Source organism: Puntigrus tetrazona, chromosome 21, assembly GCF_018831695.1.
Source record: "Puntigrus tetrazona isolate hp1 chromosome 21, ASM1883169v1, whole genome shotgun sequence".
Classification (NCBI taxonomy): Eukaryota; Metazoa; Chordata; class Actinopteri; order Cypriniformes; family Cyprinidae; genus Puntigrus; species Puntigrus tetrazona.
In genome coordinates this window covers 16478585-16579765 of record NC_056719.1, presented here as the reverse complement: position 1 = coordinate 16579765, position 101181 = coordinate 16478585, and the positions used below count along the sequence as shown (strand labels likewise).

The window sequence follows — 101181 nt, the reverse complement described above, 5'->3', positions numbered from 1 at the left end:
GTTTGATACAACTTCTGTATGTTATGTGAAAACAAGTAGTATCTTGTGGCTCTCTCTAGTGGATGACATTAAAAATACAGCTAAGTAGTTCCTCAGTGATTTACAGTCTATGCTCTCAAGACAGAATAATAATTAATAAATATAGCAGCAAGGCAATTATCAGGGTCCAAACACAAGTAGCAAAAAAAAAATATGTTTTTTACGAATAAGTTAACCATCTTGAAGCTGAATCTGAAGTTTAAGGAAACAGCTATAGTGATTGATTGATTTATGTAATAATATTTTAAATTCTTCTAAAATAAATTATAAGCCCTGAAATATTGTAAGTTTGATTTTGACCACCTATAAATATTAGACATTAAAATAAAACATTAAAATAAATGGTTACTGGTGATTTTACTGGTTATAATTATAAAATAACTGTTTTAATAAATAAAATAAAAAAAGTTATTGTTAAAAATGTACCAAAATGTTAAATATGTTGCTTGTGATTTCTGTTTGGGTTTTTTTTTTTTCGATATAAAGGAAATATATCAACATTGAACAAAATATAAAGAAAAATATATAGTAAAAATCCAATAAAATGCATGCCTGGTAACAAACATTATATGCTTTTGGATCATTTAAAGCTTACAAACACTGCTTCATAAGAAATCGATCAATCAACGATTGATAATTAATAATAAAGCTTCCAAAACTGCATGCTCAGACACCCGCGTGGTGTCCCAAACCTGTCTGGGTTTCTTTCCGTTGAATGTGAAAGAAAATATTTTGATAAGCTAACAGTTGCTGGTAGCCATTGACTTCTGCTTTTACATGCTGTGGATGTCGATGGCTACCGGGAACTGTGAGACTCAACCGTTTGGACACAGAGGTGCTTTGAGATACCCGTATCTGTGGGACTGAAAAATTGTAGAAACATGCGAACGAGTCTTATGTTAAAGAGCACCGAAACTTAATATTAAAATAATATTTGTGGCCCACAGATACTGCAATTGTTTAGGGAAGCAAGATTTCTTCTTTTTTCAACGCATTTCATCATCCTTTTTAGTTTTTACATCACTTTGTTTTTCTCTTTAAAAGAAAAAAATATTTATGCTTACTTATTAAAAGCACATTCATGGGATTTAACGCTTTTTTTAATTACTTTTTTGTGCCCATGGAGGACAAAAGCAGTCATAAGTAGCACCGGCATATTTGCATTTAGCCACCAATACTGTGGGTCAAAATATATTTTTTTTCCTTTTATGACGCAAATAATTAGAATATTAAATAAAGATGATGCTCCATTGAGACATTTTGCGAATGTGCTGCCGTAAATACATTAAAATGCATAATGTATGCATTGCCAAGTGCTTCATTTGGACAAATTTAACGGCAATTTTCTTTTTGTGTCCTGGTCCTGAATCCAGTAAAAAATCAATCAATCAATCGATAATAAATTATATTATATGTTTGACCGCCGGGGGGCGCAGTTCTCAAACTTTACTCTAAATCAATTAGCAAGTGATGCATATCAGGTTTCTTCTTACTGCTGTCCTCAAACTGCCCAGGTACCTCAGGGAACCATGCTGATGAGCACTATAATAAATAATAATAATAATAATAATAATAGCCGATAATATCGCGTGATAATATAAATATGTTGATTTGCTACATGAAAACAGGTTATACTCCACTATAGCTTTGAGATGTGTTATTAGTCGTAGCCTAAAAGCGCGTGGCATTTCCTGTCTTTTTTCAGTCGCGTGGCTTTTAGCTCTGTAAAGGTCAGAGTTCGGGGTCAACAAGCTTTGCGTCTTCGATCCTCGATCACACTTTGGTTTTTGCAATGCGGAAGATTTCATTTCATCCCGGAAGTTCAGAATGAAACGAAGGTAATCAACGTGCTTTTTAATTAGGCATTAGTGCGTTAATGAGCGTTACGTGACAACCACGGGACATCCCACGGCTCTCTCTCTCTCTCTTAAAAAAAGCTTCTTAATCGTATTTATTTGTGCATTGCAGTTCCATGCCCTTTTTATATCTACTAATGGTGATTTTTTTACACTCAATTTTTACTCATCACACCGTTACGTATCCTCAGCCTTTGACCACACAAACCTTTATGTAACAAGTAATTTGATTATATTTACCTGCATGATACTTTAAAGCCCACGACCTTTCATTGCTTGGACGCAGTAAAAATCAATTAAATGTAACACTTTTCTAAAATAGAGACACAGCACTCTTTACGTCTCCCGTGCTTTATAAAGCAAATGAACGACTAATTTAACAGCTACTCTATATAGTAAGGACGAGTAGGCTACTGTGTGTGTGTGTGTGTGTGTGTGTGTGTGTGTGTGTGTGTGTGTGTTCAGAGAATACGATTCTTTTTCTATGAGAGCCCCAAACGATCATTTTTACATTACATTGCTTAAGTTAAATCAATCAATCAATGCTATTAAAATCAATCAAGCTCTTATATAGAGAATCCTAGGCAATAATAATACATACACAGCATTGCTGTATTAAAATAATCATTTTTACTATCCCAGTTGCCGACCTAAAAATCATAAACGTTCGAAGCAATTTAAAACACCGCTCCTGAAGATGAACACAGAGCACTTTTTGTCTTTTCTTAGGCTTTTCTTGCGGCGTCGCAGTTGACATCACGCTTTTAAAACGTGATGATAATAGCAATAACCTCACAGCAGTCATGCGAAAGTGACGCTCGGAATGACAGTTGAAATCATACGGCTCTTTTATTGATGCTAAAGTTTACCGAGGCGGGTTAATCATTCACACCTCACATCTCGGGAACCCGAGGTTTGCGTCTCGCACGTCTATCTTGGATTGCCAAACACGAACTTGCGTTGACATCGGCCGCACCGTCGTGTCGAAACGCTCTCGATTAGCAACAGAGGCAAAAGTCGCCCGGGAAGGTGAAGGATGAGGCCGAGAAAAATGAGCCATCGTTTGATATCAAGATGATGCAATTTCGTGCGATTGTGCAACAACGGCCTGCACGCTTAAAACGTTTTCCCCGTTAAAAATACATACGTGCGTATTATATTTGTACGGGGGTTTTCTTTAAAAATAACGAGAACCGGTCCGATCGGGGCCCGCGCAGGCATTTCGTGGAGTGCGTGAACGAATTCCTCCGGGTTCGACGGAAAGGTGTCACGGGCACTTAACCGTATCTGCTATTTATAGAGAGTCACTAGAATCATTGCTTTACAGCTCCAGTGTTTATGTAGAATTATTCTCGCCATTATAGAGATTATTAGTGGGTATAACTATTGTAATTGGAAGTTTATGATACAATGGCCTCGTAAACAACCAGCTGTGTAAGTAATAGACAGGCTAGACGGGTAATGAGTTTGTTTAGTGTTTTAAATGAAGATAGATCATTGGGTATGCCTTGTTTTACACTATCTATATCTATATATATCTATATATATATATATATATATATATATATCTATCTATATATATATATATATATATATATATATATATGTGTGTGTGTGTTTAAATAGCAGACATGAAAAGTAGTTTTCAGATCTCAACCACTTAAGTCACTGGCCATCAGTAATGGTTTTTAATTTATTCTTCTTCTGACTCCGAATAATTTCAACGCGGTCGGCTTTGAGCGCATCAACAAATTATGGTTAATATTTGGGCCTCCCGACTAAACGTCGACTCTTCGCTTCTTATGGAATTACATATGCAGGACATTAGCGACATGTTTTTGTTACCGTGGTGAGAATAATTTTACAACTCGGCCCCCCCCCTAATAAACTTTATGGCCTCGGAGGCAGCTATCAGCAAAGCTTGTTTATACAATGCTCCTCTTACCAGAAATAGAGCAAACGATAAAGAAAAATGGAACAAGTCGGAGCTGAAGAACCATCGAGGCCTCTTTATTAGTCTTATTAAATACAACACTTGCTTTTGCAGGAACATTGCATATAATCAGGATCGGGTTCAACTTTCACTGAGAGCTCGTGGTGTATTGGTATCATTTAAGCGATCAGTATGTGAACAGGAGACAGCAAAAGTTCATGATTCTTCAAAATTGTTGGCGGTTTTGATTGGTTGAAACGCGCCACAGCTGTTCAATCTACTCCTAGCAGAACGCAACTTCTATTTCTGCAGCTTGAACGAGAGTCGGCCATAAAGAGCTCGAGATGTCGATCGCAGTATCTCCTCTAACCTACATACGCCGCGCGCAGAGATGCAGATGAAGGTTCAACACGGGCATATGGAGGCTCTCCGCGCACGGACGCGCGCGCGCGCGGGCAGATGCACGTTGTTTGCTCAACAGTGCCTTTCGCCTCGGCCTTTGGACGCCGCACCCCGGCTCTGTCAACGCGCTCGTAAAACAGGTCCTGCCGTCGAGGAGATACGTTCTGCCCGTCAAGCCGAGCTCCTCTGTCACACCGTTGATAAGAGAGTCCAGAGTGTGCTTGATAATGAAATATCTCGCAGTTTCTCAGCGTGCTCTCGTCTCTTATCCAGCGATGCCGTTACGCTGTGCAAACAGGACCAGCTCCCATTCTCTCGCGCGCCGGCGGTTCTTCTCCGTTTCCAAGAAGCGCAGATAAACGACGTTTTCCTCCTCGAGCGAATATAGCTTCAATAAAAGGGACAAATCAGCGCCGCGGCATCCGCGGGAAGACGCGCGTTAGGAGATAAGAAACGGACGTGGCAAGAAAGGAACGGATCGCTTTGTCACAATAAAACATATATTTTTTTATTCATACAAATTACTTTAGAAATGTACAGTCATTTGAATTCACTTTTACAATCTCGAAACATATCAAAGTTTACAGCGGTGAGCAAAAGAGCGGCGGTGACAAAGCACCGGAACGAAGAAACCGGAGCGGTCCGCGCGCGCGCGCTTCGAACGCCGCCGCGTTACTTTTCAGCGTTTCTCGGCCACTTTTTTTTTTTTTAATTCGCGCATTTTCACAGTCTTCGTCTGCGCGATCTCCCGGGCGCGCTTATAAATATTGTAGATATAAAAAAAAAAACCGAAAGCTCGTGATTTGTGCCGCGCGATGGGTTTCGCTGGAGCAGACGCGTGCTGCGCGCGCGCGAAAACTGCGTGCTATTTATACGCGCGTGTCATATATAAGCCAAAGTCCTTTTTTCGCGGATCAATCATTTTTATTTGGCGTAGCATTCATAAGCATTTTCACGAGTCACTTTTGTGTGTTTTTTATTATCGAGGGGTTGATTTGATTTGAAGTACTCTGTGTGTGAAAGTGTGTGAAAGGGCTCTTCGTAAAAAGAGCTAACAGTCAAAGTCTTCAGTACTCTTCTTTGATAGTCATTGGCATGGATGGTGATACCAGGCCACCGCTGCTGCTGGTGACCATGGCAACATTGCCCTGCAGAGCTGAACCCGGCGGGGTCGGTGTGGTCGTGGAGGCCGGCTGCGGCTGCTGCATCTTCTTTTTGTTGACTTTCCTCTCTTTAGCACGCCGGTTCTGGAACCAGATCTTCACCTGCCAAAAAAAAAGATACTTTAAAAGGTTGCCCCTGGCAGTAGTTGTGTGTTATGTTTCATCCATGCTGCATCACACACCCACGATCCCAATTAGCTTTAGACAAATAAAAAATAAAGGTTGCCAATGGGAGGTTTTTTTAAAGTGATCCCATAGATTTTTGGTTCTCAAAAGAAGCATATATATATGAAAATAAAAAATATAAACGTATAGACACTTTCTTGGCCTATGGTTCTGCGAAGAAGCTTTAACATCCTTGGAAACTTTTCATTCCACAAAGATTTCTTTGTTACGGAAAAGGTTCTTATGATGAATGCTCTTCACGTTCAAGAACAAAACGCTTCTTTTAAGTAATTTTCACTGAACGTTTCTGAAACCTTTTAAAGTCTTTGTCTTCAAAAGTCTACCATGGATAATAAAGGCTCAGGGAACCAAGGATGCCAGGAAAGAACCTTTTTACAGTATTTAGTGTGCGTGAAGAATCATTAACCTCTACGGGACCTTTCCATTCAACGCAAATGTTCTTATTGTTTTTTACATTGAAGAAATAGATGCTTCTTCTAAGAGCTGTTCTTTGAAAGGTCCTTTAGGGAACCCAAACCTTTACTTTTTTAAAAGCCCGCCATGGATCTTCATGTAACCAAAGATGCCAATAAAGACAATCTTTACAGCATGAAGTACAGTAAAAGTTTCAGTGGAACAATAAATTGTTCAATGTTCTTTAAATGTTCTTCGCCTTCAAGAATAAAAACTGTCACCTGAAATGTCTTCAACGTTTATTTTTAAATGTGCCATGAATGTTCTTTGCGGAACCTAAGATGCCAATAAAGAATCTCATCAAGGCACGAGGAACCATTTGTACCTTAAAAAGGTCCCGTAGATGTTCTTCATGGAACAATACATTCCAAAAAGAAGCTTTATTCTTAAGAGTCTTTGTTTCTTTCGATTTTTTTGGACAACACTGTTGACTGAAAAGCACTTCGGAGAACCGAACGTGACTTTTCTTTTCTGTGGCATCGCTGCAAGCCTCCCTTTGGAACATTTCGTTTTAGGAGGCGTGTGTGAACAACCACGATCAACCACAGCTCACCTGTCTCTCCGACAGACTGAGAGCTGTTGCCAGCTCTGCCTTTCTTCTTATTGTGATGTAACGGCTGTAATGAAACTCTTTCTCCAACTCCAGACGCTGGTGATCCGTGTACACTACCCGGTATTTGTCTTTTGTTCTGGTCTTCCCTCCTAAAAGACGAAAAGCATAAATGAGTTGCTCGTTAAATGAAAATCGGTTGGTTTTCGAGTTTTCACTCATTAAAGGAGTGCGAAACGCGACTATAATTAATTATGACTGTGATAGAAATGACGGCCGATTGTTTTGTAGTTAATGTCGTCGTGTTTATCTTTTCTATTAAAAAGTAACTATGGGAACACGGTGTTTGCTCCCTTAATCGAGCCAATCGTTGAGAGCACACATATATAAAACACCAAGATGTCCATGTTATAAAGGTCTTAGGAATCGTGTCTCTATATTTCAAACTTCGTTTACCCTGTCAGCGGCAAGAGGGGGACTTAAGTGGCTGGCAGGTTAAATATTAAAACGCCAACAGCAAAGGGAAGGACGGCGCCCGTCTAGGGCAACAGCCTCTAGATAATTAGGCTTCTCAACCATAGCATCTTCACTGAAAATCTCACCAGAGGCCATAATCTCTTGGTATCATTAACCCGGCCAAGCAAGTCTAGCAATCCTCCATTTAAAAAGCCTTGTATTTAATTGTGTCCAATGGTGAAAACACACAGGGTTACACAGTGCGATCAAAACAGCAGTGACAGTGAGCTAACAGCATCATTTGGGCTCGGCTACTGAGCTGCAGAGTTGCTGTTATGAGGAATTGCCTCGAGATTGTAATTCGTGGCGCATCCGTTTTTCGCATTAGATCTTAAATGTGAATGTGGCATGCATATGAGGAGAAATCGAGAGTTAACAAAGCATCGAGATCACATTTATTTTGTAATGGCTTAGAGCTTGCAGTAAGCGCAATCAAATAGCTTGAAATCGGGCGGAAGGTTTAGCCCCGACTACTACGTAAACGTTATATTTTATTTTCATATTTTTCTCATATTTTCAATTGAACAGTTTCGACAGCAGACATTTCCTCCAGTCCCCAGAGATACCCCAAACACTGCGTTGTTTTCTAAAAAAGGCTTAATGTATAATATACATTTTATTATATACTTTTTTTCCCTTTATGCTATTTTAGTAGCCGCTAAATGTTAATTGCACGCGCGCGCGCCCGCGTATTCAACAACTTGTCGGCATCCGGACAGAAAAGAACAAAGAGTGACATCAAAGCAAAGAAACTCACACGAATCGCTATATTAGCATGACAAACAAGGGAATACAGAAGAACGCCGCGCACCGAGTTTAGCAGTATTTTCCCGTTAAACGTTGATTAAAATAATTATTTTAAAATTTTTATATTTTTTTTTGCAATCCGCATAGTTAACATTTTCTTTATCGCGTTGCAATTTATTTATAACGTCGTATTTTTAAAAAATAAAATCATTCCATTTATGGGTTCGGGAAACGCACCTGAGTTCGACGGCGGCGCGCTCCGACGCATCCAGTCGTAGGGGTTCCGTCTCTGAGAGTTGGGCGACAGCTGCCCGACCGATGTGTTTATGGAGGACGGAAGGAGGCCAGGCGCTTGAACAGACGAAAACTCCGACGGACTGAAGCCCAGCTGCCCGGTGCTCGAGGTCGAAGCTCCGGTTCCGGGCCCGTAAGGTGTCCAGTCCTCTCTGGGAGGAGGGTACGCGGGATTCCAGGCCCCCGGCTGGCCGTGGTGAGGGTCGTTGGTAATTCCAGGCACGTGATGGTATCCCGTGAAGTCTGGATACTGAGGAGGCGCTGGGACGAAATTCTGAGGGTTCAGGTTCAAGCTGGGGTGTCTTACGGAATTCGGGTACATACTGCTCTCCTTCTCCAAGAGATAACTCACGTACATGTTTCCGCCCGGTGACTCCAGTGCATAATATGCACCCAAACGATTGATCTCGGCTCCTTAGACCCAGGTTTCCCTGTAACCTGACGTGCTCCTGTACCTGGCCAGATTCTCTGAAGGCTCCAGCCTCGGTGCCTGCTAAAGGTTGCGGCGTTGACGTCACTTTTATGACCGCGACGATCACCCTCCCACGGTATCGAAACCGCCTCGGTGATGAACGTGAACCTGCAGGCGCTCCGAAAAGCGCAAAAGTGACATGACATTTAAAAAAAAAAAAAAAAAAAAACGACACGTAGGCTATAACTACATTCGCAGAAAAGATTCTGCTCATTAATTGCGGATAAAATATGAATAAGCTAATTGTGGGCCTATTTAACGAGGAATCGTTTTTAAGGTAAATTAGATTTTTTTTTTTTTTAGAAATAGCCTAGAAATGTCAACCGGAAACGAATTTTCCCAAATTCATCGCGCGCGCACATTCATATTTGATTCGATTTTATTTCAACTTCGAGTTACTGTAAATGTAGACTGGTGTTTGTGACGCGTAGTTTAGTGCTATTCTTGCATTTAAAATAAAAAAAAGGCTAATTATGGCCAACTGTAATTTTTAGGCCGCCTTCCCTTTTGCCTTTTTTAATTTAATTTTGAATAAAAAAATAATAACAAAAAGCATTTGGATATCATTTTATGATTTAACGACGTGAACTGTAAAATAGGACGCGACTAAAACACCGTGCGTGACAGGGTGTCGCTTTATTTGTATGACACGGTGACAAAACTAACAGTTTTGGCATTAATGTAACAAAACTAAATTATTGCAGACTATATACATGGTGTTATAAGCACGCGGCATTCGATTATCAGTTCATAACGATACGACACGTTAGACAGATTGCATGCATTTCATATATTAATAATACAATGAATGCTATAAAACATAAATGTAGTTGTTGTGGCCTATATATTTTTTGAACTGCTGTATACACACACACACACACACACACACACACATATATATATATATATATATATATATATATATATATATATATATATATATATATATATATATATATATATATATATATATATGCACGAAATATATGGACTTTTTTAGACAGTTTTCAAGACGAAATTGGACAGAGATAAAACTAATATACCAAATTATTTCAGGATGTCATATCAGCTTTTATGGTATGAAAACATCTCAAACACACGGCCATAAAATTTGAGAAAAGAAGAAAAAAAAAAAGTGGTCTAAAATGAGACGCATGCAAGGTCTCGGGCTCATCTAGATTATATGTGCTGCTGTTCAATAGTATTTATGATTGTGTTCATGTTGTAAAGAGCAACGAGTGTGTGTTTGTGGGCTAATACATTTATAATCGTAGTAGCTTTTATTTCGCCGTTCGTCTAGAAAACGGTCGCCTATCGATAAGATAACGACGTGGAATGTACTTTCTTACATTATAAGTGGTTTACATCCTATTTTTATTGTATTCAGCATTTACTGACCCACGTCGTAATTAACGTTAGGCTCTTTAAACAGCTTTTTTAGGCTATTTCAACTCTTAAGGTCGTGTCGTATCGCTTTCCAGTCCATTAGGCGCGCCAGAAAATAAACACGTTTCTCTGATCCAGCGTAAAAGACTCGGAGGGAACAGAATAACAGAAAAGGGTTTCAAAGCGACCTGAGAGGATTTAGATGTGTGGGGTCACATTTCACGTCCAAGTGTGACTTCCTTGGGATTGAAATGGGAAGAGCTTTCGGAAAAGAGAAAGAGAGAGAGAGAGAGTATATTCATCAACTCTCAGGTGATTGTTAATATCCAAATCGCATTTTATTTATATTAATATCAAATGAATAGGCCCTATATTTTATGTTAATTAAAATACTTGTTTTGAAATTTAGGCATTTTTCTCACTTGTCTTGCTTAAAATAACCACAAAGTGTTTGGACGGAAAGGAGCACGAGCGCGCGGTCTCGTGGAAATGCGCAAAAATAGCGCGCAAACAAACTCCGGCGCGCATATAATACGCAGATTTCGCGTGCATGTGATACGCATCTACCCCTAAAACCCCAATCCTGCCCATCGCGTTCAGTTTTTGAGTTACAAGACCATATATATATAGTTATACGCGCGTGAGCATTGAGTGTAACGAATCATAACGCAGAGAGCTCCTTATTAACACAGTGCAAAAGTATCAAATTAATTTTCCACGTGCCTACAAAATATTTCACTTTATTCATTCGACCATTGAAAAGAATATTTATACGAGGTGAAATTGGGGGAAAATGATATAAGCACCACACCTGATTTTTTCCTTACCAGCAGTTATTTCTGTAGGAAATTAATAAAAGCTTTTAAAAACGAAATGCTTATATTGCACTTGCTTTATTTAGCCTGGATAGAGGACAACAGACATAAGCGGATAATAACTGCTGTGACTTATTTTTTTTATAAAATAGCTACAATGATGAAATAGTATTTCTAATCTAATGTAGTTATTTTATTAAAAAGCGCTTATGCATCGAGGAGCGTGATGCATTCGTATTTTATTTTTGGCTATATAATATGCAAGGTTTTGTTTTGCGCAAAACATACAGCAGGCTCACTGCGCTCGCGGGAAGTACTGTAGAAATTCAGTTTTCAGACAGTCTCGTGCAGTCACCTGCAGGACAAGCGAGGAATCACACCCACACCTGCTGCTCTGGGGGTTATTATGGGCTTTATTCCTCCTCTGTGGCTTTATCAATTTACTTCAAATTTATTATTTTAGTCAGGTCAAAATAAATGCATAATAAGTTGGTTTAAATAACCTACATATTTTAGGCTATGGCTGATAAATAAAATTGGTTTGCATTTAGTTTGGGAACATAATATACAAATGTATAAACAATTTCCATAGCCCTTTACACACACACTCACACACACACACACACACTCTCTCACACGCGCACACACACACACAAACACACACACACACACACACACACACACACACACATACATTCTCACACACACACACTCTCACACAAACACACTCTCACACACACACTCTCTCACACACACACACACAAACACACTCTCTCACACACACACACTCACACACACACACAAACACACACAAACACACATTCTCACACACACACACACTCTCACACACACACACACACACAACACACACTCTCTCACACACACAAACACACACTCTCTCACACACACACACACACACACACACACAAACACACTTGCACACACTCTCTCTCACACACACACACACACACACACACACAATGTTGGTAACCAAACAATTGTTGCCATTGACTTCCATAGGGAAATATAATGAAAGTCAATGGTGAGCAGAAATAAGAGTTTGTGTCATGGATGCTGTGAGAAGCAGGAGCAAGAGGAGGCATGCTATAGGCCTACAGTTTGTTCTTATTGTTTTGTGTGGCCAACCGCAGGCGAAGCACGAATGACTTCATCACTGAAATGTTCGCAAAGTCATAAAGAAAGAACACACTTGGAAAAAAAACGTGCATTTTAATATACCGAATGCACACGTGTAATGTATTTGCAGCACACTTTGCAATCACAGGAAATGATACATTTTTACTGTATTAAGGCATACTCAAAATCATTTCGTCGTAATGTTTGAAATACTGTGCTTCAATTAGGCCACACTTCTTTTTAAGCACTAAAGCATGTACAAAGTAAGCCGCTCGGTAATATTTTTTCTGTTGTGGTACTTGGTATTACATTTAAAATGAATACATTTGCTGCATTGCAATTTCGTTATGCAATTACGATATTTAGTTAACAATTTTAAGTTGTAGAAATGAAGCGCATTGATTAGAACACTGAAATACTAGTAAACCTACATATTGTGCTTAGAAAAGTCATTATGAAAGTATGCAGCCCTACCGAACTCCTACTTAAGTGGAGCCTTAATTTCATCTATTGGCTCTGATATAAAAGTATAATGTAATGTAAACTATAACGCATTTCGATTTAACTGTAAAAAAGTGTCTGAAAGCAAAAGAAAGTGTAATTTGCAATCTTGTTTTTTAAAGGCATGCAAAGATACACATGTTTTTTCACAAGGGGGCAGTACCACTCTCTAGTTTTGAGAAGCACTGAATACCCATGATGCCGTCTGAGATACGTCGCTCTGTCTGAAAATTATATATTTAAATGTAAACCAACTGAAATATGAAAACACACTTGCACATTTATTTCCCCCCAAAACCACTCTCTTGTCCATCGCACCCTTCGGAGGGGTTTCAAGTCACACGGTTCAAGAAGGAGGTCACTAAATGCTATCGGGCCTGACCCCGAGACCTCATCATCCATCCAGCGATGCCGTGTGCAACAGGGGATTGCCTTCACGCCGTGTAAGAAATATCAAGTCTGCCATAACAAACAGCTTGTACTTGTATTAAAGTGTCGAAATGTAGTCTCTTCGTGGTCTCCTGGCTCACGGTCCGACACCACAGAGGTCTGTGAGTGTTCAAGCCATTGCCGTGATATTGTTTCACAGTTAATAATTCCACCAAATGTTGCAACATTGCAATAAGTTGACCTCGTGAAAACAGTACAATTAGAAAAACAGTAACCTTTCTCGATTGTAGTATTATTCTTATACATGCAGGTTTTGCGAGCTCGCATAAACAGAGATATTCGTATGTAGAGGTAATCTATGTAACTACAGATTTCAGCTTTAAAACAAGGCATTGATTGGTTGTCGCAACGTATTTTAGAGGACCGTCAGCAGTCGACTTTATTATTGGAAGCAGAAGACTCCTATATTTGTTTTGACGTGATCTTTAAATTGAACTTCTTGAAGAACGACTGCAGTTTGCAGACCCTGCATTTCTTCCTTTTGCGATTCTTCCCTCTCTTGTAATAAATTCCATCCCAGTTTTCGTCCCGTTCGTCGTCGCCCACCCAAGGCCTCCACGCGCCTCCATTCAGACTGGGGTTAGCACGGGCATCGTCTGGCGGGTATCGGACCGGTAGGGCCGTGCGATTGTAAACGGCTAGCCGCGCCAGCAGCTCCTTGACGACGTCGGGCCTGCGCGCCGCCAGGTCGTGCCGTTCGCAGGGGTCTCCCGTCACGTTGAAGAGCCAAACCGATTTCCTTTTTTTCTCAACCTGTCGCTCCAGGTGCCACCAGCTGCTCGGGAAGTTCGTGAGCACCTGAGGCGGCACCCAATCCCCGTGACCAGGGTCACCCGTCAAGAGCTTCCAGTCGCCCGCTCTAATGGCCGCCTGCACGGAGGTGTCCCACAATCCATATCCGTCCTTGAAGGACCCCCGACTGCGCCGATGAAGAGGGTCGATGTTGTGGAGAATTTCCAGTCTGGGGGATTCCTTTCCTTCGCTGATGCTAGGCCAGACATCGAACCCGTCTAAGCCCTGATGCTGCGACACATTGCCCCCAGCGAGTCCAACTAGGGTCGGGTACCAGTCAGTGATGTGTATAAGGGCTCTGCTGACCCGTCTTCGCTGGCGTATTAAGGGACTGTGCACAAAACCCACTCCTCTAATGCCACCTTCCCAGTATGTTCCCTTGCACCCTCTTAAGGGCCAGTTACTTCCCCCTGTTAGTGGCTGGGCTCCGTTGTCAGTGGAGAAGATGACGACGCTATTACGGTAGAAGCCATACTTGCGCAGCGCGTAAGTTATGTTCCGGACCGCCTCGTCAACGATAGAAACCATGGCCGCGTATTTCCTGCGGGGAACGTTGCCCATGCGGCGGTACGGATAGATGTATTCTTTGGGTGGCTTTAGAGGTGTGTGCACCGCCTGAAGGGAAAGGAAGATAAAAAGAGGCTGACTGGTTGAGTCGTGCGCTGCTAAGATTTTGCGCACTCTCTGGGTGTAGAGGTGAGTTGAGTACTTCCCCCCTTTGCCCCATGCCACTGACTCACCTTCGTGGAGGTCATAGCCACACAATGACTTGCCGTCGCATGAGCCGTATGTATAATAGTCCACGCTGCCGGTCAACGAACCGAAGTAGGTGTGAAAGCCGCGACGAGTGGGCAAACAGTCTTTCCGGTAGAAGCCCAAATGCCACTTCCCCACCATGTGAGTGGAGTAACCGGCTTCCTGCAAGCGTTGAGGGAGCGTGACCACATCCAGAGGGAGGCAGCTGGGCTGACGCGGCCTGATGATGGAGTGCTGGAGGCCAGTGTGAATTTGATATCTAAAGAAAGAAGAAATTAATTCCCAGTGCTTGGATACAGAGGGGTTACAATAAGGTCTTGTTTATGGCCTGTTTACTTTCTGAATAAACGTCCCAATCTGAGGGGTTGTTCGTACAGAATGCGTATTTTCATCTAAAATGCAAGACGCAACGCTCAGGAACGTTTAAAAAAAGCAGAATGCTTTGTCTTGCTGCAATTAAATTAAAACAGTTGCCATGCAAACTTCAAAGCTTGCGATGCATGCCCCGCCTCCGGGTTCTTCTGATTGGTCCATTCTTTTAAAGGTGCATTTAGAGGCAGTCCGAGACAGCAGAAATAACCAGCAATGTTTTGGGGTTTTTTTTTTACACAAAGGTAAGATAAGGAATTATATTTACTTCATTATTCAATAAATTTTATCAATATGTTGATGATATGCAAAAATGACTGTTACTTGTTTATCATGAAAACCGCAAAGCGCTATAGGTTTTCAATGAACATACAGCATAAAAAAGCTTTAAAACAAAGCACGCACATACGTGAACAAGACTTAACAGACCACTGGACAAATATAGTTGCAGTGCAACTATAGCCACTATGTTATGTAATATTGTCTCTGAAAGGTTTGAATTCTGCTTATAAAAGGCCTTAAATGAATAGTTTATCCAAAAATACAAATTTGCTTAAGACTCTTCATCACTTGCTCAACAGTGGATCTAATGGGTGGGATTTAAAGTCCAAAGAACTGATACAAATATTGTTGCTTCTGACTAAAATATGAGCCCTCTAATCCATGTTATTACTTTCTCAAGTGAAAAATGCGTCTCCTCTCAATCAAAAGAGAAATATGCACTATTTACAAGCCATAACTGTTCTTAAGAAATATGTGGTGGACTTTGAAGCAAATCGACAATAAAAGACAGTTTCTTTCACTAGAGGAAGCGTTGCTATAGACGACCCATAAGCCATGGCTTATTAAGTTCATCATTATGTTTCAGCTTCTTACAAACATGCAGCTTCTGGCTACTGGAGATGTTAACCGATGGAGTAGAGCGGTGTGATGTTTTTTCGGACGGCACCCATTCACCGCAAAGCATCCACAGGTGAGCATGCAATGCAATGCAAGAAACAAACTCTTCGCCTGCACCTCGAATGACCCGAGGGCGAGCAAAATTAAGCGAATTTTCATTTTTGCGTGACTTTTTCTTTAAAGTTGACCATCCAAATATGTTGTTTGAGGTGACACAATTACACACACCATCTACATATGAGCCAACTATTCATCCCAGCTTATGGAAAGCTACTCATGATTGACATCTGTCACTCTGAATGCTGTAAATAGGGCGAGGAGGTGAATGACCTGCCTGTGATGAGCTGGCTGCGGGACGGAGTGCACAGCGGCTGGACATAGTAGTTCTCCAGGCGCACTCCCTCTGAGGCCAGCTTGTCCAGCGTCGGGCTGCGGACGTCTCTGCTGTGATACCCGATGTCATCGAAACCCTGGTCGTCGGTCAGTATGAAGATGATGTGCGGAGGCCGTCTGGCTCTGGCTCCGGCTCGTTGAAACCGAAAGCCCTCGGCGCCTTGGCTGCTCGACCCCGAGCCACCGCACGACGCAGAAGCCTCCAGACCGAGGGTGATGAAGAGTCCGAGGAGCACGAGCGATGCCATGCACTTCGGGAGGAGGCGCGACTCTGGGAAGCTTCGGGAAGAGCGCGGTCCTCGCGCGTTCGTGCTTCTTCGGCGCGACGTGGCGTTTGAGGGCTTCTGGGAGGACTTCACCAAACGTCTCCAGAACCCAGTCGACCCGCTGACCGACAAACGCGTCTCATCTGTGCAGAGGCGAGCATGTCATCAACAGAAATGGCGTGAAGCAGAAATCCGTGCATTCCGTGCCACGAAGGGCTGCGCTGAGATTCAACGCGTCTTGGACTGACAAAGAGCACGCAAAGTAGACTTTTCTATGATATTAAAACCAGCCCCTCCTTTTTTTTTCGACACAGTCCAACCCCATCATGACGAAGGCGGTAGGAACGAACTGAATCTCTTAAAGCCCCCTTGAGACTCGAGACGTTGTCCTCCTGTGATTTAATCGTTTCATGCATTTTTTTCCCCTTTATAGGACTAATAAACTTGTATGGAGACTACACACACACACACACACACACACACACACACACACACACACACACACATATTCGCCTTTTAAAGACATAGTTCACTCAAAATCACTATGCTGACGTGGTTTAGCCTACACTTGGCTTTCTCAACCCTAATCAAACAAGCTAATCGTGCTGTTCCTGATTGCTTGCAAGCTACAAGAAGGTCAGTTTGATCAAGTCTGGAGCAAAACTCAACGGCCCTCCAGGACCTCTTAAAGGTGCTTAAAAGGTTCTTCACAGCCATGCCATGTTAAAAGAACCGTTTAAAGGTTCTTTTAAGAGTTAAATCGAGTTTTTACCTTTTTGTCACCGGAAGAACTTTCTTTCACAACAAAGAACATTTTGTGAAACAGAAAGATTGCTAATAGAGAGGCTAATAGCTCCGATTGGACAAAAACGTTCTTCTAAAGGATGGTGAGTCACCTTTATATTTAAGGCTGTGCTCGCTAGTAGTTCAAAACCTTCAGTTTTTTATTGAGCACAAAAGATATCGGCTTTTCAAAGTACGTTCGTAGCTAACAGTTGGCCGTAGCCACTGACTTCCATTAAGTGCTGATTAACAACATGCTTGCTATTGGAGTAGGTTTGATTGCATGCAATTTTGCAATATTTTCTGTTATTACCGTGTGATTACATGTGACATGCAACACTCATTTTAAGTATTAGCCTACCAAAGATCTGGCGTAAGGCTTGTGACGGCTAAGTTGCATACAATTATCCATTCCACAATAATTCAGCATTAGATAGATAACACACAATTTTCAAAAGGCCACCCAGAACACATCTGCTCAAAGCCATGCTCTACTTTTGCATCAAAACAGATTTTTTCCTAACTATTCTTTTGCAACTGTACCTCATCATGTAAAGTGTAGCACTTCTTTGTTTTTAGAAAATAGTATCGTCTTAACCAGTGTTCCCCAATCTATATTTCTTTTGCCCTTGAAACCTCACAGATAAGCGTACAGATCCAAATATATTATCAATATACCAATCTTTGAGCAATTTGACTACAGCATTTCATGTGGAATTGGAAAAGTATTAAATTAAGCAAGCTATGCGCCTCTGAACCAAAATCATTGGCTTGCGTCACGATATAGCTATGCATATTAAAAATTTATTGTGTAAATAAAGCATACACCACACTGCATTAAATATGTTAATAATAATTCATGCTGTAAATGCCATGTTAAAGGTACGTGCCATTTTTTTACCGTGTATTTGGGAAAGGAGTCGCATTAAACCTGGTACAGTACAAGTAATGAATTTTTGCCAATTAGATTCTGAATTATTGTTAACACCCAACATGTCCGGGACCCTAAGTATGCATTTGGTGGCGCTGCTGTATACTTAGTGCCAGCCTAGCATAAGCAATGAATACTCATTCCTCACACCTTTTGAACACACATTTATTTTCAGTTTTGGACACAAATAACATTTACATTATATTACATCAGGACATTTACTCAGGGCTTTGCATTCACTACAGATTCCAGAGCTTTGGCCACTTGGTCGGCGTTCATGTTGTCCAGAGAAACGCTGCGTTCTTTGCCAAAACCTGAGACAGAGAGATGCATCACTATGCTTATGTGGTCACTTGAATGAATGTGCTTTAGTTTTCGGGAGCATTCGGGAGTTTTCTTCCTACCATATCGTGCCCAGAGCACGGGCTGAACTCCGGAGCACTCTCGGATCAGGATGGGGAACTCCGGGTTTGCCTTCTTTATTGTCACATAATGCTGCTCAATAAAATCCCTAAAATAAGAACAAATAAGACATTTTTGTATTTGTGTATATTTTTTGTTTCTTTAAATTTGCATTCCTTTATATATAAAAATGCTTTTTGGTTTCGGGAATATTTAACATGATTTTATAAATTTTTTGCGAAAATGTCAGACTGTGCGCAAAGACCTTAAAACATGGTATTAATTCCAACTAAAAAATAAAAATTATTATGGTCGTCGGGTCACAAAATCCATTTATCGATTTAATCATTTCTAATATTTTGATTTGGTGCTCAAAAACACTTATTACGGTCCATGTTGAAAACGTTTTTGTTTTGTGGAAGCAATGCATTGAACTAATAATAAAAAAAGAGCTTTGAAAAGTAACTAAATATTCCCGTTTCAAATAAATGCGGTTCGTTAATCTTTTGATTAATCAGAGAATGGTAAAAATGTATCAAAGTTTTCATGGAAATATTAAAAAAAGAAAACTTAAGTAAAACTGTTATTAATAATAACAAGAAGCATTCATAAATAATAAATAAGCACCAAAATAGTCCAACACCAAACCAGAAAATTACACTGAATATGCAGCTTTCCATCACAGTCAATTATGTATACATACATATATATATATATATATATATATATATATATATATATATATATATATATATGACTATGAACGTATTTTAAATGTTAATATTTAATATAAATAATGGTTTTACTGTACAGTATCTATTAATCATTAAATATTCAAATACCCAATCATTATTTATGTACCGATTTTTCACTTTTTTTTTTTGCATTTTATGCTATAGCTGATCTTCGCGACGTTTTAGCAACGTACACCTGATTATACAAGAATAATGACTGCAATGTATGATTATCATCATTAACTATAAACAGCCTCCGGGCACGAACCAGTCCCCTAAATTAACCAGCGAGCAGGAAACCAACGAAGGCGAACTAAAAGCCAGTCGCTCACAGGTTTTCAGTCAGTATTTCTATCGCACATAAACATCACTGCGAGCGACACACAGCCTCCACAGGACACTCTCCTCCTGTCCGTCAGCACCGCACCTGGTTCCCTGACTGGCCGCTGATATCTGACATAAATGCAGGCGGACCTCCCGCAGGTTTTTGGACAGATTTGAGCCGATTCCACGAACCACCGCCGCCGCCATTACTGTCACCTTCACGACCGGAAGTCTTCTTCTTCTTCTGGCGTTGTTGTTTACCGGCCACAACCCGTCTCGTCCGCTTTACCGCCACCTACTGACCGGACCTTATACGTTTCCGTTTCAGAAAAAGCATCATTTTCCCTTTTAAATATATAATTTGTTACTAACAAGTGTCTAAACGGTACTTACATTGTCGAGTAAACTTCACTAAACAAGCTCATCTAGTCATAGTCGCCAGTGAGTTACTTTTTAATTTAATTTAAAAAGTTATTTTTTGTGGAAAGTTATGCGTTGCTTTTTACACCTGGACAGGACGCGCTTGACTGTGTTTAATATAAAGATAATATAATATGATTAAAAGCTCCTTCACAATAAAAGTGAACTGAATAGGCCTCAGGCTGCAGGAAATGTCAATTAATTTCTGTATGCAGTAGAGGGCGCATCTCAAACTAAATTACATTTGACTTGTTTAATTCCTCTTTTGAGAAACAGCGAATGTGTTATTGTGCAGGTGATATAAGTACACGCGTGCTCATATTTAACATCTGTATTTCTCCAGCTGTGTGTTTACATTTAACCTTATTCAGAATATGACTTCATCTAAAGGTATGCGCATAAGAAACGACTGAAAGTGTATATCTTGTGTATATCTTGTGGCATGACACAAGCACTTGCTTGAGCGCTTCAACAATCCTCACTCAAAGACAGAAACGCTGAATACCTGTTATGTTGCCCCTGGTCTTAATATTTTGTTCAGTGTGTATATATAAGGCGACAAATCTGCAAACTCTTGCCTGAAATGTTGTGAAGTAAGAGACGAATGACAGGGTTCTTTTGACATTGAAAGCGCTATGCACAAAATATAAAGTGCAGAATTTCCACATGTATACTGCATAATAAATCTGACAAAAAAACTGACGCTGCATGAAAAAATGTACATGTCTGCGCAATTCATTTTTACCCATCAAGGCAATAGAAGCATTCTGTATGGATTTTCCATGACGAGCAATTCAGAGCGCTTTTCTCATCGCCGGCTCTTACTAAGAAGCAGTTGGTGTTTGTGGTTACGCTGCTGTGTTTCTTCACTTCCCGAGAACACAGGCAACCTCAATGGCACCTTTCAATGAGAGAGGCCCACGAGCTCAAACAACTAGTGATAGTGTGTCATTTGTGGCACAAGGTAAACAGGAGATTTATGACCTCAGAAAAAGATGCTTAAAGCATTTATGCAGCCTTTTGGCTACAATCGATGCAATATAAACAGCTTTAAAGCTGTCATTATTTTCTCTTCAGTCTTTGTTTGAGAATAATTTTGCAAGCCTGCAGTATCCATAACGGAAAGTGATGTGTTACCTGCACACGAAGACAAAAATCGACATTTTTAAATAATATATATAAGTAAATGCTTCTCTCATAACAAACGATCTGAAGTACTTTTATTTCCTGCGTGATGTTTGTGGTTGAAGAGGGGTTTGACCCACTTTCAAGTTTAGTTTCTGGCCTGATTACAGTTAATTCTGGTAATTTAATGTAAGTAAGTAAATAAGCCATAAATATTGGCAGACCTTTTTTTTTCCGTTGATACATGTTTGCCCCTCTGGCCACCGCATCATTATTCCCTGGGCTTTCAGTAGAATAGGATTATAATGCAGCAAATTATAGGATATTATTATTACTTATAAAAATACAATTTTTCAACACAGTTATCCCATTCAAATTAATTTTCCTCATCATTATACCAAATCTGTGACTCTTGCTGTCCACAGTGTGTCCACAGAGAAAGGTTCAATCATTCATACGCTTTAAAATTAATGAAAAAAAAATATGATTGTTATTTTCTTATATAATACAAATACAAATATAACACAAATGTAATAAATACAGTCACTCATATAATTTTTATTTATCGCAAAGCCTATATTTTTAAACGTTTTTTCATATATTTAATATTTGATCGGTAACTATGGCAACCATTGAACGTAGCTACAACGACGCTAATGTTTCCCTGAAATCTGCTAGACAGCTGTTTGTTAAATGACCATACTAGTACTCAGATACTTGTACTAGCATTTTTATTTTTTCATAACGCGAGCAACAGCAAAAGAAAGGAAGCAAGCGACGCGACGCGATAAAACGACACCGACTGTTGAACAAACACCGTTAAAAACATGGAACGAAAGATGAATTGTATTGTAAGTAAAATCCGAGCGAAATCGCCATTATGTCAGCAATATAGTAAGGTTAGGCGTTGTATCACACATGGCAGTATAATTATGGACTCGAAAAGCAGTCTTTGAATAGCGGCCGCGTTTTTCACGGTTTTCCCGCGTTCACGACGCTTCTGGGGAAAGCAGGCCTGCTTGAACCCGCAGTAAGTTGTGTGTGTTTTTGAGGAGATGTGGAGAGCGTTGCTGGACAGGACTCTTCTTCTGCGGGAGGACCTCCGTCGCTTCACTGAGCTCTACGACAGTATCATGCTGCTTGTGCTCCTGATGAACACCGTGACACAAGTGTCCATGACGTTTGAAGGACTCATACCAGGTAAACATCACATTTTTCGGTATCGGTAAACACAACATAAAAATAACTATGCTCGTTTAATATCACCGCTGCATTCGTTGACTTCCCGGTATAGAAGTGACAACACCTGTGTACAGTATTTTCACAAATGTTAAGCTGTTCTCGTCAGTACTAACATATGCTGTTTCCTGTTATTTCTTAGCTTGGGTTTATGAAGCACTGGAGGCAGTCTTCCTGGCTTTTTATACAATGGAGTGTGTGTTAAAGCTCACAGGTTTTGGCTTAAAATACTTAAAAAACCTCTGGAACATCCTGGGTGAGCTGACACATCTGTTGTCTTTTATTTCTTACTCTTATTTTAAGCATAATTCTGTTATTTCTATATGTAATGTTATTGTCACTGGGGTAAGAAAACACACAATTCATGATGCGTCTTAATATTTGATTATTTAAATGGTGTTTTGTCCTCTTGTCTAGTAAAATAAATAATGATGCAAATGATTTTTTGATTTTTATTCTTGATGTAAAAATAGGCGTGGCCATTTTTAAATTCTGTTTGTCTACTTCTGCCGTCATCCGCATCCAGATATTTTTGGCTGTGTCTTATAATGTTATTTTAATGTATTATTTAAAATATGAACACACTGGTTTGTAGCTTGAACATTTCTACCGGTTACTGCACGTTGTTATTCACCTGGTTACTTACCCACGGCGTCTAACTGTAGACTTATTAGAAACTAACATAACATGTTCTTTTGTTGTTTGTTTCTCTAGATTTCTCTGTCACTTCGGTAGGGCTGGTAGACCTTTTTTTGGACAGCCAACAATACGATAATAAGCATTTCACCACATTTTTCCACATCCTTAAAATGTTCAAAGTATGTCGGGCGTTCAGGATCTTACGCACCCTGCAGTGAGTGTTTCAGACGTGAACAACAGATGCACAAGCTGAAGTTTGAACTACCTAAGTAAGCCGTGTCTTCATCTCAGGTTTTTCAGCGGTCCCAAGGTCATCATGAAAGTAATAGGAAAGTCTTTGAAGATGAATGGAATCATCATTGTGCTCATGTTTTGCATTTTCGTGATGTTTTCCATTCTTTTCCGACAAAACTGGAGCAAGTCCGACCCACAGCGGTTCGGTTCCATGCTCAATACCATGTCTACGCTCCTCCAGCTGTTGACACTTGATGATTGGATTAGCATCTATTACACCAGTCGAAACAATGGTATGCTACAGGCTTATATTTTTGCATTTCTGCTGCTTTTTCTTTGTCCTCTTCTAATTCTAAAACTACATTTGGACTGTGTCTGCTCCTAGAGTTTTGAAGCTAAAAGCACCAAACTTGGGTCAGACCTTCTGACCGGTTGACTCGGGTAGCTACATCTAACAAAAACTATGAAAAGCCCCGTCGACTTTTATTGAGGGGGTAAAAGCTTTTGTACAGTAAGAGTTTAAGTTTAACGGCTATCCTGTGACAAAATGTTAAGGCATGCCAGCAGCAAACTAAATAATTTGTGCTAGCAATGCTTCAAATGATGGCAAAATGCTAAAACATGCTAGGAATATGGTAATCATGATAGAAAGATGTTAACAACATGTAAACATCTAGAAGCATGTAAACATGTAAACAACATGCTAGCAACATGTCAACAACATGTTAAAACGTACTAGCAACATTAACAACATGTTAAAACGTGCTACCAACATTAACAACATGTTAAAACATGCTAGCAACATTAACAACATGTTAAAACATGCTAGCAACATTAACAACATGTTAAAACATGCTAGCAACATTAACGACATGTTAAAACATGCTAGCAACATGTAGCAACATGCTAACATGTTAAAACATGCTAGCAACATGTCAACCAACATGTTAAAACGTGCTACCAACATTAACAACATGTTAAAACGTGCTACCAACATTAACAACATGTTAAAACATGCTAGCAACATTAACAACATGTTAAAACGTAATTCCACCATTAACAACATGTTAAAACATGCTAGCAACATGTCAACAACATGTTAAAACGTGCTAGCAACATTAACAACATGTTAAAACATGCTAGCAACATTAACAACATGTTAAAACATGCTAGCAACATTAACGACATGTTAAAACATGCTAGCAACATTAACATGTTAAAACATGCTAGCAACATGTCAACAACATGTTAAAACGTGCTACCAACATTAACAACATGTTAAAACGTGCTACCAACATTAACAACATGTTAAAACATGCTAGCAACATTAACAACATGTTAAAACGTAATTCCACCATTAACAACATGTTAAAACATGCTAGCAACATGTCAACAACATGTTAAAACGTGCTAGCAACGTTAGCAACTTGTTAGGAATATGCTAGGAACATGATAATCATATGGTAATCAAGTTAAAAACATTAACAACATATTGCTGGAAACATGCTATCTACGTGCTAAAACATCTTTAATATGCTAAAACATGGTAATCATGCTAGAAACATTTTCAACCATGGTAATCGTGCTTGAAACATGTTAGCAGCATATGAACAACATGCTAAAACACATTAGGAACGTGATAATCATGTTAGCAACATGCTAGCAACATGTTATTCAAGTTCAAAATCGATGTATCTAAACTTTAAACTTCCAGCTTTTACACCCACTTCAAACTTTCGATCTAGGTTTCGTCAAGCCCATCTCAAAGTTCGTTCACAACTTAAGCTGTAAAATAAAGACTTTTTTTAAAGACAGTTCTCACGTATGTTAACAGGTGCTCCTGATGTTATCATCTTCATCGTCTGGTACATTTTGATCGAATACTACATCTTTTTAAGGCAAGTCAAGTCAACCTGTATTTCGTAAGACAACATTCTCACTAATTGCATTACCCGTTGTCTCTACAAAAAAAGTCTGATCTATGCAGTGACGGTGGACACCGTCCTCAGCAACAGAAAGGTAAGAAGGCATTGATAAAAACACCATTATAAACGCAATTCTTATCCTACATGAAGGTTTTCAGTGACAGTGTTCCCCCTTGCTGTTCACGTTCAGAACATGGTTGAGGAACAGCCCATCGAGAGGACAGGTGAGAGCTTTGTCGTTCACCGGACACCTCATGTAGGTATACAGCACGCATGCATTGATCGGATGTAGTCTGGGTTGCTTTGGATAGGAGCATCCGCTAAATGCATACATATCATTGCATGAAGAATAAGTCCACGCCTAGTTGTGATGAACGCTTTACGAACGCTGCTACCTGAGTTTTACGAAACTGTGCAAATCGCTTGTTTTGAACCAGTGATTACGCCAACAGGGGAGCAAATCCAAATCCAAAACGTTTGATACATTTGTAGATATTTAAATGCCACATTCGAATGTTGTAGTCGTGGTTAATAGTCTCTTAAAGGGCCGGTCAACCAAGCTCTCCATAGAACAAAGCAAACCCTACAAATGAATAAAGGAACGCACATTATACTCACATTTCATATTTAATAGTATTACATGGATTGTGTTTAATAGATTAAACTTCCAATAAAATATATACAATTGGTTTGTAGATGTTTATTTTAGTCATTTTTTTAGAGCAAATCAGGAGTGAGCCGACTGACGACCAGATGACCGAAGTTGCCATCTCAGAAAACTATTTGTTCGAAGGGTAAGGTTCAGATACAGGTTCTTCTTTATTTATTGGATATTTGGTTCCGATATGTGACCTTGGAGCAAAAACCAGGCTTAAGTCTGGCTTAAGGCTAAAATACATTGTATGGGTCCGAATTATTGATTTTTTGTTCATGCCAAGATAATGTTCCATGAAGATATTATGTAAATTACCTACCCTTAATATATTAAAACTTAATGTTTGATTAGTTATATGCATGGCTAAGGACAACTCTTTTTTTTGCCGCCGTCAGATTCCAGATTTTCAAATAGTCGTATCTCGGCCAAACATTGTCCTATCCTAACAAACCATACATCAGTGGAAAGCTTGTTTATTCTGGTTTCGCATATTGTCACACATGGCAACCCAGCAGCGATTCATCTAAAGATACTTGAGTAATTACATTAACCAGACCACTTAACATCATTTACTATTAAGTGCAGCAAAGGCATTATGTTAGAATTATATTGGTGTGTTGTTTATAGGAAGAACATTCGTACGGAACACTGTTTGAAAATCCTGGAAGCTCTGGAGAAGAATCAGCAGTTATTTCGGAAACAAACCAATTACCTTTACAGGCTGATCGAGAGCACTGAAATGGTCAGTCACGGCTTTATATGTAAGAACATGCAATGCAACAACATTATTTAAAGATCTGAGCAGGTAAAGTGAGCCACAAATGTTTGCAAAGGTTCAGCATTACTTTTTTTTTTACTTCACTTGATTTAATACTGTTAGTCTACACAAACTCAATAGTACCACGAAGAAATCATCATCTAAAAAAAAGTCTTTTTTTTTATGTCTAGGGACCTTCTATTTACCATAGGAAGGAAGCAGATGAGGATGAGGATGAGGAGCAGGACGGCCAGTGAGAAGATGCTCTCATTATAATGTAGTAGTATATGTGTAATATAATCATTATATGTCTTTCTTCTTTTTAGTATACTGGATTTTGAAAATTGTTTGTTTAAGAGTTAAAGTGATTGAAAATGTTTTCCTCTTTTGACCTAATGTAACTTTTCGGACAAAATAACTCTTGGAGCACAATTTATTTGTAGCAATTGCCAAAAATACATTGTATGGGTTAAAATGATTGATTCGTTTATGCCAAAATTGATTAGTTGATTAGTAATATACCTTGCTACGAACTTAATTCATCAATGGAAAGCTTATTTATTCAGCTTTCAGGCGATGTATTAAATCTCAATTTAAAAATATGTGACCATTATGACCGGCTTCGTGGTCCAGGGTCACAAATGTCACCGAAAGTTAAATCTGATCTTTTTTTTGGATCTTTATACATAATAAAAAATAGTCCATCTAAAGAACGAAGTTCATTCAGTTTTTCTTCAGCTGGCTTTTTCATTGAGATGGTTAAATGTGTGTATCTTCAATGGCTCTCCAAACAGGAAATGCTGTTTATGGAGAGCTTGTGTTTAGTGTGTGGGGAAGCACTGATCTCAACCGTTACACTAATACACCGTCTATCAAAAAAATGACTAGCCATGTCATAAAAACACCAAAATCAGACAGAAACGTTATTTAGTACGCCATATTGTATTTATATGTTTGTGTTTCACACAGGGTTTGGGACAGCCAAGAGAGATGAAGCCATAACAGCAATGACAATAACATCTAAGACTGGACCGAGCCATAAACTCTGCAGAGACCTCATTGTTCAGAACAAGCTTCTGAGAGATCAAGTAGTTCTGAAGCACCATAAGAGACGGAGGCGCCATTATTACATGCCTTTAATCTGGCCATGGCAGGAACCTCTCGTGAGCAGTGCACACGACACAGGACCTCTCGGACTGAAGTGCTGCTTCAAGCCATAGTGCGAGATGCAACCGTGCGCTAGAAGCAGAAGCTTCACAGAGGAATGGAAAATCTTAGCCTGCAAAGCTGACAGGAGACTAGGAACATGTCTGGGGTTGGAGCTCCTTTACTTCCCGAGCTGAAACAAAACAGAGTGCAAAACATTAAATAAATGACACTTGACTATGCACTTTCCTCCCATGCAAAAACACATGTAAAAACTGGCTGATCTTTCACGACCCGAAGCTAATCGTGGTGAAGTATCTTAACACTGCATTATAAAAGCAAATGTGGCTGATCTCGTTCTCATTACGTGAAACCGGACCGAGCCGCTGCGTGGGTTTATGCTGCAGGACGCGAATACATGCAGAAACACAGAATCAATAACTGATTACGACCCGAAGCCTTTACATCTGAACTTTTCCTTTGCGAGATTTGATCTGGGAGAAAGTTTGTATTATGACTTGATTCAAATTTCTTTTTTTTTGTGATGAAGAGCCAGGCTCTCCAGGCTCTGACCGAAGGTTTAGTTTGGTTTCGTGTAAGTTCTCGCTCGATGGAAAACGACCACACAGCGTTGCAGACTTTTCATGGTACTTGTTCTTTACCCCGCGCTCAGGGTCTCATATTCAATGTTGAGTAGGCAGACTTTCTCCCAAAGTCGGTCAGCTTGGCTTACAGGGTCTCTTTGCTCACTATGAAGTTTGCCAACTTTATGTCTGCATGCAATTACCATCTTGATTGCCAAAACCTTTATGGAGCCTCTGTGGCTCTCCAAGAAAAGTTCTTGCAGACCGACAGAATGCAGACCTTACAGGAATGTCCGTATGAGCACACACCTCAGCTTGAGATAATACACGAGGATACCAGAAGGCTTGATGACTCCTAGGAGACACGCAGAGAACCAGGAGGAACGCAGGAGGTAAGTCACACTGGTAAGTGTAGGAATACTACTGAGAGTACTGTAGGAGAGTCCACTTCGTTGACTGAGGTGGGTGCTTTTGTAGTGCACATGATTAAGTGAAGATACTGGTCAGGAGCACAAGGGTGACCTCCACAGGTAGGGGCCACAGGCTAGAAGTCTATTGAAAAAGAACTTAAGTCTGCAATTGTTCGATTGAGATGTTTTAAATGAAAATAGTGAGTGAGATGCACTTACAACAGTTCCAGGCCATATATATATATACACACACTGTAGGGGCTAAATGTAATTTTTAACCACTAGATGGCGGTGTTGAATGGGAGGAGTTGGAATATTTTTTTAACCAACAAAGTATTTAACCAAACATTTAACATTTAACCAAAATTGCCGGTCCCACTTTATTTTAGATGGCCTTGAATACTATGTACTTACATTTAAATTAATAATTTGGTGCAATGCACTTATTGTGTACATACATGTTACATTGCACTTATTATTTAAATATACCTTACATCTGTGTAATACCTTTTTGCACTTACATTTATAATCACGCTATTGACCCATCCATTACAAACTATTATGCCCATATGGAAACATTTAAAAACAATACTTTCTCTTTCCTCTATAGTTATATGGATTTTATTTACTCTGTGCTATTATTATTATTATTAGTACAAGAAAACCAAACCTATTCTGCAACTATTCTGTTTTTTAGAATGTTTGTACAAACTGGGCAAATTAGAATCAAATAGAGCCAAAGCAGAACTTTTAAGCAGCGACTCTTTCACAGTGTTGAAACATTTCTGAGCCACTTCCGACCAACTCAAGTCCTTTCCACGCAATGCAACACAGCGGCAACATTCGGAATAAACTTGCTGTGCCATGATATTAATCCAAGAAAGAAATGAAGCATCTGTAGGAACTGGTGCATGATGAACACCTTGTGCAGAAACTAATGAATTGGCATTTCGGAGCATTCAGTTGAAGTAAGAGTTGAACAACTCTGTTGAGAATGCAGTCATCACATTTTTGCAATATCCGACAGTTGATAACATTTTCTGGAATGTAGAAGGTGCCGAAGCTAGTCCAAAAGGAACGCTGCAAAACCTAAACGGGCTTTCATCGATTATAAACGCAGTCAAGTCACGGCGGCTTTCTTCATGTAAGGAGAAAGTAAGCGCTCTAGTTCTGTAGTTCACATCATTCTTGGTGGCAGGTAATCATCCAAGCACTGGTACTGGATCAAAGTCATCAATTTGACAGAAGAAGGCAGAAATGTTCTTTAAGTTATGTCACATACGCAAATTTGGGCAGAATGGAAATAGAGGACCCAGAACCCACGATCGAGTCCACAGGTACTGAAACAGAAGCAGTTAGCGTATTTTGCATGTACAAAAAATCCAGGCAATTCAATTTCATGTACTGAACGAGTTTGTTGCGAACGACATACTCTTGAAAAATGCGCTTAGCCTAAACCAGGATTAGGCCACGGTGCGGTTACGACAGTTAAGTCATTTTTAAAATCTTGGCTTAGGAAAAAAAGCATTACCTTACGACAAAACAAAGACACTGACGTGTTTTAAGATCAGTCGGTGCAAGTTTCTTTTAGTTGAAACAGCTCAGATTTACATGTTAGTCTAGGCTTAAGCCTTGTCTGTAAAACCGGGGGTAGAGGCCTAAAAGGTATTGGAGGAAACAGATGCAGAGTGTTTTATACTGCCTGTAGACTTTCCTTCTATTTCCTGCACGAGCACCAACTTCTGGTCTGACATGGTTTTGACTCGTTCACCAGCAGCTTCGGTTTGAGCAGTCGTTGTTTGTTTTTAGCATGCACGCATAAAACTGATGAGCAGACTAATGGCAAATCATTAATATAAATACAAACGAAACAAAATAGGACCCAGAATCGAACCTTGAGGAACTCCCGGGATTATATAATATTTATTGACTATTACAGAGACGAACACTTTGCTTGGAGTTGGAGAAATACAGCATTTTTTGGCATTTTAACGCATTAGTTTACCTCTTGGAAATACGGCCAGTAGTTGTATTTTATGAAACGCCTTACAGTTAATATGTATTTTTAGATAATAGGCAGGTATGCTATATTATAACCAAATGCTTGTTTTTCATATTTTTTACATTTCTAGTCTTTTTGCAATCTCTCTGGAATGAGTTTCAGTGAAGGCCGCCCATTAAAACCAATGCTGTTGGCTTTTTTAAACATTATTTTAAATCTATTAAATTCCATATTCGCTGGCCCCTTTTAACATTCACTTACACGTGAATGTCATAAATTAATACTGGGATGAGAATATAATTACAAGTTTTTAAATTCAACGTTTTAAAAAGGCAAAACCTATAAACATTAGGCATTTGACAATGTCTTAAAGCAATGAATAAAAATTAAATCATGAAGTAAAGCATAAATAAATGACTGGTAAAACAGCATCTAGAATAGAGGTAAATATATGTAGATTATTACATATGAATAAAAAATACAATTATTGCAAGATCATATAGTTTCTAGTTATATTTAGCCACAAACAATACACAATTAATAAGAGTAGATTATAACACTTAACAGTTATACCTAATTTCTTGGCTATTAATTTTGGACTGTCATGAACTATTTAATATAACGCATGTGTTACTATGTTATAAATTAATTTACATAAATATCATATATATATATATATATATATATATATATATATATATATATATATATATATATATATATATATAAGGAATTTTAAAATAAATCTTGACCACATTTAGTGAGAGAACATGGTCTTTCTTTCATATAAAGTATTTGCTTGTTATTTGTATTTATTTTTATTATTTATTCCATGCACATAAAACGTTGTGTCTGTTCTGATTTTGGTAATTATTTTAATAAATATTTTCTGCCAGGCGTTCGATGGATGGCCACACACTAAAAACAAGTATGCACAAAAACACAAAATCATTCTTATGTAACAAGGGTGTATCAGCAGCAATAGGCAAGAATACATTGCACGGTTATTAATTTTTCATTTATGGCAAAAAGCATTAGGATAATGAGTAAAGGTCGTGTAAAGAAATCTCCTACCACAAACACATCAAAATTAATTTTTGATTAGTAAGATGCATTGCTGAGGACTTAATCTGGACAACTTTGAAGGTGATTTTCTCTTTATTTAGTTTTTTTTTTTTTTGCACCTTCAGATTCCAGATGTTCAAATATCAACCCATGCATCAGCTCATTCAGCTTTCAGATTACGTACACATCTCATTTAAAAAAAAAACACCTTTATATGACCGGTTGTGGGGTCCAGGGTCGCAAATGTTCTAGAAACAATACAGGCATTTTGAAGCGGCATTCCGTATTTTTTTACTAAAAAAAAAATCCCTTAATATTTCTAGGGTTTCCGTTGCCGTGGGTGTACGCGTTTAGACAGCGTGAGGGCATTCCTATTGTCTGGTGAGTTTGGAAACGCGAAAAAAAAAGAGAGAATGAGTGCAGACTCGACGCCGCTTCGGCTTCGGTGACTAGAACCTGCGCTGCTCGGTCTCGGACGGGACGCTGGCTCACGGTGCTCTCGAACGGCTCCGTTTCTTTCTCCACCGGCTCGAAGACTGCGACCGAGGATGACGAGACCATAAACGGATTTATGCGAATAGCAAAATGCGGGATGTCTGCGTCCGTCGGCGGAGAAACGGCGCCCGCTTTAGCGTAGTTCGTGAATAGGGAGAGATGCGTATGACACGCAGGAATCTGTCGTAAACTACGTCCTGGGCTCTGTACTCCGGCGTGAAAGTAGAGAATACTAGTCCGAGCGCTTCGGATGAACGCATAGGATATTTTCTCCACCGCGACCGAGCTAATGTTAGCAGCCGCGAGCGCGGCGCGCAGAGAGACCGGGGGAATCCGCGTCTGACCGGAGGCCGTGCTATCACGCCGCGCCGAAATGCGCCCGAATAATCGGATGACAGCGCTCCGATCCGTCGAGGGAAAACTTTTGGGCTCGGTTTACGCGGCGGCGGGCTTGCATTAAAGCGGGTCGTGTGGCTATGGTGCTATCACGCACGCAGCCGAACCGCATCGTCGACTGAAAGCCGCTCAGACTGCGTCGCTTCTCGGGCGAGGCGTGTATGGGTCCCCGCTCCCTCGGAGGGAGACCTGACTCTGCAGGCCATATATTTGCCTAGCCTGAGTGTCGTTTCATGTATGGATGGACGCGTGCATGCTTTGACAGAACCCTGCGTGCATCGTTGCAGTTGGCACAGCGCATCCCAAGGAGGGGCTGTTACTCTACTAGCAAAAGCCCGCACATCGGGTCCGTCGAAGCCTTTAATTTGTCTCCCTAAGAACATTACGTAAGGCTGCAGCGTACGCTACGTCTTTTCGGAGGCAAACTATCGGGTGACATTGCAGTCTCTCCCCTCGGAGAGATATAACGTAAGCTCCTCTCGGTTATTACGTCCGTCAAAAGCGAGGGAAGGTGGAGCATCGTCCGTCGTACGTGCTGACGCAGTGGGATTTCTACGTGTGGTCTGCGTTTCGGCCCGCCCTTCCCGCGGTGACGGTGATGGGTCGGAAGCGGTGTGTCGGTGCAGATTGTTCGAAGATGGCGGCAGGGTGCTGCGGGGTGAAGAAGCAGAAGTTGTCGGGATCCCCCGGGGCTGGGGGTCCCGGCGGGGCTGGCAGCGGAGTAGCCGGGACCGGACATTGTGGATCGGAATTGGGGATCGGGTCGTCCTCGACTGTTGTGGCAGGAAACGTGAATCGGGTGAACGGCCTGGGGGGTCCGGGGGGTAGTAGTAGTAGCAGCGGCAGCAGCGGCAGCAACAACACCAATGCTCTGTCCCCAACTCCAGGAGGCTACAACTCCACCGGCCTCTCCCCGACTCTCAGCCCCGGCCCCGGCTCCGGAGCCAGGAAAATGGTCGTTTCGGCGGAGATGTGTTGCTTTTGCTTCGACGTGCTTTATTGCCATCTATACGGATACCAGCCTCCTCGAACACCCAGGTTTACAAACGACCCCTAGTAAGTAGCAAAAATGGCTATCCCGACCCGCTTTGCTACAACAACAGACGGCGTGTTTCCCGATCGCCGTGCTCGAACCGCGAAGTTCGGTCTTTGTCAGCACGGGTGAAGTTTTGTTCGTGTCGGTCTCGAGCCGATGCCGCCGCTGTCACGATAATGACTTTGTTTTTGTGTCAGTAGCAAATGCGGTAATTGATAGTCGGCTGGCTATCTCGGCTAATCGTAGCTTTTGGGGGGGAAAAAAAGAAAGAAACGCGTGTCACGTTTCCGCGTTTAAAGTTTCTAATGTGTTGCGTTAAATTAAACGTTGTTAATTAAGATATGGTCGTGTGGAATTTTATTAATAGGTAAATCAATGTAGAGGGTATACATATTAAATCAAAAAACAAAATGTGGGCTTAAAAGTTTTTTAAATGTACAGTTTCGAAGACTTGGAGTAAAATTAATCCATCATTAATTCGCTCGTTAATTGGGTAAAGCTGCGGTGTGTTTTTTTCTCTCTGAAAGAGATTAAATGGGTGTTAGCCTGCTCTTCTTTATTCAAGCTTATCTGCAAGCTAACATGCTAACGAACGCTAGCCAACAAACGCGATTCTCATTCGCCGAATATTTGCCTTTTTTTTCTTTTTATCTCTCGGCTCTCCTTCTTTTACTATTCGGTTAGATTTTTTTCACAAACACTGAGTGATATTTCTCTTTGATTCGATTCGAAGCTGCTTTCAACGGTTGGCTAAAGTGAGCTAACGCTAGCAAGCTAACAAAGCCGAAGAGTTGTTTACTTTCCCCACAGATATTTTTACGCGAAAGGTCTTACAGATTTGTTCGTTTAATTTGCGGTTATGCGAAAGTGCATCGGCAAAGTGATGTATTATTATTACTGTTATTTACATGTTGAGTGTTTAAAAACACATCGGATTAACGTCCTGCTGTTTTGTCGCTCGCTCAAAACGCCGTATCTTTGTTATCTGGGACGTTTCGAGGTAAGCTTTCTCAATGACAACTGGCGTGTTGTAAATGATTATGTATTCGTACGGGCGAACAAAGCGATTTACTCGAGCCACAGTTTGAGTGCTGGGTCATAAGAGCGTTAAAGGGATCTTTATCTTATCCGGTTAGTCAGGGTTCGTCGAACTAGGCAATGAATGAATGTCTTCACTGCAGTTCCTCTCTCATCTTATAGTAACACTGCCCCTATTTGGACTGTGTATATATATATATATATATATATATATATATATATATATATATATATATATATATACACACACACACACACACCTACACGCACATATGTAGGCAATGTATACAAAAATATGACGTTGTTTTGTTAACACGGTGGTGTTAGCCATTTATGGACACCTGTCGTGTTTACAAACGCTAAAGTAACAGTTATATTTTAGCCTTTGTCGATTTAGCAGACACACCTATTCAACATGCTTTACAAATAATAAATCTCATCTCATAGATTCCAGTCATAAAAGCCAACAATATGCTTTCCGGCTTACAAGCAACGTCACTTCATATAGATTAAAAGATAAGCAAAAAAGTAGCACTTTACAATTTCTTAATAAACATTGTGTGCTTAAGAGGGTTATTTAATATATATATACAGTTAATATGCTTGTAAATCTTAATATTAATGTTTTGAACATTACACTATTAACAGATCATATAGTTTATTAACAATGTATAATGCCTTACGGATCGCTTGTTAATATACAATACTCTGACGTTGCATTTGTAAACCTAACTAATTGGACTTTTTTGGAGTTTAAGTAAAGGGTGATTTAGTTAAGTGTTTAGATTCTTAATAAAATGAAACCAACCACACACAATAGTTATTTGGATGCCATATCTCTTTATTGCCTCAACACTTATAGAGTATACTGTAAACATCATTCTTATCATCATAAAGCATTATGACATGTATGTATATAACAATAATATTGAAAAAGTACATGCATGATAACATACTAGGTTACAGGTACGATTAGTGCAAAAAGCATTTTGGGTCCTTTTCAATACTTTATTTTATTTCCAGAATAAGGTTAATTATAGTCTAAGCTAATGTTAGCGTGATCCGTTAGCAACTCGCATGATAAATCCGTCTTTTAGGGAAGTAAATGGGTGTCATGTCGTGAAACGTTTTTAACGTGACGGAAAATGTGCTTAACACGATCGCGATATACTAAAAACATCGAAAGCTATTCCTCCGTGATTCATACAACGAGAGAGCGAGCAAAGAAGAGTATTAATAATTGAACCGCTCGATTGTCAGAATAATCAACATCCTAATATCAAAGATGCATCAAATGCGACCATTGAAATCTATACGGTCAGTAATATTACGAAGATGTCACTCGTTTGTGACGTTATTAAGTAGTTGTTGATTGGTCGCTGTTTGTCATGTGCTGTCAAGGATCTCACAAAGATGCATCTCCACGTCCTTTTGAGTTTATTCATTCAAGGTATCCTTACGAGACCAGATTTCGTGACGTTCTTGGAATATAAATTTAGTTTTTGGCCCCAAAGCTGTGCCAAATGCTTTAAAATCCTGACCGATTCTGAAATCTGGTTGCAGCACACGCACAAGGAGATCCTAAACGCGCACACATTACGAGATCGAGCTCGTCGCGCACTGCAAGATATTTTTAGGGGTGCAGTAAGCGAGATTGACAGCTAGAGGTGGAAATGGGTTCTGCGGAAACAAAGGCATTCCGCCCAGGAACACACATTTCTGGCTATGGCATTAGTTTTCAGGGAGGTGCAAAGTGAGATCAGATAATCCACGGTGAACATCGGGATCAAACTGATTCTTTGACGGGGAAATCGGGGCTAAATCAAGCTAAAAATTCAGTAGTTTGAGCCAGGTTATTTGATACTTTGATATACCTGTTAAATCTATATTTATAATGTTCCCCCCTTGTATTATATAATAATTTTGTAGTGACATTGACTCTTATTGGACCTTTAAACCTAAAGGATTTTATGACCTCAACATTAACGCTTCATGCAATGCGATTCAGTTCAAATACAAATCGATAAGAGCACAGTGAAAATTCTAGCTCAGACGTAACAGAAGAGCTAGTTCTTTTAGATTAAGGCCAATTAAACATTTCGGTAATTAAAGCCAACAGATTGTAGGATATCATTACAAACGGATATTTTTTGGTGTCATCTCTGCCTGCATGGTTTGGGCCACCACTAAAGGGAAGCGCTTATATATATATATATATATATATATATATATATATATAAGAGGAAAAAACATCCTGAACCAAGCTAGCAAACGTGGCCAGAGAAGTATTTTACAAATAGACATTGAGCTAAATTGCGTTTTCGAATGCTTAACTGGGAGAAAAAAACTAAACTTTAGAAAATAGAAACTTTAGAAATACCCGGGTTATCACCTTATTTTAAAAAATTCAAAATGGCAGACACCCAAAATGGCCAATATGGGAAAGTTGCCAGTTACTATGTAGGTGCCTCCGCACTGAAGTGCGCTTCAAGGGAAGTCTGTTCGCGCTGCGTCCATGTTTGCAATGCCTCCAGGCAGCTTAAACGAGACAAAGTCCTATATAAATAAATCGGGGGAATCCTGAACATTTCAAAAACGGATCACTGAGTTCACAATTAAGCGGCACATTTCACGTCAGCGACAGAATGTGGAATACAGCGCTCCTTGAATGCTGTTTCTTAAGCACAAATAGCATTTAAAAGGCTTTTTTTGAAGGCTAGACCCACATGCGGATTGGCTGCCTGACCTTTCTGTGACAGATTTCTGTGAGAACAATAACACGATGACATCAGCGATTTGTCTCTTTCTTTTAGAAAGTGGGACTATTTCGCCGTATTGCCCTATGATTTCAGCGAGGCAGAAAATGCGGATGGGAATTGCGAAATCCACTCATAAAAAAGGAATTATCAGTTTAACGTGGAATGTCATGTAATTTGTAAAAAAAAAAAAATTAATGAACTAATCAAAAGTGGGTCTTTACACTTAAATTGAAATATGGACTAGTATCTGCAAAAAGCTGCAAAAGTCAATTTAATTATGAATCCTACGTGTTCTGCATGTCTGTGTTAATGAATGTGTGACGCTCGTGGCGTGTACAGTGTCTGCTTTCTTATTTTACTGTTTGATTTGAGTCAATTTAGAAGTAATTATTTAGAAGTAATTATGCCTAAACTATATATATATATATATATATATATATATATATATATATATATATATATATATATATATATATATATATATATATATTTTTTATTTTTAGTAGAATGTACATAGCCCACTACTACTAGCCTGCTAATATGAAACGAGTGTTATTTTTTAGGAATAATCAACAATCACAAAACATTTCTTCCGTGTTTTAATTTTAATACTAAAAGTTTGCTTAATTTAGTTAGATTAATTAAATTGAAGTTTTATGCCTTCATTTGATAACCAGAAAAAAACAGAACGCATAGTAAAACAAAATTTAAAATTTAATTGTTGTATTATGCATTCAAATAATCATTTCATATGGCCCTAAACACGTTATTTTCAAATAAATGATCAAATTGATGTGAAATTGTATGTTTCGTGATTTGTTTTGTTTAATTAAACATGCTTTTTGATTAATTGATTGATTTGATTCTATATATCCCTGTCATTATACTGTACAGTGCTTTGATGCAACCTGTGTTGTTAAAAGCGCTATATAAATAAAAATGATTGATTGATTGATTGATTGATTAATAAAATTAAATTTTACTCTTAAAAGGAGTTGAGAAAAATACAATTTATAATTTGGAAAAATATAAAATGTAATTTAGAAAAAAATAAAATAGCTTTCATAGGGCTCTAGTATAGAACACGTAGACTTTAACAGCTGCCCAAGTATATTTGGTGACTCATTTTTGTTTGTATCACTATCCTATTACATTCTTTTTATTATCTGCCCAAACTAATAAAATTACCCGTGATCAATTAACTAGTGAAATAACTCTCAAAGTCCTGTGTGAAGCACGGGAAGTGAACTGTCTTTGTATAGTCTTTGTTTCGCACATTCAAAAATGTTTTTTTTTTTTTTTTTGTGTTCTGTCCCCAACTAGAGCTGTCCCTGTTTTACAGCCCTCTAATGTTTTTATTATTTTCACCAACAGAGGGCTATTACACTGATAACTGTCCACAAAAATAACATTGACAAAAGTCTATTATCATAGTAGTATGTTATCATATTATTGCACTCTTATCATCAGTTATCAAGAGACACTATTAAGTGTTTGAAGGTAGCCATATACTAACTAGTCACCTTAAATAATAGTACTGTATAGTTTGCATGTACTGTGTAACAGCGCTTAAATGGGGGACATGGATTATGTTTGTACATAATTTAATGAATAAAAGTTCACCCTGTATAAAATTAAGTAAAACACACACACACACACACATATATATATATATATATATATATATATATGCACCCGTACATGCTGGACTTGATGTTAGTCTTGTTTTGCATGTCACCAATACTTTTCATTTCCCCAGTTATGGCCACTGATTCAGAACGAATGCTTGTGATGTACAGGAGAAAGTGCTGCTCAGAGCCGCCCTGATACAACCTCATCTTTTTTTTCTATATAATGTTACTGTCCCTGGATTAAAGGGTCAGGAGAGAATGCCCGATGCTGGCAAATGTGACTGAAAATCCAAGTGTGGATGGCAGATGGTTAGGTGGGATTGTGTTTATGCAACAAAACTCCTCTATCCATCCAAGATGTGTTCAATGAGTTTAGATTTAACCCTGATTTTTTTTTTTCCAAGCACATTAAAAGACTGCTGCCAGTGTGTTCCTGGCCAAAGGGCTTAGTCCTTAAATTTCCGTCACGATCAACTGATATTCAGCTGGTGCTTTAAACAGTGGCCTACATTTTTTGTCATAGGAGCTGTTAAACATTGACAGTAACCCCAGGCCATAGTGTTAAATCCTTTTTCTCATTAACTCCACCTTAATGTTACAAGGTAAGATTTGAAGTAGGTAAGATAGGATAGTAACCATTGGATAGATTTTTATAAATGTACAGAAGATTGTTGGAGAAAATTATCTGTGCCCAGCACCCTACACTTAACATTTCATACCAAAGCAAAAGAATGCTCTTATATGAAAATGTTGGTTGAGTTACAATCAGTTTAATATCAGTAGCTCAAGCACCTCCTGAATGCACTGTGGAGTATATAGACTGATATGTAGATTGAATTATAGCTAGTTATAGTTAGCTAGCTAACACGCATGCTAATAAGCAAATATTTAGTAGGTCCTTAAAATTAGGTCTTGCAATACTATAACCTGTGATGTCTTGGGGTTGGTTGAGAGGGTTGGAAAGTGAGAATTTATGCTGAAGAGAAGCGGTTAAAATCTTAAGACACACACCACTTTGTTCTGTTTTTGTGGGCTGGTCACCCACAGAAAGTACTATGTGTTTCCCTTCAGTAAGTTTCAGCCTATACAAGTCATTTGTTGACCTATTAGACCTTAAAGGGCCACTCCATCCCAAAATGAAAATTGTATCATTAATCACTTTCTTTCAAATGCACATTCTAACTGCTCTTTAATAGACGTTCTTCTCTTTTTTCCAACAGCCCACTGTTTGTCACTTGGAAAATCGGCCGGGACAAGCGGTTAAGGGGTTGTATAGGTACATTTTCTGCCATGAACCTGCACTCAGGACTCAGGGAGTACACCCTTACCAGGTACGCCACATCCCTCTTTGAAATTCTGCTTTTATTAAACATAAGGATTTCCTGTTTTGACACGTAGTGCTGTATCTTTTCTTAAAAACGTAAAAATCAGTCATCTCCTTTTCTCTTATTCGGTTAACACATTGTTAAACCCACTGGATGACCCAGAATTGTATTTTTCAAGGAAAAAAATATACTCGGGCAGCTGTTAAAGTTACTTGTGCTTTTTTTTGTCCCACAAGTAATCACGCCTGGTGTGAACGGCCCTGTAGGGAATTGTTTCGATTCAAAAGTGTCAACGCGGCAAATTTCGCATTCGGTACTTCGCTACGTCTTTCTCAAGCAGTTGCTTGACCTTGTGTCCAAGCCAGCCATCCATCTCCGGAACTACAGCTACGTTCTTCCCTCAGCAGGAACGGAGACACCAGAACAGATGCTCGGGTCTTGGCTCGGCTCGGCTCGGCGAACGCTGCCAAATTCCCACTTCTCCATTTTCTCGTTAACTTTGAAGCAGCTTGTATAGCCGGTGACAATATTGTTAACCTCCAGGCCTTCACATTTGGTTCGTGAATCAGTCTTGTGTCAGAGGTGGCACTGGATATAGTGGGGAGCGTAGTAATGCGTTGTTGTGGATAGAATTAATTGCTGCTATAAACTTTTTAATCTATACTGCAATAGTCATTGGTGCATGGGAATAAATCTTGAAATTCTCGGCTAATAATAATAATTTAACAACTAAATAACACTGATTGACCAATTACAACTAAGTATCATATGCGTTTTCATCACCTAGCATTAACCTCCATTTCATATCCAGGTAATGCTTGCGTATTTTTATTTGGGATGACTTTAATGTGATCTTATTTGATCCGATCACAAAAATGCATGATAGTTCGAGTTAGTTTTTTATATCCTGCACGCCTATTTTCTGAATATGCCTAAATGTGCCAAGAGCTTACTAAACAGTCTTCGAAAACTGAAAAACTGTGATCGTTTTGCTTTGTCATGTTCTCTGCGATCCGTGCACACACTGACGGAGAAATAGTGAAGCTTTATTCGGCTTAATTGCTTCTCGTGGGTAATGAAGTAATGTTGAAAAACCGCTAACGGAAATGTTCTCACGGAACCCGTCAACATCAGGAACGCTACACGGGGTACGAAGCGTTTGATTTGAGAGTAGGTGTGTTTTGGCGTTGTTCTACACTGTATATCTTAAAAATGAAAATATGGCTGCATTTATTGCTCGAAGAAAGGCAGAGCACCCACCAAAAAAAAAAAAACAGGAGAAAAATCATTTCACCTTAACCAATTCAAAAATTCAATTAGGATTTGTGAATCTTTCTAATTTGTAAACCTTATATCGGGTTCCTGCTGGAGGTGATGCATTTTTCGAGTGACCGATTAAGTTCGTTCTGTTCCTGAAACCAGTCACTAATCTTGAAAAAAGCAGACTTTGAATCTTGAGTCTTCCGAGATTGAGGGTTGATGGATTGATGGCAAGACATGATAGAGCACATGAAATGTGAGACGTCTGACCATCAAAATGCTGAATCTTATGGCATGATATGAATAATTGATGACAGTAGTTTACATTGCAGTAGTTTTTTTTTGCTGGTAATGTAGCAAAAAGAAAAAGCAGTCAATATTATCAATATTGATATTTCCGTATTTTGTTGCCATTTTTAAATGAACATCCTGTTGATTGGTTGATTTTTATTTTTTTTTCACATAAGGGGAGAGAGTCTTATTTTTGGCAGCCATGTGTTTCAGACAAAACTGGCTGTGTATTCACGAATAATCTGAAAGCAGGTCAAATGTATAATGAATGTGTAGTAATAACCGTAATAATAATACATTAATATTTAAAATGATTTCTCGGAAGCATGCTTAATTTAAATTTGAGTTCCAGAAAAATATGCTGGCATTATATTTATTTATATATCGTATAATACTGATATTTATTGCAATGGTTATTTATCATTAATGGGAAATGCATTTGCACAATGTTGAGATTGATTTTAATAATGTAAACATAACAAATCTTGTCTAATGAAATGAATTTATAACCGTAATTTAATCAATGATTTAAACGAAAATCAGTTTACAACAAAACATTGCAGTTTTATTTTGTCAGATAGGATGCAGCACAACAGAACTGTATAAATAAATATTACTTTGTCATTAAGGTCCTTTCTGTTTTACTTGAACTTTGCTGTGTGTTTGAAAGTAGTTGAAATGGAGCTGGGCGCTCTATATATCGCACGATGTATTCATGCGCATCTTGTCAGAAAAGCTGGTTCTTGTATTAAATCTCCATCAGCCATTTTCAAGTGGAGCGGCAGTTAATACACAGAGGCATGGAAAACGAAATGGTGTAAAGCTGGTAATAATGGCTGTGGAGATGAAGGTCATGCGTTCGTGTCCTCGCATATTAAGACGCTGAAAGTGTCACGTGCGTTTGAGTTTGCGTAACAGTCGAACCTCAGCCGTGCGCTTCATTCTCACAGAACTTGGGGTTATTGAGTAAAAATGTTAAAAATGTCGTGATCTTGATATGACATTGTTTATCGTCCGGTGATAATTCAGGCTATTTATAAAACATGCTTGTCGGCCCACTTCTTCATTCATACTCTCACTGTTGACTTTGAGTCTTTGACACATTATTACCATTGTTTTGCGTCTATGAGTCTCAATCAACACCTATTCATACTCCTAAATGTTTGATCATCGCAATTGAGTTTTTAATTATATCAGGCTGCAACTCAATTGTTTTTCATGTGAATCAGCTTCACACTGTAGTCATAGTATCTTGACCTTACGTTGTCTCCACAGTGCCCTTAAAGACAGTCGCTTTCCCCCCATGACGAGGGACGAGCTGCCGCGCCTCTTCTGCTCAGTGTCTCTGCTCACCAACTTTGAGGATGTTGGTGATTACCTAGACTGGGAGGTAAGGGCGCAGAAGATGCTACCATCTGTTTTTCACCAAATTAAACTCTCTGTACGCTTAAGAGTTTTTTTCCTGCTCATATTTTAGTTTTAAATGCCACTTGCCACTAAATCGCCGTTCCCTGAAGAGATAAATAGGTGTCTGTTCTCTGAATTATTTGCATGGGTTTTTAGGCCTTTTAAACGTTTACCGTCCATCTTACGGGGTCCAACAGAAACAGCATTTCAAATGGAAAGGCTATCCTTACCAAAACACCAAAAAAATTGCATCAAAGCCTGATGTGGAATTTCATAGTGTTTTTCTGATATTATCGATTTATCTTTCAGAAAACAAGGAATGATTTTCAATATAACTATTAATGTTAGACACATCGATAATATGTTAATTACAACAGAAAAGGAATGATCCGATTTTATGACGAAGCAAAATATGCAATGGTTCATTATGCACATTTTCACATAACTATGAAGAGCACACTGGAATAAAAACAAACCAATCTGTACAGATCGATATTTCATGTTTGCACGATGGTGACTAATTTTATTTATACAAAACGTTTAATAGTTTACTTTTAGTCATTTTGAAATATAAATTTCTTAACTTTTGAGGCTTTTTAAAGCATTCTTTCATAGTATTTCTGAACAAGAATCACTAGTAGTGTTTTTACGACTCTGCACATCACGTGACTTCATAATAATTTCCGCAAAACATTTACCAAGTGAGCAGAGTTACATTTGCACCACGTTGAGCACTTCATAAAACGTTCAACTAGATGGTTAATAAAGAGAATGTTGTAATAGACGATTTAAAAACTCAATAAGTACAGAAAGATGGTCTTTGGTTGTTGATGGAAAAAACACTTTGTTTACAATTTTGTAATAATCAGAATGGAATAATACTTTGGGTAAAGGCTATAGCCATAACGGCGTTCTCATAGGTCTGACGTTACCCCAATAGGAAATGAAAGGGAACGTATGAACGCATGTTTAAACGCACAAACAAATCGGGAAAGCAAGTGCACCGCAGCTCAGTCTGAAGCTCGAAACAACTTCAGAGGCGAGATCTGCCTGCAACTTCGACAAATGGTCCGGCCACCGCAAGACGGTTCGCAAATCTGGGATACTCGCTTTCAAATGAAGCACGGGCTCTCAGACTTAGCCTGTGCGAGCTTGATGATTCAGGCCGCGCAAACACACACACAGGCGCATACTGTCCTCAGTGACCTACAACAGCGCAGACAGAAATGCGCCCTGGGTGAGGAGTGACGATGATGTCTTGTGTATTGTGTGTGTGTGTGTGTCTTTTTTGTCGTGTTTTTCCGTACTGTTCGCTGACTGAGACTCTCATGCAGAGTGCTGTGCTGTACTTGGCTCGCGGGCATTTAAAAGCCACATCCAGATAATAGACGGTCTCACCTTAGGGTCACGCTATAGTTGTTTAGAAAAACTAATCTGGTTTACGCCGCGTCTTCCTCTTAAAATAGTTTGATGGGATGCGTGTCGTTCAGATAGCAGCGCGTAATCCTCTTGCCGCATCTCTTCTGAATTCTTCTCCTGTCTTTTGTTCAGATCCTGGAGATCAGATAGCAGGACTTTATATTGCGCTGCCTTTCCGTGTGCGTTCATCGCTTTTGTCAACGGTGACCCAGTTCAGAGCTAGACTGTGTTTTCACAAGCCCGGCGGCAAAGTAGTGAACCGGAAGTGGATCTCTGCTTTAGAAATCCTTCGCTGGTTGTGTTTGGTAATGCAAGCCCAACCGTTTCCAAACGCGTGAATTAGCAAACTGGAAGGATCGTGTGGCTGTGAAGACCGAAAATACGGCTTTGTGCATTGTGCTTTAAAGTATAATGAAAGAAAAGGTATTTTTGATCAAATAAACGAGGTAGCTTCTTTTTCGGGCCTGTCCTGGACTAAGGATTTTTCTGGTTGACTAGTAGTCGTCGAGTAATCACGTTTATTAATAAACCATTTAAATCATTTCGATGAGCCTTTAATCGCCTACGTTGCATAATAAGCGCTCAAGCACATGCATAAAGCTCGCCACTGGAGAAGCTGTGATTATAAATGTGTCAGGGACAAACGGTAAGAAGGCTGCGTTAACATTTGAATAATTCGCTGCTTTCTTTGTTCTCGGTTTAAGAGCCATCTCCGCAGTAGTGACGTTCGTGTACGTTTCATACGGACTACGGTATCTGAGAACATTTGCTTTTCATTTGAACCGGATCCTTTGAATGCAGACTCTCTGAAGATATTTCTTGAGTTTCACGCCCGAGATGGCAGGGAGCGCATGCCCTACTTGCTTTCATTATTTTACGAAAGCGCAGTGTTATGATGCCGTTGTGAACGCGCACCAACCTATAGATCGAAAAACATGTCCAGCATGTATAGCCATGTGAATGCTTATGCTTATATTTGCATGTTTCAGACGATAAGCTATATCTGTGCTGGATGGATGATAGGTGAGCATTTTGGATGTTCCAGCCGCTAATGTTTTTCGGGGCGTTTTTTCTGTGACTAACAGAGTTTTGGTTGACCAAACCTCAACTAGCTATGGTCAACTAATAGTGGACTATTACGGGGCGGCCTTACTTTTTCCAGTTATTGATTTAAAAATAAGGATACAAAGCTTCCATCAAAAATGAAAGACTAAAATTAAAACCAATATAAATTAAAGACACTAATAATTTTGCCTTAGCCCTGTGGTTCTATAGATTCAATTTTTTTTATTATCTTTCACTTTTCTTTTTTTTGACCACAAGCTGCAAAGTGAATAATTCTAGTCATTTCCGGGGCTTGATTGTTCTTCCTCTGGGCTTCTAAAATTAGTTCAAAGCTAAAGGTGATACCAAGAGTGCTGCTGCTAATTTTATTTTTCATATGTAGTTACCAGCTAATGCTTTAGCTACAAAAAAAACCTCAATAACTTTTCTACTCCGGTCAGCTTGTGCGATATACATTATTATGAATATTATTATAATTTATATTGCGCCAATGTGTTTCATTTCCCTGTGGCTTCGAAAGAGAGCAGAAGTGAAACTGATATTATTTTTGCCTTTAAGCTATTTTTAAATTTTTAATGTTTTACCAGTTTTTTTTTCAAAACGTCTTTGTTTTCTAGGTGGGTGTTCACGGCATTAGGATAGAATTTTTTAATGAAAAAGGATCAAAGCGCACCGCCACCTACCTGCCAGAGGTTGCGAAGGAGCAAGGTACGAATTAAAACGGCTTCTCTTAAGTTGCGACGGCAGAAATAAGACGCGGACTGCAAAGTAATTGAATTTGTTCCGTCTCTGCAGGATGGGACCACATTCAGACCATAGATTCCTTACTTCGAAAGGGAGGTTACAAAGCTCCCATCACAAATGACTTCAGGAAGACTATAAAATTGACCAGGTGAGAGAATTGCCTTTTCCTGCTTCCTTTTTTAAAAACGTATTTATCTATCGCAGGCTAGATTTTATAGCGCTCGTGTCCAGTGGCGCAAGACCGCAGTGTTGGGGAGAGTTACTTTTAAAATCAACGCATTGCTATGCTGTTACTTTTTATGGAAAGTACTTTTTTTTTTTTTTTTTTTCCTCATCTGAGCTGGGCTTGCTTGATTTAATATAACAAAAGTTGTATTTTTGGCAAACGTAAAAGCTCTATCATAGCAAAGAAAGACAGAAATGTAGTGTAGAGATCCCAAAGAATGCGAATTTTATTAATAATACTAGCCTTCCAAAGACGCGTATAGCTTCGCGCTAACCATATTTAAATTATTGCTGACTGATAGTCATCCACTGTGCGATAGCTCTTAAGCATGTTCAATCGCTCATGACATACAATTATTAATTCGTTTTTGAAGATGCGCGCGTTAAACGATTTCATGCAGGAACGATGCGCTCAATTAGACATGGCTCTTCTGACGCTTGCCCCGTTTGTTTCCGCCAATGTTGTAGGTACCGTAGTGAAAAGATGACCATGAGCTACGCAGAATACATCGCCCACCGCCAGCATCATCACTACCAGAATGGCATCGGGCACCCTCTCCCTCCGTACAACCATTATTCCTGACAGCGAGCCGCATGACCAGTCACTGGACCTCTCGGCGGACATCTTCCCGGGAGAGCCCACCCCCTCGTGGTCTAGCTATCTGTACTACTGTACCATTTTATGATGATAGTTTCCGTTGCCATGTCGACAGTCCGTTGGAGGCATGGCAGCGGGTGGCAAATAAGCATTAGGTGATTATAAAGCGAAAAAATACAATTCATTTATTTTGTCATTTTTATTCTTTGTATTAATTTAGTTTTTGCAGCATATATATATATATATATATATATATATATATATATATATAAATATATATCAAACCCTTCCCTTTTTTTAAGCAAATAAACAAGTACTAATTTTTATTTTATTTAAATTTTTTTTTTATTTCAACAAATTTCCTAAAATCAGGTTTCTCAGTCTGTGGATGGAAATAAGTCATATTAAACGATGGGCTAGATGCTTTTTACGTACGCTCGGCTTTAGTGACTCGCTCGATTTCGTTGTTGTTTTTCCTCTTTTATCGTTTCTTATTAGTTTGACTTTTATATCATATAGGCAAGCACGGCGTTTAAGGGATTCTCTTTCCTCTCTGCGCGCTTCCTCTGATCGTTTGCTTTCGTGAGTGGTGGTTTAGTTTTATCGTGAGCGTTGTTGTGGGGTTGTAGGGACGTGCGGCGTGGCCGAGTCGAAACTGTTTGCGTTTTCCTCAGATTATCGAAACCCGCTATCTTAAATTTTAGTTTTTGGGTACCTAATATTTTCCCCTTAGTGCAGAAGCCTGTTGCTCTTAGCATTACTGGAGTTGATTTTCTTTAATTTTATTTACTTGCTACAGTTAGGCCCTTTTTCGCGTAGCGTTGGTTCATGCGTATTAATCCACGTGCGTCGTCTTTCGTTGATGTGTCGTGTTGGTGTCGTTTTTTTGAGGTTGACGGTGTGAGTCTGCGCTAAGAGTGTCGCTGAACGAAGGCTTTTCTAGTCGGTTGAGCTCGCGAACGAATTCGTCCGTTTCGTATCGCTCCTATTTGATCACACAGAGAAAGGACAGGGACAAGCTAAGAAAAAGCCATACTCTTATTTTTTTTAACACATGCTGTGGCGGGGTGGTCGCTCTAAATGGCTGTTTTTAATTAATTTTTCTCCTGGTCTGTTTACCTGGCACGGAAACCTTCACTCTCAGGAGGATGCTTCAGAAAGCTCTTGCGTTTAGTTTTTAACGATCCGGTCTTACGGATGAATATGTCCATTTCTGTCTCGCATGGCGGCAATGTTTACACCTCCATTCAAACGGCTTTAATTGAGAAGATGACTTGAGTCAAGCTGCTCTTCGCATCTGGCGGTGAAGCTTGTTCGGATGATGACGACGACGTTATTTTTTTTTGTTATGGTTGGAAGTGTCTTTTCTCACGGACGGTTTGTTAGACCCATTTTTAAACTCTCGCTCCGAAAGGCATCAGTGTTATTTTGATCAGGTGTAGACTGAATATCACGTGTCATATTGTCTGTAGAAGCAGCGGACTCGCGTTCGAAAGGAAAATCGAGCACGATTTCTGCCTTTTTGTTTTCATATGCAAAACGTTAAGGGCTTTTGGGGTTCCATCCACAGTCGTTACCCAGCTCACTAAAACCGAAAAAAAAACCTGATTTCAGTTGTTTTGCCTTAAAATGGTTATGACGTGGACCAGCAAATGTTTCCCGGAGCGTTCATCTGCTTTGAGACCAGTTCTTTTTTGTTTTAACTGTTAAGTCAAGTGTTTATTACTGCCCAGTCAAGACTGTTTGTCCACCTGTTAGACCCCACCTACCAGGAAGTAGGTCACGGTTAGGAAAAGCGACACATTTGTTGTCTCTTCAATCTTAAACGACCCTTTAAATCAAATTTTTGGCCTCGTTTTTTAAGCCCGGGTTTTGTTTTTCTGGTTGAACGTTCTTGGGCCTCGTTTGTCGGTCCATTTAAAAAAAAAAAAACAGCACAAACCGAAATTTTTTCTGCTGCAAAACCAACTCTTTGCATTTGAAATGACATTGGCAATACATTTGTTGCATGAATAGGCCTCCTGTTAAACATGGCATGCTTGTTTCACTGCTATATAGATACGAGAAGAAAAAAAGACTATATAAAATGGTGCTATCGGACCTCGCGTCGGGGGTGGTCGCAGTAAACGTGACCGGTCATGCGGACTCATCGATCATATCAGACTTTATTATTATCCTCAATATATGCAGATCTGTTTTACAGGTGTTTTTTTCCTACCAGTGTAACAAACTCTCCTGCAGGTTTGAAAGGACAAGTAGTGACGAGTCTAACCCCATCTTTCCCTCATGGCCTGGGGGATTTGGGCATATGCTTAACATCTCATCTGTTGCAGACGTGCACATTTACGCAATACCCCGGAGTCTCGCTCTTTGTTTCCGTTGTCGCACGCCGTGGATGTTTCACGTTCATGCACATTGCCATTTCGAACGCCGTCGCCTGAACACGGGCCAAAACTACAGCGATAACGACGTGCTGAGTTTACTTCGCTCGCGATGTTTGTTCAAATATCATCGGTTCGTTCGGTCGCGAGCGGCGAAAGACGCGTTTAGTTTGGTTCAGTACGTTTTTCTTTTTTTTTCTTTTTTTTTTCTGTCTGCGAAATGGATCAAAGTATTTTCACGATTCCTGGAGTGGTTCGAACATGCACTTTGAGGACATTCGCGATCCCAGGCGCGTCTGAACACCGTCGAAACTCTCAGTACCCGACCTGCGTTCACGTTGCTCGAAGACGAGTTCGAAAACCATTTTCACGCTATACGTCGTCTTTTGAGTTTCTGTGATTTCTACCGACACAACTGGGATTAGTGTTTGGTGCGTGTATAGCAAATGCTCGTTTAGGCATAAATGTTGGGTTGTAACACCTACGGACGAGCTCCGCGCTCGCCGTCAAACCCATCGTCGTTTGGCTCATGTTACCTTTGCGTGTTCAACCTGAACCAAAGATGCCTCCAGCCATGTCCAAATGCTGCTCTACAGACCTGCCTTCCTGTCCTTCCAAAAACCTTCCCTGCAAGAGAAATGTCTTCTGTTTGTATGTTATTTTTTTTTTTTTGTACAATTTCTAATATTGTTTTAGGTTTTTAGCTACCTAAGTTCAATGAATTTTCATTGTAGCTGTCTTTGAGACCTTGCACGGTGTCAATGACCGTAATACTAGGTTGCACTTTTTTATTTTGTTTTCATCATTGTTGTTATTATTATATATTTTTGTAAAGAAAGAAAACCCCATAGCGTGCCTCTTAGATTTATGGGTTTCTTAATGTTTTTTTGTTTGTTTTTTTTTTTTCTAAGACCAGCAGTTATACTTTATACAAAAGATGAGTTAACCCTTATTTTTAAATGCCATTTAAAGAAAGAAAGAAAAAAAAAAAGCCTCTTTTCTTTACTCTGGACCCAGTAGCTGCACTGGCATACAATCGCACTGATAGATATGGGGGGGAAAAAAGTATAACTAATAATAATGATGATGATGATAAAAAAAATAATAATGTAAGAACTACAATAAATTTGTTTGAAAATGTTTTGTAAAAAAAAAAATCCAAAAAAAAAAGGAAAAAAGAAATGTAAAAAAAGTAAACACAATGACTGTTTTTGTATATCGAGTTAATTCTTTAAAAAAAAAAATATTTTGGACCTAGTTTCTAAATTATTTTAGTGGTTTTCTATGTTCTGGAACTTTGAGAAGATGAGTTTTGAACGCGCCCTTCGATGACTGACAGCTTGCGGTGTTGTCACGGCGGCCGTCGGGGTGCCTGGTGTAGCCCCGCGTGCCCGACACTTTTTCCTTTCTGTTTTTCAGTTTGAATTCTTTCTTCCTTTTCAGAACTTAAAAATTGTTAAAGTAACGACTTGGCGAAAACAATAAAAAAAAAAAAATATCTAGAGAAACGACTCCCCTGTAGAACTAGATCCTTTACCCCCCACTGAATTGCTGTTAGTGTGATGAGACTTGAAATGGGCATTTATTATGAATATGGTAGTACGGCTCCAAAAAAAACACACAAAAAAAAAAAGACAAAAATGACAAAATCCACACAAAAAAAAATAATGTGTTGGGGTGGGAGGAGGGGGTGGCAAATAGACGGGTTATATGTGGGTATGTGAGCTATGGCTGTGGCAATGATAATGTAGTTTTAAAACATTATTGTTATTACCTTTTAAATCATTTATCCAATAAAAATAAATTCTGAGAGAAGCGTCGAGTGTCTTTTCATGCTTTGCAGGCTGAAGGAAAACCAAGACGATCGCAACGTGACGTGTTGGAGAAGACCTTTAATATAAGACCATAAAAACGTATGTACAAAAATGACACCGAGACAGACGGCTTTCCCTTTCAGTCAAGTTACATTGAAATTCTCCAGACTGCTCGAATCAGCGTTCGTTACGCGACAGTTTCTGGTTTTGACATGCAAACAATTGAACACGCTTGAAGAAACAGCAGTTTTTGGGATTGGACGAAAAATACACAAATTTGAATTAAACTTATTTTCCTTCATTTGACTACGTATTTGAATTGTTGTGTGGAACGAAGCTTAATGCTAAACGTCGAAGGGAAAGGAACGTTTTTGCCTTCCGGTGATCGGCCGGACCAATAAAACCAAAAAAAGGTGTTTAAAAATGGTGGTTTGCTTTGACAGACCGCCGTCCGTACGCAATATGATCGGTATAGTGCAGACGAATCGAACACATTAAACCAACAGAAAATATTCCGTGGGTATGACCCCAGCTAACGGCTAAAAATGAGACTATTTACATACAAAAGAAAGACCGGGAAAATCTCCTAGACGTACAGTACCACTACATTTACACTTTCCACAACAGGTCTACGATATTAACAAAGATGTCGTTTCACCGGCGAGCGAGGAAATGCAGTGTTTAGAACCGCGGCATCAGCTATTCAGCAAACGAGTAAAAGGAACTGGGTTGGCCCCCTGTTGAGAGTAACTAAAGAAGGCAACTTGAGAAGAAAGGTTATGTGTGTTCTGAGTTCAGTGAGTGTTCATTTTGATAAACACCAAAACAAAAAAAAAAAACAAGGCAAGGTTAACGTTGTTTCAGTCCTGCTCCTATGGTGTTAAAACCGTCTTTCGATCTACGGTTCCAGCTTCGAGGAACCGGGTTTGGACCAAACAACAAACAGAAGAAAGGTGCTAAAGTCGTATATATATATATATATATATATATATATATATATATATATATATATATATATCTATGTACTACGCTTTTGTCTAGAACGCTGGACAAGCTCCAGTTGAGGTTTCGTCCGTGTAAGACTGCTGATAAAAACGCTAGTCCAGCTTCTTGTTGCGAAGACGTGCTATATCCAGTAAATAGCGGCACGTGGGAGCGGTGTGCTGCGAGAGGATGGTCAGGGCCTTGCCGTGGACCAACGTCAGGGCCGTCTGGTGGCCCGTCGCCCACACTCGGTACCACGGTCCGTAGAAGGGGTCGGAGACGGCGGGACACAGCATGTTATTCAGATTCACTTCTGTCAGCTGGTGGGAAGCAAAACGCAAGAGTGAGTTAGCGTTAGCATTAGCCGCTCCCTACATGCATAGTACGCAATCTGCGTAGGGCGCCAACTCCGAAGGTGGCAAATCAAATTTACATACTTTTTTTTTTAACCCTGTTGCAATGACGGTAACAATTTGCCTTAATATTTCTTGCAAAAATTAGCAATAGTTTTACCACAAATTAGCTTTTTCATTTGGTTATACTGCAAATAATTTTCAAAGTAGTAGTAGTAGTTCAGACCCAAGCGAATGCCAGGCTTTAAAATGACTCGAAATGCATTTATACAAAGAGGCAATGATGATTAATTTCCTTAATAATAATATAGTTTTATTGAATAAAAGTGTACATAATAACGTAATAAAAAAATGCAATATAAAATAAAATGGTACATTCCTTAGCCTTATTCAACATTGACCAAACATTTCATTCAAATATCCACAATCTTTAATTATTTTGCCACTTTTTGGTAATAGAAAATGCTATAGCCTCTATAACTGTTTCATAAAATAACATCACCATCCTTAAAAAAATGGTTTTATAGTAGTAAGACTGCTTAATTTTCTTTTGAGTGATTTCTGAATGCTTTCGACCATAAAAAAAAAAAAAAAAAAAAAAAAAAAAATCAATGAAGCAACAGTATTAATACAATCATAGCCAAAGGAGGTAACGGTCTTTTTTGATGTTAATGTTATGTTTTATTAGATTTAATTTACTCTTGTTTTAAATTAACTAATAATTGTTCATTTATAAGAGCAGACTGAAATTTGTTGCAAAAGAGGATGAAGCGGTACGGTGGTCTTAGGGCACCTACTTGGCCAGCAGCAGCCCTGAGCAATAACTGAAGAAAAATATGAATGTGTGAAACTGAACGCTAACACTTTAGGCATCAATTCTGACTTAAATAGCTTAAACAATTACCTGTAACACTTGTGTCATAATACAGAGTAATTACCTTATTAGGAGGCCAATGTACTTACAGTAAATAAAATATACTTATCACGCAAGTAAGTTATGGAACAGCCTATAATTACAGTTTGTAATTACGTAGATGTAATTATGAGGTACTTAAGTGCAATCTTGGTACACTTTATTTTAAGTAGCTTATGCCTGTGTAATATTCTGTAATTGTAGTGTAATTAGAAAGGAATGAGATTTATTTAGGCTGTGTACTAATGGGTTAAATCAAACTAAGGTGTACAGTATAGATACACAAGAAGAACACTTAAGTACAATCTTTACTTTAAGTAGCTGATGTCCGTGTACTTGAATTTATAATTATGTTGTTTAAAGTCTGCAGCACATATGTGACAGTCTTTTGGTTACATAAGCAGTAACCTGGTCTGTAACAAATGTGTAACAGTAGCAGCCTGTTACATCTGCATAATTACAAACTCTTCCGTAACTTGGTTACACGGGGAGTACATTTTGGTTTAGTTTGTTTGTCTACTACCAACCTACAACCTACCATTATGGACACCTCAAAATGACCTTACTATTAATAAATGGCAAATTAGTTTGAAGTTAAAAGTTAATAACTGGAGCTTAAAATAAAGTGTGAGCCCAATAATAGAATGCAAACATTTTATATTTAAGAATTATATATTAAGTAAACACTAATAATTGAATGTCTACTAATACTTTACACTTGACACGTAGTTGCAAAGTTACTTACTGTTAGTAGAATGTCTTAAGTGGACTATCCAAATAAAGTGTTAGCATGTTATTAAATAAAAGTGATTTTCCAGTCCAAAGAGACTCAAAAAGAACTGCTCTGATCATCTAAAACGAGTCTTATCCTCCCATTTTGGGTGCAGTTTAACTGACAACCCACAACATTAATGCTGTTGAAACGCCTCTGATGCATTAAGACAAGAGCTCCATGAAGGCATCTGAAAGTGTCCTGTGGTATCTAACACTAAGACATCAGAGCTGTGAGATGGAGCCTCCAAGGAGCACTTCCCTTCAGATGCTCCATCGGATTGAGATCTGGGGCCTCATTGAGAAAATGTTGCCTAGAAACCTTATGATCATTTCTCAGATGCATATGTACGATTCATATGAGCGTGCGTATATGCATCTTATCTTGAACTTGGTAACACTTTATTTTGGTGGTCCCTTACGAACATTCTGGTGACACTAAGTAACTTTGCACCTAAAGTCACAATTCCCAGATATAAAGTCACAATTCTGACTAGCTCAAAAGAAGAAAAAAATGCATTGTGAAATGAAAAGTCGCAACGACCTTTTTTTGAACTCCTATGAAAGTTATGATGCCTTAAAGCGGTGGAATGTGGTAAAGCAATGTCTACAGTTTCACTTAAAAACAGTGGGAAGCATGCAGTGTATACTACGCAGTATTCGGTGCCTAGTAAGCCAGCAGTCATAAGCTACCAACACTTTCTATTTCTTCCATATTTACACGGCAGAAATAGAAAGTAGAACACTAACGTGCCATTCTGATTTTCATAATGGTGTTTGATTGTCGTACCATTCCAAGGCCCTGGAGGAACACAAAGTGGTAGAGGAAGAGGATGCCCGTGGACAGCAGCGCCCACCACATGTCTCCGAGTGGCTCTGGCTTATACACACCTGACAAACGAGACACATGACACAGTCTTTAAAAGATGCACGTGGAGCCCAGAAGTGTGTTTATCTGGATGCTTGAGAGTTTTCAGCAGAGGTTACCTACCACACAGATTCGCAACTCGTTCTTCAAACTAAATTATGACAGGAGATATGATTTTCAGAATCTCACCTCCTTTTCTGAAGAGGTAGACTGGCACAAGATACAGCATGGAGTGCTGAATATAATAGATCTCCTTCTCGAATGGAAGCTGCGATGGGAGAAAAACATAAATGTTTTGAAGTTCAGACATGTTCCAGCCTTATTTGGCGAAATCATGATTCGAACAGAGCTCTCAGCTAAATACTAGGGACGGGAATATACTCACCAGTCGAGTGTTGACTACTGGGAAGAGAAGAGCTAGAAGGGCTCCGTTCAGCATATGGACCTGAAGCCTTCAAAACCAAAAGACAGAAAGCTGACTGCAACAATTTATCTAAAATAGCAGCACAGAATCTAAATATCAGCTGAACAAGGGGAACAGGAAAACTGACAAAAGACATGTCATTAAACTCAGCAGCAATATCATTTAAAACATGAAGCTATTATTGAAACAATTGAAAGTGGAGGGAAGTCTCATTGAGAAATGAATGCTTTCTCTAGTTCATGTTGGCCACAATTATTGGCACCCGATTACTGCTTAATCCTTTTCCCAAGATAAAAGCTCTGAGATTTCTGAGACCATTCCTTCATGCAGAATCTCTCCAGATCCTTCAGAATACCAGCTTCATGTCGGTGCTTCTGCTCACCTCACTCATTTTCTACAGGGTTCAGCCAATGGCAAAAGCTTCATTTTGTGTTCGGTGATCCATTTTTGTTTGTTTATCCCAATGGAAGACCCAAACATGTCAGTTTTAGATTTCTTTTTACCGGATGGTATCGGATGATATAGACGCAGGTCCTCTTCCAGACAGTTTTATGTTAGGAAATTCTTAATTACTGCCCTGATGATGGAAATGGGAATTTCCACTGCTCTAGCTTCACTAATCTTTTGCTGCACATCAGAAATATATTCTTAGTTTGTTTTTTCTCATTGTGATGGGCGCTTAAGGGAATTTGGACTTTGTTTTCATTTCCATTTATATTTCTGTAAAGCAGAAAGCTATGGCTGGATAATTTCATCTTCATAATCACAATGGAGTGCTCAAAAATGGTATGCAAACTTCAGAGATAACTTACTAAACATCTAGGGGTGCCAATAATTGTGAACATGTGTTGAAGAAAAACATTTCATCATGAGATTTTCTCCCTATTTTCAAATGCTTTACTTCAATGATGGGATTAGAAACTTGAGAATTAAAAATAAAGGTCAAAAGGATAAACAATGCAGGTTTATTTTCATCTATTTCCACCTTTGCTCGGATTTACAAAGGGTGTCAATAATAGTGGAGGGCACTGTAGGTCAAAAAATATATTGATGTATTTATTTAGAAATATTTTTGATAATAGTTGGGTAAACGTGTGCAGAGATTGAAGCGATGTGGCTTTGTAAACATTTTATTGCCTGAATAAAAACAGAACAATAATGTTAAAAGAATAATAAGAATGATGTTGCAATGTTGTTTCCTTCATGTTTATCATGTTTCTTTATTTCAACACATTTAGGGGTAAATGCTAGTATATAAATGGTAACACTTTTATATAGGGCCCATTTGAATAGCCAAATTTAACAACGATAAATTCTAGCCATCACTATTAAAATATCTTATGAATGCAATGGCCGATTAGAGGCGTTTAGATCAGTTAGCAATGAAAATGCTAGAAAAACGACCTCCTGCCAGGTTATGGCTTTCCTCATTCCTCAGCATGGTCATGTTACGGATTAGAAAAACCCGGGTAGGGGCTTTAACGAGTTGAAAGACGTCGAAAAAAAATTTGACACACTGGCTCAAATTTAGCAGTGGCCCACTGGGAACGCTTCAATTCTCACGATGGCCACTCCGGGCCTGATAACAGACACCGGTTAAACTGCTATCCTGCTTAATCTGGAAGTCTGGACCAGTTTACAGCATCGAGCGGCAGAGCACAGCTAAAATAAGTGGAAGTGGCTGCCTTGCCCATGCTCGCTCCTGTTAAAAATAAAGTAGATAGAAACGAACTGGGTCCGCGAGGATTGCTAACGGTACGACACTCCTGCTGCCTTTATGTAGGACATTCGATAACTTAGCAGACTGCTATACAATTACAATGCTGCTTATGTAGCTAGACGTTCATTCTGATGTTGGTCTTGGCTTCTAAATGGAGTTAGATTCGTACCTTTGAGTTGTTTGTTTCACTGTGTTAGTACTTTATATAATTAACATGTATGTTTTGCAACCGAGTGACTGCCAGGAAAAGATAAAACGCATTGTGTTCTGTGAGTGCATGTCTATGCTGCCTGTGTAATGTTAATGCATTAGTGAAGAACTCTGGCTTTTTTTCCATTAGTAAAACTGTTTAGCTATTCATATTTCCGTGCATGGCACTGCGTTAAGTGTTTACTGCAACTCTTTCTCATCTTATTCTACATAAAAAAGCCACCCGTTCCAACTGACTGGCCGTTTTATATTAACTTTTGTTTTTATGACTCCAAATAGTTCCCTCCAATTCCTGTAAATTCCAAAGCTTGGAGCATTTCCAAAATTCTCCAGTTTAACTTCCTGTGGAAAGTTTCCGGAAATGTACAGGAAATCTTCCACCCCTTGGCAACCCTAATTGTAAACGTTACAGAGAGATACCCACGCCATGAAATTACGACCTGATATTTTCTAACGAAGCAGAAGTTGTTTTCCAGTTGGACAGGAAAATATTCTAGCTGGGTGTTGAATCCCTAGAGCCATTAAAATACCTCACTTCCGAGAGACGTGACTCCCTTTGCTTGCTTAGTGACCATATAAATTACGTTTACAGCTAAAAAGTCAGCAAGTGTGATGCCGCTTGAATGTCTAACGAGGTCTAAGCGAAGGTGATTACAAAGAACAAGTCATCCTTTAATACAGGATTTTCACTGAGAAGAATAAAGTGGATTGGTACAGTAGATAACGCTAGGTCCTGAGGTACGGCGATTTAACACACACTCTTTTTATAACAGCATTGTTGAAAACAATGTGTCACTATGAAGTGTCTCTGGCTAAACTCACCCGCTTGCACAAAAACAAAAAAGCCCTGTTCATTTAAGTTAAAGCACAAAAAAAGTTGAAATGATGCAATTTCTTATATGATATCCAAATGTCTAAACTTACACCAAATGTCTCGTGTTACGCATCTTAAGAGGGGTCTCTTTTAAAACAAACATCATTAGACATTTATTAGTTGGATCACAAATCATCCACACGTGCCACACGCTTCAACGCGGCTTGCGGATATATAGAATTTAACAGAACAATAGTAAACGTACAATACCAACATTCATGACCGTCCTCATTTCTTTGAAAGCAAACCCTAAACCGCTTAGCTTAAGTTTCTCAGCTTCTCAGATTTTCTCAAACACATTAGGAACTTGAACAGCACGGCTCATGTTGAATGCAAGTCGGATCTAATGTGCTGGTCTAAAACAGGCCATTACTGTGCTCAAAGATGACCTCATCAGCGCTTATTGGAAACAGCCGTCTGATGGCACGCCCATTAGTTTACATGGATAAATGGTTACAATCTGTTCTGAAAGGCAGTTTTTCGCATGAAAATGCGGGAAAGCGAGGAATCAAAGCTTATGCGATTCATTAAAAAAAAATACGTTCATAGAGTGATGGGTCTAAAATTCAGGTCATCTCAATTTATCGCCATCTGGTGACATTACCGATTCAGCATTTCTCACGTTCAGGGCGTTAACGGCTCCTGTGAGGAATCTAGCCCCACTCTGTCAAAACAGGGACATTAGCGCAGCCCTGTTAAAATCACAAAGGATGCGCAAATGTCTTATGTTTATGATTTCATATTAGTGAGCACACATCATTGCAGTTACTCACTACTTATTAAACGTAGTATGATGATCATTGTCAAGTCATGTTAATTTGCATATTAGATGCCCTGATTTTAGATGCACGTGATACATTTTTACTGATGAGCAACATTTAGATCTTACACGTACACTTAGATCTACTGCCCACGTCAACAAAAATGATTCACGCATCTCAAGAAGCGTTTCATTATGTTTCATTTCGATGTGATCATGCCTTTGTGGTCAACAAACAAATGCCTTTTGCTTTCAGATAAAACATGAATCCAGAATAAGCTGCATCACTTCCTGGAATAGTACAGTTTATCATCTTTCAATAAGATATTCAGTAACATCCATTCATGATATCCAGTAAGTAGCCGTAGTTAATCTTGCCAATCCTTTTGTCAATTAAATCTCTTTTCACATTCTTCGTATTTTACAAATCTTTCAGACCAAAAATATTATTAAGTCTAAAATCTCTTCACTTTTGAGGATGAGACTGATCCCTCAACCGTAGAGTCAGCCGATTCTCAAAACTGAAAGCAAAAATGATTTTAGTCCACTTAAGTAGAAGCATCCCATCCAAAGTGATTAATAGAATAATAACAGCATTGTTTGTGGTTTCATTCGTTAAGTGCTTTTGCTCAAGGGTATATTATTGATTGCTTACCAACTTATTGAAAAGGTGATATATATATATACATTATATATATATATATATATATATATATATATATATATATATATATATATATATATATATATATATATATATATATATATAATTTTAGCACACACACACACACACACACACACATATATCCATAAGAGAAAATATCTGTTATGTTATTTTTTCTCATGAGCACTGCTAAGCATTCCCAGAAAAAGGTGTTGAAAGGCTATTTTTGGAATCTGCATGGTGATGTGCATAGGTTTGCATTCCTCATATGCTGAAGAGGCCAAACACTATAGCAGCTACTGTCACAAGAATTACATTTCACATGAAGTTCAAGAGCGAAGGTAACAGGAAATGTCGCCGCTCTTTTTTTCGGAGTACTCACCTAAAGATAACCATGGCGGTTTTACAAGGGGGACACGCCAGCAGGAAGATCTGCAAAACATACAGTGATAAAGCTCAGTAACGAGGACTCTTTTGAACGCGAGCGTATTAAGACCAAGCAGTGAAACGGGCATTGCTAACTACCAGACATTACAGACATTTTACTAAGCCACCGAGAGGACATCAATTCCAAATAAATGCTCTTAAAATAGAACAGATCAAGCAGTGCTGCAAAGAGAAGGCTGTTCATTCAAACCATTTTAACCGCTGCAAAAGAGGACTCTATTGCCATGTACTGTGTACTAGAGGTAGATAAATGCAGCCTTTTGAACAAGTGCCAAGTTTAATCACATTTTCAGTGGCTGAGTATCAATCAGACAGACTTTCAGCTACTGAAAAATGGAGGCCTGGAAATAACAAGACATTTTTTTACCAGTTTGTGCTGCATTCTTATAGACAAACATTCCTTATACCTTATTTGTTTTCTGCAATGCAAACATACTTTAAAAATTAGAGCTCTAAATATTAAGCATTTGTAAATTAGCTGTTCATATGAATATTGTTTTGGTCGCCCGTTAAAATGTGATGAAGGCAACTAAGATGGCCATATCTAATCAAGTGTCCACAAATCATTGGATCTGTTGGGAGGGTAGCCAGGATTTCCCACATTGGATAGAAAAAGCAGTTTGGGAGCAGGACACAAGAAAGAAGGAAGCTGAATCCCGTCATCAGATAACCTTAGAAGAATCTGACAAGAGGATGAGAAGATGCTCACTCCAAGGCACAGCGAATAGAGCTCATTTCAATTTAAATGTGGACACAAAATGTTTTTTGAATTCCACGGATAAACAGGAATGCCAAGTGTTTATATCGTTCCATGATGGTCTAAACTGATTCGCATATAAACAAACAACTAGAGTGAATCAGATATGGTAAACATGACATAATGTGCACAAACCTCCCAGCTTTTCAGACATCATGTGGACATGAGAAACAAAGACGTTCAAACAAAGAAGTGTAATCACATCGCTTTTATCAAACCCCTTGATTCATACGGATTCATTTTACAATGACTTTATACATTTTCAGAATCTTAAATTCCTAAAATCCTAGAATCCTTTCAATGCAAAAATGTAACTGCTTATTATTATTAACTTTAATAGTTAAGTTATTTGATTTTACCACAATGAAATAAATAAATATATATATATATATATATATATATATATATATATATATATATATATATATATATATATATATATATATACACACACACATATATGTGCAATGTAATGTAAGGATTTTAGGTAATAACTCTTCAATGGTTATGGAAACTGAAAAAGTGAGAGTGAAGAAACACTGAAGCGAATCTACATAAACTAGTATTTTTCAACTATTTTATAATATTTAAATCAGAAACTCTACTATAAAAAATCTGCACATTTTAAATAAATATTACAATAATTTTCTGCTGGTTAAAGAGACTGGTGATCTCGTCGCTCTCGTGTTGTTTTGCTTTATTTATTTATGATCCGTCTTCCCTGGCAGAGTGCTCTTTTCCATATAACAAGGCTATTGATCAGTTCCTCAGAAACAGTCGGAAATTTGAATTATTGTTCACCAATTATCTTGTCCTTGGTCAAAGCATCAAAACATAATCCTGTTTGCACGTAATCAAATATATGCAAACATCGCCGGCGCACCCCATCTCATGCCTGATAACTGATCACGCCATTCAAAATTAAATTCTGGCCATCTAGTAACGTCTGGTTGCAGTCTGCCGGTTAAATCTGTGCATTACACCGATCTCACCCTGCAAAACATCGCCGAGCTTCATCTCGAGTTCTTGCGGGCATCTACCAAACACCGATGTCTTTGCATTAAAGCTGCTCCATTAGGCATTTACTGAGGTTAAAGTAATTCTAATGTGTCCAGCCAAACAAAAGTAAGACTGCTTTGTTTTTCAGGAGGCAGAGGAGAAAACACTGCAACGGGAAGTATCCGTAAAAGTAAAAGCGCTTGCATTTAAAGCATGCTATTTGGCAAATCTAAAGCATCTCCCCGTGTATTACGGTTATTATTGGTTTTGCACTCAAACTGTGTGAGAGTTCCATTGAGACTGTTTACTCTTCCCAATCGTTCCGGCTTTAATATTTACCAAACGATAAGCCTGTGACCTTGCACAAATACGTTTATTGACATAAGTGGAGTTACTACGGCATACTGCTTCGAGAGCGCGTATTTAAAAGCCTCAAAGCACGCCACACAAGACGGCCAATCTTGAGATGGACTTCGCAAACGAAGCTAGTTGCTTGTTATGGAAAAGGCTGACCTTTAGAACGGCAATATTCCCAGAAACCCGTCGTGTCACAATAAAAAAAAAAAATCTTATGCCGATGTGCCAAATATTTACACCTGATTTAGACGGTGATATGAAATGAAGCAACCGTCGACGATTTCACGGTGCTTCTTATTTGACGACTGAACTTTCTCGAAGCCTGCTAGATTAGAGATCTGTGCTTCTCTTCACCTTTATTTGTGTAGTTCTATATACAACGGAGAGCGTTTCAAAGCAGTATTTACTGTAAACGGGGAAGCATCTATATGTGACAAATCTAAATTCTGTGCAGCAGCTCTAAAATGAAAATGGGTTGAAACACGATGGTCTTTTAACTATCAAGCCGCTGGTGTAAAAAAAAAAAGGCCATGAATGTGCAACAAGTATGATAACATCAAGATAGAGAGATGTTCCAGAGGTTTGCATGAGGCAATTCTATTTATATTACTGTAAAGCAACGAAACAGTAACTAACAATTCTGTAACTGTACTTAAACAGCATTTATTCATCTAGGTCTAACTTTCTTTTGTGAGTGGAAACCCTTAGAAGCGCAATATTTAGTTAAAGTTAATCCCAGGCATATACTGAGATATGAACCGAGTATCCATAGAATTATCAACAATTTAGTTCTCAACACTCTTCACAATCGCTTCTTTTGTGTTCAACAGAAGACAGAAACTCATTATGAGCTCGGATCAACCTGAGGGTAAATGAGTACATGAAAGAATTAAACCTGAACAGTGCATTATGTTATTTATTCATCTTTGATAATGAAAATACAGTTGTTCGTTGTTTATTCGTGTTAGATCGCCATGATCACAAACTAATAATGCATTAGTAAATGCTTAAACTAATTGCTGTAGAAGTAATATTCATGCTTCGTTCATGTTACCCACGGTTACCCTTTAAGGAAGTGTATATCTTTATTTAAATTTTGGGATGTAATATGACCTAGACGATTCATCTGAATAAGTCGATAAACGAAAGCACTATAGGGCCGAATTACTCTCAATTTGACCTTTAACATCGGTTTTAAAGAAACCCAACAAATTTCGAAACTTCCTCCTTTTCAGAACCGATCTGTTATTTAAATGCGGTGACAGCTCTCGTTTCCTTCCTGCGTTTGAGAGCCAGCTAACTGCAGAGAGGAACCACAAAAGATAACGGGTTTAGAATTGCACCCAGGTATGCGTTTGGTGAATCGGCGGGGCATGCACCGACATCCCAAGCGAAAACTAGTCTCCACTCGCCGAATACAGATGCTGCTTAACACGGTAATCTGACAGTCGATTTTTTTTCTCTGAAATGTACTTACTTGCACCATTGTGACCACATGACACGGATTGAGGAGGTAGATGACGGTCTTGGTGGCGAACTTGAACCCGACCTCAACTCCAAAAGTCATGCACAGAGCCACAAGCAACAGGTTCTTGCCCCAGGTGTCTTCCTTGCTCCTCCTGCCATCTCTCCCGACGTCTCGGACATCTTTAGGGACGTTCAGCTTTTTGATGGCCACCGCCACTTCCAGGATGGAAAAGAACACGATGATGAGAGTCTCAAATGTTCTCTGCCTGGGAGAGAGGAAGGCTGCGCACTCGGGGCCTCCATTGCCCTCGAACATGGGGTCCACCCCTCCGTACATCCAGTCCAGCAGGCTGTAGATATTATACCGAGACATGTTCCTCTGCTCGTATTGGAAAAGGTACGAACAAGACGGAATAAAAGACAGGACACCGACCTCCTGGCGAAACATTAACGTCAAATCTGTCTTCGGTGAACGAATGATGAAATGACCGAGGAGGTGGGCAGCCTCAGCTGTTTTAATCAGATCCTCATCCTTTATGCGAAAGACACCTGTGGGAGAGATCTAGCGACTGAGTAACGCGACGTATTATTCGCAGACGGTCAAGTTGTAGCTCTCCGAGGAGGAAGGCGCATTTCCAAACCGCTTCTCAGCTAAGACGAGAGTCCAGAATATTCCTCATTACATAAAAGCTCCGAAGAGACCCCAGTTCGGCGCCGAGAGGCCTCGCGTTCATAAACACAGCTGAAAAACGCGAGTGCGACCGATACGTGAGGAATGTGGCCGGCCGTCGCGATGTACCGTCCGAAAATCAAACGCTGAAGGTACGACGCGTCTGGGTCCATGTGGCGTATTAAAGACCTCCTCACCATAGAAACGCCGCCCTGTTCACGCGGGCCCCCAAATCCACCCACACCGAAACACGCCTGCGCGTTTACAGCCGCTCGAGAAAACCATCGGCGGCGTATTGATACGCCCGTTTCATTTCCCGGAAAAGGACCTGAGCGCGGGGCCCCGCCTTCTTTTGCGCGGGCGCGTACTCGTTAACCCCCTCGCTGCCGGTGTGGCCGCACATGTGACGCTTTGATTTGCTTAACATTATGCATCATAAATAAAAAAGTGGAAGGTGAACAAGAAAGTTTTTAGCCCACTGCTCAGTCTAGAAAAGATATTTAGACGAGTAAAACATTACTTCCCAATAATTTATCAGTGAAAGCCGAAGGAGCCTATATGCATCTAAATGCAGACACTTGATGGTGGAACCCTACTGTCTCTCTAAAGCAAGGTGTTCCTCAAGGATCTTGGACCGTTGCTATTTTAATCGATATAAATCAGTTTCTGCATCAGTCTGTTTCGACTAACACTGTTATGCAGATAGCGTTTCAATTTGCACTGCCTTCTTTCATTCACCCTTTTGAAACATAATATATTTTGAATAACTTCAATTCAAATTTACTAGACTGATACAAAAACCTGAACTGGGCCGGCATTCGAAATGCATTTTTAATTCAATTATAAAATATGTGCAACTCTTGCAGTAAAGAGAAACAGTTGTACACCCTACATGTTAACATGCTGGCTAAAAAACACCATCTTAAACTAGCCTTAACTAGACTGATAATCCTTAAAGATGGTCTCCCAGTCTCGTTATGCTGGTCTTGGCATAGAAGGGTTTTGATCAGACTTTGGAGTCCTATCAGAACTAGCTAAAACCTGTTTAAACCGCCTAGGACTTTTCTTAAGATTGAGATTATTAAATTTCATTCACTTCTTACTCTTGGTAAGCTTTGGTATTTTTTTGTTTTTTTGGAATTAAACCATTTATTCACTTCTTATTCATCTTTACTCATTGGTTCCTCAAGCAGTCATTTGCATAAAAGCTGAGTGTTATTGGAGAAGACCATTGCTTTTAACTTGCTCTTATTAGATTCATGATGAATTCGTTCAAAAGCGACCCCTTGCGGTAAATGTAGTAAAGACACTTAATTTTTAATGCTTTTTTTCCATTGTAATTTTACTGTATAAAATATTTTTTTATATTTCTAAACCAACTGTACTTTTATATCACTAGACATCAGTTTGCCGTTATTTACTTCTACCTCTCGAAGGTCGATGTCCCAGGTGTTGCTCTTTCTTGGGTTTAGACCTGTCTCCTTGACTCTAGATCTCAGTGCGTGCTTTTCAGTCTCTCTGAAGCAAGGTGTTCCTCGAGGATCTATTCTCAGGCCTTTGCTATTTTCATCCATGCACTATTTTTAACGAAGGCCGCACTGATGCATTCTCCGCCGCTCATGATTTCTCACAATCCTGCGCGTTCCCACACTTCCATGACGGTTGGGCTAAAATATAAAAAGTTGGGGAGGGTGGTCAGTTTGCGTCTGAATGTTGGTTTTTGACCAGTGTTTTCATTTTAAGCTACCAACAAATCAGTATTTTACAGTATTAAAAATGTATTTAGTCATCACCAATGCTTTTGCTGTACATCTTTGATATGTTTGTAATAAACTGCTATTCAAAACTCTTATTAGTCCAGGTGATATGTGCGAAATTTGACGTGATGTGTTCACTTTTTCATAAGATAATGCTCATTTGCAGAAATTGTGGTTGCCACGGTGACCATTTTAGTTTCCGCCATAACCAAACGATCTATTTTGTGCAATATTGCTTGAACCGGACATCTTAAAACATAAAAGGTGATGTCTACCCTTATGTTTCGATAGTCGAGGATTAAAATGATACCATATACTGCTCAGTTGAAGAGCTAACGGTGAGCTAAAATACCTATTATTTTATTATTATGTTCCTTCAAACAATCTGGGAAAGCTGAATGCCGTGATTTCCTTCTCAAGTAGCTGAATGCACTATCATCTCTATTACTTCTGTACGGTTACATGTAACAGTCGTATACGGCTTGACCGCCGCAGATTACAGTGATACCACACGCTTCGGGTCAAGGGTTACAATGCAGACGTCACGTTTTCTGTCTTATCATATTCGGTTCAGGAGATATAGCACGAAATGCCACGGCAACCGTGAGGTTTTTTTTGTGATGGCTGCATTTTCGAAATTTGTTCAGGACCACGAACTGTACGGAGTTTCATGCTTTTACGAAAAAAACCCGGACCGTGCTTTCATTAAGAAACGTATATTTCAATCCACATATTCCATAATAATAAAAAAAAACTCTGGTAATACGTAATAAGAGTATTTCAGTGCTTCTAACAACCCGTTACTTCGTAAACTGTGGGAGTTCGACAGTAAATGACCAGCCTTGGGTTTACTGGCATCGTCTCCTCTTGGGTGGGGAGAATACTGTGTTATTGTTTTTCTTTCTTTCTTTTTTTCTCGTAGATTCATTGAAACCACAAATCTGCCCCTACGTATGAGCCGGGAAAGTCTAGGGGGGCAAAGAGTTGCCCGCTGCGCCGCTGAACCTTCTTTTTTTTGTTGGTTTTAGGCTATACTGTCAATGACTACCACTCACGCACATACAGAAAACTTAAAAGTCTCGATCAGATCCGCCCATCATTAATAAATCTGATTTGAATCACTCGATTCCTTTAAGTTTTTCTACATGAACAATGCAGCATGCTTCGATTATATTACATTCGCGATACATAGAACATACTTTTTAAACACCTGTAATGCTATTTTTACTAATTTAGAGAATGCATGCGCAATTTGGAGTTTTCTGGTTGACCACAGCGGTCTAAATAACAGGTTTCTGACAGAAAGCTGGTCACAAGGTGTCCCGCTACGGTACTCCAGCCTGCTTTGAAGCCACGCGTTTGGTGAAATGCATTATTTAAATGAAGCTGACTTGGAAATCTGTCCGGGGCAACATCAAAAGACAACACACAAATAAACAAGAAAAAGGCCCCGCCTGCAATTTAGGATGACGGGTGGTGATGAGCGTCGATTTCCTGTACGCTATACTCACAAACTTTACTCTGACTTCCTGTATGCAAGGAGCTTTATGATTCACCAAAATGTTTATGCAAATAGAAGCCTTTTTGGGGACAGTCAAGGTTACATTTTTTAGCCGAATGATGACATCAGTTTAAAACCCACAGAAGGTCAAATAAGTACAGAACGATGAGATACAGAATTATGTAATGGTCTCACACGAGACACGCATACATTTGACAGTGGATACGATCCTTTCTCGTTCTTTTCTTTACCTTCAGTATGAGACAAGCAGCGCTTTTCATCATCAAACACGTTACATAACAAAACCGTCGGGTACTTTCTTTGTTGTTGTCTCAAATTAACAATCAGAAGAAAGTACATATATTAGATTTATGATTTTCGTTACATTTTGTTTATTTAATGTGATACAATTCTTGTCTTCTTTTAATAAAAGGCTCATATGAAAATAGTAATATTTGTTGTGTTTAAAAAGAGAATGGCTTTTCATTTTACTTTCATTTTCTTTATTCACATTTAGCCTATTTTGGTACGTTTCGTTTTTTTATTTAGTTAATGTGATCCAGTCATTGTCTTCTTTTGATTTGATTATCATATATGAAAATAGTTTGTTGTATTTAAAAAGAGAATTGCTTTAATTTTAAATAGTTTATTTATTCATTATTTTTGTACATTTATTTTTCATTTATTTAATTTGACATAATTCTTGTCTTTCATTTCAGGTAATTTGTTTATGCAATTATTTTATATATTCATATATATATATATATATATATATATATATATATATATATATATATATATATATATATTTTATACATTTATTTTTATTTTATTTCATGCTAGATTTATTGCCTTCTTTCAGTAAAATTATCATATTAAAAGAGTTTATTTAAAAATAATATGTTTAATTTCAATCAGTTTGACTATTCATAATAATTTTTCTGTACATTTTTTTATATGATACAATTCTTGTGTTCTTTTGGTATAATATATAAAACAAATACTTGTATTTAAAAAGCAATGTTTCTTTTTTAATCATTATGTTTCTTCATCTAAATAAATAAATGAATCTATAAATAGATAAATTATATATATATATATATATATATATATATATATATATATATATATATGGAAAGGGTGACTCTTAACTTTTAACTTTTGTTAAATTCTTGCAAGGGGTATCTCAGCACGCACCCCAGGTCCATTCATCTTTAGAAGAGTCCCTGTCCAAGGTATTGCCAGCGATGCTCATTTGAAAGTGTTGCTATCAAAAGGGACTGTCCCTCGTAAGGTGACTAACACACACACAATTCCCAGCCAGGTGAAGGGAGAGACCCAGGGGAAATTTATAGAGGGCAGATAAACTCAGGCCACCCGCACACACACACACACACACACACACACACACACATGACACACACGCTCTCATAAGACGACCGGTCGAGCGCCAGGCTCTGCCGTGTGCAGACACAACACTCTGTCAAGCTCTTCTGCAACCAAGGAAGTCGCTTTTTCCGTGTTCTCAGAATTCGGAGAAGACTTCAGCAGAGGAAGGATGTGGAGCAATAGACAGTTTGCGTGAGACGACAAGTGAGGAGTTCAGTGGAAATCGGCATGGTGGTGAAAAGTGAGGGTTCTGAGCCAACAAGCGTCTTTGTGGGCGCTTGAACGAGAAGTCAAGAGCTCAGAGAGGAACCCCGGACGGCTCGCCGAGATCAAGTAAGTCGTTCTAGATGTCGTTCATCGCATTGCAGCTTTCCTTTTTTGAATATATATATATATATCTTTACCTTTATATACGTCTTTATTAACCTCCTGCACAACACGCGCCGTTAGTCTACGAACAAAGAAAAGAGTTTTCCCGAAGAAGCATCACGTTTCCTCTCCGTGATCTCAAATATCGTGAGACACACACGAATAATGCTCTTCTTTTCTGCTCAGTTTGTATTAAGCAAGCCTGGATGCTTTTGGGAAATAACCTATGCATAACAAGGACACGGTATTCCCCCTGACAGACAACATCGGTTTCGCTTTTTCTGAACAGCTCTTTCAAAGGAGGCGCTTGGGAGGACGGACTCCGAGCACTGCTCAGGAGGGCCCGTCGTCGGCACTGTCTCAGCCCCGCAAGAAGACGGAACTCTTGACATCAAACAGAAGAACGCGTGAGGCTTCGGTAGCTGTCCAGGTGGATTATTATCGGCGCAGATGTGAATGATTTACAAATGCTTCGGTCGTAGTGGGCTCCGTGGACCGCACAGACGCTGCCGTCTACCGAATGTGTGCAAGGACGGCACTGATGTCATTTGCTCACTCAGTACTCGGTGTAGAGTCTGTCTGATATCAAAATGCAGCTACATCTGATTACTGGGTCAGTAAAGATTTCACACGCTTCAATCCAAAGATCTCCAAAGATCTCCAAGATCTCCTTTTGCAACGTTATTGTGTTTCATATCCCATGCTGTAGTGCACAGGTCTCGTAACAAAATAAAGTTTTTATCCAAACACGAGTCTTATGCGGTCGTTCAGGCTTCTACGTTTCACAGTTAAACGGGGCGAACGCTCAAGGAACTCTTTTTGTGGTTTTAGAAGCGTGCATTTAACATTTTGAGTCTCTGGAAGAAAAACGTAAGCATGCAAATGAAATGAAGGGCCAGGCAGACTCTGTCATCACTTCCACCCCAAATTTCCCGGACTACGGCTTTGCTCCACCAGGGGGCCCAGAGAGTGTGGCCAGCGTCCCGAGGGCGGATCAAGCGTTGCCCTGGGAACAAACCAGGAACACCTTCACGCAGCCACTCAACGAAGGATTCGCCACACCTGGAGCTCTATCAGCCGCTCCAGATAAGCCTGACAGGCGACGCGCTTCAGTGAGCCCTGCGAGACTCGGGTTGCACACTAACTTGTTGTCTTTCTCTTTCTCCCAGGAAAGCTGATGAAATTAAAGACTGCTGTGTTAAAAAAGATCAACGATATTAATAACAGCGAGCGTTTCGTTCCCTCATTGTGTGACCGATATGGAAACCTCTCTGAAAAACTGAGGGGTCAAAGGGGAGACGTCGCATTTTTTATACAATTACCAGGTCTGCTTTAATGTTTCATTTAACTTTATGGGTGAAACAGCTAATGTTCATCCTCATTCAGAGCAACTGATATACAAAAACTAAACATTGTTGTCACTTGTGCTTATTAGAGTACGTGAAAGACAAAGTTGGTTTTAAAACGGATTTAAAATGACAAAAATGTGTCTTCTGTAAGTCATGGCAAATACGTGAGATAGTCCTTATTTTGGCACAGGATCAAAAAAGGAATGAATAAAAAAGCTATATTTAACTTTTATTGCTTTGATGCTTGAAAACTCCTTCTGGTGTGATTAAATATTTGATCCCAAACCGTGTGGATACATTATTGTAGGCTGTTCGTAAAGCAGTCGTGAAAATATGACGTAATTCGAAAAATTGTGGAGATGAACGCAGAGCAGGGAATTCCCACCAAACTGCGACAAATATGTCGATGAAAAATAAGCGGACAAATAAATCGATCGATTAACAAATCGAAACAAATATAACGATGCTCTTAAATCTGCAAAGCGTATTACTTTTTCTATGAAACATTGTGAATTTAAACCTGACTGTACTGCGCTTCGGAGTATAACAATGCTCTTTAATTAAATGGACGCTATTTCTTTAAATGCTGATATGACCCTGGTGATTGTGGCCAGACCTCAAAGAAGGACTCCCTCATCACGAAAGGAAGTGAGCCCGCTGATGTTCATCTCTTTATTTCTAGATTATAACGTCGCTCTCTACATGCAAACCAATATTGAACCTTCGTTAAATCCATTCGCATTCATTCAATGAACCGACGGTCGGTTGTTATTTTATAATTGACTTGAAGAATTGGCTTTCGACGTAACAGAAATGAATATACAGTCAGGAATAAGAAAAGAAAAGAAAAGCAGAAAGGAAGTGGAAGGGGTAATCGTCTGCTTTCTGTCAGACATACAGTAACAATTTTTTTGTAATAATATCCTTTACAAAAAATGCTAATATCTAATATCAGCTGAGCCAAGCTTTACCTTTTGTATACATTTATTACATTAAATTGGTTTAGAAGGTTTGTTTTTTGTATTTTCAGGGAACAGACGCAGTTTATGATAGAGGCTGAATGAATGAATGAATGAATGAATGAATCCAAAGGTAAACATCTGCGCATCTAAATGACAAGTCTTACTTAAATGTATTAATTTAGTTTATGGACAGGTTAGAGAACTGCTTTAGAGAGTATTTATCATCTTCATTGTTACCTGACTATGTAAAAAAAAAAAATAACAATGAAAAATGTTATTTGGCAAATATAATAAATGGTTACACTTCATTTTAAAGCCTACTTGCATGCAATTATGCATAATTCATTGCTTTTATAATAATGTGTATGTGTGATATGTGAAACAAGGACAACTTAAAATAAAGGGACTGTTTGATTAAACCGACCTAAACCAACTAAAGCGCGCTGAGCCAACTAAACAGATTTGAAGAACTTTCTTCAGTTAAAAATGTTTGTTCTTTTTAATGAATTCACGTTTTTCTCTCTGTGTTTTAACCGTTTATCTCAAGCGTTCATTGCAGTTAGATATATATATAAATTCCACATTATAATTGTTTCAAAGCACACAATCTTTATAATATGTAATGTGAACACTGGTTTAATCGGCAAAAACGCAGATGTATGAATTATATTATTTTACGTTGGCGCTTTTAACGCTATGCAGTAAGCAATGCAAGACTTGCTGACAAAACCATACAGTTTGGATAAAAGCATAATTGCTATTTCAGCTGTCGACTAAAACACATTCAGGTTAGAGTTATATAACGAACGTGGTGTGCACTCTTAGCTTTAATTTAAAGAAAAGGTTCAGTAATCGGACAATTTCATGTACAGGTGCAGTCTACTGGTTCATTATGAAGCAGGTGAAAGGTCTGGGGTTGACTTTAGAGCCGGTCCAAAGACAATGCCTCGAAAACAAAAAAATATCCATCTGAGAGATAGCAGGGGCGTTTAGTGTCCAGATCAATAGTCGAAAAAACTCTGAAAGGACCCAACACAGAAGAAGAAAGAAAAACATCCAGCCAAAGAGAAGGAACAACAGACGAAAGCAGACGTCAGCAGGGTTCGGCACGAGCTGCAAACAACGACAGACCGCTGAAATGAAGATCAACCTGTACCAGAAAAGACAGGGGCTCATGATCCAAAGCACACAGCATCGTCTGTGAAAGACGCGGAGAAGTCTCTGATGGATGAGCATGTCTTCCAGCGGCTCTGGGCTACCGGCGTATATTAATGGCACGGCAGAAGACCGAAGCAGCTGTAGAAGTGTATAGAGATACACTGTCTGCTCAGATTCATAGGACCCAAATACAGAAAAAGAAACTCAGGAGTGCTTGAAGATAAAAAAAGTGTAATATTCTGTAATGGCCAAGTCAATCTCCTGACATTGCATTTTCACTCGATGAAGACAAAACACAGAAAGACCCACAAACAAATAACACTTGATATTTATTATATTTATATAGATTAAATTATATTTATTTGTCTAATTACATGACAATGTGGTGACTGTGTATTATTTTTGTTCAACCCCTTGAATTAAAGCTTAAAGTCTGAAACCTCGTAAGGTTGCATACCAACAAGTCATTGTAAATAACAGTTATGTATAAATGACAGTTATGAAAAATAACATTTAATGTTATTTATTAGCCTATTTTTTATTTCGATTTTTTTTTTTTTTGCAACATCTGTGCAATTGAAACTTGAGGAAAACTTGATCCTGGTCTTCCAGTTAGATAAAACAAATAAATGAATAAATGAAATAGCATAGGATTATTTCTGACATTTCAATACGGTTCGCTTGAAAAATAAACATTAAACGGCGCAGACCGTCAAAGTCCCACGAGAGCACGCGGCTCCTCGTGCTTTCGAATCACTCTCGCGGTACTTCGCTGTCGAACCGGACACGCCTACTTGCGCAGGTCACGTGACGCGGAGGATGCGCACGGAAATTATCGTCCGGATAGAAAACGCGCAAGAAAATGTCTGAGAAGGGTAAGCGTCGAGGTTTTCGCGTTTTCTCACATAACAAGCGTTTAAATGAGACCGCGTCTTACCTAATGTCTCCGTTAGACGTTACGACAAGCCTACACGTCACGAAAGGACCTTGAGAGTCGTTGAATTACGGTGACACACGTGTAAACAAGCGTCCTTCAGCAGGCGAAGTAGCACGGTTTACATTAAAACGCACGTCTTAACCGCGTATAGAAACTGTTTCACCGATGAAGAGAGATTGTTTTAATCGTACAGCGTTTATAACGATTTATTCGCACACTAGCGAGGTCACATGCTAAACCAATTAATGTTTGTGGCATGAGTCATGTTTACCCACACGCCCCTCGCGCTTCATATGTGATTATATAAGAGAAACCTCGAACGTGTCTACCAGAAAAACAATTATGAGCACTGCTTGACGCCCAAATATATCAGCATGCAAACAAAATCTTCAAAAGCCACCATAAGCATTGTATTTTATTAGCTGGATGTAGACCAAGTCAAGCTAGTTGTATCATGCACGACTCGTCAGACTCCTCTTTCTTTGCTTCAGATGCATGTGAAAGCGATACCGTGTCTGTTGGCAGCAGCAGTGTGCTATTTCTGTGTCTGGCTTATGTCTGGAACCTAGCAAGCTTACATCATTAGCCAGGGTTATCACGTAGAGATGCTCACAGTGACGGATCTCTCTGTGTCCCACCTGGATGGAGAGCAGTGGCATCTCAACTGATTTTCTCCTTGACCTTGCGCTGCATCTCAGCCCGTGTTTCTACCCACAACAGTGAATTCAAGTAGACCCCGATGCTTGTTGTAAACTCGCTATCCATGCCTTTGGGTGAGACGCGGCAATAATGAATAAAAACTCGAATGGGTTCCGTTTTAAAATTGTGCAAATTTTATTTAGGCGTCATGTACAAAAAATTAAATTGTGCAAAAGAAAACCGTACTAAGCAGCTTGGGTATAGTCTAAATAAAATAAAATATAAATGTTATAAATAACAATATAATTTCTAAACATAAATATGTTAAATACAATGAGTAAATAATATTAATTTATTTTATATATCCGCTCGGCATCAAAGACGACGTTTTTCTTTATTGAATATTGTCAGGATTGATTTAAATGCGTTGCATAAAATGGATGTTGCTGTGTCCCGACAGACTCCGAAACCTTCGACGTGATGGAGCTGGCCGAGCATGTCAAGAAGCAGAGGTGGTGGAACAAAATGTTCGGAAAAAATAATTCTGGGCCCGCTGCTGAGAAGTACTCCGTGGCGACGCAGCTGGCCATCGGAGGAGTGAGCGGCTGGTGAGTCCTTTACGTGAACTAAGAAGAGCGTCTAAGCTCCGAGTGGAGTACAAGTACGCAGCTTGCTCTTGTGTTTCCGTCAGGTGCGCAGGGTACTTGTTCCAGAAAGTCGGAAAGCTGGCAGCGTCGGCTGTAGGCGGCGGCTTCTTTCTGCTCCAGGTAATTCCTAAAGGCTGTAAAAATCATAACTCTCGTCCCCGAGAGTCTGTTATTATCATTTATGGTCGTTTAAAGACGTAAGCGATCTCCCAATGCGCTTTCAGATTGCTCATCACACAGGCTACATTAAAGTAGACTGGAAAAGAGTCGAGCAAGACGTGAACAAGGCCAAGAAGCAGCTGAAGCTGAGTTCAGACAAGCCTCCCAAAGAAGTGAGAACCAAGTTTAACGAGGTAAGAAAATATCCTAGTTGCGTTTATGATTTCCTCACACTCACTTTAAACCGCTATCACGGTGTATAATAGCGTCGTGATTTTTTTTCATGGTATTGAGAAGAAAATGCAACTGAATGCAGAGTATAGTATGTCTCTTTTTTTTTTTTTTTTTTTTCCACCTCGTCTGCCAGTCAGACTCTCAACACACACACACACACACACACACATTGCAGAAGCTATAAGTGAGGCCGATGAAAAATACACGCCATCTTTCAGTTTAATACACAAGTAAAGCTTACAGTAGTCCATCTAATAATAGTTATAAACTATTACATGCACCTCAGAAGAGTAGTCTAATGTTTATAGCTTGTTAGGAGCTTATTTACTTAAACTGTTAGTCATTTATTTACACACGTCTTTAGTCATATTTTTTGGAGAATATTTTGAGTGCGATAGTAAATGCACAGCGTTTATACATAAGTAGCAGTATATAAACAATTATAAATATTAGCAGTGTTATACATCAGTGGCATTCATTTGTGTGACACCTTATATGTGATATGGTTAGCCTATTTTAAGTGTATGAATGAGAAGCATATATATAATTTTTTTTTTCTCCACGCAGGTGCAAGTTTTTGTCAAGAACAACATTGTTCTCACAGGAGGTTTCGCCGGTGGCTTTCTGCTCGGCCTGGCTTCGTAGGATCTCTCTCGTTGTTACGTCTTCTACCCCGAGGATGTCGTCCAGCTTCTGTGTGATACTGCAGCTTGTATTTAACTCGGCACTCCTAAACATTTAAGAATGTACGCTCCGTTTCTCGGCTGTGCGTTGCTTTAGTATGCACTTAAAACCCCTGTTACGCTTTTGTTCATTTGAACGTTTTGCTATATTATTTTGGTACAAACTATTTTTGACACGAGACTTGAAAAGTCCGCTTGTTTAAACGTGTAAATAGTTGAAATCGGCCCTTTGAAATTCACATCTCAACTTGAAGTTTGACGTCACGGTGACTGATCCAAGTGCATTTAATTGTTAAAACTGTTTGTAATAAATCTGGACGTTACTTTAAAGGCCGAGGGGTCGATAAAAGTTGTAATTTTAATTAATAATGACAGAAATGTTTAAAGTAAATAGACAATCAGGTGTTAAACCATTCCGATTCGCCTTTTGGTCTCTTATTTTGATTGTTATTTATGAAATACATTGCTTCTGTTCACCTATATTGAGTCCAGTTAGTGTTCCGGATGTTGAATTCGTAAGGATAACCTCGCTAAACTATTACTAGGTTGAATAAATGATGTGAGCCAGAGACAACTTGGTGATTTAATTAAAGTTTTATTGTAAAAAGAAGAGACAAGCGGAGGACGACTGACATCTTTGGAGAATATGTATTCCATATGTCCATGAAAGTCTCCTCGGATCTCTTGGAGCAAATATACACGCGTGCTGTTTAGCCTTCTATTAAATGATTGTCTTTGTGTCAGTAGATCTGTGTTCTTTGGCAAACCCAGAGCAGCAGACAGAGTTTTCTCCTGCGTGGACTTCACAGCACTTCCTCATGTCTCGGATCACATCCTCGCAGAGGCGTTCAATGTATTTGTTGGCTGTTAAAAATACAAGATGGTCATAAGATGGTTAAACCGCTTCAGATAAACAGCCTGCGGTCTTCAAGGTCGACCTAACATCGAGATCTCGTGAAGCTACCTTGTAAACATTTCTGAATGGCACATGCCTGTTTTTGACAAGGATCTTTCTGTGGCATTTTGTTTTCAGATAAGTACAGCAGCGAGCTGCAGCTTGTAAGAATTATTAAATCTCTCACTTTCTGAGGAGACGTCGACGTCGCCGGCTGTGCGACTCCAAATGTCTTCCGGCTAGAAAACGCCCCAATCTCCGAACATGCTTGACATTAACTTTTTTTTAAAATCTGTTTTTAGAGCGGTATCTCCAGTAACAATACCATCTCCGGTCACACGGTGTCAAATAGTGATCTCGATTTATGCTGCTACAACGACACTTAGCTTACATGCATTACTGTCAGCGAAATAAACGTAAACAAACAGATAGCGTCCGCATCTGTTTCATATTCGACCCTCTGTTGCCCTCTAGTGCTAGAGATGCGCCACAGCATCACGAATACACAACACTACAGCATTTCATAAACATAAATGTCATCAGTAATAATAATAAGAGGATACATACGTATACTGGATGATATTGAGGGAGGGAGAAAGATGAGTTTAAGGTCATATATATCTTACGGACTGGTTTGTTGGATTCATTAAGTGTAGCCTATAATTTTAAAGCTAATTTAAATTCTCAAAATCTGTGTAAAAATGTGATCTAGAACTTTTACATGAAACCTTCACTTTAAAGACGTGTTAATAGAGTTTAATAGGCTATATTTAACCACACATACACATGTTTACAGTTTAAAGTTGCGTAATGGGCACAGATGAAATTCAGGTTAGATATATTTTACTTTTTTTTTTTTTTTTTTTTACATTTGGAAACCCTAGTTTAATGTAATACATTTCCAATACATAAATCAATGCTGTATGATTAATCATAAAATTTAAAACAAATGCATTGTAAATTGTTCTATACAAATAAAAGTGACTTGACCTTATTGGTATGTAAGAATGGAATTTATATATATATATATATATATATATATATATATATATATATATATATATATATATATATATATTTTTTTTTTTTTTTTTTTTTTTTTTTTGATAGACCTGTAACTGCATCTGAAAGACAAGTTACTGTGATATTTCACTAGTCAAAATTTAACATTTTACTTTCACTTTTTGAAGAAATTCATTTCTGTGATACCGTTTTTGATGTCACGTGGCCTTCCCAGATAAACCAAAACATAGTTGATATTTTCCGGTCACCGTAAATCAACACGTGATTCCCCCCTCTCCTGTTTCCCGTCGGAAGGAATTGAATGTAGCGCGTGCGCTCCGCCGATGGGGAAGTGCTGCACAGCGATAAACAAACAAACAAATCAGAAAAACGGACGCACTGTTAACCCGTGCTTCATATAATGGCCGTGAGCGCTGTACATTTAGAGTCGGACGCGTTTCTAGTCTGTATGAATCACGCTCTGAGCACGGAGAAAGAGGAAGTAATGGGGCTCTGCATCGGCGAGGTTTGGGTTTCTTCTGTCTACGACGCGTTGTTCTGTATAAACGCGGCTGTGTTTATGAGACTGTGTTCATGCCTAACAGGTGGACACAAACCGCATCGTGCACATTCATTCTGTCATAATTCTGCGTCGATCAGACAAGAGGAAAGACAGAGTGGAGATTTCACCGGAGCAGCTGTCAGCAGCGTCCACCGAAGCCGAGATATCCTTTCTCATCCTCTCCCTTACATATAACGCATGCATTATTTTGCTTAATAACCTCTTTACATCGTTTATTTCTTTATTCTGCAATACTAAAAAAGAAACATTACCACGGTATTTCTCAGACTGAAGGAGCATGTAACTACAGTACTTGTATGGGTCAATAATGGCTTTATATTATATTTAATACGTTTTTCAGTAGAAATGTCATGCCATCAAAAGTGTCAGCTTTGGCTCATGTTTGGGACATTTCGTAACATGCAATAAAAATAAGAACCTGGGATTAGTTGATTATTTTTGGAAAACTGGAAAAAAAAAAAGGGAATTAATTTTTCTCTTATAGAAAATGCCTGAGGGGTCGTGAAGAGGTTTAAGATGAAAATGGACTGTTAAGTCTTGTACTGGGCAAAACGTCATTTATGAGCAATCCTGATATTATTTTAGCCCATTTTCTTAATACGGGGCACAGGTTGGCTGAGATGACGGGACGTCCCATGAGGGTCGTGGGCTGGTACCACTCTCATCCACACATCACCGTGTGGCCGTCACATGTCGGTTAGTAGTTTTATTAATATTAACGCGTGGAATCATTACCTTCCCTTCATTTGAATGAAATTCCAATTGTTCTACAGATGTTAGGACTCAAGCAATGTATCAGATGATGGACCAGGGTTTTGTGGGACTCATCTTCTCCTGCTTCATAGAAGATAAAAACACAAAGGTACGTTAAGCTCAGATAACGAAGAGTTGCTATTCTGTCGTCATTTTGTTGACATGGTCTTCTTTTATTTCTCTTGTAGACCGGTAGAGTCCTGTACACCTGTTTCCAGTCAGTCCAAGCCCAGAAAGGCTCAGAGTAAATAACCTGCTTCTTATTTGAAAGTTAGCATTTTTCGTTTTGCAGCTCAGATCTATACGTCATCATTTAGATTCGCCTTACAAGCTGATTTCACGCATTTAAGCACAAAACCTTAGATTCTTAGCTTCCGCAGACAGAGATCTAAACGTGTGCGTGGTTTGTTTTTCCGCTCTCTCAGCGTTTGGTGTGCTCATAACTGTGGAAATTGCTTTCTCTGCTTGTGACAAGGTATGAGCGGATTGAGATCCCCATCCACGTGGTTCCACACGAAGCCATCGGGAAGGTGTGCCTGGAGTCTGCCGTGGAGCTTCCCAGAATCCTCTGTCAAGAAGAACAGGATACATACCGAAGGATTCACAGGTATTTCCTGCGGATGCGTTTCGGATCGTTAATCATAGTGAATGCTGACCTCATGCAATATATATATATTTTTTTTTCAGCTTAACTCACCTGGATCCGATCACGAAGATACACAACGGATCAGGTAATTGCGAAAACCGCTTCCTTGTCGGTTAATGCATTATTTGTATTTTTGATTAAAGCGTGGGACTTGCCTTGTTTATTTCGCATTTGTGACATTAAGCGCTTTTTGTGTGTGTGTGTGTGCGTGTGTGTGTGTGTGTGTGCGCTCTTCTCAGTGTTCACTAAGAACCTGTGCAGTCAGATGTCGGCCATCAGCGGCCCGCTGCTTCAGTGGCTGGAAGATCGGCTGGAACAGAACAAACAAACCATCATCAAACTCCAGAAAGAGAAAGAGCAGCTGACACAAGAACTGGCTTCATTATAAGGAGAATCATTCTTTGTTGTTTTTTTGCACTGAAAGCACTGTTTTTTTGCCCTACTGCCACATTTTTTATATATATATATATATATATATATATATATATACACACACACACACACAAGCTGGTATCTCTGTAGTAGTGATATGTATACTCACTGATTGTTCTTAAAAAGGTTATTGATTGTTTTTTTTCCCTTCTATTATGGATTTGATTTTGATGACATGAATTCCCGACGCTATTTTGCCATCAGCTGTAAATCTCTGAATGTACATACACGCCGATTTAAAACGACGGCTTAAAATAAAAGTCTCTCAACGTCACGACTTGCATTTGCAATTGGAACATTTATTTCCGGGTTTTTCTTTCAGCGTCTCCGTCATTTACATGCAGGATTTTCTGGAGACGTTCAGTGTTGTCTTTGAATGTCAAGTGGCTTCCTGGTAGAGAAGGTGTCTTAAGATGAGCTTTTCCGGATGAAATACAAACATGAATGGCAGTTTGGAAGAAACGAAAGCAGGGATGTTTTAACTGCAGCCCTGTCCGACGCTTGAGCCACGCTGGTGCTAATCTTGCCATACTGTGCTAATTTAAAACTAATTGCATAGCATCACCCTGCTTAGCAATAAAACATGAATCCAAATCAAAACCCAACAGTCACATGCTGTTTTATTTGCTGTCACTAGGTGGCACAGGTGTCTTTGTTAAGCTGCAGATAGTTTTATTGAACAAACGGCCTTATCTTTTCAGATGTTAAACTGAACACGCTTATCTAGAGGTGTGTGAAGATATAATGACAGCATTTTGCATCTTTAATATTTGTAGTATTTGCTGTCTATTATATTTATTGTTGGGAAATGAGCTGTGTTCTCACACTGCTCTTGCTGTGACTGAGGTTTATGGAAAAACGGCCCACGCTCGCACACACAATATTTTTACGGCACTTCTGTCCTCGAGAAAAATCAAATCTCATGCACTGAACCGGGTCTCCGGATATTGTCCAACATATGGAAGTGTAGAGTAAATATCCTTTATTTTATCCGATATTGCTGCGTACAGTGGAGCGTGAAGTTATACCATTTTGCATCAAGGCGAGGTCTAACAGTAGAATGGCTTGTGTGTGTGTGTGTGTGTGTGTGTGTGTGTAAAAGCACTTATCCTGGGATTGGAAGCAGGCAGATAATATTAAAGATGTGCTCTGAGACTGATGGAGCGAGCAAAGACGTCTCTCCCTCCTTGTGCATCAACATGCTGGTTATTACTCCTGGCAGAACACTGTCATTTATTTAGTGCGGTGGCAAGTTGACTGTAAACCAGAAGCCTCTATAAATCTGAAAGGGTGGCTGGGGGAAGGGGTTCCGTCCGCCTCTGTGTGTAGGAAGTGAGTTTATGAGTGTGTGTTTGGAGGGCATTGTGTTTGATGAGACGCCTAAGGGACCTTGAGCCCCTGGATGTATTTACGGCAGAGGGGCCAATGAGGTAGTGGACAATGACGTCCCAGAGGCTGACAGTGTTTAATTAACACCTCCGAAATAGGCAGGACGGAGCTCATACTGTCTCACCGGCGGTTTGGATCGTGCGGTCTAGACGTATGAGATCCGTCTCGCTCCTTTTTTTAAAGCTGCCGTGCATAACGTATTGTATGTTAACGTGCCTTTCCCTGTTCTAGTTCAATACGCAGTAGGATGACATTCTAGACAGTGCAAACTCTGACTGAGTTGGAATTTTAGCTATTTTGGGAACCTTTTTTGTGTTTAAATTCTAATGTAACTCCCCACAGTTGTTTGCTCAGTTATACCCACAGTGCACATTGATTAGAGCGCACTGCCTAAAGCGCTATTTCTTAAAATCCAACATGGACTGATTAGCTGGGAAAGAAATTTTTTTTTTAAAACTGTATCTCGGTTTTTACCCTTTGCATGACTAAAAATATTTAATATTGATGAAGGAAAATCATATGGACAGTAACTTGCTTTGTCATTTTAACAATATTATAAGGAACTGGTTATAAGGGACACCACCAGGCGACATATGGAGAATAGTGAACAGGTGAGCGTATAAATAAAAAAAAAAGTTCATAAATACAGTTATTACTTAGTTATTATTTTCTCAAAAGTTGTAAGTTTTGCCAAACAGTTTCACAATGCTCTCATGTCTCGCACTGCAGACTTACTTTCATAACTAATGCCATCTTGCATCTATTGAATGTGAAAATGACCACATATTATGAATACAAAGCAGTATTGCAGTGTTCGTCTTGTTGCAAATTTTTTTCAAACAGTTGTTTTAAGCGTGTTCATTTATATAGCCCATTTCATACATAGTGTTAAATCGTCACGATAAAGAGAATTAAAAAATATAGTAAAATAAATTAGCTAAAACTGAATTAAGTGTATATACATTAACAGGACGCGAACAGCAGACGCAGAGCAATCGCTGCAGCAGATAACCAGTTTAATTAGGAGATGCGCAGTCAAACAGATGTGCTTTCAATCTGGACTTAAAGGAAGTGACTAACAGGGCACATCTGACATCCGATCGAAGCTGATTCCAGTTCGTTTTCGTTCGTTTGGAATGAACAGTAGGTGTTACTGACTTGCCACCTGTCTTATATCAGTCAAAACTAATACGAGAATCCACTCTGCCCTTTCTTTTGCTGGTATTACTGCAGCGTACCTGGCTGCTTTTATTCTTTTTGTTATTTATTATAACAGGCATTTGTAAAATATTACGCGGGAGCACTTTCACATGGAGTATGCATTTCGAAACCGATGACGGCCCACGTCTCATACCACCTGCTGAAATGTTCCCATTTTATTTTTATATTCCCCTTCCAAATGTGCAGTCTGAATAAATAAATCTATTTTTGTATAGTTTTTCTGTTACTGATCGTATTTTATACATGCTTACGTATTTTAAATGAATATGTAGCTACCTTTTTATTGGAATTTTATTTCCATTTGTACCGCCACAGTTTTACTACATGCAATGTGGTTCATTTTCACACACACCTGATTTCACTCATCGCACGGCTGCTTCCAATCAGACTCACATTATATAAACCTTGGGCTTTCTCTCATTCAACGTCGAGTATTGTTTAGCGCATGTCGCTACACAGTCCTAGTTTCTAGCCTAAGTCTGGTCGTTTCATATCGCCTTGTTTTCTGTTTCCTGATCTGCCTGTGTATCTTGGATTAACCCTTTGCACGCCCAACCCTGCTTCTTGCGATTGGCTGTCCTGCAAAGTTGAACTCTAACTCTAATCGAATACACCTGCTTTTACTTTTCAAGAGATCCTAAAGACTTTAATTATGTATGTTCTGGTCAACATTACCAAATAGATCAAGTAATACCAATGCTGAAACTGATTGAAAGCATCTTTCTCTATTACCAGGCTAATTAAGGGGAAATATGTGATACGTCTACAGTTGTTCAAACTAGAGCCGCTTCTCTACTTCCTCCGCAAACGGAGAAGAGCCAGAGCCCCCATCATGCGCACTTTCTACAGAGGCACCATCGAGAGCATCCTGACCAGCTGCATCCCTGTGCGGTTTCGTGCCTCCAATACATAGTGAGAGCCACTGAGAAGTTCGTTGGCATCTCTCTCCCATCCCTCCAGGACATTTACAACACCCGTCTCAACCGCAAATCCCTCTGCATTGCAGGTGATCCTACCCACCTGACCGCAGCTTCTTCAGGGAGGAGACTGCGGAGTCTCCAGGCTAGACTGATTGACAGCTTCATACATCAGGCTGTCAGGAAGCTGAGAGTTTGAGAGCAAAGCAATTTCAGTTCTCTGTATGTATGTGCTGTACGTGTGTTAAGAACTGACAATAAAGCAGACCCCACTTGACTTCACTTGACTACAGTTAGCCAGGTTGTTGTTCTTTAGAAAGGCCTTTGGAAAAATGTCAGAATCAAGTGAAGAATAGGCTATCTTTAGCAGGTCGGATCCCAGACAACTAAACATGTGGGTCAAAACAGCAGGTGGACGTTTTAAGGTCAGTTTCGCAGACAGTTGCCTCAAAGTTAGTCATAGTGATTAACCTCCTATGCTGCTGTGCTGAGGGCTGATTAACTTCAGGGCTACAGTACAAATGTATTTTATCACTGATATGTCAAAAAGGTCAAAAAGAGAACGCAATCATGTACCTTAAGCGGAAGTTGTTCTGAAGAATCTGGTGTTGGGTTTGTTTGGTTTTAGTTTTAAAGTTAAGTGTAATTGTCAAGCTTGGATTGGATGGATTATCCGACCCAATCCCAGTAGAGGTTAATCTGGAATCTTTGCTAGCCAAACGTGTTGAAATTGAGGGCGCTTCTAGAGAAACACAGATGTGTTATTAAGTCAGAGAGTGACTTCTGGCCACACCATTGCCTTTTCTCATTGCTTCTCTAATGGTGATGCCCAGCCCATCAAAAGACACCGCAGGCACATTCCCCACTAGTCTTTCAAGAAATCATGCAACATGTACAGGACCTTGTTTCCCAGAACATCCTTAAAGCAATCATTTGATGCCCTAGGAAATGCCACGATTAAGTAAATACAGCAGTGACTACCCTATTTGGGTTATTTGAGTGGACCTGCAGGCCATATGGGTTATGCAATGCCTCTTGCCTTTTCAATGCCTAATGAGTGTGGTCCTTGGGCATTTGACACTGGACATGTTCTCTCCAAGAAAACAGTCAAGTTTCTCTTTTGCAATGAGGGGCATGTTAAAACACAAATGGTTTAAAGAGGCGATAGAGATGCTGCCTCACACTGTAACTGTAACTTTCATTGGAAAGTGTTGGACAAATTTGTGATTTAAACACATTTTTTTTTTTTTTTGCAATATTTGCATTGTTTTGTTTCCGAAGAGGCACTATATCCCTTGCCTTCTCTTGGTATCCTTTGTATATACTAAATTTATATTAATATGTTTGTAATATAAGGGATATAATAAGGGATTTGCAAAGACTTTTAAACTTACAACAAAAGTAAAAAACACCTATACATTTTAGATGCAGTTGGTATGGCCGTAATTGCACTTTATGTTCGCGAGTATAACCAAAAATATTAAAATAAATGACATGTTTGATTTGTTTACATATGAGAGGCTGGCCATGTTTACGTAATAATAATAAATGATGCAACAAACGTGAATGCATTGACATCATTTTAAGAAAGAAGTGCTATAAAAATAGATTTGATGTCAAAGAGAGTGGTATAGGGACAAGCTTGAAATATTTCATGTACATGTGAGCTGCATCATAAATCTGTTCTAAAGCTGTCAATCATTTGAGATGTGCAATTCCCTGAGTGTTTCAATTAGCATCACTATGCAGGGTGGGTGCCCTCATTGCTCAAGTCAGTCTGATCCACTGCTCCTTACCCCCACACTTGGAGAGTATTTACATCTTCAAGGCATCTTCAAGATTTATTTGCCTAATACAAAGGGTTCTTATTTTGATCATCGTAACAGCCAACTCCCGAGAATCACAGAATGCATCACCACCCCAGTGCCCTTCTGTGTAATAACCTTTGCTGATTTGATAAATCATAGTATGCAAGAGTACAAAAAAGATGAATGTGGCAGTTATAGGCAAGAGCTGTGGTTACACAGATGGGAGGGTGGGTTTGGGAGCGAGTACTGCATCTTGATTGGCTAATTGTTGTTGGCAAGTGTGCCTTGGCAGCATTTTTCGGGGGTCGTTTAACAGAGCTGTTGATTTTAAATTCAAGTCATCTTAATGCAGAATTCTGAACAAAGCTATGCATGTGTTCATTGGAGAGACAAGCTGAAAAAGGTTGCGTTGGCATGTCAAAATCAGAATGCGAAAAAAAGATAGGTGCAAATTTTAGTGTTTTTATTGCACTTCTTTCTGTCTTATCGCACCATTGAATTTATGGCAGCCAATAGAACCACTTACAGGAAAGTTATTTAATTTGGCATACAGATGGAGGACAGCCTGTACAACAAATAGAATTTTTTTAATCAAATATTGCTACTCATGTTTTTGTAAATAACCTTTGAACTAAAAGGGACAGAAACAAAATAATTGTGTCATTTTAATGGCTTGTGATGAACTAACCCTGAAGTCAATTTCTATCATAAAAAACCTTCCAAAACGTCTCAAGAAAAACACAAAAACTTGTCCTTAAGACTATGTTATTTTCACCAAAACGGGCTCAGAACACCTTCAACCTTTTTCAAATCTTCCAAAAATTATAAAAAGATTTTCAATGGACCAAACTGTTTATCATCAAAAAGTGCACACCAAAATGGACTTTAGGCTGCATGTCTGAAATGCTTCAACATATTTAAACCGTACTTGGGACACATTATAACAATCTTAATCTGAGGGTACACGAGCAATTTTTTTGACATAGAGCACCCACTGTTTAAGCTGTTACAATAAATATGCTTACATGTTGCCCAATGCACCATTAACGTAGCCCTGTAATACCGATGACAGTCAATGCAGAACACACATATTTTTGTATGAGAACCTTCAGTGGGTTCCATGGGGGGGAAGCAGCAGCCGCATAAAAATGAATTTTACAGTGAGTGAAAGGAAAGATAGTCTGGCACGCTGTTCTCAGGTTCAGTTGTTCATTTAAAAAGGGGCTTTACCAAGCAGATAAATAAAAGATGTTTTGCTGTATCAGGCATTTTTGACAAATTAAATTCAATACAGCGGAACGCCCCATCTCGAGGAACCGTCTGTTCCTGTGGTGTGACGTTGTGGAGCAAAGAATATTTCCACTGGCTTACTGAGATGCTGCTACACTTATGAAGGCAGAGTTTTCAGGCTTTGACTTGTGCAGTGTGTTACTGACAGACAGACATTATATATAGCAACATAATTGAGAATTGCAGATTTATAATAGATTTTTAAAGATGCATTGAAGCACATAATGTTACACCATCTGCTATAGGATATACTGTACATTAAGCCCATTATTACTGCAAAGTAAAGTTTGTCAGGATGAGTTCGACCAGGGTCTTTGCTTATTACATGGGTGTATACTAAGTAAAACACTACAACAGTTTTACATTTACACACAAACAATAAACATTCAAGATTACTTTTTCTATGGACAAGTTAGCTTACACATTTACCTAAAATAAAACATCTCTCTCATCCCCCTCTTTGTGGTACCTGTTCTTCTGAGACACGCTCTTTGCTTTAATAGCTGAGCTACTCGCCATCTGTTAAAGGCTTCATGGTCACTCTATTCTCTAAATTAAAATTATTGCTGTCCTTCAAGGCCAGTTATACTATAGTTAGTTACAGGTTCCAGTTGCATACAGTGTTCTGAAATGATATAACAATAAATGGTCTATTTAAACCAGTCGTAGTTCTTTTCACAGTAGTGCCTTTTAAGCAATTTAAAATTTAAAGCAGAATGATATTTATAAGAACACAGCAACGCATTTCAAGTGATTCCGACGTGAAATTAATCAGCGATATCCAAGTGAGTGAGCTGTTTATTTACTTTTTCGTTTGTCTTCATATTAACAGCTTTATTTTTTCATCCTGACAGACTCTTGGACATCGTGAACAGAATAATAGGTCAGTCATAGCATGATGGATGTATTGCCTCCACTCATGCGATTTTTACCTTAGGGGTCTATTAAAACTCAATGGATTAAAGGGAGGCAAGACCACTGGTGTTGGACAATGTCTTTTTAAAAGAACTAGTGATTTATACACTTTTTAATGCTGCATTTCACTACACCTTCAGCCCTTATTATTTTCTCATCCAATATTTCAGGAGGATTTCCTGGTCTCAACTGATAGTTATACATTGCAACACTGAAAAAAGCATTATGACAGAAATCTCCAACCCTGCTCCAACACACATGACTGTAAGTCTCAAGAAATGCCTGAAACCCTGCCCATCATCTTTTACGCTATGAACTTCTCTACAGGCTTGTGCTGCTACATGTGTCTCACAATGCCTGTCTATTCCCTTTGTTCTTTGAACGCCAAATCATTCACCAATTTCGAGATGCGAGTTATATGCGAGAGGGTTATTTCTAGCGCAAATGCTAATCAGCACACGATTTCTCAGTGCACTGCTGTACTAACTGCTGCCAAAAAAGTCGTGTTTCAAATTTGGTATGAACCTACATTTTGGGCAGGAAAAAGTGTGGCTTTTAGAACGCTAATATATGTGAGAATTAAAGCAATGTCTTTGGTTAGAATTCATTGAGAAACTCAATGATATTTAATATTATTTAATATATTCAGCAGCTTCAACGCTGGTTTTGCATACACTTTATGCATGTGATACTGTGCAATAAAAAATCGTCTTGTTAAAAAATATTGGTAAATAATTTTTTTCACCACGGCAGTGGTTTAAAATGTAAAATTAGCCATTCACTTTCAGGTTTGTAAGATGTCCTGAAATGCAATTAATTACCATAATTTGTGTAAAACCGTGATTCTGTGCTAATCCACTGATCCTGAGGGGCTTAAAACAGAAGCTTAAAACGGCTTTGTTCTGCCTGAAAAATTTACATACGGTCACCAAGAGCTTGTAAACAGTAACTTTATCTATTCTGTGTCTTAGGTTCAGTAAAACATTAAGCCAATAGAAAGTCACAGTGGTTACTGTACAGATAATAAAAGTCAGCTGTAATACCGACAAAGAAGACTTGTTCAGGCAGTACCTACATCAATAAACGACGCTATATTTTAAACCCATGAAATTGGAACATTTTCTGGATGGCTGTCCCTTCTTAAAATTCACTCTCTGGACTAAGCAAGGCTAACACAAAAGAGCCCAGTAAAAATTCTCATCACACTCTGTTTTCGTATTTGCGTTCTCTAAACTAGTCCAAACTATCCACACAATGTTTCTGTCTTTATTTCTGCTTTGGTGAATCCTTTCAGACAGGCCTCTCCGGCAGACGGGAAAAGTAGCATGGAACCGCTGGGGTCCTGGATCAGAGACCGCTGCTCTTCTATGGAGCCGCAGTCTCAAGCATTGTGAGCTAAACACCATGTAATCCATGAAATTTGGCCACGTTGCATGTTGTGGTCAGCACATCAGAAGCTTTTTGGGCCGGCACACAATACGTGAGTGCTCAGTTAGGCCTGTTCTATATTTGTGCATTTATTTGTGAGAATCAGAATGCAGTCTCTCATTGGAACGGCTTCCACGGCCATCTATTATTTGCATGTCTGTCCACGAGGAGCAGAGTATGGGGGAGATTTACAGTAGCTCAGTCCTAAAACATAAATTTAATCAGAGAGCCATTGTGCGGCCTGCTCTTGTACTGTTAATCGTCTGTGTTCAGTATGGTTAAATGAAATCATGATGGACGGGGGAAAGAAGAAAAATGTTACACACATTATTGAGGTCACAGTCTCTGTACAGGGAGAGTCTGCTTGTATCTGTGCATTTAAAACTTTAAAAGGTTCTGGGACCAGACAGAAAGTAGTCCTGTTCTAATTCTTAACACTGATGCACTTTGTCTTGACCGGCCTCTTTTAGATTTCGCCTGGAACAGGTCCAGACTGGCGATGCTGGCTGAAGTGAGTTTGAGGACACTTTACTGGAGCCCAATTAGAGCAGTGCTTCTGAAATCTGTCCTGGGGACTCAAAAAGTAGTATAGGGTCCCCGGGACAGATTTAAGAGGCATTGGATTAGAGGATCAGAATGCTGAAGAAGCTTCTATGTGCTGATCTTCCACAGCCGCATTGCATTGCAAACCTACCAGACTTATGTTCATCTTTGGAGCACAAATAAAGATTTTTTTTATTCTCCGTAACACTTTCTATGAAGCCCGTATTTAGAATACATTATAAGAGTATTATTAATATATCACTAAATATATTAGCAGATTCAATTTTGAGATTAGCACACTGATCAATGCACACACATATAGCGCTTCAGATATAATAAACAAAAAGCTCAAATATGCCTGCTTGTGCTTCCATAAGAACCAGTGAGGATTTTTCTCTTGCATCAAGCATGTAGGGGTTGAGCCTCAGTTTACCCTGTTTGATGTGCCATATTCAGCATTTAAACTGTGAATGTGGCTCTCACTGATAAATATTTCAGCAGGTCTTGCCATCTTGCTCAAGGGCTTTGGCGGTTATGGCACTTTCAGCTCAACTGCTTTGCTGCTAGCGTGCTGTAAGGAGAAGCTCAGTTCTGCCTGGTTTCTGAGTCAAACCCTGTAGATATGTCCTCTGTACGTTGAACCAACACATTCGGTTCGCATCATCACTTGTATCGCAGTTAACTCCTGTTTAGCGCGTTCAAATCACTGTCGATCTTTAACCCTGTAGTGATGCCCTCAATGAAGCATAAAATGCAATTAATTTTATTTATTTTAGTTCACTGAGATGAACAGATTTTATAGCACTTGGTTTTATAGACAAGACTTGCTTCAATGGCTGTGGATTTATGGGTCATAAAAATCCAGTGTGGAAATCTATAGCATGTGCTAAATCATGCCTTCGCGCTCCAGAGCATGATACTGGCTATTCACCAGATGATATAAAGTGTCCATATAATTATGGACTGTATGTACACCAGAACACATGAAGGGGAAAATAAACCTTTTAAAGGGGACCTATTATGTAAAAATTACTTTCATATTTTGAAGCCAGCACAAAAATAACCAGCTTACAGTATAATGGTAAAAATCCACCTACTGATTCCAAGAAATCATAAACAGTTCCAGATTCACCAGAAAAACTCACACCTTTTGTTAAGATGACCACTCGTGAGCTCCCGACCTTTTCATTGCTGAAAATGGGGCCAGGAGCACCAGCATTTAAATGGACAAACACAAAAACTAGCTCATACACTAAACTGGCCTATAAAGCTATAATAAATAATATTTTTACTTTATTTTGATGGCCTCTTTAACACATTCTATTGACTATAAGTAACATTGCAACTACATATCTCCTGACTCTCAGTAGAGTGTTAGTAGAGTATTAGTTCACCGATAGGGTTAGGGTTAGAATAAGTTGACATGTTCTTGAAAAGTTACCTGTAAACAGTCGAATGTCTGTTGGTAGATCATCACAATAAAGAGTTAGCAGATAATAATCAGTCTACTTATACTCTAATGAAAGTTAGTTGACACGTAGGTGCAAAGTTACTTACTGTCAACAGAGTTTTCAAAAGGGACCACCAAAAAAGTGTTAACAAAATAATCTGTGGGGTATTTTAAGTTAAAACTTAACATACACATCAGAGACTTTCTTTTATGTATCCTTCCCAATCCACCAAGTATTGTGTCTTCTTTGTTTAGAGTCCCTGATTTCCTTCAAGTATGCAAGAGATCCATTAATCTCCTGAGGTGGTGGAGGTGCCGCTTCTGTGGTTTCGGGGTCCTAGATACACATATTTTATGCTGATTTGTTCCATTGTGACTTATTGAAAGTTGTGAGGTAAGTAATGATGCTATAGTGTCAAGATTTTTTCTTATGATTCTTTATTTATTAGACATTTCAGATTTATAACTATTTACAAGAGAACTCAAGATCTGCCCATATAAATATAGGATACAAAAAAAACAAACAAAAAAAATTTATATAGTTTCTATAGTTTCTGATGAACCATCTAAAGAAGTGGGCAAATCCCAGAAATCTGTAGTTGCTTGAATGTGCACCTTTTAGCTTTCACATATAGTTGGTACTATCTTGGCAAGTGGAACATGTTGCTCTCTGGTCTGGGACTAAATCAGGATGTTGTAGGTCTATGTAAGTGATAAAGTAATGGTTTAGGACATCATGGAAAATTCTTAATTGATGAAGTATTGCCATATTACCCTGGAGGTCCAATGTGCTGCAGAGTTTAGCTCCAACCATGAAACTCACCTACCTGTGATTTTCTAAAGATCCTGAAGACATTGATTAGCTTGCTCTGGGATAGGTTGGAACTCTATGGTGCAGTCCATGGCCAGTGAGGTGGTAATTGGATGGCCTTGGCCTTGTTGAAGTCCTCAGACAGTTGAGTGCAATGTAGTCCTTTCGAGAATTTCAACATTTTTGTTAAGCACTGGAAATGGAGTTCAGGTTATAGTTGTATCGCAGACAATATGTAGACCAGGGATTGAGTTATCCCTGGCTCCAATAAGGTGGCTAGCCACAGGATGATGGTATCCCAAGTTATAAAAAGTCTGGGGATACTCTGCTGCAAGATGTCCTTCCAGATGGCTTTGTAGGCCGTATGCATGGTCAAGCTGATATTTTTAGTCTTTGTACCACTTTGTCATGCATTAGGTTCACTGCAGCTTTAGAGTTGTGCTGTAACATGGTAGCTCATTATTAAATGACAGCAACTGCTAGAGTAAAGCTATGAGTAGAAAAGTTAAGAGGATTCCCTGTACTGTTTTTGTTTTTATTGAGCTTGTAAACAGATTCTGTGCTGTAGATGCTGCTGTCATTCATATGTGAGTAATCTGCATTGCCTCAGGGGATTCAGTTGTTAAGCACATTGATGAAGAAGCAAGATTGATAAGTTGATCTTGAAATGTTTTTTCAACTGCTGGATTCAGTTAAGAGTAAACAGGAAGTGGGTGGTTGTGAGATGGGTTAAGTCAGTCCTCTGGCGGCAGGATGCATGTCACACAAGTTATGGCGGTCATCGGTAGACGTGTTTCCATTACAGGTTTGCGCAAAACTTTGGCAATATATAATAAATGTCTACGAAAAAGTATTGTGAAATGACTGTGTTCGCATTAATCAATGTTATTCGACTAAGATGTAACCTTTTGCCTCTCGCAATAAGTCATGGCAACGGGATTTGATGGATTTTGTATATATATTTATACAAAGGAGGCGTATGCATCTATCTTTACAGAAGCAGCATGTAGCTGGAATAAACACGAGCATTAACCGAGTGGCTACAAACAGCTTCAGTGGCCGTTTGAGAGCCAGACTGACTGCAGAAGTGTGCAATATAAACTGTCTAAGCATTACTGACAGGGAAAGCCCCGTTATACTCGAAAAACATATTAAGTGTTTGTTGGAGGTTACAATACACTGAAGAATGATCATATGACTTTTTACATACGCCATGTGACCTGAAAATGACCTGTTTCCATTACAGTTTTGCGAATGATCCCTTTTTCAAATCCTGAATAATCAACTTTTTTGCAATATTTGGGAGTGTTGGCAAAATTAGCCGCGTTAGGCGTATTTTCACTTCGCAATTTTAATTTGCGCATTTTGAAGGGTATTGGAAACATGGCTGCTTTTATAAACAGGGGTATGCGGAGAAACTAATCAACACAGTATTAGCAAACACAATTAAAGTTATCTTCTGACACCCACATGATCTCTTAATGAACAGGGACCAACTTTATGTCTTTAATGTTATGATTATTATTATTATTATTATTTTTAATTATAGTCCTGTGGTCTGTGACTTGTGATTTTTTATATTCTCTTATAACTCTTATATTCTATTTATCGCTGATATTCACACCTATTTTCTCTATATTTTTCCCACAAACATCGCACTAAAAGAAAAGTAGCTTTTCCTAAACTCTGAAGACTTGGAGGTTATTTTCAGATCTCATTTTAGTTTAAAGTTTCTTGACTGTTTTTTCCAAAAGGAGAAGTTCTGAGCAGAAAAGAGTTCATGAGAATGTAGTATAAGAAACATGATTATTGTTTTGTTATAATCTCTTTTAAGACTTCATTATACAAACTGTTTTTTTTCTTTCATTCACGTTTCATAAGGAAGGGTTTAGCAGCTTAATAAAATATAAATACCTGCTTGTTTTAAAAAAAGGTAACATCTGTGCACAGTATGTTCTTTTTTTGAGATCTTTAATGAACTTTAGATGAGAAAAATAACGGAGCACCAGTCTCTAGAGAAGGTGAAAAGTCTGAGAGCAATGCATCATTTTATTGAGTTCGCTTCTAAATTTTAAAAATGAGAAAATTGTGTTGCTTTGAGAATATTTTTTTTAAATGAAAAAAAATGTGAGGCAAAGGTATTCATTTGATATTCATGTCTAGGAGAAATATTTAATATATGTTAAAAGGATCTAATTTCTCAAATTCCCTTATGACAATAATTATGAAGATGTATAATAGAGACCTCCTGTTGCATTTTGATTGATGATTGAGTGCTTCAATATTTGCATTTAGTCCCGGAAGGTGTAATTCTCTTTTTTCTCAGTGCTGTTTTGTAGCTAGTAGGTACATCCTACCAGAAGATGCTGCTATTGCTCTGTGTTGTATTTGTAGACTTCTGTTCAAGCGTCTTTTTCCGGTCCCCTCTTACCTAGATAAAATTACTTTGGTGCATTAAGAGTTTCCTTGTTACGCATCCAAGACCTTGCTAAATGTTTTTGTTAGCTTTGATGGTATTGTAGAGGGCAGCTTAACACAAGACTGTAGCAGTGTAAGTGCTGAAAATGAAACAACTGTACCACTGACCTAGTTGAAGCCGTTTTAATCTGGCTTTCAGAACAAGGTAAAAAGTAGATGGATCTAAAACGCATTCATGTGATGCTTTTTTTGAAACGCATAAAATTATTGTGAAAGCAAAAGGCGAAGCACTTGACAGGTTGTCGAGACTCAAAAGTAGATATTTATAGCTCTTTTATACTTTTTTTGTACGATGATATAAAAAATCTTAATTTACCTGCTCTGAAGCCCACAGCAAAGTTGGATATCGATGAGCAAACACAACTTACCAAGTAGTTTGGAAGATGTTTTGTATCATGCATGGTATTCCTGAAGGAAGACGTAGGGTAACTTCAACTATACAGTCCATGCTGCTTCTACCAATAGACTGGCATCACTAGAAGTTGAATTTCGGTTACAAAGTTTAATCTGTAATATCAAAATCTTTATTCAGTTCTGACAATGGGCTAATGATCTGATAAGTAATTAGTAATGCGTGTGGCGGTTGTGAGAGTAATTAGCCTGCTGTAAGCAGGTTTTATGGGAACTGCTTGATGAGTTCCTGTAATCTGAGAAATTTTAGGAGTCTCAGTGGGTAAAAAAGAAATTCAATATTTTGCAAAACAAATGGGGTTTTCGCATTTTACTCCTGGAATAGCAAAACTGTTCACTCATTGGCAGAAAACAAATGTCTATTACATAATACCAGTTGGGTCTTTGATGGGAAATTTGTATGTTTATTGAACGACAGGGAAGCTTGACATGGATACAACAATAGTGAATATTCATTGGTCGTTTATTCAGGTATGCTCCTCCCTTTCCCTGTCGTCCTCTCCTGACTTCCCTCATCACAAGGACATTGCACAGCTGTTGGAATTTGCTCCATGAGGGACGCCTGTCTTAGCAGCGGGACGCCTGAGGTTATTGCTGCACAAATAATCCAAGGTTTAACATCTATATCCGAATGCTATCTCCAACAGGCTTGGTGACATTGTGGAAAGACCGGCTTGCGGGGTCTGCATTTTTCTCCCTTCTTCTCACCTGAGACTGTTCTGAACATCAGCGTTACCTCGTAAATCACACCAAGAGAACATCAAACCCTGTCAGAAATCAGATGTCTCAACTGTGCATGTCATCACGATGGATCGGTTATAAGTTCCAGGCTGCCTTATCCGCTTTCAAACACGATCTCTCATGCAGAGAAGTTGTAAGGGACATTCGACGTTTCAAGAGCGATAACTGCGTGAAGAAAGTTTGAGACAGGGAAGAGTTGTGCGCCCTTAATTGCAATCTCCCTGCCAAATTGGGCAAACCAGGGAAGGAGGCTGCTGGCTATCACTCCCGCCAGATAATGATCCACCGCTGATTGCGCTTTAAGTGTCAGACTTCAAAATAATTGGCTGGAATTGCTGTAAAAGCAAGAGAGTGAATAAACAGCACCTTGGAGCAATTTGTCATCCGCTGTTTCGGCCTCTGTTTCCGTGGAAATATGCCCCAGGCCACAAGGGACCAATAAAAAGTTGTGTCAAGGTGCAGTAAGAAATTACAGAGAAGAGAGCAACAGAAAGAGAGGGCCATTTTGTACTCAACAAGAAGTCCAGTAAAAACCAGTGCGACTGAGCTTTCTTTGACATACTGGGTTTAAGACGTGAAGCGCTACGGGTATGACAGTGAATTGAATACGCCGCAGGCCACAGATAACATATCCCTCTCTTTTCCATGTTCACTAGCCCGCGTTCTTAACTATGACCCGTTCGTGCCTCCTCCAATCCAAGACAGAGCATGAATCTGCACAACTTGCTCTAAAATGAGTTGTCATGTTGTGAATATGAGTATCACTTTTTGACAGGGCGGCTGTAATGCAAGTGACTTGATGAATCTGACCTGACAAATCTAGGTCACTAAGACCCAGTCTTGTAAATGTACTTTGCTTGTGGAGAATTCTGGGGCTAATGCTGCAGGCAGGGGCCTTAGGTATTCCTATCTTAAGTAGTCAGACGTAAGGGGGAGCTGCAGAGAAACCAAAAGAACAGTGTGTGCAACACAAAGTGCTTTAGAGAAACTTTGACATATAATATTAACCTAATTTAGTAATGCATTAACACTGAGATCATTATAGCAATTGTGGACTATAACGGATCTGTTAGAGCTACTGTTAGATTATGAATATTTCACACAAAGTTTGAGATATTCGAATCAGCAGTTTTTGAGAAGTAAAAGCACGCAGAGCCCCTTTGGAACGACCAGGTACCAGTATCCAATCTGGCTTTCTCTTTTTTTTTTTTTTTCATGTTTTCTACCAAAATGGTCCAGATGATCTGGAAACAGCTGTCGATTAGCATTCTCATTAATCTCAATGGCATTTTCTCAGTGTGTGCATGCAACAACGGAAGTACACAAACTCCATGTTCAGTAATTGGTCCAGAGCCCAATTATTATCTAGAAAAAGAGAGAGCGAGAGAGTTTACTAGGTGTAAATCTTCTGGTGGTTTTTGGATATGGGATAATTAATTACACAAATTTCATAAGCCAAGGCAGTCTGGTCCAAAAATTGTTTAAAAAGCCTTGATTATATTATGGCTTGGGATATTAAAAACAAGTACTAATGCCGTACACCCACACAGGGTGTGGGAAATGAACACACCGTCCTTATATTGTGACTAATGTGTGTGGACTGATCGTTGTGTGACATCAAAGTACCGTGAGAGTTATAGAAAGCAGACGGCTCCATATCTTATTGAATTGCTCTCACAGGACATTGATGTCATACAAATCAGTCCGCACAACGATGCTTCAAGCCTAACAAGTTAGACATAAATTAGGGAAAGCAAAAGAAAACTAACAACAAGAAGTTATCCATGTCATCACTAAAAATAGTTTTAAGAAAATCTTTTTTTTTTTATGGCCATCAATGGAGAAAGATGCCTACGTAAGTAATGGGTAGGCATTGACATAGCAGAAGCTCTCTGCTAAAATGAACCAGTTTAATTCCAGTGGTGCAATATTGATTTTTTTTTGGTTTGTTTTTGAGGGTTGGGGGTGTAGGTTATCTAATTAACTACTGTATTTGATCATTACAGTATGTGGCTCACAAATCAGTTAAGTGGAAACGTAGGTCTAAAAAGAGGTTTGGTCCAAGCACTAGCATCAGTTCATTAAACAAGGGGCTCAAAGACATTCCAAAACCCTTAAAGAAAATACATTTTAGAACAGATTTACTAGCTTGCTATCACAGAGGACAGGTTGTTAATGAGAGGTCACCCGCAAGCCAAATTTCCTCTAGCAACAATTTTTCACCCAGCACAAAAACAACAGCAAATCTTGTGTTGCCTAAGTGTTCCGGCACACGGTTTGAATCCAACCCGGTTACAAAAAATATTTACCTCTGTGTACTTTTCGCACGACACCATTTTTACGTGCCTCACTGCATGTTTCTCCGCCGTTTCAAAGAGAAATGTCCACTACGTGGCACTAAAAGGTTCAATACATGGCACATTTTTATTACGTTGATAGGTATGTATTGCGGCGGTTCAGAATTTAAATATCTGTGGACTGTAAAGGTACCTTATTGCACTTTTTAGCATGTCACGAAATATGTTCCAATAAGTACATATCACTGTAGTCTCCAAAAGAAAATAATTTTTTTTTATAAAAAATGTAGAGTTTCGATTAATGGATTGTAATTTTCGCACAATTAATTGAAGAACATGTACTTAAGAATCGAGGAGCTCCTGTTCAAATCCTGTGTAACTATGGTTTGACAAAACCAACCTGGTCTTAAAAACATTGTTTCAGTTTCAACGAGAAATGTCCACAGGATCAATATGTGAACGTTTTTGTTAAAGGTATAGGTACGTACTGCGGCAGTTCAGAGCTGAACTAACTATGGACTGCTGCTAAAAGTTAACGCTCTATCATGTTGGAAATATTCCTCACACCAAATTCAACCTTAAAACTACCCGATAGCGTTAACAAATGCAAAACTGATATACAAACGCATTTGATAATGCAACCGTGTCTTTTCAACTTTCCTTTCAACATCTATCAAAACATGCAAAATGCTTATATATATCTGTAAATATTACACACTAATACACTACGTACAAAAAAATGATACCAAGATTGACCAACAGGGCGCATCTTTCAAACAAACAAATGAATTACAGCAAATTCTGAATTGTGAAAAAACTTCACATTTCGCCAAGAGCACTTAAAATGGAATAGATATGAACTCATTGTTATTAAATATGAGCCCATGTAATAATGCAATTTTATTCAGAAAAGGCTTCCTAAATCATCCTAGTCTCGAATTGGTCCCAATAATTACTAAGCTAGACTGTTCTTGAATTGTAAATGCTTGACTGAGCATTTTTAGTTTGGTTTATATTACAAAATGTGTCTCTGTTCTCATGGTGTAATAGATGAGTCATGAATGTTAACTAGAATTGCTTTAATAATTAAGACTTTGCAAGTCATCATGAAAAAGGAGGAATGGTATTCCATTTTTTATCATTATGAAATGCAAACAGGAAGCCCTGTTTGCCCATGAAATTGAATATGATTTGACTCAGCTCACATCATACACTGAGTTCCCAAGAGAGTAAACTTGATTAGACTAGTGTCACCGACTGTCAAACCACTACGCCTCAAGGTCTTTCTTCTTATTTTTAAAACTGCCTCACTAATCTATTAATCTTGATTACAACAAAAAATCTTTACAATTTGCCTTCAAATACTGGAATCATGCATGACTTTAACCCCAAACAAGATCACTTGATGTAGACTTCCTCGCACTTTGGAACCACTGATTTAGATATTTTAACATTTCAAGATTTTGACATTTTTCCTATAGCGCACCTTTACACAAATCAGAGGCTGTCTGTATTTTAAGATGGCTGCCATCTTAAGTTATCTCTTAGTATTTTGTATGGATTGCCCTCAATGGAACTGGCATCATTGATTTGATTTAAGGTTTTGGCAGAGATTGACAGGCTAATCCATTTAGTGTCACTTCAGCGGCTAAACGTGACGCACATCATCCCTAAAGAAATATGATGATGAATTGATGTAATTCCCAGTTTGGTGCGAAGACTCAAATTAATTAAATAGTAAAACATCAGTAAAATGGTGGGTCCATTGGCGTTTGTGTATTTCTAATACACCATATGTAAGACATTTTGTTTGTTGGCTCTTTCTCCATCCATAATACCGTTTAGACAAGATTAGTTTTCTAAACAGCATTTGAATGAACACTGGTTGTCTGACATTTCGTATACTAATTGGGATTTTACTGTGATGTCTGTATTTGCTACAGTGTCTGTTTTCTAGAAGCAGGTGTTACAAAAGTATGTATGCTCTGGATATATGCATGAGAACATCATCGTGACATCCTGACCCAGTAGACAAAGTCACAATCAATGAAAACCCAAAAATCTGCTGAAGCTGGTTGCGTATAATGACATGACATTCACAAAGGATTCTGGAGTGCTACACATATTTTGGTACATTTTGAGGACAACCATCGATTTTTTTTTAAACATTTAATGATCTATAAATATTTCACAGATTTCAATGTTGAATTGTGCTGTCAGTACAATTATACCGCTACCAGTCATCAGGATCTTTTCTTATTGGATTCATTTTATTTTGTCAAATGGCAAAAATATCCAAAGTGGAATTGACAGCTGGAGAATCTGTGCTCCGAAGTCAGAATAAACAATGAAAAGTGTGGGGAAAATAATATATATTATTTTTTGACAGGAAAAAAGCTCTGCTCCTGCTATCAGGGATCATTTTATCTAACGTAAAATGCTTTTAGATCTTTTATTTAGAGTAACATTTTTATAAAAAAAATATGCGTATTGTGCGGTAACCATTTCATAAAA

The 101181-nt window shown here is 39.0% G+C and overlaps 8 protein-coding genes and 1 long non-coding RNA gene across 10 annotated transcripts; 4 read left to right on the top strand and 5 right to left on the bottom strand.

The window, feature by feature from the left end:
- Positions 1–4716: 4716 nt before the first annotated feature.
- cdx1b (caudal type homeobox 1 b) lies at positions 4717–8606 on the bottom strand. Its single transcript, XM_043220877.1, has 3 exons — positions 8083–8606; positions 6586–6734; positions 4717–5495 (listed from the first exon to the last, which is right to left on the bottom strand). Exons 1-3 carry the CDS (start codon positions 8495–8497, stop codon positions 5298–5300), a joined length of 762 nt encoding a protein of 253 aa, XP_043076812.1. The 5' UTR covers positions 8498–8606; the 3' UTR covers positions 4717–5297.
- A 3439-nt stretch (positions 8607–12045) lies between these two features.
- On the bottom strand, positions 12046–18087 carry arsib (arylsulfatase family, member Ib). Its single transcript, XM_043222143.1, has 2 exons — positions 16048–18087; positions 12046–14707 (listed from the first exon to the last, which is right to left on the bottom strand). Exons 1-2 carry the CDS (start codon positions 16356–16358, stop codon positions 13303–13305), a joined length of 1716 nt encoding a protein of 571 aa, XP_043078078.1. The 5' UTR covers positions 16359–18087; the 3' UTR covers positions 12046–13302.
- Positions 18088–18237: 150 nt separating this feature from the next.
- Positions 18238–19808, bottom strand: ndufa2 (NADH:ubiquinone oxidoreductase subunit A2). The gene is made up of 3 exons (XM_043222144.1): positions 19654–19808; positions 18495–18601; positions 18238–18404 (listed from the first exon to the last, which is right to left on the bottom strand). Exons 1-3 carry the CDS (start codon positions 19755–19757, stop codon positions 18313–18315), a joined length of 303 nt encoding a protein of 100 aa, XP_043078079.1. The 5' UTR covers positions 19758–19808; the 3' UTR covers positions 18238–18312.
- Positions 19809–25110: 5302 nt separating this feature from the next.
- LOC122326074 lies at positions 25111–25927 on the top strand. The gene is made up of 3 exons (XR_006247421.1): positions 25111–25226; positions 25323–25356; positions 25854–25927. It is a non-coding gene; the product is annotated as an uncharacterized LOC122326074 (long non-coding RNA).
- A 6053-nt stretch (positions 25928–31980) lies between these two features.
- ammecr1 (AMMECR nuclear protein 1) lies at positions 31981–51636 on the top strand. The gene is made up of 6 exons (XM_043222034.1): positions 31981–33698; positions 40327–40437; positions 43258–43372; positions 46491–46581; positions 46669–46765; positions 47311–51636. Exons 1-6 carry the CDS (start codon positions 33241–33243, stop codon positions 47423–47425), a joined length of 987 nt encoding a protein of 328 aa, XP_043077969.1. The 5' UTR covers positions 31981–33240; the 3' UTR covers positions 47426–51636.
- Positions 51637–51693: 57 nt separating this feature from the next.
- On the bottom strand, positions 51694–66624 carry LOC122326844 (transmembrane protein 164). 2 transcript variants are annotated; one of them, XR_006247517.1, is made up of 7 exons: positions 64214–66624; positions 60559–60608; positions 55910–55976; positions 55714–55792; positions 55447–55547; positions 52654–52939; positions 51694–52621 (listed from the first exon to the last, which is right to left on the bottom strand). XR_006247517.1 is itself a non-coding variant. In XM_043222035.1 (6 exons), exons 1-6 carry the CDS (start codon positions 64649–64651, stop codon positions 52733–52735), a joined length of 942 nt encoding a protein of 313 aa, XP_043077970.1. In that variant the 5' UTR covers positions 64652–66624; the 3' UTR covers positions 51694–52732. The 2 variants fall into 2 exon arrangements, 1 of the variants encoding a protein (XP_043077970.1); XM_043222035.1 differs by having other exon boundaries at positions 51694–52939.
- Positions 66625–74093: 7469 nt separating this feature from the next.
- fundc2 (fun14 domain containing 2) lies at positions 74094–77071 on the top strand. Its single transcript, XM_043222085.1, has 5 exons — positions 74094–74233; positions 75395–75542; positions 75626–75701; positions 75806–75934; positions 76542–77071. Exons 1-5 carry the CDS (start codon positions 74221–74223, stop codon positions 76617–76619), a joined length of 444 nt encoding a protein of 147 aa, XP_043078020.1. The 5' UTR covers positions 74094–74220; the 3' UTR covers positions 76620–77071.
- Positions 77072–77232: 161 nt separating this feature from the next.
- cmc4 (C-x(9)-C motif containing 4 homolog (S. cerevisiae)) lies at positions 77233–78533 on the bottom strand. The gene is made up of 2 exons (XM_043222086.1): positions 77622–78533; positions 77233–77521 (listed from the first exon to the last, which is right to left on the bottom strand). The coding sequence occupies exons 1-2, from the start codon at positions 77677–77679 to the stop codon at positions 77379–77381; spliced, it is 201 nt and encodes a 66-aa protein (XP_043078021.1). The 5' UTR covers positions 77680–78533; the 3' UTR covers positions 77233–77378.
- Positions 78534–78850: 317 nt separating this feature from the next.
- brcc3 (BRCA1/BRCA2-containing complex, subunit 3) lies at positions 78851–81242 on the top strand. The gene is made up of 8 exons (XM_043220722.1): positions 78851–79080; positions 79160–79279; positions 79746–79833; positions 79911–79999; positions 80079–80134; positions 80366–80497; positions 80578–80621; positions 80776–81242. Exons 1-8 carry the CDS (start codon positions 78976–78978, stop codon positions 80922–80924), a joined length of 783 nt encoding a protein of 260 aa, XP_043076657.1. The 5' UTR covers positions 78851–78975; the 3' UTR covers positions 80925–81242.
- The last annotated feature ends 19939 nt before the right edge of the window (positions 81243–101181 follow it).

Coding starts and splice junctions, on each gene's coding strand:
- cdx1b (XM_043220877.1), bottom strand. CDS start 8,497: ATGTACGTGAGTTATCTCTTGGAGAAGGAGAGCAGTATGTACCCGAAT. Junction 6,735..8,082: donor CGCGCCGCCGTCGAACTCAG/GTGCGTTTCCCG, acceptor TTCGTCTTTTAG/GAGGGAAGACCAGAACAAAA. Junction 5,496..6,585: donor TCAGTCTGTCGGAGAGACAG/GTGAGCTGTGGT, acceptor TTTTTTTGGCAG/GTGAAGATCTGGTTCCAGAA.
- arsib (XM_043222143.1), bottom strand. CDS start 16,358: ATGGCATCGCTCGTGCTCCTCGGACTCTTCATCACCCTCGGTCTGGAG. Junction 14,708..16,047: donor AGCCAGCTCATCACAGGCAG/GTCATTCACCTC, acceptor TTCTTTCTTTAG/ATATCAAATTCACACTGGCC.
- ndufa2 (XM_043222144.1), bottom strand. CDS start 19,757: ATGGCGGCGGCGGTGGTTCGTGGAATCGGCTCAAATCTGTCCAAAAAC. Junction 18,602..19,653: donor GCGGCCAGTCAGGGAACCAG/GTGCGGTGCTGA, acceptor TTCTTATTTTAG/GGATTTTATTGAGCAGCATT. Junction 18,405..18,494: donor CGTGCTCTGGGCACGATATG/GTAGGAAGAAAA, acceptor TCTCTGTCTCAG/GTTTTGGCAAAGAACGCAGC.
- ammecr1 (XM_043222034.1), top strand. CDS start 33,241: ATGGGTCGGAAGCGGTGTGTCGGTGCAGATTGTTCGAAGATGGCGGCA. Junction 40,438..43,257: donor AGGGAGTACACCCTTACCAG/GTACGCCACATC, acceptor TTGTCTCCACAG/TGCCCTTAAAGACAGTCGCT. Junction 46,766..47,310: donor AAGACTATAAAATTGACCAG/GTGAGAGAATTG, acceptor CCAATGTTGTAG/GTACCGTAGTGAAAAGATGA.
- LOC122326844 (XM_043222035.1), bottom strand. CDS start 64,651: ATGTTTCGCCAGGAGGTCGGTGTCCTGTCTTTTATTCCGTCTTGTTCG. Junction 55,793..55,909: donor CAGTAGTCAACACTCGACTG/GTGAGTATATTC, acceptor CTCCCATCGCAG/CTTCCATTCGAGAAGGAGAT. Junction 52,940..55,446: donor TCCTCCAGGGCCTTGGAATG/GTACGACAATCA, acceptor GCTTCCCACCAG/CTGACAGAAGTGAATCTGAA.
- fundc2 (XM_043222085.1), top strand. Junction 75,543..75,625: donor ATCGGAGGAGTGAGCGGCTG/GTGAGTCCTTTA, acceptor TGTTTCCGTCAG/GTGCGCAGGGTACTTGTTCC. Junction 75,702..75,805: donor GCGGCTTCTTTCTGCTCCAG/GTAATTCCTAAA, acceptor ATGCGCTTTCAG/ATTGCTCATCACACAGGCTA.
- cmc4 (XM_043222086.1), bottom strand. CDS start 77,679: ATGCCACAGAAAGATCCTTGTCAAAAACAGGCATGTGCCATTCAGAAA. Junction 77,522..77,621: donor CATTCAGAAATGTTTACAAG/GTAGCTTCACGA, acceptor TATTTTTAACAG/CCAACAAATACATTGAACGC.
- brcc3 (XM_043220722.1), top strand. CDS start 78,976: ATGGCCGTGAGCGCTGTACATTTAGAGTCGGACGCGTTTCTAGTCTGT. Junction 79,081..79,159: donor TGGGGCTCTGCATCGGCGAG/GTTTGGGTTTCT, acceptor CATGCCTAACAG/GTGGACACAAACCGCATCGT. Junction 79,834..79,910: donor CGTGTGGCCGTCACATGTCG/GTTAGTAGTTTT, acceptor ATTGTTCTACAG/ATGTTAGGACTCAAGCAATG.